This window comes from Puma concolor, chromosome A1, assembly GCF_028749965.1.
Source record: "Puma concolor isolate L17-30 chromosome A1, mPumCon1.1.hap2, whole genome shotgun sequence".
Taxonomy (NCBI): Eukaryota; Metazoa; Chordata; class Mammalia; order Carnivora; family Felidae; genus Puma; species Puma concolor.
Genome location: NC_141667.1, coordinates 77,150,562 through 77,280,149, shown reverse-complemented (window position 1 = coordinate 77,280,149; position 129,588 = coordinate 77,150,562). Strand labels below are relative to the sequence as shown.

Sequence of the window (129,588 nt, the reverse complement as noted above, 5' to 3'; positions counted from 1 at the left end):
TAAATGACTATGGCAAAACAGCGACTAAATAACAAATTAATGTCATCATAGAGTGTTTCAATAAAGCTGAGAAAATTTGGTAGGATAGGCTATCAAAAATCCCCTGAGCCTAACGTAATGTGTAACAGTTTCTCTTTGGCTCATGGAAGGTTCCATGTGGATTTTCCTCTTCCGGAGGATTTCCTGGGAAGTTTTCCTTCAAATAGTGAACTCAGGGATCCAGGTTCCTCCCACTTCCCAGTTGTCTCAGAGTTCTTTGCTTGCAGCAAGTCAAATGGGGAGAGACTGCAGATGTTTGTACTGCAGGTTTCTGGCCAACACTGAAATGGATTATATGGCACCTGCACCCCACTGACCAGAACTCAGTCTATGCTCTACCTATATGCTAAAGAGCTCAGTATGTGGTTGTGCTGTATTCCCAGGAGGAAAATGAAACAGTTTGGTGAATATATAGCATTGTGTCTGCGTAAATATTATGAATACTTTATATAATATCATTAGGATCCATGAGCTAAATTGTTGATCCTTTATCTAATAAGATGACATAGATTATTAAAAATTCTGTGAATCAACTGAAATCAAACTTTAAAATAGGAAAGATTTAACTGAACATTAACAAGTTAAAATATGAATCAAATTTATATGAATTTAAGAGACATGGAATCCAGTTTAAGATTTTTTCTCTACTTTGCATCATTCAGACTATTCTTTTTTTTTTTTTATTTTTTTTTTCAACGTTTATTTATTTTTGGGACAGAGAGAGACAGAGCATGAACGGGGGAGGGGCAGAGAGAGAGGGAGACACAGAATTGGAAACAGGCTCCAGGCTCTGAGCCATCAGCCCAGAGCCCGACGCGGGGCTCGAACTCACAGACCGCGAGATCGTGACCTGGCTGAAGTCGGACGCTTAACCGACTGCGCCACCCAGGCGCCCCTCATTCAGACTATTCTGAAATATTTTATTCATCTCTAATTGTTATACCAAAAGAACAAATGAATAATGAGAGCAGGCCCATGAATAATGTAACTGATGTGAAAAGAAAAATTGAAATTTCTCACATAAATATTAGTTGAAATAACTCTGAAAGTTGATCCTGAAGGAAAGATACAGGGTTAACAACATAGCTGACATAAAATATTTGAGTGGGGCTATCATTTGAAACAGAGATCAGACTTATTCTTTATGGTTCTTGAGATTAGCACAAGGACCTTGAAAGTAGAAGAGAAATGTGGACTCAGAATAAAAGAAAACCAGTCGATTGAGCATCCGACATCAGTTCAGGTCATGATCTCACAGCTTATGGATTCGAGCCCCACATTGGGATCTCTGCTGTCAGCACAGACCCCACTTAGGATCCTCTGTTGCCTGCTCTCTCTGCCCCTCCCCTGTTCATTCTCTCTCCCTCTATCTCAAAAGTGAGCACTAAAGAAAGTAAAAATAAAAATAAAGGAAAATCTTTATAGAGAAGTGGTTCTCAATAGGTCACCCAGGATACCCAGGGGAAACCTGAAACCTTTTCGAAGGGTCTTCAAATTCACAACTATATTCAAAATGATATGAGGGTGCAATTTGCCTTTTAGATTCTCATTTTCTCATGAGCCTACAGTGATGCTTTTCCAAAGGCTACTTGACACGTCATATTACAAAAGGAAGACATAAGAAAATCCTATTAAGCCAGCATAAAACATTTGAAAAAAGGTAAAACCATTCCATTCTCACTATAATTTTTGAAAATATATTTTTCTAGCTTTATTGAGGTATGATTGACAAATAAAAATTATATATATTTAAGGTATACAATATGACGTTTTGATATATGTATACATTGTGATATAATTATCACAGTCAACTAATTCACATATCCACTGTCTTTCACATGTTATCTTTGTGTGTGTGTTTGCGTGTATGAGGAAAACACTTGAGATCTACTCTCAGCAGATTTTTAGTATCCAATACATTATTATTAACTATAGTCCCTGTGGTATATATTAGATCTCCAAATGTACTTATGTTACAACTGAAAGTTTGTACTCTTTAAACAACATCACCCTTCCCCCACTCCCCCACCTCCCAGGTCCTGGTATTAAACATTCTACTTTCTATTACATGAATTGAACTGTTCTGTTTTGTTTTGGATTCTACATATAAGTGAGGGCATGAGGTAGTTGTCTTATTGGGTCTGGCTTATAATTATTGAGGCTTACAAATATTTATGTTAATATGTAATGAGCTTATAGCTATTCAAAATTATTAAAATGTTTCATTTTAATTTCTAATATGATAAACATAAATAGATATATCCCACATAAACAAAAGCTCTTTGCAATCTTAGTAAGTGCTGAGAGTATAAATAGGTTCTGAGACAAAATAGTTTAAGAACCATTGAATTAAAGCTATATAAAATGGGAAAATGGGATAGACTAAATAAAGTAGCTTCAAGCCATTGAAGCCCATTCCAAATCTGAAACACACTGATGCTAAAAATCTGTAATTATCCATTAAGAAAATACTGACAGGAACATAAACTTAGTTAAAATGTGTTTATCAAACATCTACTTAGTGTCAGAACCATAATTAGAATTAGAATTCTGTTATCTTCCCACTAGACAATTTTTATTCCTTCCCTTGATTTTATTCCCATAGTTTAGCAATTATGTTTACCTCCAGGCTTTGGCAAGGCAAATAAATGGACCATGTTCTATTTTAACTGGAACCATTCAAGAGTTCACTGGCTAAGATGTTTGTTGGTTGTAACTACCTTCATAGTACTCCTTGACTGAAGGGATGAAGTATTTCTCAGGCTTCTATATACTGTGTACGTGGGCTCTTGTTCCCTAAATATGTCTCAGGTATTCAAAGTACATGTTAGCAAAGAAAGAAAGCTGGGATGTGAGTGGAAAGTAAGAAAACAAGAATAAAGCCAGATGAGAATACTACATACTTTTAAGGTTATTCATGAAGTGGAATAGGTCATCAAACAGTAAGGCATACATAATTGTACACCAACAAATATTTACCCAAATAATGCACCTGAATATAAGAGGTATATTGAATAAGTGCCACACAAGACTTACCAAAGTGTAATAAATCAATTAAGTATGGTATGCTATAAGCATGAAGATACTGTAAACATAAAAACTAATTGGTTACTATAATGTGTGTGTAATAATATTCAAGCATCATTGTTGGTATCAAAGCTTTGTAATCATTTACGCATTCTTTTATAATGTCCATAGTTCAGAAACTTATACCTATATTTCCTTGCAAAAAACGAAGAAAATCAAGAGTAAAGGCAAATATCTTAAAGGTAAAATTCAAGCAGTAAGATAAAATTGCTGATGGGATACTTGGAATGACGCAAGAGAGTTTTCCATCAGCCAATAGGAGTCCCTATGCTTGGCTGTCCCAAGCATAAACACTATGGATAATTTTAATAGTTCCCAAATATATTTGCAGTTATTATCTAAATATTTAAAGAGAATGGGACCAAATTATTTTAATTCCTCGTTCTTATATAGTAGGTATAGAAACATCTTTTTTTTTAATCCTAGAAAAATAAAGGCCAGTATACCATTTTAGATGTTTTGAAGAGAATGGATTTGATCAGAGTAATACAAAGCTGGCATTATCATATAATTTTCACCTCACATGAACGGTGTATGGAACTTCCTTGAACTATTACAAGTTTTCTGTAATTTTGCAATTAGACCAAATTTGTAAAAATAAGATCTTGTTGTTACCTTTCATAAAACTCTCCAATGCATTCCATCATACTTAGAGTAAAATAATGTTTTTCTCACACCCTTCAAAGCCCTATCTATTTTAGCCCCTACCTACCTCCAACATTATTTCATAACACTTTACCCCTTGCTAAATATACTTTAGTCATAAGTTTCTCCTATTTCCTTCACATAACAAACTCTTCTCTGTTTGTGACCTTGAACTTGCTATTCTCTCTGCCTAAAATGTTATTGTCAGGATCTTGTAAAGCTGATTCTCAGCATTCAGTCTCAGGATAAATGTCATCTCAGGAAGGCTTTTTCTGTTGGATTGAGATAATCATCATACACACACGCACACACACACACATATACACATTTTCTATCACCTTGTCCTGATTACTTTCCTTATATCATTTATCACAATTCACAAATATTTTCCTTAACCTGTTTATTATTATCTCCCTCCTAAACCAGAGGAGTTTTGTATTTTAAGTTCTATCAGAATAAGGGTTCAACAAACATTTATTGAATGAATCAATTTGAAAGAGAGCCACAAAATAGTTACCACTATATAATGATCATAATAGCTATTGTTCACTTTGACAGCAACGTGTTAAGTCATTTATGTGACTTATGTATCCTTACTTTACCTACTACATCTTTACCTTACCTACCACTGTAGCCCCGTGTTACCCTTCATAGTATGATATGCAGCTTATGAAATGGCTCCCAATAAACCCTATCTCCTGGCATTTAACCCGTTATGTCATCCCCTTCCCTTGTGTGTACTGGCAAGACTTAGTGACTTGTCTCCAACAAACAACATATGCTAAAACTGGAAGGAATGAGATGATAAAAAGGGAACTCTGCCAGAGTGAAACCTGGTGCATACAAAATTGACCAAATTATCAAGGTCAACAATAGTAGCAATACATAATGACATCATGTATCCATGATATCATATCCATGATATGATGCAATGGAAAGGCAAATCACTTTTGTGTTATCTTTCCCTTAATGCAAAACTTCAGTATAATCATGAGAAAATATCAAACAAACCCAAATTGGGGGACATTCTACAAAATAACTACCATTTCTTCTAAAAAATGTCAAGATCATGAAACACAAGGAAAGAATGATCACAGAGCAAGGAGACTAAGGAGATATGATAACTAAATGCTATGTGACAGTCTGGATTGGGCCATGGAACAGAGAACATAGGTGGAAAAACTGGTCACCTTTGAATAAAGTTATAGTTTAGCTTTTTTTTGTTAAGTGATGAGGGGTGCCTGGGTGGCTCAGTTGGGTGAGCATCCATTGATTTAGGCTTAGGTCGGGATCCCAGGATCATGGGATCAAGTTGCCCACATAGGGCTCTATGCTGATGTGGAGACTGCTTAAGATTCTGTCTTTCTCTCTCCCTCTGCTCCTCTCCCTTGCTCATGCTCTCTCTCTCTCAAATAAAAATTAAAAATAATAAAAACAACTTTTTAAAAAGTGATAAGATGTCACCTTTCTGCCAGAACCACCATCTTCCAATAACTCACAAAAATACCCAACATAAATGGGAAGAGGAGAGGCACCCATTATATGTTCTATAGGCCTTTAGAAAACATGAAGTTGTTCCTTTGGCTGTGTATGCACAAACCTACAAGAAAGGTGGTGTAGACATCAAGGGAATGGGCACTGTTCAAAAAGGAACATCCCACAAATGTTACCATGGCAAACCTGAAAGAGTCTACAATGTTACCCAGCATTGAGTTGACATTGTTGTAAACCAGTCTAAGGGCAAGACTCATGCCAAGAGAATTAATGCACATATTGAGCCCATGAAGTATTCAAAAAGCCAAGCTAGCTTCCTGAAGCCTGTGAAGGAAAATGATCAGAAAAAGAAGGAAGCCAAACCCATAGGGATTTGGGTTAGACTGAAGCTCCAGCCTGCTCCACCCAAAGCAGAAAACTTTGTGAGAACCATTGGAAAGGACTGAGCTGCTGGAACCCATTCCCTATGAATTCATGGCATGGTAAGTATAAAAAAGTGATGAGGGGCGCCTGGGTGGCTTGGTCGGTTAAGCGTCCGACTTCGGCTCAGGTCATGATCTCACAGTCCGTGAGTTCGAGCCCCGCGTCGGGCTCTGGGCTGACCGCTCAGAGCCTGGAGCCTGTTTCAGATTCTGTGTCTCCCTCTCTCTCTGCCCCTCCCCTGTTCATTCTCTGTCTCTCTCTGTCTCAAAAATAAATAAACGTTAAAAAAAATTAAAAAAAAAAAAGTGATGAGATGTCAATTCTGAGACTAGGCTACAGAAGACTGTGACTTTTATTTTGCTTGCACTTACTCTGTGGCTCTTCTAGCTTGCTGTTCTGGTGAAGCAACGTCCTTGATGTGAGCCCACATAGACAGGTCCACGTGACAAGGAACTGAGGACTGCCTCTGGTCAAAAGCTAGTGAGTCGCTGAGGCTGTTGGTCCAACATCCCTTAAAACACTGAATCCTACCAACAATCATGATGGGGGGGGGGGGAGGTGATGTCACTCAACAGCTGAGTAGGGAGTCTGGGTCACAGAACTCCAAAGGGCAGCAGCAGCTTGGATGTTTTACACTACAGGGTTTATTTTATCTATGGCTAGCAGATGCTGGGCATTGTTTTCCATAATATGCAAAGCAATCAGGCTCAAAATGGATACAAATCTGTTTATTTAGGCTATGCTAAAAACTTTGGATGTGTAAAAAATTTAGTTTGGCACTAGTGGCCTTTGGGTTAATAGGCCCCAGACCTCTGTGAAGAAATAACCTAAGGGCCATCTTTGGTTAATTTATATAACAGATTCACAGTAAAGTTCATCTATAATTGACTGAATCAAATGGCAACAGCTTGCCTTTAAAATTTCTAGACTATGATAAAATCGTAACTTTTAGTTCTCTGACAGATAACTCTGAACTGTCAAAGAAATAATTGTTCAGACGTATGAGAGGCTCAAAGTTCTTTGAGAAAAATATTGGCTCCTTGGGCCAGGCATTACTGCTACAGACTCCGCCTCAGGCACATTTATGAAAAGGTGGATTACCTCTTAGCAAAAATAAAACATCTTTAATTTCGATAACTGCATTTTATTTGGCTACTGACCATTGTTCATAAAGAATGTATGACTTTTTAATAAGATACCCAGTATACACAGTCTTCCCTTTAGTCACTAGCCAGAGAGCACAATTTGGAATTGTAAATCTTGTGTGCTAAAAGTACAGGTGGGATGTAACAGTCCAAAGGCAATGTTAGCCATGAAGTCTTGTAAATCTTGTAAACTCTTTAAACCAGGAGTCTAGAAATCAAAGAAACTTATTTCCTGATATTTACTAAGCTATAATTTGGTACCTGTATTTGTTTTTAGGATAAATTATGTCATTTTGCAGTAACAAATTACCACTCAAATTGTGATGGCTTAACATAATAAAAAAATTTGTCTAGCTTCACTACATGTTCGATAATGACTTGAGAGTGTTTGCTGTGCCATACATGTATACTCTGTGGCCCAGGTTGACTGAGGATCTACCACCTTGTAGCTGTACCATCTGAACCAAACAAGCAGGAAAAAAGAATCTGATCTGAAAGAGCCCACTTCACTTCTGCTCGCCTTTCACTGGTCAGAATGAGTAACATCTAACTTCACAGAGACGGGAAAATTTAAGTGAGGCGAGGGAATAGAATATTTGATGAATATTATCTCGATGACAGTGCCATTCCTGTCTTTGAGGTCTAATGAGATAGGTGGATTAGTTTCCTCTTGCTGCTTTAACAAATTACCACAAACTAGTAACTTAAAACAACAAAAATTTATTATTTTACAATCATGAAGGCCAGAAATCCAAAAGGGGTAGGATTATAATCAAGGTATTGGCATTTCTTGTCTCATAGCCTGCTTCCTTCTATCTTCAAAGCAAGAAATGGGCAGTTGAGTCTTTCTCAATTCACATCGTTCTGATACTGACTCTTCTGCTTCTGTCTTCCATATTTCAGGATCTCTGTGATTACAAGATACCTGAAAAATCCAGGATAATCTCCCTATTTTAAGTCACCTAATTAGAACCTTAATTCCATTCTCAACCTTAATTTTCCTTTGCCACAGAACATAACATATGCACAGGCTCCAGAGATTAGGAGATAGATATATCTGAGGAGCTATAATTTTGCCTACCACATAGGATATGAAAAATACTTGGGCAGTTTTGACGTACCTGCTATTAAAGATAATGCTTATTATGTTATGCAATGACTTTTATATAAAATTCACATTTAAAAACTTTAAGAACTAATAAGCTTCCTTGTATTAGTTCATGGGAATGAAGTAACATAATATGTTTTTCTTTTAGTCTTAGAGACAAGGAAGAAGAAAAGTAAATTCAGTAATACATTGCCATACACATTTCAGTATCAGTTTCCAGAACAAGTAAATCCTGTTTTCCTAGATAGTCCTATAATTTATTTCTCCTTTAAAAAAATGCTCCCTGCTGCCTCCAATGTTTTTAGAAGCAAAATGTATTAAGGATTACATTAATCAAAATAATAATAATAATGTCAGCATGGTACATTGAAGAAAAATTATAGAATATGGAATGCAAATTGAAAGGAAAATAAATATGGAACATCATTCTGCAGAAAAACGTTTTCTTATATTTTATTTATAAAAATATAGAGAGCAAGGCCTATATATACTTGGAAGAGAGAAAATTTAGAGAAATAAAATAGAATCCCTTCCTTCAAGAAGCATAACATTTATTTAGTGTGGCAAAACTATACACATAAAGGCATAACTAGCTACAGCTACCATGAAATAAACAGAACATTGTCTTAAAGATATATGAGTTAAAGAAGGAAGAAAAGAAGGCAAAAAAAAGAGGCAGAAAAAGAAGGCAAAAGTAACTTTATGGAAAAAAATATTCTAATAGGTCAAGAGTACATTTTTTATAATATATTTTATTTGTTAGAGCTGTGTTTTAGGTTTATAGCAAAAATGACAGGAGGTACACTGATTTTTTATATAAACCCTATCCCCTGTCCAACACATGCATAGCCTCCTCCATCATTAACATGCCTCACCAGAGTAGTACATTTGTTACAACTGATGAAATTACATTGACAAATTATTATCAAATTTATAATTTACTTTAGGTTTACTCTTGATGTACATTTCATGGGTTTGGACAAAATTTTAATGATATCTATCCACCATTAGAATATACAGACAGTTTCACTGCCCTAAGAATTATCTATGCTCTATTTATACCTCTGTCCCCTTTAACGTCTGGCTACTGTTTTTACTGTTTCCATAGTTTTACCTTTGCTGAAATGTCATGTAGTTGGAATTGTACAATATGTAGCCTTTCCAGATTAGTTTTTTTCACCTAGTAATATGCATTTAATTTCCTCCATATCTTGTCATGGCATGATAGCTCATTTTTTTTTTAGCACTGAATAATATCCCATTGTCTAGATGTACCAGTTTATCCATTACCTACTGAAGACCAGATTGTTTGCTTTCAAGTTTTAGTAATTATGAATAAATGTGCTGTAAACATCCACGTGTAAATTTTTGTGTGAATATAAATTTTCACTCCTTTGAGTAAATATCAATGAATGTGATTGCTGAATCTCATGGTAAGAGTGTGATTACTCTTCTAAGAAACTGCCAAACTGTCTTCCAATGTGGCTGTACCGTTTAGCATTCCCACCAGTCATGAATGAGAATTCTTGTTGCTCCACGTTCTCATGAGAATTTGGAGGTGTCATTACTTCAAATTTTAGCCATTCTAATAGGTGTATAGTGATATCTCATTTTAATTTGCATTTTCCTGATGACATATGATGTGGAACATCTATTCATATGCTTATTTGACATCTGTATTTTTATTTATTTGTTTGTTTGTTTTAGTGAGATATTTGCTAAGGTCTTTGGCTCATTTTTTTCAATCAGGTTGTTTGTTTTCCTTATTGTTGAGTTTTAAGAGTTCTTTTATATTTTGTATATCAATCCTTTATCAGTTCTTTTGCAAATATTTTCTTCCAGTTTGTGGTTCATCTTCTCATTGTCTTTTGCAGAGACAATAAATTTTAGTTAAATCCAGCTTACCAATTATTTCTTTCATGGATGGTGCCTTTGATATTTAATCTAAAAAGTCATCATTTTACTCAAGATTTTGTAGGTTTTCTCCCATGTTGTCCTCTATGAGTTTTGTAGATGTAAATGTAAAATATTTGCATCTTACATCTAGGTCTGTGATTCATTTAAATTTAATTTTTGTGAAGGGTATAAAGTCCGTGTCTAGATTCATTTCTTTGTATGAGGTATGAGGATATCCAATTGTTCCAGACCATTAAGTGAAGAGATTATCTTTGTTCCATCATATTACATTTGCCCCTTTGTCAAAGATAAATTGAATATATTTATGTAGATCTATTTCTGGACTATTACGTTCCATTGATCTATTTGTCTGTTCTTTCACCAATACCACAGTATCTTGATTACTGTAGCTTTATACTGCCTTAAAATCAGATAGACTTACTCCACCAACTTTATTCTTCTCTTGCAATATTTTGTTGGCTATTCTGAGTCTTTTTTCTCTCCATATAAACTTTAGATTCAGTTTGTCCTATCTGTAAAATAATTTGTTAGAATCATATTGAAGCTAAGGTTAATTTGAGAAGAACTGAGATCTTGATAATATTGAGTCTCCCTATTGATGAACATGGAATATCTCTACTTATTTAGTTCTTCTTTCATTTCTTTCAACACAGTTTTGTAGTTTTTCTCATGTGGATATTGTGCATATCTTGTTAACTTTATACAATAGAATTTCTTTTTTATCTTGGTAATGTAAATGATATTGTGTTTTTTTTATTCCAAATTCCCCTTGTTCATTGTTGGTATATAGAAAAGTGATAGACTGTTGCATATTAACCATGCACTCTGTAACCTTGCTATAATTGGTTATTAGTTCCAAGAGTTTGTCAATTCTTTCTGACTGTTCACATAAATGAGTATATCATCTTTGAACTTTATTTCTTCCTTCCCAATCTGTATACTTTTTATTTCCTTTTCTTGTCTTACTGTATTATCTACAACTTCCAGTAGAACATTGAAAAGCAGTGGTGATCTTTCCACTTTGTTAGAAAAATATGTCCCTAATTGTCATTATTGTTATCATCACCATTCTCTCTTTCATTTCATGATCATACACAGCCTATGTTCTCTGTAGTGAAATTCCACTGATAGAAAATGGGCTCCTGGCTCTACTTCCAGCTGAACCAGATGTTTTCAGTTAGTTCATAGAATAGCCAGTATGTGTATATATATTTAGTAGTTGTTCTAAATCAAGTTCCCAAATTCACTATCCCCAAATTCTTGTTTGAGACTGATACTCCCAAGGACATCCATACTCCTTAAGAGATTACAAAAGGTTTTAGGAACTCCCTCCCTCTCTCTCACTCTCTCTCTCTCTTTCTCTATCTCTCTTGTTTCTCTCACCTACTCTTTTCCAGTTCAAATTCATTTAACTTTCTATATTCAAATCCCTGGGGTAAAATTAGTCATTAATTATCTTAAATACAAAACCTGAAACCATAAAACTCCTACAAGAAAACACAGGGGAAAAAGTTCAAAATTGATCTTGGCAATGATTTTATGGATATGACAGCAAAAGAAAAGGCAATAAGAACAAAAATAAACTTATTTTTAAAGAAGCTTCTGCACAGCAAAAGAAGCAATCAACAAAATGAAAAGGCCACCTACAGAATGATCAAAAATATTTGCAAACCATATATCTGATAAGAGATCAATATACAAAATATGTAAGAAACTCACACAATGTAATAGCAAAAAAATCAAATAATCTGATTTTAAAATGGGGAAGAGACCTGAATAGGCATTTTTCCAAAGCAGATATTTAAATGGCCAAAGATACCTGAGAAGGTGTTCAACATTACTAAACAACAGGAAATGCAAATTAAAAACACAATGAGTCATTATCTCAAATCTGTTAAAATAGCTTTTATAAAAAAAGACATGAGGGGCAATTGGGTGGCTCAGTTGGATAAGCGTCTGACTTGGACTCAAGTCATGATCTCATGATTCATGAGTTTGAGCCCTGCATCGGGCTCTCTGCTGTCAGCACAGAGCTTGCTTTAGATCTTCTGCTCCCCCCCCACCTCTGCCCCTCCCCTTCTCTCAAAATAAATAAAATTAAGCAACAACAACAACAGCAACAACAAAAAGACAGATAAGAGGATGTGGAGAACCCTCATGTGCTATTGGTGGGAATATAAATTGGTGCAGCTATAGAAAATAGTATAGAGGTTCCTTAAAAAATTAAAAAAAGAACTACTTTAGGATCTAGCAATTCCACTTCTGGGTATATATCCAAAAGGAAATGAAATCACTACAGACTTCCTCAATTTATGAATGGGTTACCTCCCAATAAATCCATTGCAAGTTGAAAATATCCTAAATCAAAAGTGCATTTACTACTTCTAGCTTAGCAAACATCATAGCTTAGCCTATCCTACCTGAAACATGCTTAGAGCCCTTAATATTGGTTATATTAGAACTACAGTTCGGCAAAATTATCTAACACAAAGCCAATTTTATAATAATGTGTTGAATATCTCATGTAACTTATTAAATACTATACTGAAGGTGAAAAACAGGATGACTGTATGGGTACAGATTGGTTCTAAGTGTCTGGGTTGTTTAACCTCATGATCACATGGTTTACTGGGAGCTGTGGGTCACTGCCACAGCCAGCAGCATGAGAGGTGTCATACCATATATCATTAGCCCAAGAAAAAATCAAAATTCAAAATTTGAAGTATGCTTTCTTCTTTCTTTCTTTCTTTCTTTCTTTCTTTCTTTCTTTCTTTCTTTCTTTCTTTCTTTCTTTTTTTCTTGTAGCTTCAAGTTTTTATTTAAATTCCAGTTAGTTAGTCTATAGTGTAATATTAGTTTCAGTAGTAAAATTTAGTGATTCTTCACAGCAAAGCCAACAACAAAACTAAAAGGCAACCTTTGGAATGGGAGAAGATATTTGCAAATGGCATATGTGATAAAGGGTTAGTATCCAAAATCTTTGAAGTGTGGTTTTTATTGAATCTGTTATTACTTTGCACCATCATAAGGTAGAAAAATCAGATGTCAAACCATTGTAAGTCAGAGACTACATCTCCAAGAGGTATACCATGTCTACAGCATCATTACTTACAATAGCCAAGACATGGAAACAACTAACTATTCACCAATGGGTGAAAAAATAAAAAAATATAAAAAATACATATATATTTTATATACATGTATACATACGTATTAACTCAGACGTATTAATTTATATATAATGGAATTTTAATTTGCCCACAAAAAAGAAGGAAATTCTGTCATTTGTGACAACATGGATGAAACTTAAGGGAGTATGCTAAGTGAAAAAAGTCAGAGAAAAACCAATACTGTATGATATCACTTACACGTGGAATCTAAAATAGTCAAACTCATAGAAGCAAAAAGAAAATCACATTTTTACCTAATTTAAGATGATAAAATATATTTAAAGGATGCTGTATGATAAAATATGTTTAAAGAATGCTGATCCTTTTTTTCAAACCTAACTATCTTTATCTACTTCCTTCTCCATGAACTAAACAAAAAGCTATTTTTCCTAAATAATACTGGTAACACCTGTTACCAGTCTGGGTCTAGACTGGTACTAGTCTGGGTCTAGACTTTCCAACAGAAAGCAAAATTACATATTAAAAATAGTATATGACAATTACCACTTTAGGTAACTCATCACCATATATCTGTCTCTGATAAAAAGTAATATGAATTAACTTACAATATTTTATAGTAAGTGAAAACTAGAAACTATACCTCTTATTGACTTTTATTATCCTATATGCCTTGGTTCATATTATATTGCCAAATTAAACAGTAGTTTCATTTGTCAGCTCATGACACAAAAGTCCTTTTGAAACACTTTTGCATAATTTGAGAGAAGTATACCCATTATAACCTACTTAAAAGATTATGCCTTTGTTCTAATACAGTACTAAATGTTTACTACTGAAAAAAGGATTAAATTTTTACCTACTTAAAGATAATAAAATATGTCAAAAGAAATGCTAACTTGCTTAAAACAAACTCTCGCGTAAGCTTTTTCTTTTCTTTTCTTTTCTTTTCTTTTCTTTTCTTTTCTTTTCTTTTCTTTTTTTCTTTTTTTGGTTAATAGTGAAGTATTTTTAGAGTCAGAAGTTTTCACAGTTTTTATTATTTTTATGATCCCTCTGAACTCATCTAACATGGAAACTTTTCTCCTGTAAAATTTCGTTTGTGAAGTCCATGATTGGTGGCAAATCTTTTCCACCACTTACTTAGTCATGGTTTCCTAAGTGTTATTCATAGCAATTTAAACAGATTATTGTCTTTTAGAAACTCTCTTCCTAGTCAAATAACAACACTGAAGTAAAAAAGAAAAAAAAAATATCATAGAGGAAATTAAAAAACAAAAAACAAAGCCATGGGATTAGTGCATTTTTGTCTTAAAGATAATAAAGTTATAGCAGTGATGTTTGAATTTTATGTTGTAACGGGAAATAATAGCTTCCTGGATAGGTGAGGGTGAAAAACTTTTGTTCAAGAAGTGAGAAGACTTTCTTAGTTGGAAGTTTCATAAGATTCTACAAATAAATCTAATTGAGAAAAAAAGTATATACATATATAAGGTGTATTAGATTCCTAGAGCTAGCATAATAAAGTACCACAAAACGGGCAGCTTAAAACAACATAATTTGATTTTCTTACAGTTCTAGAGGCTAGAAGTCCAAAATCAAGGTGTCAGCAGGGCTATGCTCCCTCTGAAGGCGGTAGCAAAGACGTCTTCCTATCCTCTTGGTATTCTTGGTTTTTGGATACATCACTCCAATCTCTGCCTGATGTATGTGCTCTGAGTCCAAATCTCCCTCTACTTAGAAAGATGCTAGTCATTGAATTAAGACCTACCCTAATCCAGTACAACTTCATCTTAAACTTGATTCCATCTTAAAAGATCCTATTTCCCAGGGTGCCTGGCAGCTCAGTCAGAAGAACACATGACTCTCGATCTGAAGGTTGTAACTTGGAGCCCCACGTTGGGTGTAGAGATTACTTAAAACAAATAAAATTTTAAAAAAAATTAAGAAGTTCTTATTTCCCAAGAAGGTCACATTCACAGGCACTGGAGATTAGGACTTGAACATATCTTTTGTAGGGACACCATTCAACCTACAATTGAGCAAACTTTGCTGAAGTAGGCTTTTAAACAGCAAGAGAGCAAGTTAGAAAGTGGCTTTGAAAAGAAGTCCTTAAGATCTTAATTGTGAAATCTCAAAGTCCCATAGAAGATTTTATACTTTTATTTAGCAATCTGTCATCTGATAATCTCAACAAAAAACAAACACTTCGGTGCCAAAGGCATTAAAGATAAAGTCACCAGCCATTTATTCATCTAATATATATATTTTTAACATTCATCACATAAGAATGAGTGAGAACAGGGTAATGAACAATGCAATACCTCCTTTCAATGGCTGGTTATCTAGAAAAGAGTAAGGGAGATAAAAAAAAAATTACAACTCATTGTATAAGATGATCATACTGGCATTATAAAAAGATTCCTTTCACAACAGGAAGGAGAGCAGATTGGAAGAAGAAACAACCAAGAGACTAGTTAGAGAGGTATCACGCTGTTTATACAACAGAACATAGGTTGCAAAGGTTAGGTCATGAAGAAATTATTTTAAGGAAAGGAGACACATTCAGAAGATTGCAAGGGTTCAAGTTCTAGCCACAAAACCTACAAAATTACCTGCAGTTTCACCAATCCTTTTCTTGGTGCCCTCTGTTGCAAGGGAAGAAGTCCTTTCTCTTTACTACGGCTAATCCTTCTTCCTGTGTTTTGGAACCCATACTATCCCTTTCTTAGTAATATCTTTCTATTAATTATATTCTTGTTCTTAGACCATAATCTCTTCCTGTTTGCTTCTTCTTATCAATCTTCGATAAGCCATCCATCACAACACATAGAGCAACAATGACTTCATCTACCACCCTTAACAAACCTTAGCACCACAGCCAACTACCAGATCCTATGTTCTGTTCACAGCTATACTTATAGAAGATCTTGCTTACTTATAATGTGTCCAATTGCTCTTTTCCAACACATTTCTTAATTTATTGCCATTTGGCTTCTCTTCCTACAATTCTTCTGAAATTTCTCTCATTCTAGTTTCCAACAAACTCCGTTGTTAAATCCAGTAAACATTTTCATTGCTTACTTCCCTTGACCTCTCAGCAACATTTGGCAATTTTGACCACCCCCATTGTCTTCATATACTCTCTTACCTTGCCTTTATTGTACTGATTTCAGCCCTGGTTTTCTTCTTGTTTTTCCTTCTTAGTCTCTTCCTCTAGCCATTTCTTATGTGTTATATTCTTCAGAATTCCTCAGTTCATAGTAGACTCTTCTTCAATATTGGGAAAATTAATTTTTTCCATGGATTAAATAATTATTGCTATACTGACAACCCCCAATTATCACTACAATTGAGATCTTGCTCCTCAGCATTAGATCTTTATTTTCAACTGTCAAATAGCACTAGGCTCCCTCATTGGTACTTCAAACTCAGTATGTCTAAAACAACTCATCTCCTCTTCTAAATCCTCTATTCCTCCTATGCTTCACATATTAATAAATGGTAACACTCTATATAAAAACATACAAGCCAACTACTAGGGCACCATGCTTAATCTCCCTTTCTGAACCTCCATCCACCCCAACTCTCTCTCTCTTTCTCTCTCTCTCTCTCTTTCTGCTCCCTCTCTCACTCCCTCACCTCTCATCCTTCAACATTCACATTTTATTCATAATTCCACTGTTACTACTATACTCTTGGTCACTATAACATTTTAACTCCTATAAATTTCTTCTTCTTAAAAAAATTATATTCTCTTCATGATATATATCCCTCCCAAACTGCTCATGAGACCTAGGGGAAGCTGATCTAACCTTCAACTCTATGACTAGGACCTGATTAAATCACATAATTATAGCAATTATATTACCTTGGAAACAATTCATTTAGGAGCTCATATTTAAGTCAATTTTGGTCATTATTGCCTTTGCAACTGTTATTGTTCCAGGTGTGACACGGACCTGAAATTTGTCCAACCAGACTCAAGCAAGGGAGTGTTTTGTTCTGTTTTTTTCTTTTCAAATTTGGGGAGAAAGTTTATTTCTCCCCCAGTAGATGTAAGAAATACAGCATGTTAACTTTGCTACTACAATTGATGTTTTGTCATTCTTAAATTTCTTTATAATTCTGCCACAGATGTATATGCCCATAAATGATATTGTATATTATAAACATATATGTAATATATATTATATATACATTCTCCAATTTGGCATTTTTGTCAATTTTTTTTGTTCAGATTTATTCATTTTGATAGCAACAACTAAGTTTCATTCATTTTCATAGTAGTATGATTTCCATTACAAAAATATAGCACAATGTATTTATGCATTACCTTATTAATATTTGTATTATTTTCCTTATTTCTTAATACAAACCAATGCATCTGTAAACATGTTTGAACATGTATCTTTTTGAAGATATGTAAGAATTTTTAAAATATATATTCCCAGAAATGGAATTTCTGGTTACTGGGTACATATTTTCAAAATAAAAAACTAAATGGCTATCCACATGCCTGTAACATTTTACACTTCCACCGGCAGTCTAAAAGAGCTCTGTTCTGCCAAATCTGCAACAAGAGATTTTGTAGTTTTTAAATTTTTCCAATTCTAATGAGTATGAAATGGTATCTTTATGATGTATTTCAATTTGTGTTCTCATGATTACTAATTAAGTCCTTAGTCACATTTTTTTCATATAATTATTGGGCAATTGTTTCTCCTCCTCTATAAATGCCCTTCCTTTTTTTTAGAGGTTTGTGTTTTGCTTATTGAATTTTAGAAGTTTTAGTGTTTATTTGTATTAATATATTCAATATTGCCCTAGACCTAGGCAAGACAATATAACTAAATGGAAATATATACCATGCTTATTATTGGAAGAATTAATATAGTTAAAATTCCCCCACTATCTGAAGCAATATACATACATATTCAATGCAATCTCTATCAAAATTCCAATGACATTTTTCAGAGAGCTAGAACAAACAATCCTAAAATTTGTATGAAACCACAAAAGACCCCAAATAGCCAAAGGAATCTTGAAAAAGAAAAACAAAACTGGAAGTGTCAAAATTCCAGACTTCAAGTTATATTACAAAACTGTAGTGATCAAAATGTGTGGTACTATCACAAAAATAGACACATTGCTCAAAAAAAACAAAAAAAAAAAGTGCAGAAATAAATTCACAATTACATGGTTAATTAATCTTCAATCAAGGAGGCAAGAATATGCAATGGGAAAAATGTAGTGTCTCCAACAAATCATATTGGGAAACAGGACAGCTACATGCAAAAGAAGGAAACGGGACCACCTTCTTACACCATACACATACACACACACACACACACACACACACACACACACACACACCTGAAAATGGATTAAGAAACTAAATATGAGACCTGAAGCCATAAAAATCCAAGAAGAGAGTACAGGCAGTAATGTCTCTGATATCAACTGTAGTAACATTTTTCTAGATATGTCTCCTGAGGCAAGGGAAGCAAAAGCAAAATAAACTACTGGGACTACATGAAAATAAAAAGCTTCTACATAGCAAAGGAAACAATCAACAAAACTAAAAGACAACCTACTGAATGGGAGAAGAAATTTTCAAATGGCATACCCAATAATGGGTTAGTATCCAAAATATATAAAGAACTCAACACCAAAAACAAAACAAAATAAACAAAAAATCACACAAATAATATTATTTTAAAATGAATGGAAGACATGAACAGACATTTCTCCAAAGAAGACATCCAAATGGCTAACAGACACATGAAAATATGCTCAACATCATTCATCATTAGGAAAATACAAATCAAAACAACAATCAGATATCACCCCACACCTGTCAGATTTGCTAAAACAAAAGCTCAAGAAACAACAGGTATTGGCAAGGATATGGAGAAAAAGAAACCTTCTTGCACTGTTGGTGAGAATGCAAACTGGTGCAACCACTGTGGAAAACACTAAAGACTTTCTCAAAAAATTAGAAAAAGAATTACCCTATGATCCAGTAATTGTACTATGGGTATTTACCCAAAGAGTACAAAAATACTGATTCAAAGGGACACATGCACCCCGATGTTTATACGAACATTATCAACAATAGCCAAATTATGGAAAGAGCCCTAATATCCTTCAACTGGTGAATGGATAAATAAAATGAGGTAAATATATATATATATATACAATGGAATATTACTCATTTATAAAAAGGAATGAAATCTTGTCATTCATGACAGCATGGATGGACCTAGAGGGTATAATGCTAAGCAAAATAAGTCAGTCAAAGAAAGACAATACCATATGATTTCACTCATATGTGGAATTTAAGAAACAAAATAGATGAATAAAGGGGAAAAAAGAGAGAGAAACCAAAAAAAAAAAAAAAAAAAACCCAGACTTTTAACTATAAAAAAGCAACAGATGTTTACCAGAGGAGAGGTAACCATTACCAGAGGGTTGGGGGATGGGTGAGATAGGTGAATGGGGTTAAGAGTACACTTACCTTGATGAGTACTGAGTAATATATGGAACTGTTGAATTACTACTGTATACTTAAAACTAATATAACACTGTATATTAACTGAAATTAAAAGTTACTGAAATTAAAAATTTACTGAATGTAAAAGTAAAAAAAATACTAGAAATGAATCTGAAATGGAGATGGGTGATTTACTTCATAAAAAGTCAAAACAATGGTCATGAAGATGAACACCAAAGTCAGGGAAACAATCCATACAGTATGGTCCTGCTATAAATACAAACACATAGACAAATGGAATATAATCAAGCTCTCAGAAATAAACCTATGTATATATGGTCAATATTTTTCCAAAGGTTTCAAGAATACTCAATGGAGAAAAGAATCTTCAATAAATGGTGCTGAGAATATTCACACCATGTAAAAGAGTGAAACTAGGCACTTACTTCTTTCATTCCACTTGCAAAAATTAACATAGAATGGGCTAAAGACTTAAATGTAAATCCAGAAACCATAAAACTCTGAGAAGAAAACATAGGAAAAAAGCTCTTTGAGATGGATCTTGGCAATGATTTTATTGGATATGTAACCTAGAGCATAAGGAACAAGATCAAAAATAAATAAGTGGGACTACATCAGACTAAAAACCTTCTTCACAGCAAAAGAAATGATCAACAGAAGAAAAGGATAACTTACCATATAGTATATGGAACAATATTTGCAAATTATATAATTGATAAGGGGTTTATATTCAAAATATGAATATACTCTCCATACCCTTGTTCAATAACCAAACAATTCAATTAAAAAATGGGCAGAGTAAATTATGGAAAGAGCCTAAATGTCCATCAACTGATGAATGGACAAAGAAATTGTGGTTTATATACACAATGGAATACTACGTGGCAATGAGAAAGAATGAAATATGGCCTTTTGTAGCAACGTGGATGGAACTGGAGAGTGTGATGCTAAGTGAAATAAGCCATACAGAGAAAGACAGATACCATATGGTTTCACTCTTATGTGGATCCTGAGAAACTTAAGAGAAACCCATGGGGGAGGGGAAGGAAAAAAAAAAAAAAGAGGTTAGAGTGGGAGAGAGCCAAAGCATAAGAGACTGTTGAGAACTGAGAACAAACTGAGGGTTGATGGGGGGTGGGAGGGAGGGGAGGGTGGGTGATGGGTATTGAGGAGGGCACCTTTTGGGATGAGCACTGGGTGTTGTATGGAAACCAATTTGACAATAAATTTCATATATTGAAAAAATAAATAAATAAAAATAAATAAAAAAATAAAAAATGGGCAGAGTATCTGAATAGACACTTTTTCAAGAAGATATACAGATAGCCAACAGGTACATGAAAGCATGCTAATATCATTAACCATCAGCAAAATGCAAATCAAAACCACAGTGAGATATAACTTCATGCTTGTTAGAATGGCTATCATCAAATGACAATAGGTAACAAATGCTAGTGAGGATGTGGAGAAAAGAAACCCTTCTTCACTGGTGGCAGAATTATAAATTGGTACACCTACTATGGAAAACAGTATGAAGGTTGCTCAAAAATTAAAATAGATCAAACTACCATATGATCTACAGTTCCACCCCTGGAAATAGATCCAAAATAAATAAATATACTGTATCAAAGAGATATCTGCACTCTTATGTTCATAGCATTATTATTTACAATAGTCAAAACGTGGAAACAACCTAAGTGTTCATCAATGATAAGGAAGTTGTAGTATATGTATATACAAAGAATAATATTCAGCCATAAAAAAAGGAAAGAAATGCTTTCATCTGTGATAACATGGATGGACCTGGAAAGCATTTTGACAAGTGAAATAAGTAAGAAAGAGAAAGAAAATATACTGGATGATCTCACTTAAATGTGAATCTAAAAGATAGAGGTGGGGGTTGAGGGGCAGGGAAGAATTTGACAAAGGTGGTCAAAAATACAAACTTCCAGTTATAAGATAAATAAATACTGGAGATATAACGTACAATATGATGACTACAGTTACCACTGCTTATCGTATATTTGAAAGTTGAGAAGAGATATATTGAGTTCTCATCATGAAACAAACAAACAAACAAAAACATTGGTTTTCTTTCTTTTTTTGTATTTATTTGAGATGGTGGATATTAATTAAATTTACTGTGGTAATAATTTCACAATATATGTAAGTCAAGCCGTTGTGCTGTACACCTTAAACCTATACAGAGCTATATGTCAATGATGTCTTAACTAACTTGGGGAAAATGAGAGTAAACAGTGTTGAGAAGGAAAATTTGCCATTAATAAATCAAAACTTGATACTTTTCTAGACTACATACAGAACACTGAACGCTACATGTTAAAACAAGAAGTCTTCAATCCAATATTAGTAAGAATTCATTTTTTTAAAGATTGAGGGACTAGGATTTTCATGGTAATTAATTATTCTAAGATTTTGGAGAACATGCAATTTGAAGCTCAGAAACTCTCATCAATTCTAAAACATGAGCATTTCTGCTATAATATTATGTGTGCATTCCTTTAAAACATTCCCTTAGGCAAAAATCAAACACCAGAAATAACAAGGATTATGGAGAAAACATTGTAGAGGTAAACCACTGCAACTTTGTAACCAGAGTTCTAACAAAAAAACACCACAATCTTAATACATTTTAGCACAGCTAAATCCACACTGGGTTTTCACCCAGTACCACTGTTAATCTTTTGTAGGTTTAAACACTGGGACTCACCTCCTTCTGTTGAGATAAAGTTCCTTGGGAACATGAATTTCCAATAGAGATCAATTTCATCAAAAATAAAAATATTTAGAAATAACTTTGCAGCTTCTTCATCTACACTTGCAACATCACTAGATATGTTAACATTGTGAAAAGCATAATGATTCTCAATAGTATTAAATTATTCAAAACTGATTCCAAAGGAAGGTATTACTGTAAGTTTTTTAGCTGTTTTTTTTAAGACTTCCATTTATTGCCAAGGTCATCTCTTCAATAGTAAGAAAGATTTTCTTGACTGTTTCAAAAGGTACTTAGTGTTAACCAGTGAAACTTCTGGGTTATACTTACATCATTTCTCTATTTACCAATCCACATAATTATAAACTAGTTTGTGACAGAAACAATGTTCTGTTGTATCAGAAGTCTATCTTCAAATTTAAAGTATTAACACTACTATCCAAATTATTATAATTTTTATTATACTTTTATTTTCTGAAAAAAGGGTAAATATACAGATAATATATATACACACACACACATAAACTACAAGCAACTTCAAAATGGATCTGTCATTGTTTTACCTTATTTCCTAGTTGTATATATTTTCAGGTATCTTTTAGATAAGAATATTAATAAAGGATATGAGTAACCTAAGATTATTAAACTAATTCTCCTAGAAAAACGTGTTATATTCTGATATTTAAAATCCTATACACTGTAAAAACATACAGTAAATGTTTCATAGGAAGGTATTTAGTTGTGAAAACACAGATAACCACAGATATATTTCTACTACTTAGGTAAACATTAAGTGTAATTATTCTTTTCTGAATGTAGGGCAGAGAAATAGATCTTACAGAATCTTTAAAGAAGAAACTCCTGTTTTCACACTCTGATCCTCAAATGTTCTGCAATCCCACTGGAATTTCATATAAAGACTAGTGTGTAGGTTTTCATAAATGCATGTTGGAGTTAAGTAAAAAAGAGAGATAGTAGAATATAAATACTCACTGCTTCACAATTCCTTCTGCCAGCCAATCCTGTGAATAGTCCATTTGCAAGGACAGGGATGGAGCTAGAGAGAATTATGCTAAGCGAAATAACTCAGCCAGAGATAGGCATATACCAAATGATTTCACTCATATGTGGAACATAAGAAGCAAAACAAATTTATATCGGGGGTAAAAAGAGAGGGAAACCAAGAAACAGACTCTTAACTACAGAGAACAAACCGAGGGTTACTGTATCATTTGGGGGGTGGGGGTGGGGAATGGTTTAAATAGGTGATAGGGATTAAGGAAGGCACTTGTGATGAGCAGTGGGTGTTGTATGTAAGTGATGAATCACTAAATTCTACACCCGGAACTTATATTACACTGTATGTTAATTAACCGGAATTTTTTAAAAAATTGGAGAAAGGAAAAAAAAAAGGAATAGGGCAATACATTTACACACAGCGGTCCTTGACTAATGTGTATAACAAAGGAGAAATTCTATCCGTTATTTCTTCTTCCAAGAGAACAATAGAAGCAATGTAGAGAAGTTTTTTGTTTTATAACAATCTGATTTTTATACTAACATTTAGAAAACTGCTATAAATTTGGATGGTTGTACAATGATGTATGAAATACTTATAACAAAAACTCTCTAGAGAAACACATTTAAGCTTAAAAAAATTCCACAAATGGTTGACACATTTTCTACATTTAAATTTGAATATTTTTCACATGAAATAATTATAATTATCATACAATTAAATATAAAAACATATAACAATGGAAATCAGCTCAGGCATCAGGTAGTCTTTATCAATAAAACTCAAGTCAAAGTAAAAATAAAGATGTATATGATCATTTTGACTTTTGTGTCTACTAAAATTAAAGGAGCATGAAACTATGTATTGCAAATTAGCCAACTGACCAGAGATAGTTTCAAAAGAAACCTCTCCATGGTGAAATAAAAGATAAATAAAATGTTAATTTTTAAGAAGCTTGAAACTGCCTTCTTTTGGAGAATAAGTATGACATTAATTTAAATTTTTATTATATGAACTGGACTGAAAAATCTAATTTTATTTTGAAAAATTATTGAGAAATAAACATCCACAGCCTGAATTAAATAAGAACAAACTATATGAATCCTAAGTAGTCCTACATAACCAAAAGCTAATAATTAATACATGTCACTAACAGAATTAACTTATGTATATTTTCCCACTTCTGCTTCATCTTTTTCATTAAAAGTACTCTTTTTATTAGTTATTAAATGTGTATTTTACAATATATTTCAAAAATCCAAAACACAGGGACTATATTATTATATTTGTACTCAAACTATAATAAACTTACGGGATCATATGAGTCACATTCATTAATTAAACATGTAACTATATTATAATTATTTCAAATTTTATTAGTATAACATTCCATCGATGGACTGACAGTGTATAATTCTTCCACATTAATGATCCAGTTATAAATTAGTTTTTTCTTTTTTTTTTTACTGTTGGATTCTTCACGGGCATATGCAGGATTTCACTGTTATCCTTTGGTAAATATTTACATAGGCAAAATGCAATAGCAGTGAAGAAGATAGTGACTACTTTGCAAATACAACCTGAATTAAAAAAAAAAACATCAGATGTGTCAATCTATTTAGAGCAAAAATATTTGTGGAAAGAATGCTATTTACCAAAGAAATGGTAAGTATATTTAATCTCTTTAAAATATCAATTTTCTAATTATAGAATGTAATTAATGTTATAAACATATCAAGTTACTAAAGGAGATTTTTTAATGTTTACAAAAGCTTTAAAATTTCTTAAAAAGCGTGTCTTTTTTCACAGAATGTATTAACTCTAAAGCTTAAAAATACATTGCTGCTAACTTAAATAGCAATAGGAACTGGAACCTATTTAAGCCACTTCATGCAGCTTTATTCTTTTTGAAAAAGTCACCATTTTCCAAATATAAACAGAAATATTACAAGCATATAAAAGTACTTGAGCTTAGAATGCAAAAGACCCTGAAAATTAAAGTAAAAAATATTCTAGAGCAACAACATCAATTATCTGACAATATCAATTATAGTGGTTACAGAAGATAAAGAAACATTAATGAGTCTGTCATTTATAATGACACAATAATTTTCATACATTTATAATAGCCCAACACTGCAAACAACCAAATGAATTTTAACAAGAGAATGGATAGATTATAGTATATTCTCAAAATGAAATAGTATTTGGAAATTTTTTTTAAATAACAAACTACTGCTATAGAATAACATGGATGAATCTCCCAAAAGCATAATATTAAACAACACAGAAAAAAAAAAAAGAGTATATACTGCATTCCATTTGCATAAATTTTTAGAACAGAAAGAGCCAACATATTGTAATAGAAATCTGAAACAGGTTTATCTCTATAGGAAGGAAATTGACTGAAAAGGGACAGGGGATAAATTTCTACAGCTTGTTTTGAGGTGCTGGTTCCACAGATGCACTCATTTATCAAAAGCCATCAAACTAAAAACCTAAGATATATGTTAATTGCATCTTAATTGCATCTCAATTTTTTTTTTAAAGATATATTTTTCACAAACTAAACACAGTGTGACCAGCATCTGGATCAAGAACAAAACAGCTGTCAATACCCCAAGAGCTTTCCTTCATGTTTCCTCAAAGTCACTAACCAGAATGGGTTACTTTTATTTTTGAAATATAGTTATAGCAGGTCAAAATTATGTAAGTGGAATCACAGAGTGCATACTCAGTTTTTTGATTTCTTTCTTTCAAAATTATGTTTGTATGATTAATTCATATTTTATATAGTTGTGTACCTTCTGTTTTCAATGCCATATACCATACCATTGTTGATTTTACCACAATTTATATATCCATTCCATTGTTTATTGACTGATTATTAAATTTTGTGAATTCTTTCAAGTCTTTTGTCCATTTTTTCCATTATTAATCCTTTGCTTATTTTGATATATGGGAGTTCTTTATATATTTTGGACATTGGTTCCTTTTTACACTTTACCTTCTAAACTATGGTTGTCTATTAATTATTTCTTTTAATGATCAGAACTTTAAAAAGTTTACACTGAACTGCCACAAAAGCATATTCTTATTTCAGTTTCTTCTGTTTGCCCTATCCAACTGTATTTCTCTATGTCCTTTATTATTGTTATCTCCTTTCAGTAGCTCCTTAGCAGGATCTCTAAGCAGTTCACCAGCTTTGTCAATTTTGTGCTGTGTTTGAAAATAGATAAGCATGTTACATGTATATCTAAAATAAAAATTAAAAGGCTCAGTAGTGTCTTAAGAGGACTTCCTTAAGAACAAAACCTAGTTTTGTTGAATTATCTCTGAGAAATTAATTTTGACTTCTTAAATGTCATTTTTTACTTTTTAATTGTTTTTTAAAATTTGACTTTACTCAATGTTCAGTGTAGACTAAGTTTGCTGGATAATTGACTTTTGAATTACAAGGCACCGCTATATACTGTTCATCACAGAAGTATTTGTTACTGTTAAATATTAGAGTCTATCATTATGTTTCTTCAAGTTAATGAACTCATTAAAATCACAAAACATATAAACACTTTTAAATATTTATCATACCAACATCTATACAATAAAATTATTGAATGTTAGTAGAGATTAAGACTTCAGAAATTATATAGTCCAACATCCTCATTTTACAGATGAACAAACTGAAATCAAGGAAGATATATATTTTCTAGAGTAATACAAGCATACCTAGATTTTCTCAAAACTGACCATAACACAGCTCTTACCACCATAGTATTTCAATTCCTCATATCTTTATTTATTCAATAAATACTGAATACTAGCTAGGTAGGCTGTTACATCATTAAGCAGAAGAGACTGTGAAACTCACATGTAAGTAGGGTGAGAGTATCCTGATGTTCTCTGGGGATGTGAAAATTTTTTTTTAATTGTCCAATCTTTTACTATGTAAATAGCAAGGGTTACAAGGTCAAGCAACTTGGTTGTATATGTATATGGGCAAAATTACTTCCCAAATTGAAATTTTGCTAATTACCACCCTTTATTCAGGAACAACATAAAACAATTGTGTATTTAATGCAGTGACTCAAATATTCATATAAATACTTTAATACTTCAGTTTCTAAAATATTTTCTATATAATAAGGGTTCTTTAAACATCAAAGTATCCATTTGTTCATAGTTTATTATTATTGTACATTACTATAAACAACCATACATGTTTAAAACAGTTTTACTTTTCTGTAATTCTTTAATAGGTATCACTTACATATTCCTACCAATAGGTAGGCCATTTTCATCTTGTTATAGATCCAACAATTTCCTTTTTTCCCACAGTATTCAGTCTCCCGAAAGATACAAGAAATATCTGCTGTCATTTTAAAAACTATTGGTCCAGGTATAGTCCCTATGAAAAATGCAATAATTATAAATGCTCCATGAAAACACTACAGGTTAGGATAAGTATGATTTTTATTCTAAAATTAAACTGATGTATTTAGCCATCATCACATTTAAATATATCATTTAAAATTATCTAAGAATTTACTTATAAGTAGGATTATTAAGAACTGGAAAAAACTGTATTTTTAAAAAATCCTTATTCCTGTAGGTATAAAAAATTAGTTGCTTTCATATTTTTAGAATGACATACATGTAATCAGTTTATGTTTTTATGTTCTCTATGTTTTCAATCAATGAAAAGTTAGTTTTTTAATGCAATGTACATCTGTTATTGATCAAGATATTGAGAGAAATAACTAGGAATGTAAATGCTTTGGTATGTTTGTAGCAACCCTAGATTCAGAGGACCTCATATCCAGAAGAAGAGTTGTGTACTGCCTTAGGTAAATTTCTGTACACTCTCAGAGACAACATCTCCTCAGCAACAATTTCAGCTAAAAGTGAATTAGAAGTCATTTTTTAAAAAGTCACCCCAAAGACATTAGAACTGAAATCTCAGAACTAAGATATCTTTACTGACATCTAGTTTACTATAACTTCATTATGTCAGGGCCCTCATGCTTCATGACTTATGACTCCTGCCAAAGACCACTATCCAAGATCACTATCAAAGATTGCCAATTCTCCCAATCTTACTGAGTGCTGGCACTCTGTTTATAATCGTTCAAGGTGAAAAACCTAAGCCTACTATTCATTTTTTTCTATTTTCCTTCAAATTTTTCCAATCCATGATAAATCTTTAGGACACTAACTCTAAACATATCTTGGATATGTTGATTTCTGTGTCTCTTTCACAACCTCCAGAATCCAATTTAACATAATTCTGGTTTAGACTGCAGCAAAAGCCTTTTTTTCCTTTACATTTATCTTCTATAAGTATTTTTCCCTCCAGAAGCAGAGTTATCTTTTAAACAGAAAACAGATAATATCTATCCTCTGTTTCAAATTATCTGTTGGCAAAATACTGTTAGATATAGAGGCAGTCTGTATCTAAAGTATCATCTTGTTCCACCCTCTTCCAACAAAAATGTATCAGTCTCACTAGCTTCCTTTCTCATGTTAGAAACTGTTTATGCATTAGCTGTTTCTTAGGTTCTGTCTTCCAAAACAAATCTGTCCTTATCGATCAGGCCATGATTCACATAAAAATATGCTCTCATTTTTCCTAATTAAAAAAGCCAATTTTAACCCCACATATTGATCTAGGTATAGAATTATTTCTCTGATCCCTATCCAAGCCACACTTAAATTTTTCTATGTTCTTGACTCCATTTATCATATGTCTTTCAGTCTTCAATCCAGTTTAATCTCGTTTCCTTGCCCCATCAATATTTTTAATCAACTTTTGAATCAGGGGTGCTAATACAGTCATAATGTAGATAATTTAGATTTGAAAGCTAGTTTTTGCTATTTTAAGAAAGCCTGAAGTACAGAGTGCATTACCATCTGAGAAAAACAATTTTCTTTCTTTGGCTATAAGTCCTTAAAAACATCAGAGTCTTTGGTAATGAAAATGTTGTTAGTGACTCCCCAAACATGCAAGCAGTGTTGTGGTTATGTGTTTTGTTTCAGCTTACCAAACCACTTGGACAAGATTGATGAATATACATCTAATCAAATAGACTGTCCTGTCTGATCAAATATAGTATTAATGCATATTTTATATGACAGGATCGGCTTTGCATTATGTATTGTCTTTTTACATAAATATTGTCTCCTAAATTCTGCAAAGCAGCTCCCCGATTCACTTGTGTTGTGTCAGTTTACCATTTTTATTTATTTGAAATTCTAAATATACACGTAGACACACATATCAAAAAATCAACAATTCAGTGTAATAAAAGATTGCCGAAAGTCCATACCAAATATTCTCAAAAACACAAAGGCCAAACCCAAGGCCAAAGAACGTTGATTGTCAGATACAATCCTGCGAGCAAAGAGTAATGATATTATCAAAACATTGCTATTAATAGCTTTAGAGAATTTGCTAGGTTATTATTATTATTATTTTATTACTATTATAATTTTTTTGTTATTTTTTTTTACTCTTCATCAATTAAACTAAAATCTTTAGCCAGTTAACAGAGTTCAATCTAGGTGAATTAAAGAAGTACAATTCCTTCAGTTCTTCATATCCTTCCCCTTGCCAACTGATTCCAAAGCTTCTTGCTCTTCACAAGGAGGAAGCATTTACGGGCCAGACCCTCTGCCCCAGCCTCTTTTTTCCTTTGCTGAAAAAAATTCGGCACTAACTATCACACTTACCTTTTCTCCATTTTGAGGTGCACATCCACTACTTTACATTTCTCCTTTTTCCCCTGTGAAATCCACTCTACATTTCTTTACCTTTATCTCTGTCTTGAGAGACTGATCTAAATGTGCTACATCAATAGGCTCTCTTGCCTTCTGGCTTCTAATTACAGTTTGCCAATTGGGCACTCGAGAGTGAGGAAGGAGAGTGAGGTCAAGGTGTTTCTTCCCAGCTTCTCTCCCCAGAGTGAAATCCTGCTGACTAGGTCACTAGGCAAAGCAGTCCTCTCTACAGGTCTCTCTCTCTCTTTCCTACCCTTGTTTTCTTTTGGTAACAAGTGGTAACAGACCAGGGGTACTGCACTATATGCCTTATGATTCTTATACTCCACCCACATTTTAAATAGCCACTTTCTTCAACCTTGCTTAAATTATCCTAATTTGAGAGCCCCTTCTCTTTCCTGCTGGACCTCTGTTACCCTCACTATTCAAAAGCTAAAATAAACAAAAATAATTTTCCAAATATAAAAAATGAAGCTCTCTGTATTTCCTGTAGGTCAAAGCAAGTATTTGTTTTTAAAAAATGCATAAGGGGCGCCTGGGTGGCTCAGTCGGTTAAGCGGCCAACTTCGGCTCAGGTCATGATCTTGCGGTCCGTGAGTTCGAGCCCCACATCGGGCTCTGTGCTGACAGCTCAGAGCCTGGAGCCTGTTTCAGATTCTGTGTCTCCCTCTCTCTGACCCTCCCCCATTCATGCTCTGTCTCTCTCTGTCTCAAAAATAAATAAACGTTAAAAAAATTAAAAAAAAATAAAATAAAATAAATGCATAAAACCACATATCAGTTTGGAGACTCAATTGAAAATACAATAAAAAATAATAAACCATTGAACATTTTAGGAAGTAAAAAAAATAAAAACTACATTTTATTTAAAAAAAAACTCTTTGCTTACCATTTTTTTCCTTGTTCTAGGACTTGCACAATGAACTAATATGACCAATATTTTCATCCAAACAACTCAATATACTAAAATGTAGCATTCATACAATATTTTGTGACTATCTCACAAAAAGTAAGATAATTCCACCCGTATCAACCTGGTAGAAATATTCTTTCCTCAAATGTTTACTACTAGGAAAATGAAAACAAATTAACCAATCCTCAAAAGATAATGGTATTTTTAAATAAAAAAAATAATTTATACTTCCATAGTAAGCAGATTCTTAAGGGAGGAAAAAGAAAGTGTCACATTTTAGAACTACACTTTAGTATAGGTCTTGGTATAAAGTGGAGATATTAATAATATCCCTAACTATAATTGAGTGTTCTGCTTCATTTAGCACATTTGTTTTCTTACATGGATTATCATTGCTTTCCGAAGCATATATAGAACTGACCATAATTCATAAGTAGCATTATTAAGAAGCATTTATATATTGGGAGCGCCTCGGTAGCTCATTCGGTTGAGCTTCCGACTCGATTTCAGTTCAGGTCATGATTTCACAATCATGAGATCAAGCCCCATGTCAGCTCTGCACTGATCATGGAGCCTGCTTGGGATTCTCTCTCTCTCTCTCTCTCTCTCTCTCTCTCTCTTTCTCTCTCTCTCTCCCTCTCTCTCTTTCAAAATAATTAAATAAACTTTTAAAAAAGAAGCATTTTTGTATCTTCACTTCTGATATACAAGATAAAAAGATTAATGGTTCCCAGGATTTTCCATCAGTTAAATGAATAACACAAAATAAATAATAGCTTTGTATTAAAGATATTTAATGGAAAATGAATGAAGCGAATGGTTTTTTGTATATTGTCTAATAAGTAAGGCTATAATAGGGTGTTTAAGAATATCATGGAATAAACAAAAATTTGTTAGTACTCTTCCAAAACGTAAAAAGGCAGCTTCCACTATCTCTCATGACTTCTAAACTTATATTTCCACTCCACATCATTCTTATAAGACATCAGCTCTAGATTTAAATTCCTGTTTTGCACAAAAGCTGCTCCTTCCCCAGTGCTCCCCCATCACAAGTGGAGCTATCATCCACCATCATGCAGTGTTCAAGTCCAAAATGTGAAAAGAGGCACCTGTGATCCCGTCCTTTTCCTCATGGACCAGAACCAATAACCAAATACTGTGATTTTTAAAAATACATTTTTTGGTCCTTTCTCTGATTTAAAAAAATATACATTTAATCTCTAATTCCACCAGCCTATTCCAAGTCTATATCTTTCTCCTGAAAACAAACCAAAAAAAAAAAAAACAAAAAAATGAAACGACTTCCTAATTTATCTCCCAACAACCATCCTTATACTTTCAGCCCACTCTCCACCTAAGAGCCAAAGTGATTTTTCTGTACTGTGAAACTCTGATTACTTCACTGTCTCCCGTAGGATCCTTTAACAGCTTCCCCTTGTTCTTATGATAAAACCTAGAATTGCAAAAAAACATTTACAAGAGTCAGCCTTATCACATCAGTCTTACTGGATGCCACTTCACACCTCACTTTTGCCTTCATTACCCTCCTTGTTCACGACATGCTATAACACAACAATCTTACAAAGCTACTTCTCCCACTCAGAATCTTCACATTTGTCCTTCCCACTGTGTGAATACTCATCCCCTATCCCTCAGGGCTCAGCTTAAATATCAGTTCTTCAGGAACACCCTCTCTGAATCCTCACGCACAGTGAGACCGTCCTATAATTTTCTCATCGAATTTTACTGCATTTTCTTTGCAGTGTGTTTTAAAATTATAATTGAATACTTATTAGTCAAGACATTTTTTTGGTGGAGGGCGCCTGGGTGGCTCAGTCAGTTAAGCCGCCGACTTCGGCTCAGGTCATGATCTTGCGGTTTGTGGGTTCAAGCCCCAAGTCGGGCTCTGTTGGAAAGGAAAGAATTGAAAAACTAGTTTTTCTTAATGAGCCCCTGATAGAGAGATACAGACAAGTTAGGATACTTTTCTGTTTAGACTTTACTTCACACAGCATCAGATTGCAACAAATTTCTCCAGAGGAAAGACAATTCTGTCATTCTTAGTCCCATGTAATCACCAGTAACTCTGCCAGTTTGCTTGCCCCAGGGGTGACCCTCTACCCGGACCTAGTCCAGACTCTCAGTCAGGATCTAGCCTTCATCAAGAATTGGCCAAGAATCTCAGGGACAGCTTTAGATCTCCAATTCACCTCTAAAAACCTCTGCTCTCTCTGGAATTTTAATCCCTCTAGTCCTCTGCCTTTAAATGTATTATTTTTATCATGTAACCCATCTTTTCTTGTTGCCCTCTGTAGGACCATTGGCTTACTACAAACTCCATCCTACCCTTCTTCCTTGACTCTAATTATCACTCATTTGACAATGATTTCACAATTTATGTCTTTGACTTTGAATCTTATTGTATTTTTAAAATTAAACTTTATTTGTTGAATTTGTAGTATAATTACATGCTTTGGAAAGCAAAACAATATAAAGAGAATATGCTGAAGAAACCTGCTTGCTTCCACCCTTGCTGTCATCTACCTCTATTTCTACCCCCTCCTTTTGGTTACCTTTAGGTTACCATTTTAATTACATTCTTTTTTATACCTAGTGTTCTTTTATGCAAATACAAATAACTGTAAATGCATATCTCTATATTTATTTCTTTCTTCACAGGAAGTAGCATACTATATTCACTGTTCTTTTTTCGTGTAACAATATATTAAGATCCTTTCCTACATGAATATAGAGCTCCACCCTATTAATTTTTTTAGTTGCATTACATTTCATGTGCAAAAATGCAATCATTTATTCAAGCAGTCTGTTGCTCCTTTACACTTAGATTTTTCCCACTGTTTTGTTTCATATATATATACACACATACACATACACCCATGTATATTATATATCATATCATATATATATGAAATAGAAACATATACATATATGATATAGATAAACTTACAGATGTAAATGTGTCTGTTTACAGGATGTCCACAATAAGGATTTCAAGAAGTATAAGTGCTGGCATAAAGGATAAGCACATCTGCAAATTTTTTAGGTATTAAAGATCCCCTTTCACAGGAGATGTACTATGTTGTGCTCTTTCAAGCAATATTATGAAGGTACTTGTTTCTACATGGCCACATAAACAGATTCTATAATCAAAGTTTTATTCCTGTCACCTAGATAAATAAGAAATACTATCACATTAAAATTTTAATTTCTATGTCACTTATTATGGGTATGGCTGAACATTCCTTCACGTTTGCATTTTTGCTTTCTCTTTGATGCTTTTCCACTTTTCTACAGAGTTGTTAATCATAAGAGAGCTTTACTTATTAGAGGGATTAATCTTTTTATATGATAAGAATTGCTTATACTTATTGTTGCTTGAATTTTGACTTTGGTTATTATTTTTAATTTTATGGAGTACCTTTTTTCAGTCTTTCTCATTTTTAGATTTTGAGTCATAGTTGGAAATACCTTGCTCGTTTCTTTTCTTTTCTTTTTTTTTTAACGTTTATTTATTATTGAGAGACAGAGAGACACAGAGCATGAGCAGGGGAGGGGTAGAGAGAGGTGGAGACATAGAATCTGAAGTAGGCTCCAGGCTCTGAGCTGTCAGCACAGAGCCCGACGCGGGACTTGAACTCACAAACTGCAAGATCATGACCTGAGCAGAAGTCGGTCACTTAACCAACTGAGCCACCCACGCACCCCAATACCTTGCTCTTTTAAAGATAATAGTGAAATAAGTCAATTTTTTCATTTTTTTTTAAAGAGATAAGCTCTAAATTTTTTTTATGTTTATTCATTTTTGAAAGACAGAGACAGCGCACAAGCAGGGGTGAGGCAGAAAGAGAGGGGGACACAGAATCTGAAGCAGGCTCCAGGCTCTGAGCTGTCAGTGCACAGCCCAACGTGGGGCTTGAACTCACAAACCTTGAGATCATGACCTGAGCTGAAGTCAGACGCTCAACCAAATGAGCCACCCAGGCACCCAGAGTCAATTTTTTTTCTAGCACTTGTATTGCTTAACACTTTTTTTTTTTTTTAATCTTTGTTCCATTTTAGTTTTCTCTGGTGTGTTTATACTCTGGATATTTTTTCCCCCTGAAGACAATCTCATTATACTCAAACAAATCTCTTTTTCTTTCCCCCTTCTTTCTTTTTTACTTTCTTTCTTTCTCTTTCTTTCTTTTCTTTTTTTTTTTATTATTTTTTTTAATGCTTATTTATTTTTGAGAGAGAGAGACACAGAGTGCGAGCAGGAGAGGGGCAAAGAGTGAAACACAGAATCCAAAGCAGGCTCCAGGCTCTGAGCCGTCAGCACAGAGCCCGACGCGGGGCTCGAACCCACCAACTGTGAGATCATGACCTGAGCTGAAGTCGGACACTTAACTGACTGAGCCACTCAGGCGCCCCTCTTTCTTTTTTTTTTTTTTTTACAAGAAAGAGAAAGAGAGAGAGAGCACAAGCTGGGAGTTGGGGGAGACACAGAGAGAGAGAATCTTAAGCCCGTTCCACACCCGGCACAGAGCCCAACATGGGCATGTGGGGCTCAGTACCATGACCCTGGGACCATGATGTGAGCCAAACTCAAGAGTCAGATGCTAAACCAACTAAGCCACCCAGGTGCCCCACTCAAACCACTTTCTAAAAGATGAATCTTTGATTCACTTCTTTAAGATCTCACTTTCATTTTACATTAAATCCCCATATAATTTGAGATCTATTTCTAGACTTACTGTCATTCTATTCATAAATCAATACTATATTGTTTTAATAATTAAAATTTTATGGTACATTTTAGCTTATGAGACTAAAGCTCCATTATTGTGTTCCTTTGTTTAAGATTCCCAAGCTATTCTTGCTTGTTATTTTTCCCTAAGAGATCTAAAATCAGATTTTAAAGTCCAATAATTCTATTCTATTAATTATTACATTAAAATTATCAATTAACTCAAAAAGAACTAATATATTGGTGATGTTAGGTCTTCTATCCGTATATTGAATACATCTTCCCCAACTGTTAAGTCAGTCTATTTTTGTAATATGTATATGTGTGTGTTTCATTTTTTTTTTACTTTTTATTTTGAAATTATTTATTTCTGAAGCTGACAGGTAGTTATAAAAGTAGTACAAAGTACCATGTGTTCCTTTACCCAGCATCCCCCAGTGATGAAAGCTTATGTAACTATTATATAATATTAAAACCAGGAAAACGACATGCACTTATTTATGTTAATCAGACTACAGACCTTAGTCTGTTTTCATTTTCCAGTTAATGTAGGTTAAAAAATTAATTTTAACTGAATTTGTGTGTGTGTGTGTGTGTGTGTGTGTGTGTCTGTGTGTGTGCATGAGTGCATGTAGCTCTAAGTGTGTGTTATTTTTTTATATACTGGAGCTTACTGAATTTTTACCTAAATATATTGGCTATTATTTCTAATACAATATAAAAAGAACTGGTAATATTGTTCTTGGAAGTTTTATTGTAACTGGAAGACAAACACTAGCATTCAACTCTCACCAAGAATGAAGGATCCTATGTTTAACATACGTTTCTTTCACTCAGGATTTCTTAATAGACTATACCCTAGGATAAAAGCAATCTGGATATTGATAAGGACTTTTAGAGACTTAAACCCAACTAAATTCCTGTTTGGATTACAGGGAACTGTTCCAATTCTGTGTGTTTAAATAAAGCTATTGTAAAAAAAAGTGGAGTTATTAATGTCTCTAGCCGCTATTGTTCTTAGTACACAAAATTCCATATATTATTAAAAATAATTACAGAATTATAAAAGACAGGGCCAAGAGAAAAAAATACAATATAATAGTTTTACAGAATATTCAGATACTAGATACCTAACAGAGATTTTAAATTTGGGGAATTAATATACCCAAGAAAATAAATGATAAGACAGAGAATTTTTTCAGAGAATTAGAATCTTGAAAGGAAATGAAATTCTATAACTGAAAAATACACTAATTAGAATTAAGAATTCAATAGGTGACTTTCATAGCTCATTAAACACAGATGAAAATATAATTAGTAAACTAGAGTGTAGGTAACTGGAAAAGCAGGTAGAGATAGGATTAATACATTGGAAATTAGAAAAGTGAAAAAACTTAGTCTGAAGCACAAAACATAAAAACAAATAAAAATAGAATGCAAAAGATAGTAAGAGACACATGGACACAGTAAAAGGTTTGTGATATGTATAATTAATATTCCAAAGGTGAATAGAGAAAGAATGGAGCAAAAGGAATATTTGAAGAAACAATATGTAAGTATTCTCCTAAATCAGTGAAAGTGGGTGTGGTAGATAATCACCCAAAATGGTGGTCATCAATTCCTTTTTTTGTTGTTTTTTCTGTATACATGCTAGTTGTACGTGACGTCAAAAAGCGGAACCGGGTACCCACGTTTGCTTCCTCCTGCGGGTCAGCGGGTGTCTCCTTCGGTTCCATCTCATTACACCAGAATTGTTAAAAGGCCTTAACAGCCTCAGCGAAGAACTGAAGCTGCCCTGAAGAGACTCTGCTTGTAGGTGTCAGCCTCACCATGTGCTGAGGAGGTCCATCCTGCTCTTCAGGCTTCAGACTTGCTTTTCCAGACTATACAATCATATTTTTTTACTAAGAATCTAATTGAAGATGTAAATATTTTGGAATGTGTAAGACGTAGTTCAAAGATAAATGCATCAGACTGGAAGATGGCGGCGTAGGAGGACGCTGGGCTCACCGCGCGGCCTGCTGATCACTTTGATTCCACCTCCACCTGCCTAAATAACCCAGAAAACCGCCGGAGGATTAGCAGAACGGAGTCGCCGGAGCCAAGCGCAGACGAAAGGCCCACGGAAGAGGGTAGGAAGGGCGGCGAGGCGGTGCACGCTCCACGGACTGGCGGGAGGGAGCCCGGGCGGAGGGGCGGCTCGCCGGCCAAGCAGAGCCCCCGAGTCTGGCTTGCAAAAGCGGAGGGGCCTGACGGACTGTGTTCCGACAGCAAACGCCACTTAGCGTCTGGGAGGTCATAAGTTAACAGCTCTGCTCAGAAAGCAGGAAGGCTGGAGGACAAAGGGAGGGAGAGCTGCTGAGCCCCCGGACGACAGAGCTCAGTTTGGTGGGGAACAAAGGCGCTCACCAGCGCCATCTCCCCCGCCCATCCCCCAGCCAAAATCCCAAAGAGAACCAGTTCCTGCCAGGGAACTTGCTCGCTCCGCGCAAACACCCAACTCTGCGCTTCTGCGGAGCCAAACCTCCGGCAGCGGATCTGACTCCCTCCTGCAGCCACAGGGCCCCTTCTGAAGTGGGTCACCTAAGGAGAAGCAAGCTAAGCCTGCCCCTCCTGCCCCTGTGCACCTTGCCTACCCACCCCAGCTAAGACGCCAGATCCCCAGCATCACAAGCCTGGCAGTGTGCAAGTAGCCCAGACAGGCCACCCCACCCCACAGTGAATCCCGCCCCTAGGAGAGGGGAAGAGAAGGCACCCACCAGTCTGACTGTGGCCCCAGCGGTGGGCTGGGGGCAGACATCAGGTCTGACTGCGGCTTCGCCCACAAACTCCAGTTATACACCACAGCACAGGGGAAGTGCCCTGCAGGTCCTCACCACACCAGGGACTATCCAAAATGACCAAGCGGAAGAATTCCCTTCAGAAGAATCTCCAGGAAATAACAACAGCTAATGAGCTGATCAAAAAGGATTTAAATAATATAACAGAAAGTGAATTTAGAATAATAGTCATAAAATTAATCGCTGGGCTTGAAAACAGTATAGCTGACAGCAGAGAATCTCTTGCTACAGAGATCAAGGGACTAAGGAACAGTCACGAGGAGCCGAAAAACGCTTTAAACGAAATGCATAACAAAATGGAAACCACCACGGCTCGGATTGAAGAGGCAGAGGAGAGAATAGGTGAACTAGAAGATAAAGTTATGGAAAAAGAGGAAGCTGAGAAAAAGAGAGATAAAAAAATCCAGGAGTATGAGGGGAAAATCAGAGAACTAAGTGATACACTAAAAAGAAATAATCTACGCATAATTGGTATCCCAGAGGAGGAAGAGAGAGGGAAAGGTGCTGAAGGGGTACTTGAAGAAATAATAGCTGAGAACTTCCCTGAACTGGGGAAGGAAAAAGGCATTGAAATCCAAGAGGCACAGAGAACTCCCTTCAGACGTAACTTGAATCGATCTTCTGCATGACATATCATAGTGAAACTGGCAAAATACAAGGATAAAGAGAAAATTCTGAAAGCAGCAAGGGGTAAACGTGCCCTCACATATAAAGGGAGACCTATAAGACTCCTGACTGATCTCTCTTTTGAAACTTGGCAGGCCACAAAGAATTGGCACGAGATTTTCAGTGTGCTAGACAGAAAAAACATGCAGCCGAGAATCCTTTATCCAGCAAGTCTGTCATTTAGAATAGAAGGAGAGATAAAGGTCTTCCCAAACAAACAAAAACTGAAGGAATTTGTCACCACTAAACCAGCCCTACAAGAGATCCTAAGGGGGACCCTGTGAGACAAAGTACCAGAGACATCACTACAAGCATAAAACATACAGACATCACAATGACTCTAAACCCATATCTTTCTATAATAACACTGAATGTAAATGGATTAAATGCACCAACCAAAAGACATAGGGTATCAGAATGGATAAAAAAACAAGACCCATCTATTTGCTGTCTACAAGAGACTCATTTTAGACCTGAGGACACCTTTAGATTAAGAGTGAGGGGATGGAGAACTATTCATCATGCTACTGGAAGCCAAAAGAAAGCTGGAGTAGCCATCCTTATATCAGACAAACTAGACTTTAAATTAAAGGCTGTAACAAGAGATGAAGAAGGACATTATATAATAGTGACAGGGTCTATCCATCAGGAAGAGCTAACAATTATAAATGTCTATGCGCCGAATACCGGAGCCCCCAAATATATAAAACAATTACTCATAAACATAAGCAACCTTATTGAGAAGAATGTGGTAATTGCAGGGGACTTTAACACCCCACTTACAGAAATGGATAGATCATCTAGACACACGGTCAATAAAGAAACAAGGGCCCTGAATGAGACATTGGATCAGATGGACTTGACAGATATATTTAGAACTCTGCATCCCAAAGCAACAGAATATACTTTCTTCTCGCGTGCACATGGAACATTCTCCAAGATAGATCATATACTGGGTCACAAAACAGCCCTTCATAAGTTTACAAGAATTGAAATCATACCATGCATACTTTCAGACCACAATGCTATGAAGCTTGAAATCAACCACAGAGGGGCGCCTGGGTGGCGCAGTCGGTTAAGCGTCCGACTTCAGCCAGGTCACGATCTCGCGGTCCGTGAGTTCGAGCCCCGCGTCAGGCTCTGGGCTGATGGCTCGGAGCCTGGAGCCTGTTTCCGATTCTGTGTCTCCCTCTCTCTCTGCCCCTCCCCCGTTCATGCTCTGTCTCTCTCTGTCCCAAAAATAAATAAACATTGAAAAAAAAAAAAAAAAAAAAAAAGAAATCAACCACAGAAAAAAGTCTGGAAAACCTCCAAAAGCATGGAGGTTAAAGAACACCCTACTAACGAATGAGTGGGTCAACCAGGCAATTCGAGAAGAAATTAAAAAATATATGGAAACAAACGAAAATGAAAATACAACAATCCAAACGCTTTGGGACGCAGCGAAGGCAGTCCTGAGAGGAAAATACATTGCAATCCAGGCCTATCTCAAGAAACAAGAAAAATCCCAAATACAAAATCTAACAGCACACCTAAAGGAAATAGAAGCAGAACAGCAAAGGCAGCCTAAACCCAGCAGAAGAAGAGAAATAATAAAGATCAGAGCAGAAATAAACAATATAGAATCTAAAAAAACTGTAGAGCAGATCAACAAAACCAAGAGTTGGTTTTTTGAAAAAATAAACAAAATTGACAAACCTCTAGCCAGGCTTCTCAAAAAGAAAAGGGAGATGACCCAAATAGATAAAATCATGAATGAAAATGGAATTATTACAACCAATCCCTCAGAGATACAAACAATTATCAGGGAATACTATGAAAAATTATATGCCAACAAATTGGACAACCTGGAAGAAATGGACAAATTCCTGAACACCCACACTCTTCCAAAACTCAATCAGGAGGAAATAGAAAGCTTGAACAGACCCATAACCAGCGAAGAAATTGAATCGGTTATCAAAAATCTCCCAACAAATAAGAGTCCAGGACCAGATGGCTTCCCAGGGGAGTTCTACCAGACGTTTAAAGCAGAGATAATACCTATCCTTCTCAAGCTATTCCAAGAAATAGAAAGGGAAGGAAAACTTCCAGACTCATTCTATGAAGCCAGTATTACTTTGATTCCTAAACCAGACAGAGACCCAGTAAAAAGAACTACAGGCCAATATCCCTGATGAATATGGATGCCAAAATTCTCAATAAGATACTAGCAAATCGAATTCAACGGCATATAAAAAGAATTATTCACCATGATCAAGTGGGATTCATTCCTGGGATGCAGGGCTGGTTCAACATTCGCAAATCAATCAACGTGATACATCACATTAACAAAAAAAGAGAGAAGAACCATATGATCCTGTCAATCGATGCAGAAAAGGCCTTTGACAAAATCCAGCACCCTTTCTTAATAAAAACCCTTGAGAAAGTCAGCATAGAAGGAACATACTTAAAGATCATAAAAGCCATTTATGAAAAGCCCACAGCTAACATCATCCTCAACGGGGAAAAACTGAGAGCTTTTTCCCTGAGATCAGGAACACGACAGGGATGCCCACTCTCACCGCTGTTGTTTAACATAGTGCTGGAAGTTCTAGCATCAGCAATCAGACAACAAAAGGAAATCAAAGGCATCAAAATTGGCAAAGATGAAGTCAAGCTTTCGCTTTTTGCAGATGACATGATATTATACATGGAAAATCCGATAGACTCCACCAAAAGTCTGCTAGAACTGATACATGAATTCAGCAAAGTTGCAGGATACAAAATCAATGTACAGAAATCAGTTGCATTCTTATACACTAACAATGAAGCAACAGAAAGACAAATAAAGAAACTGATCCCATTCACAATTGCACCAAGAAGCATAAAATACCTAGGAATGAATCTAACCAAAGATGTAAAGGATCTGTATGCTGAAAACTATAGAAAGCTTATGAAGGTAATTGAAGAAGATTTAAAGAAATGGAAAGACATTCCCTGCTCATGAATTGGAAGAATAAATATTGTCAAAATGTCAATACTACCCAAAGCTATCTACACATTCAATGCAATCCCAATCAAAATTGCACCAGCATTCTTCTCGAAACTAGAACAAGCAATCCTAAAATTCATATGGAACCACAAAAGGCCCCGAATAGCCAAAGTAATTTTGAAGAAGAAGACCAAAGCAGGAGGCATCACAATCCCAGACTTTAGCCTCTACTACAAAGCTGTCATCATCAAGACAGCATGGTATTGGCACAAAAACAGACACATACACCAATGGAATAGAATAGAAACCCCAGAACTAGACCCACAAACGTATGGCCAACTCATCTTTGACAAAGCAGGAAAGAACATCCAATGGAAAAAAGACAGTCTCTTTAACAAATGGTGCTGGGAGAACTGGACAGCAACATGCAGAAGGTTGAAACTAGACCACTTTCTCACACCATTCACAAAAATAAACTCAAAATGGATAAAGGACCTGAATGTGAGACAGGAAACCATCAAAACCTTAGAGGAGAAAGCAGGAAAAGACCTTTCTGACCTCAGCCGTAGCAATCTCTTACTCGACACGTCCCCAAAGGCAAGGGAATTAAAAGCAAAAGTGAATTACTGGGACCTTATGAAGATAAAAAGCTTCTGCACAGCAAAGGAAACAACCAGCAAAACTAAAAGGCAACCAACGGAATGGGAAAAGATATTTGCAAATGACATATCGGACAAAGGGCTAGTATCCAAAATCTATAAAGAGCTCACCAAACTCCACACCCGAAAAGCAAATAACCCAGTGAAGAAATGGGCAGAAAACATGAATAGACACTTCTCTAAAGAAGACATCTGGATGGCCAACAGGCACATGAAAAGATGTTCAGCGTCTCTCCTTATCAGGGAAATACAAATCAAAACCACACTCAGGTATCACCTCACGCCAGTCAGAGTGGCCAAAATGAACAAATCAGGAGACTATAGATGCTGGAGAGGATGTGGAGCAACGGGAACCCTCTTGCACTGTTGGTGGGAATGCAAATTGGTGCAGCCGCTCTGGAAAGCAGTGTGGAGGTGCCTCAGAAAATTAAAAATAGACCTACCCTATGACCCAGCAATAGCACTGCTAGGAATTTATCCAAGGGACACAGGAGTACTGATGCATAGGGGCACTTGTACCCCAATGTTCATAGCAGCACTCTCAACAATAGCCAAATTATGGAAAGAGCCTAAATGTCCATCAACTGATGAATGGATAAAGAAATTGTGGTTTATATACACAATGGAATACTACGTGGCAATGAGAAAAAATGAAATATGGCCTTTTGTAGCAACGTGGATGGAACTGGAGAGTGTGATGCTAAGTGAAATAAGCCATACAGAGAAAGACAGATACCATATGGTTTCACTCTTATGTGGATCCTGAGAAACTTAACAGGAACCCATGGGGGAGGGGAAGGAAAAAAAAAAAAAAAAAGAGGTTAGAGTGGGAGAGAGCCAAAGCATAAGAGACTGTTGAGAACTGAGAACAAACTGAGGGTTGATGGGGGGTGGGAGGGAGGGGAGGGTGGGTGATGGGTATTGAGGAGGGCACCTTTTGGGATGAGCACTGGGTGTTGTATGGAAACCAATTTGACAATAAATTTCATATATAAAAAAAAAAAAAGATATTACTTCACTAACCTAAGCTTCACAGTGCAAAGATTTGGTTAAAAAAGGAAAGGTAAGCAATTTTTTCTGAATTATTTGAAAAAATAAGAGTCTATGTCATTGTTCCCGAAGGAATTCTAATGTTTCTTTCAGTATTTTTTTTCTCCCATTCCCAAAATATTGTGTGTAACCCCGCATATCCAGCTACTGGATATCTTACCTCATTATCTATGAGCTAAATTTGAGCTATGGAACATTTCAGATGATTTATATGCTAAGCAGAATTCTCTTGAAAACAAATAAGAAAATTTAGAAAAGGTGTGTTAGCGTTGTGTAATAAAATCTTCAATACAAAGATCCTGGGCCTTCTTTTGATGTGCACTAAATAACAGAGCTGGTAAATTAGTGGTTGAAATGTTTCTGTCAATAACATTGATGTTATTTCATAACAAAAAAAAAAAAAGCGGAACCTAATGATCTTCTTCCTGAAACATAATGATTTTGTTAGCAAAAAGAATGCATAAAAGTAATATTCTTGGACTTCTGGCCTAGGTCAAATAAACCCTTGTTGCTTATGCCTTACAGCTTATGCTTGGGTCCCTTGGAACACTAAAGCTGGGGACACCCCCTTTTGGAACTATAATACTTTGTTAGCAGAAGTATAAGCACATAAGGAAGCTACTTGTGGTCAATCAGCCCCAGTTAGGCTCCCACCAAAAGTTGCCTGAATTGTCAGCTGTATTGGAAATGCAGTCCAGTCACGCTATCAGATGAGTAAGTGTCATGTGGCATCTGACCACAAGCCATGAGAAACCCCAATCAAGAACTACCTTATTGAGTCCAGTCAACTCACAGAGTCATGAAGATAATGTGGTGCTGGTAAGTGATAAATTGGGGATGGTTTCTTGCTGCTATGGGTTGAATTGTGTCCCTCCAAAATTTATATGCTGAAATCCTAACCTCAGAATGCCATCATATTGGAGACGGGGTTGTAGAGAGGTAATCAAACTAAAATGAGATCAGTTGGGTGGGCCTAATCCCATATGAGAGTGTCTTTATTAGAAGAGAAAATATGGACACTGACATGTACACCGACATGAAATATGGACTGTAACATGTAAAGACTGGACTAAAAATGGCCATCTATAAGCCAAGGAGATCTGGAACAGATCCTTCTCTCACAGCCCTCAGGAGAGCTGCCCACACACTGATTGCAGATTTCTAGCCTCCAGAGCTGTGAGAAAATAAACAGCTGCTGTTTAAGTCACCCATTCTGTGATACCTTTCTATGGCCGCCTAGCAAATAAATACACTTACCATCATAATAGATAAGTGGAAAAGACAACAAGCCTGTCTTTCAAAGCCGTAAGAAAATTTTAAATCTCCATGCAGCATAAACATAAACAAAATCATACTAAGGAATATCATATTAAAATTGCTGACAACCAAGGACAAGGAAAAAAAGTTAAGAGCATCTAGAGAAAAGGCATATTACATTCAAAGGAATAGTAACAAAATGTTCTCATAGAAGTCAGAAAGAAAGTTAAATATTTCTCTTTAAAGTACTAAAATTACCACCAACTTGAAATTCCATAAACAATCAAAATATAATTTTACAATAAAGGTGATTTAAAGACTTTCTAAAGAAGTTTATTTATTTTGAGACAGAGAGAGAGAAAGCATGCATGCGAGTGGAGGAGGGGCAGAAACAGAGGGAGAGAGAGAATCCCAAGCAGGCTCTGCGCTGTCGCATACAGCCAGAACTGAGGCTCAATCTTACAAACCCCGAGATCATGACCTGAGTGGAAATGAAGAGTCTGATGCTTAACTGACTGAGTCAGCCAGGAACCCCGAGACATTTTTAAACAAATAAAAAAATGAACAAAATGCATTTCCACCAGACCCACAGTAAAAGAATTTTTTCTGGAAGAAATAAATGATCTCTGAAGAAAGCACAAAAATGTAGGAAAAAATAAATATTCTGATTCTGTTAATATGATATTAAACATACATACAGTTTCACTCTTAGGTTATAAAATTTATGTAGCATCAAAATACATGACAACAATAATAAAAGGTTGGAAGAGAGTTAATGGAGTTAAAATATTCTTAGATCCTTGAATTATCCAGGAAGTGGCAAAAGCACTAATTTAATTTGACTCTAATGAACTATATATACTTTAATAATGTCTTGACTACCACAAGAAGAATAAAATAATGCAAAATTAGCAAAATAATAAGGGGAAAATAATGAAAACTAAAATAACTTAATTCAAAAGAAGTAAAAGAACGAGTAGAAAATATTTTGAAACATACACTAAAATGAGAGAAAAATCCAAATGTACCAGCAGTTATTTTTAATTTAATACTCTATATACTCTAGTTTGAAAACTAAGTGGTTAGACTGGATTTTTTTTAAGTCAACTGTATACTACTTACTAGATATACCTTAAATATATATGGTCAGAGAAAGATCAAAAGTAATAGAATGGAACAGTATATATTATGCTAATAAGAATATAGTTGATAAAGCCATATTAATGTCATAAAAAGTAATTTTAAGACAAAAAGTTATTACAGATAAAAAGGAATATTTCAAGGGATAAAGTGGTCAATAAAGCAAGAAGTTGTAGCAATTCCAAGTTTGTTTTCAACTAATAAAAGCCTCAAAATGTATATAGCAAAAATGACAGAAATAATGGACAAATGCACCATAATAGTAAGTCCAAAGAAATTTCAAGGAAAAAAACATAAAAATATGTTCTCTGAACACAGTGGATTCAAACTAAAAATAAATAGAATATTAATTATATTTATGTCTATGTAAATATATTTAACAAAATATAACAAGAAAATTTCCAAATATTTAGAAATTAAACTATACACTTCTAATTTTTATTTATTTTTGAGAGGGAGACAGAGCATGATTGGGGGAAGGGTAGAGACAGAGAGGGAGACACAGAATCTGAAATAGGCTCCAGGCTCTGAGCTGTCAGCACAGAGCCTGACGCAGGGCTCGAACTCATGGGCTGTGACATCATGACCTGAGGTGAAGTCAGATGCTTAACCAACTGAGCCACCCAGGTGCCCCTAAACTATACACCTCTAAATAACATGTGATTAAAATTGTAAAAAATACATTGAAAGGCATATTTGAATTGAAAGGATGAGAAAAATACATGTTAAGACTTTTGGAATCCAGCTATATTCATATTTGGATAGAAAAGGAACATATACAAATATACAGAAGATATAGGTGAATAAAATAAAAACATAATAAACATAAAAGTAAAATGATAGGAATTATAAAGACAAATGCAAAAAGGTTAGTTTCTTTCTCCCTCTCTCTCTCCCTCTCTCTCTCTCTCTCTCACACACACACACACACACACATACACACACACACAAGCATTCCATTTAAAACCTCGTGAAGAAATTCCCATCCCCAGTGACAACACAAGTGATTTCTTCCAAATATTTAATTAAATATATATATTATTAATTAAATATATAAATGTATGTATTTATACACCCTCATAAAATAGTCCAGATACAAAGAAAAAAGGAAATATCTCCCAACTCATTTCATGAGACCAGAACATTAAGGCCAAACCTAACGAGCACATTAATAAAAAGGGAAAAATTATAAGGCAACCTTAGTCATGAATACAGATGCAAAAACACTAAACAAAATATTAGCAAATTTAATACTGGGGACGTCTGGGTGGCTGGGTTGGTTAAGTGACTGACTCTTGATTTCGGCTCAGGTCATAATCTCAGGTTTGGTGAAATTGAATGCTGACAGCACTGAGCCTGCTTGGGATTCTCTCTCTCCCTCTCTCTGCCCCTCCCCCATGAGTACACACTCTCTCTCTCTCTCAAATAAATGAATACATGAATAAATGAATGAATGCATGAATGAATGCATGAATGAATGAATGAATGAATGAATAAGTGTAATAGTGGTATAAGGATACGTAAATAAACCAGTGGAACAGAACAGAGTACAGAAATAGATCCACATATATAGTCTGTTGGTACACTGCTGCAGGGAAAAGATAGCCTTTAAAAAAAAATGTTTATTTTTGAGAGAGAGCGGGAGAGCACGAGTGGGAGAGAGGCAGAGCAAGAAGGGGACAGAGGATCTGAAACCTGTGATGACAGCAGAGAGCCTGATGCAGGGCTTGAATGAACCATGAGATCATGACTGAGCCACCCAGGTGCCCCAGGAAAGGACAGCCTTTAAGTAAAAAATTATTTCCAGCTGAATTACTGATTTTATAATTTTTATTAAAATAACATAGGAAATGTCCTCATAATTTGGTTAGGGAAATATTTCCTAAACAGGACATTAAAATAAAAAATTTGTGGGGCGCCTGGATGACTCTGTTGGTTAAGCATGGATGTTGGCTCAGGTCATGATATCATGGTTCATAGGTTCAAGCCCCATATCAGGCTCTGCGCTGACAGTGTGGACTGACAGTGCCTGCCTGGGATTCTCTCTCTTCTCTTCTCTGCCCCTGCCCCCCCTCTTTCTCAAAATAAATAATAAATAAACTTTTAAAAAATAAAAATAAATAAATTAAATAAAAAAAATTTTCACTCAAAAGATGACACCATTGTTGAGAAGGCAAGGCACTGAGTTGGACAAGATATTTGTTATGAATATATATGACACGCGACCCCCAACTTGGGGTATAGATACTGTATAGGAAGAAACCCTGTAAATCAGTAATGAACAGACAACTCAATTTAAAAATAGACAAAAAAATCAAACTGACATTTAACAAAATTACATATTCATATGGCTAATAAGTAAAGGAAAATATATTCAATAATATCAGTCCTCTGAATAAGGAAATTAAAATCACAATATTAACACACACACCCATCAAAATTGCTCAACCTGAAAACAATTAGACTGCTAGAAGAATGGATTTGTGCAAAACTTTTAAAATTTGTTAAAAAGCCCAATATATGTAAACACTATGACTTAGCATTTCTATTGTTTATATATGAACTCAATAGAAATCTGTTCATATGTTTCCCAAAAGACAAATAGAAAAATGGTCATAGAAACAGCAATCATAGGGGTGCCTGGGTGGCTCAGTTGGTTAGGCGACCAACTTCCGCTCAGGTCATGATCTAACAGTTTATGAGTTCGAGCCCCGTGTCGGGCTCTGAGTCTGTGCTGACAGCTCAGAGCCTGGAGGCTACTTCGGATTGTGTGTCTTCCCTCTCTCTACCCCTCCCTGCTCATGCTCTGTGTCTCTCTGTCTCGCAATAATCAATAAATGTTAAAAAAAAAAAAAAAAAAGAAAAAGAGAAATAGCAATCATAACAGCCCTGAACTGGAAACATTAACTAAAGAACAAATGGACAAATTTTAGTATATTCATACAATGGACTACTATAAAACTATGCTATACAATATGGTAACCATTAGCCATATGTGCCTACTTAAATTTAAGTCAATTAAAACCAAATAAAATTTAAAATTCAGTGCCTCATTCACACTTAACTGCATTTCAAATGCTCAATATGCACATGTGGCTAGAAACTACTATTTTGGACAACAGATATACAAACCATTTCATTATTTTAGAAAATACGATTGGACAGCACTGCTATAGGGCAATGAAAATGAATTTATTTTATATGCAACAATGACTCTTACTAACATATTGTTGAGTAACACAATACAGACACAAATGACTACGTGCTATCATCTCCTATATGCATAAAGTTCCAACAGAACAAACTAACCTATTCAGGATAGAAGTCAGGATAGTGGTAACCTTAAGTGATGAAGGGGTTGGTGACAAGAAAGGAGTTAGTGGAAGGACTTTTGGAATACTTATAATTATTGATTTCTTGAACTGGACTGTGGTTACATTGGTGGTGGTTACTTTGTAAAATTTCCATCAGACTGTATACCTGTGATCTGTGCACTCTTTTGAATATATTATGCTTCATTATAATGTCTATTAAGATGATTTCCCTTGACTCCCCATTTATTATCTATTAGGTATCCAAGATGCTTGTCCTTCTTTTGACCCATTTTCTTTCCCCAATTTTTGTTAGTGGTATAATTTCTACTTTATCAAAGCATAATATATTGCATTCTATTTTGTTACCTTTATGCTCGGGTTAGTATATGTCTTAGTTCTAGCATAAATTAATTAAATTTAAAAAATATATTAGCTAAATATAAGTAGTTAAATCTGTTTGTTTTAACTTATCCAACGCTCACCAACGGACCTATTATCAAAGTTTTCCTAATCATGTATCTTGGCTAATTATAACTTGTCTTGCTTTCAGTTCTTAAGAAGTATCTCTTAACAACATTTCCCAGTTCTGCCATATCAAAGCTGTTTATAATTGTAGGGCAGTTTGTTGATGACAAAATAATTAGTTCACATTTTCTTTCCTCAGTGATCTTTTAAGTGTTTCTAGTTTTCTAGAGCTGAATGCTGCTGGGGACAAATCTGGTGCCAAACTTGTTTGCTTTCCTTTTTTTTTTTTTTTTTTTTTTTATGACAGAAGGACTATTTCTTCACCTTTAAATATAACAGTTTTAATACACTGTATCTAAATGTTTATTGGTTTGGGTAAATTTCCCTAATTTTACTTGATGTGCCATTTCAAAATGTAAACACAAATCTTTTTTTTATTTCAGTCTTTATTCATTATTATTATTGCTTATTATTCCAGCATTTACTAAATATCGTATTTCAGTGAAGTTTAACTAAAAATTTAAATATTTATTGTTGGATTGTTTTGGTTTTCTTCTTTAGGAACTTCAATTATCCCTATGTCAGATCTTCCTTTCCTCTTATTTTTGTCCCTTTTATCTAATGCTTTTCTCTTATTTTTATTCTGTATTCTTCATCCCCCCTCCTTATTTCTATGCTCCACATTGGTTTCTATGCTGTCTTTTCTTCCCTGTTTGCTTCTAATTTAGTTTTCATTTCTAAGTTTTTTCCTTTTAATTTTGTTCCTGAGTTCTGTCAGCTTGCATTCCACAGCTTCCTTCTTCTAGCAATTTTTCTCATTTTGTGGCCATAATTGTTCATTTTTTTAGCCTAAATTTACATATAGCTACATTTATATATTTTTTTTATTTTTTATTTTTTTTTTTTATTTAAATTTTTTTTTCACCCTTTCTTTATTTTTGGGACAGAGAGAGACAGAGCATGAACGGGGGAGGGTCAGAGAGAGAGTGAGACACAGAATCGGAAACAGGCTCCAGGCTCTGAGCCATCAGCCCAGAGCCTGACGCGGGGCTCGAACCCACAGACCGCGAGATCGTGACCTGGCTGAAGTCGGACGCCTAACCGACTGCGCCACCCAGGCGCCCCATACATTTATATTTTTATCTGATTCATGAACAATTTTCTACTGAGTTTCATTGTGTGCAGTAATGCTTAATAAGTTTCATTTCTTTTACTATAGTTATTTTGTACGTAGGCAGAAGTTTTTTCTTTTCCATTTATTCATATTTTAATGAGGTGAGTTGTCTTAAATTAGAGACAGGTTGTGAGAATGGAACTTAAGCCAGGGTTTCCAAGCTTCAAAACTGAAGTTATCTCCTCTGTGACATAGGGGAGGACTTAAGAATGATTCCTATGTATCATTCCACCTCTTCTACCTCTCCAAATACGGCCTGCTTCCAAAGAACTTCTACTACAATCTATGCACTTCTGAGATCTCTTCACTTTTCTTGCTTTCCAAGGTGATGTATTCATTTATAGAAGTAATATTTTGCTGGCATTTTTTTGAGATCTGCTATGTCTAGACCACCTGGGCATTTTCCAAGCCTTTTCTCTCATTATTTCCAGAGAGCGTCTACCTTAATTTATCTACCTAGGTTGTGCTCCCAAAATTTCCATTCTAAGGTGGGGCCTTCTCCTTCTGAGCAGAAATAAATGCCAGAGATCAGATCTGTCAATATTGAGATCCTCCCCACATTTCACATCCTTTTGAATCTACAAGTTGGCTTCTAGTTCTGCTTCAATTTTGGCAATACTCACACGCAATTTCAACTTTGTGATTTTTTTTTTTACCAATTTCATTATTTACAGAAACTATAGTGTGTGCACACATGTGCACACATACATGTGTGTTTTATTTTCCCTATAGCTCTATATAATTACTTATTAGAATAAGTGATAAGACTGAGAACTGAATTTTTGGACTATTACTATCATCTGTCTCATCTCAGTGCTGGAAATTTTTACCTGGATGTTTCACATGATCTTTACATAAGGCAAGTTTAACATTGTACAGATTATATTCAATCTAAGCATTCTCTGCTTGAATTTCTCATCTCAGTTAATGGATTGTCATTCATTTAGTTCCCTAGACTGGAAATCTGCACATAATCCTAATTTTTTAAATATTTTATATGAGGAACATCAAAGTAATAATCTTGCACTTTTATCCAAACTAAATATTTCTCAAATATATTCTATCACTTCTAACTTTAAATACCACTACTAAATTTGAAAACTGTATCCCAACTACTTTCCTTTTTCTTGTTTCCCCCCTCAGCTTTATCTTTTATACCATCTTCAAAGTATTCTATCTAAAATACATAGGTGATCACTTTTACTTATGAGGTTTATTTTTTTCAATGGCCTCCAGCTGCAAAATGGATAACATCATTCATGTTAATATGGCAAAGAAAGCCTTCCATGATCTCACCTTTATGGAGCCCAAATCTCCCTGTCCCTTTACCATCATGCTACTTCTGTCATAACAAATTCCTTGTCAAGATACTTCACACATTTTTGCCTCTACTTTCACTGCTCAGTTTTCCTGTTAAGAACGTTTCCATAATTGGCAGGCATTATGACAAATCGCTTATTCATAGCTCAGTTCAAGTACTGTATCTTCTATAAGCATTTCCAAATCATCATAGATAAAAATTACCATTTCTTCCACCTTTTCCTGGGTCAGCCTGTCTAAGTTTTAATCAAGACACCTCTAAATATCCACTGTACATCTTCTTTTCGGTTCTCTCCCTACAATACTCTAAGAAACTTGAAGGCAAGGTATATATCTTATTGGCCCCTGTAATTTTACTCCAGACACAGATGAATGCTTATAAAAGCTGCTTCACTGGATTTATAAGTCCAACTTTTGACTCTCATCTAAATTGCAAGTTAATTAAAAGCAGAAACCACATGTCCCCAAGTTCTCAGATTTTTTTTTGCATATATTTATTCATGTTTTCTAGCCTGCTTTCCTAGGGAACAACAGATCGCTCCTCATGACCTAGAGTTTATGTTAGCCTTTTGAAAAAAAATTGAAAATAGTGACCAATTATTTTGCTACATGATAAAAAGAAATATTACATGTATTTCACATATTCAGAAAAAATACATTTCAAATGTTGCTTTAATTTAGGATAAATTTGTGTACTGAAATTCTACAATTTTTTAAGTTATTACGCTCCTTTGCTAATGACACTGATGTTTTCGCATAGTCAAATTGGCTAATATAGAAGCAAACACTCAATAAATACCTTAACTAATGAATCAACATTATAATCACATTTGTGTTAAAATTAAGATTTATCGTCTATTCATGAAATTTCCAGGTGTCTTAAATTAAGTAAAAAATTTAGTTTTATATTAAACTTAAGCTAAATGTGATTTCTATATGCTTTAAGTAAAGAAATTAGATAAAAGAGAAAATTAATATACACATGAATTTTGACAACGTAACAATTTTCCTATATATGAATTTACCATATTGTAAGTTAAATTTAATTAATTAAAACTAAATGTGATAGCCACAAACTTTAAGCAAATAATTAGTTAAAACAGAGAAATAAATATATAAATTTTGACAATATAATCAATTTCCCCTCTCACAGTTTCCACTTTGAAACAAAAAGTGACTCATTTATAACAATATTCTAAAATATTCTTAAAATTGCATTTCTCATAAATTAAATGAACAATGATTTTGAATTATATACATACCGAAGGATGGTCAGGGTGTTTGGTATACCAGAAAAAACAGAAAATAAAATCGTAGAAAAGATAAAAGCAATGAACAAAGGTAATTTATAGCACTTTGCATCACATGTCCCAGGTCTAGCGTCAATAAAATCACCTTGGTCATCTGCAGTTGTTAATCCTTCTTGAATGCAAGAACAATTGTAGTATGTCTATGAAAATTAAAACAAGAAACCATCTTCTAGAAATATAGTCATAAAGCAACAACTTCTATCATTATAAAATAAAATCAATAACTGCAGGTTCACTAGCTAGTTTTATTAGTCAATATTCTTACATTAAATCTGCCATTCATTTAGAAATGAAATATTAATGATACATTCTAGGTATTTTATGTAACAAAAATGTGTGTGTGTGTTTAACTAGAGTTATTTAGGATAAATTCTATTAATCTAAAATATTCAGCAAAAATATTCACATTCACAGAAAAGTAAGGAGACAAATGTGGCTGGAGCAGAATAAGCATGAAAGAAACTAAGAAAATAAAATCAAAGTAGCAGGGGAAAAAGCACATTATACAGAAACCGGTAAAAAACTGCAACAATAATGTAAGAACTTTGGTTTTTATTCTTAGTAATGTAAAAACAGTGGAGGGATATATGTATAAATGATATATTTTAAAAAGATCACTCTGACAGCTATACCAGACTATGAAGGGAAAGATGAAAGCAGAGAAAACAGTTAAAAAGCTATTGAAATGAGATGCAAGACAATGGTAACAGAGAAAATGATGAAGCTAGTCAGATCCAGCATTTATTCTGAAAGTAGATTTGAAAGGATTTGCTTAAGGGTCTTAGGGAAAGAATGGTGACCAGAAGGAGAGTCATATAGAGAGGGAAGAGAGAAATTAAGACCTTCAGTCAAGGGATGCAGTCAGTCCATGGTTCAGAAAGTGAACCAAGAAAGTAAGCACAATGCCTTCACTTTTTCCCCCATTTTTCTGCTTTTCTACTTGGACTTTTTATTATCTTAATCCACTCAGAAGGCAAGGAAGTTCTTGTCTTATAGTTCAGCCTTCATGAATAATGAGGAAAGTAGAGAACAGTGACAAGTGGACCTGGAGTTCAGACAAAAGATGTCCAGCACAATAAGTGGTTGCAGACAATAGAAGCCAGGCTGACCAAGGGAAAACTGAAAACATGAAGAAGGTTTAGTGAGCAAATGGTAGAATCACAAGGTATTAGGCTCCGGAAGGGTTGAAAGACTCTGGAATATAAGGTAACATTTAAGAATAAACATTTTTAAAGGGTGTACAATATTTTTTATATTAATATTCAATAAGAAACTGAAGATATATTATTAAATCATACACTAGTGAAAACCTGACTACAAAAAACTGAAGTAGGCCAGGTATGCTATCTTATGATAAAGTAATCTGTGTATAACAGGAAAAGGCATTATTATTATGTAAAGTGCATAAATAGTAAAGGATCTTACTGCCTACTAAATGAGGTGGTATAATGCCCATGGGTCAGGATATATATACCTCTCTGTTGTCTTCTCCCCCTCAGAAAGACCAGCCAGAAACATGAGAAAAAAGTTTTTAAATCCCACATCCCTACTTTGGTGCAACTTAAAAGGGAGAAACTTAAGTAATAGTGTATTATTTAGCTAAAAGCAGATTCATGCAACTCTGGAGAAAAGAAAATTAACGTGGAGTCAAACAAGTAGCAGAGTAGCCAACTCTGTCTGGTTGGTAGAAGATCTAGGGAAATAATGAATTCTGAGCATTATGGACCAAATATGAGCAAACAGGGAAATTTTAAAATGAGTCCTGATACATGTAAACAGCAAAAGACAAACAAGAATACATATATTCAGTTGTAAGTCATTTGTATTGCTGCCATGTAAGTATTCTCTTTTACCTTTCTAGAAAGTATGATATGTTTATAAAGGTCTTGTATGTATGCTAATCATGGATTAAATGGACTGATTTTCATGTCTGAGTCAATGTGGAACAGATATAGAAACAGCAAGAAGGTGTAGTGTAGACATTTTTAATTCTTCAGGAGAAGAAAAAACCAAGTGAAAGGTGACCAGAAAGATAGCATTGGTCAACCCAAAGCTGTAAGAAAGACTATGGGTCAAGATTTTGCTGTGAATGGGTATTGCTGACAGATGGGACAGAACTACAATAAATGACATAAGTAGAAGACAAAATATTCTCTTAAACCGTTGCTTTCAACTTTACTACTGCAAGAGGCAATGACAGTCACCTACTTCTTTAAAACTATAAAATTGGGATGATGTAATACATGGAGACATTTTTTTATTCAAATGTAATTAACACACAGTGCTATTAGTTTCGGGTGTACAATATGATTCAACAATTCTATACATTACTTATCACAATAAGTATACTCAATCTCCTTCACCTATTTCACCTGTCCCCCACCAATTCCCTTTTAATAACCACCAGTTTGTCCTCTATAGTTAAGAGTTTATTTTTTGTCCTTTTTTCTTGCCTGCTTTGTTTCTTAAATTCTACATATGAATGAAATCATATGGTATTTGTCTTTCTCTGACTGATGTTTCACTTAGCATTATACCCTCTAGATCCCTCCATATTGTTGTAAATAGCAAGATTTCATTTTTTTATGGCTAATATTACATTGTATATGGGTGTGTGTGTGTGTGTATGTATATATATATATATATATATATATATATATATATATATCACTCCATTTTGTGTATATACATCTATACACACACACACACACACACACACACACACACACACACCCCACATCTTTTTAATCCATTTATCTATGGATGGATATTTGTGTTGCTTCCATATCTTAGCTACTGTAAATAATGCTGCAATAAACACAGTGGTACATATACTTTTTCCAATTAGTGTTTTCATTTTCTTTGCGTAAATACCCAGTAGTAAAATTACTGGATCATATGGTAATTCTATGTTTAATTTTTTGAGATATCTTCATTCAATTTTCCACAATCGCTGCACCAATTTACATTCCCACCAAAAGTATATGAAGGATCCTTTTATTCCACATACTTGCCAATATTTGTTATTTTTTGTGTTTCTTGTTTTAGCCATTCTGATAGGTATGAGGTGATATACCTCATATTGTGGTGGTGATTTGCAACTCCCTGATCATGAGTGATGCTGATTATCTTTTCATGTCATTTATACGTCTTTAAAAAAAAATGTCTATTCATATTCTTCTCTGCCCAAATTTAATCAGACTGGTGTTTTTTTGTGTGTGTGTTTTTGTTTGTTTTTTAGTGTTGTGTAAGTTCTTGATATATTTTGGGTATTGACCCCTTATCAAATATATCATTTGAAAATATCTTTTCCCATTCAGTAGGTTGTCTTTTTGTTTTGTTGATGGTTTCCTTTGCTGAGCAAAAGCTTTTTAGTTTGGTGTAGTCCCAATAATTTAATTTTGCTTTTTCTTCTCTTGCCAGAGGAAATATATTTACAAAAATGGTTACTTTTTTGATGTCAAATAAATTATTGCATATGTTTTCTTCTAGGAATTTTATGGTATCAGGTCTCACATTTGTGTCTTTAATCTATTTTAGTTTACTTTTGTATATGGTGTTAGAAAGTGGTCCAGTTTCATTCTTTTGCATGTAGTTATCCAGTTTTCCCAGCACCATTTATTGATGAGACTATCTTTTTCCCATTGCATATTATTGCCTCCATTGTCATAGATTAATTGACCATACAGATGTGGGTATATTTCTGGACTCCACTCTCTGCCATTGATCTATTTGTCTATTTTTGTGCACGTGGCATACTGTTTTGATGACTATAGCTTTGTAGTATAACTTGAAATCTGAGATTGTGATATTTCCTGTTTTGTTCTTTTTCAAAATTGGTTTGGCTATTTGAGGTCTTTTGTAATTCCATACAAATATCAGGATTATTTGTCTCAGTTCTATGGACAGTGCTATTGGCATTTTGGTAAGGATTGCACTAAATCTGCAGATTTCTTTGGATAGTATGGACATTTAAAAAATACTGGTCTCCCAAAACATGAACATAAAATATTTTTCCATTTGTTTGTGTTGTCTTCAATTTTTGTCATCAATTTTTTATAGTTTTCAGACAACAGGTCTTTCACCTTTTTCGTTAAGTTTATTAGTAGGAATTTTGTTCTTTTTAGTGCAGTTGTAAATGGATTATTTTCTTAATTTCCCTTTCTGCTACTTCATTATTAGTGTATAGAAATGCAACAGATTTCTGCATATTAACTTTGTCTCCTGTGATCTTACTGAATTCATTTATTAGTTCTAGTAGTTTTTTGGTGGTCTTTAGGGTTTTCTATATGTAATGTCATGTCTTCTGCGCATAGTGAAAAATTTACCTCTTCCTTACCAATTTGAATGCCTTTTATTTCTTTTTATTTTCTGATAACTGTGGCAAGGACTTCCAGTACTATGTTGAATAAAAGTGGTGAGAGTGGACATCTTGTCTTGTTCCTTAGGCGAAAATATCTTAGTTTTTCACCACTGAATATGTTAGCTGTGGGTTTTTCATGTATAGCCTTTATTATGTTGAGGTATGTTCCTTCTAAACCTATATTGTTGAGGGTTTTTCCCATGAATGGATGTTGTACTTTGTCAAATGCTTTTATGCATCTATTGAGATGATCATATGGTGTTTATATTTTCTCTTATTGACGTGATGTGTCACACTGATTGAATTGTGAATACTGAACCACCTTTGCATCCCAGCAATAAATCCCACTTGATCATGGTGAATGAAATTTTTTTATTGTTTTTTCAATTTGCCAATATTTTGTTCAGGATTTCTGCATCTATGTTCATCAGAAATATTGGCCTATAGTTCTCTTTTTTTCTAGTATTTTTGTCTGGTTTTGGTATCAGAGAAATACTGGCCTCATAGAATGAATTTGAAAGTTTACCTTCCTTTTCTGTTTTGGAAAAGTTTGAGAATGGGTATTCACTAATCTTTAAATGTTTGGTACAATTTACCTATGGAGTTATCTGATCCTGGACTCTTGTTTGTTGGAAGTTTTTTTTCCTTAGTGTTTATTTAAATTCCAGTCAGTTAATATAACAGTGTAATATTAGTTTCAGGTGTAGAATTTAGTTATTCAGCACGTACATGTAACACCCAGTGCTCATCACAAGTGCTTTTCTTAATTCCCATTACCCACCCAAACTATACCCTCACCCACCTCCCCTCTGGTAACCATAGTTTGTTCTCTATAAAATTACTGATTCAATTGTATTGTTAGTAATTGGTTTGTTCAAATTTTCTATGTCTTCCTGATTCAGTCTTCAGAGGTTATATGTTTCTAGGAATTTGTCCATTTCTTCTAGGATATCCAATTTGTTGGCATATATATTTTTATAATATTCTCTTATAATCCTTTGTGGTGCGTAATATTTTACAATTTCTATGGTGTCAGTTGTTATTTCTTTTTTTCATTTCTGATTTCATTTGAGTCTTCTCTCTCTCTCTCTCTCTTTCTCTTTTTTTGATGACTCTGGATAAAGGTTTATCAGTTTTGTTGATCTTTTCAAAAAACCAGCTCCTGGATTCATTTATCTGTTCTATAGTTTTTTAGTCTCTATTTTATTTGTTTCTAATATTTATTATTTTCTTTCATCTACTGGCTTTGGGCTTTGTTCTTCTTTTTCTAGCTCCTTTAGGTGTAAAGTTAGGTTGTTTGAGATTTTTCTTGATTCTTGATGTAGTCCTGTATTGCTATGATTTTCCCTCTTAGAACAGTTTTTGCTGCATCTCAAAGTTTTTGGGCCACTGTGCTTTCATTGTCATTGTCATTGTCATTGTCTCCATATAATTTTTAATTTCCTCTTTGATTTCTTAGTTAACTCATTTATTGTTCAGTAGCATGATTTTTTTTGTGATTGATTTCCAATTTCATACCATTGCGGTCAGAAAAGATATATGATATGATTTCAGTCTTTTTGAACTTGTTGAGACTTGTTTTGTGGCCTAACATGTGATCTATTCTGGGGAGAGTTCCATGTGCACGTGAAAAGAATGTGTATTCTGCTGTGTTAGGATGGAATGTTTTGAATATATCTGTTAGGTCCATCTGTTCCAATGTGTCATTCAAAGCCACTGTTTCCTTTGTTGATTTTCTGTCTGATGTATCCATTGATGTAAGTGGGTGTTAAAGTTCCCTACTGTTAATGTATTAGTATTGATTTCTTCTTTTATGTCTGTTAATAGTTGCTTTACATTTTGGGTTCTCCCATGTTGGATACATAAGTATTTACAACTGTTTTATGTTCTTGTTGGATTGTTCTCTTTATTTTTTTAAATGTTTATTTGTTTTTGAGAGAGAGAGACAGAGATAAGAGTGTGAGTGGGGGATGGGCAGAGAGAGAGAGGGACACACAGAAGCGAAGCAGGCTCCAGGCTACCAGCTGTCAGCTGTCAGCACAGAGCCCAATGCAGGGCTCAGACTCACAGACCACAAGATCATGACCTGAGCTGAAGTCGGATGCTCAACTGACTGAGCCACCCAGGTGCCCCTCTCTTTATATTATATAGTGTTATTCTTTGTACCTTGCTACAGTCTTTGTTTTAAAGTCTATTTTGTCTAATGTAAGTCTTGCTATTCTAGCAAGAGCCCATTTGCATGATAAATGTTTACCCATCACTTCACTTTCAATCTGCATGTGTCTTTAAGTTTGAAGGGAGTCTCTTGTAGGGTGTATATACAGGGGTCTTGCTTCTTTTAATGTATACCTTCCAGCTACCCTATGTCTTTTGATTGGCATTTAGTCTAGTTATAGGGAAAGTAATTATTGATAGGTATGAACTTACTGCCATTTTTTAACTTTTTTAAATGGTTGTTTTGGTATTCTCTGTTCCTTTCTTTTCCTGTTCACATTACTTTGTGGCTTGATGGCTTTCTTTAGTGACATCCTTGAATTATTTTCTCTTTATTTTTTGCAAATCTATTTTATGCCTTTGATTCAAGTTTACCATTAGGTTCATATATAACATCCTATGCATATAGCCATCAACATTAAGTTGATAGTTGCTTAAGTTTGAACCCATTCTAAAAGCATTAAATTTCTCCTCTGTCCACATTTTATGTTTAAAATAGCATATTTACAACCTTATATTCTGTGAATTCCCTGACTGATTTTTATAGATAAAACTAATTTTACTGCTTTTGTGTTTTAATCTCCATCCTGGTTTTATAAGTGATTCATCTACTACTTTTTTTATGTTTGTATTTACCTGTGAATTTTTTTCCTTTCATAATTTTCTTACTTTTTGAGGCATGTTTTAATGTAGAAGTATCTTTCCCACTGCCAATTCCCTTAAGCCCTTTGTATTATGGCCACATAAAGTAAATATTCTTTCCCTGGTTTTTTTTTTTTTAACATTTATGGGGGGAAAATGCTTTTATAGAGAGCTAGGAGTAAAATGTAAACACCATCTACAAGTTGAACATCTTATTGAGAGGAAGAAGCATAATAAAAAATATTTACCTTGTCATCTTGTATTATTTTAGATTGTATACAGCCTGCAAAGCAAGGAGAAAAATATCCAATATGATCTCTTCCACATATAGCAGAATATAGTGAAGATGAGCATCTACAATGAGAATTGCAAGGAGCTGTCAGGTTTCCCAACTGTCCTGTTCTGTAAAAAAAGAGATTGAAGTATTATACTTATTAATGTGTATATTAGGATATGAGATACATAAAAATATGCTTATTGAAATAAATTCCTTTTGACAGGTTTATTGGGGTATAACCCAATATGTACAATGAACTATACATAAAGTGAACAATTTGAAATTTTTTGATATATGTATACACTTGTGAAATCATCACTATCACCACCACAATCATGTTAACAAACATAATCATCACCCCCAAAATTTCACTGTGACCCTTTGTAATACCTCTGGCCTCTGGCATCCACAGATCTATGTTCTGTCATTATTCATTAATTTAAATTTCATGAAATTGAATCATATTATATACACACTTTCTTTGTCTGGGTTCTTTATATGGTCTTTTTATGGTGATATGTCTCCATATCTCTTGGGTAAATACTAAAGAGTAGGATGTTTGGATCATATGGTAGGTGCTCATGTAACTTTTTGAGAAACTGTCACTTTTCTAATTTGGTTGTGCTATTTTATATTCCCACCAGCAGTGTATTAGAGTTTCAGTTGCTTTCTACATTCCTCACCAACACTTGATATAATCAATCTTTTTAATTTTAGACAGTCTAAGAATATAGCAGCTTCATATTGTGGTTTTTAATATTCCCTTCCCTGATGGCTAATGATGTGAGCCATCCTTCCAGGGGCTTATTTCCCATCTGTATATATTTGGTTAAATGTCTGCTCAAATCTTTTGCCCATTTTTATTGATTAGTTTTATTGAGCATTGAAATTTCTTTATATATTCTGGAAACATGTCCTTCACCAGATACATGATTTTTAAACATCTTCTCACAATCTGTGGTTTGTTCTTTTATTCATTTAACAGGTCTTTCAAAGGGCAGAAATATTTTATTTTGACATAGAACAATTTATCAATATATTTCTTCATGGATCATGTATTTAGTGTCATATCTAAGAAAACTTTGCTGAATCCAAATTTATAAAAATTTTTCCTATATTCTTAGAATTCTGTATCTTGTATTCACACTTACAATCCATTTTAAGTATTTTATGTGGTACAAGATATGAATCAAAGTTCATTTTTTTTACATATAGATATCTAATTGTTCCATCATCATTTGTTAAAATGCTTATATGTTCTTTGCTAAATTGCACATACATCCTATCAAAACTCAATTATCCATTTATACGTGGGCTTATTTCGGGACTCTCTACTCTATCACACTGATATATTCATCTATGTTTATACCAACACAATTTATTACATTAGCTAATAACTCTTGAAATAAAATAGTGTTGGTACTCTACTTCTACTCTTCATCAGAATTGTTTTTGGTTTTTCTAGGTCCTGTGTATATTGCATGAATTTAAGTTATTTGTAGAATATCTAAAAAAGAAACCCTGTGGGGACTTTGGTTGTGATTACATTGAAAACTACATCAATTTGGAAGGATTAACTTAATATATTGAGTCTTCCAAAACATGAACACGGGATCTCTTTTTAAAAATTTAGGTCTTGGGGCGCCTGGGTGGCGCAGTCGGTTAAGCGTCCGACTTCAGCCAGGTCACGATCTCGTGGTCCGTGAGTTTGAGCCCCGCGTCAGGCTCTGGGCTGATGGCTCCGAGCCTGGAGCCTGTTTCCGATTCTGTGTCTCCCTCTCTCTCTGCCCCTCCCCCGTTCATACTCTGTCTCTCTCTGTCCCAAAAATAAATAAAAAACGTTGAAAAAAAAATTAAAAAAAAAAATTTAGGTCTTTATTTTAGCTAGGAATATTTTATAGTAATTATGAATAGGGCTGTCACTTCTTATATTTATCCTTAAGTATTTCTTCTTCTTGATACTATTGCTAATGGCATTTTTGTGTAATATCAATTTCCAGCTGTTTGTAGGTAATATATAAACACACCATTGATTCTTGTATGATGATATATTCTTCTACAACGTTTTTTTTCTTAATACTACTGTCAGTAGTGTTGTTTTTGACATTAATTTCCACTTATTTGTAGGTGGTATGTAGAATTACTGTAATCTCTTACATTTTGATCTTGTATCCTACAAATTACTAAACTTATTTTTTTAGTTATAGTTCAGTTATCATTTTTTATAGTTTTTTGTTATATTTTTAGTTATATAGTTTCTATATAGACAATTGTCTCATCTTCAAATAAACTATTTTATTTCTACTTTTCTTATCAGGATGCCTTTTATTTCTTTTTCTTACAGTATTGTAATGGCTAGAACATCCATTATAATGTTAATGTAATAGTACTGAAAGCAGATATCCTTGTTATGCTCCTGGTCATTCAATGTTTCATCATTGTCCTTGAATGTTTCAACATGTCATTCATGTTTTCATCATTTTATAGCAGCTGAGGCTTCTATAGCAAAATATCATAGACTGGGTGGCTTAAACAATAAACACTTATTTCCCACAGTTCTGGAAGCTAAGTCCAAGATCAAGGTGCAGGTAGCTTTGATGTTTGGTGTGGGCTTCTTCCCAGATTGTAGATCATCACATTCTCAGTGTATCCTCACACAGAAAATTGAGGAAAGTCTTTGGTCTATTCCCCTTCTTAAAAGAACACTAATCCAATTATGGGGGTGGGGGATCCTACCCTCATGACATCACCTAAACCTAATTATTTCCTTAAGGCTCCACCTCCTAACACTATCACATTGGCTTCAACATATGAATTTAGGGGGGGGGGGGGACACATTCATTCCATAATAATCACTAAGTATAGTGTTAGCTGTATGTTTTCATAGTTACCTCCAATTTCTAGTTTCCTAGTTTATTAGGAATAGATGTGGCACTTTATCATGGGCCTTTTTGGCATCTATTGTGATTATAGTTTTTTTGATTTTATTAATATGGTGGATTATATCAATCGATTTTCAAATATAAAAGCAATATTGCATTCCTCTGAAAAATCTTACTTGAACATAATTTATTTTCCTTTTAATATACTCTTAGGTTCAACTTGCTAGAATTTTGTTAAAAGTTATTGCATCTATGTTCATGACAGAAATAAGTCCATATACTTTTCTTTTCTTACAAACTTTTTGTCTAGTTTTGATATCAAGATAATGCAAGTTTTATAGAATAAGTTGGGGAGCATACACTCCTTTTCAATTTTCTGGAAGAATTTATGTAAAATCAGATATTGTTAAATGTTTGGTTTAATTCTCCAATAAAACAATTTGGGCCTGGAATTTTCTTTGTCAGAAGGTGCTTAAGTACAAATTTGATTTATTTACTAGATACATACATTTATTTTTTCTCAAATAAATCTGTGTCTTTTGAAGGATTTGCCCATTTCATGGAAGTTGTCAGATTTATGGGCATAAAGTTTTTTTATAATATTACCCTACTATCCTTTTAATTTTGGTAGAATCTATAAAAATATCACATCAGCTCTCTGACTCTTGATATTGGTAGTTTTCTCTAACAGTTTAGCAATTTTATCCATCTTCTCAAAATTTCATCTGATTATATTTCCTCCATTGTTTTTTATCATTTCTACCTCACTAATTTCTGTTTAAATCTCAATTGTTTCCATTATTTTACTTACTTTGGGATCAATCTGCTTTGATGTTTCTAGTTTTTTAAGGTAGAAACAAATGTCATTGGCTTGAGACTTTTTTCTAATACTGGCTGTACATTTTTCCCTAAGTACTGTTTCAGTGGCATTTTATAAATTTTGTTACATGTGTATTCATTTTCATTCACATCAAAACACTTTACAATTTCCCTTCTGAAAAAATTATTTTAACACAAGTTGTTTAGAACTTTGTTATTCAGTTTCGGGGCGCCTGGGTGGCGCAGTCGGTTGGGCGTCCGACTTCAGCCAGGTCACGATCTCGCGGTCCGTGATTTCGAGCCCCGCGTCGGGCTCTGGGCTGATGGCTCGGAGCCTGGAGCCTGTTTCCGATTCTGTGTCTCCCTCTCTCTCTGCCCCTCGCCCGTTCATGCTCTGTCTCTCTCTGTCCCAAAAATAAATAAACGTTGAAAAAAAAATTAAAAAAAAAAAGAACTTTGTTATTCAGTTTCAAAATATTTGGGACTTTTCCAGAAATCTTTTTTTATTAATCTGTTTCTAATTTAATTTCATCATGGTTTGAAGATTTAATTTCATTATATGATTTAATCTTTTAAATTTACTGAGACTTGCTTTACAGAATATGGTTTACTTAGGGTTTCGAGTTTAAAAAGAATGTATATTCTTCTTTGACAGGTGAAGTGTTCTACAAATGTCAATCAGGTCAAACAGGTTGTTAGTGTTGTTCAAATCTTATGCATCATCACTGAGGTTTTTTTGCCTACTTCTATTATTAAGAGAAGAGTATTGAAATATCTGATTATATTTGTGGATTTCTACATGTCTACTTACAGTGTCTAAGTTTTTGCTTCACATATATTAAAGCTCTTTCATTAGGTTCATAAAAATCAAGAACTGTTTGAATTCTTGATGAACTGATCATTCTATCATTACATAATGACCTTATTTATTCCTGCTAATATTATTTGCTCTCAAATCTACTTGGTCTGATATCATACTCCAGCTTTCTTTAGATTACTGTTAATATGATACACCTTTCCCCATCCCTTTACTTATAATCTACTTTTGTCTATATTTGAAGCACATTTCTTTTATGCAACATATACATTGGGTCTTGCTTTAAAAAATCAAATTTAAAATTTTCTGCCTTTTAATTGAGATATTGCAACATTTACATTTAATGTGATTACTACTGTAGTTAGGTTTGAATCTATCCTTTATATTTGTTTTCTTTTTATCTCTTCTTTGTTCTCTTTTTTGCCTAATTTGAGATTAAACAAATGTTTTTGTAAAATTCTATTTTAATAATTCATGTGTCAGCTTGATTTATTAGCTGTGACTGTTATTTTAGTGGTGCTTCAGAGGTGATATTATACATCTTTAACTTAACACAGTTTACCAACATGTGATATTATAGCACTTCATGTAAGCCCATAATATATGTTTATCTGTCTTAAACAATTATTTTTAAAGCGAGTTAAATAAGAAAAAATACTTACCTAAATAGTTACCATTTCCTTTGCTTTTCTTTGCTTTGTGTAGTTTATATTCTTATCTGGTATTTTACTTCAGCCAGACTTTTTAAACATTTCATGTAGGATAAGTCTGTTGTTCAAATATTATTTACATTTTTTGTGTGTAAAGTTATTTCTCCTTCACTTAAAAAAAATCTTCACATGTATTTATCTTTGAGAGAGAGAGCACAGGTACAAGTGGGGAAGGGGCAGAGAGAGGGAGACAGAGGATCTGAAGCAGGCTCTGTGCTGTGAGCACAATTTGATTATTATGTAGCATGGTGTAATTTTCTTCATGTTTCTTGTTCTGAGGGTTTGCTAAGTTTCTAGGTCTGTAGGTTTATGGTCTACATGAAATTTTTAAAATTTAAACATAATTTCTTCAAATATTTTTCTTTCTCCAAGGCCTTCCTTTGGAGACTCCAACTCTGCGTTTGGCTGGTCACCTGAAGTTGTCCAAATCATTCATGCTTTGTTTATTTTTGTTAATTCTCTTTTCTCTGTGTTTTTCTGTTGGATGTTTATTATTAATAATTTCAAGTTTAAACTCCTGCAACGTCTATTCTGTCATTAATCTCATACATAGCATTTTTCTCAAACATCCTGGTTTTCATTTCTCTATGCTCAATTCGGTTTTTAAAAATGTCTTTTACTTTTTGAACATATGGAATACTGATATAATAACTGTGTTAACTCTGATAATATTAACATCCATGTCAGTTATGGGTCATTTTTGATCAACTGGTTTAGCTTCTCATTATGGGTTGTAGTTTTCCGCTTCTTTGAATTCCTTGCAACATTTTACTGAATACTGGACCTTCTAAATTTTGATCTTTGATGCTGAATATTTTTGTCTTTTTGTGAACATCCTTAAGCTTTGCTCTGAAATGCAGGTAATTTACTTGGAAACACTTTTATCTTTTTTAGTTTGATAGGCAGATTTGATAGGAACAGCCAGAATAGCACTCAGTTTACAATTATTATCCACTTCTGAGACAAGATCCCTGTGTATACTTTATGCACTGTGATTTTTGAGGTTTCCTAGTTGACTGATGAAAACAGATATTATTCCCAATCCTGTGTGAGAGGTATGCACTGTAATTCTAATTCTTTTGGCGGACTTAGACTCAAGAACTTTCTTCACATATATCATAGTTACTATTGCACTTAATACTTCAGGGGGTCTTCTGCAGATATATCCTCTAATACACAATCCTGTGAACTATAGCCATATTGGTTTCTGAACCCTCAGCTCAATTTCCTCAGTTAAAGGAATCAGGCAGAATCTGTCTCATTCCTACTCCCTGTGCCATGACCTTAAACCTCTATTAAGACAGTGAGCTGGAGGAATTACCTGGTTCACCTTAAATGTTTCTCCTTTCTCATGTATCACTGTCTTTCAATGACTAATTCCAATGTCTTGAAAAACACTGTTTCAATTTTATCAAATTCTTGGTTGTTTTTGGAAGAAGAGGAAATCTGTTATCCCATCTTGGCTGGAAGTGAAAGCTCAGAATTATTTCCAAATATAAATTTAGGATAAAGCCAAAAGGTCTTACTTTATATTATTAAAAACTGCCTATACTTCAAAATACTTTTAGATTGTTATATTCTGAATTTTAAACTATATATTTGAACAATTTTAGGTTTACATAATTGAGCATATACAGAGTTACCATTTTATATTACCAATAGAAGCAAATGTGAATCTTTGTTACTCTATATCCTTGCTAGCATTTGGTTTTGTCAGTTTTCTGGATTTCAGTCAATGTGTTGGGGTATCTAATTGTTGTTTTTATCTTTAACTCCCTGATGCATATAACACTGAACATATTTTCATATGCTTATTAGCATCTGTATATTCTTCTTAGTGAAGTGTCTGTTCAGATCTTTTGGCCATTTTTAATTGGGTTGTTTCTCTGTAAACTGATGAATTTTAAGAGTTCTTTAAATATTTTGGATATGTCCTGTATCAAATACGTATTTTTCCTCCAATTTGTGCATTGTCTTTTAATTCCATTAAGTGCCTTTCAGAGAGAAAGTTTTTAATTTTAATGACACTTAACATATCATTTTTTCCTTTCATGCTTTTTTTTTTTGGTGTTGTATATGAAATGTCATCATAAAACCCAAGTTTACCTAGATTTTATCCTATGATATATTACAGAAGTTATAATTTTGTGTTTTATATTTAGGTCTAGAGTCCATTTTGAGTTAGTTTTAATTTTTGTGAAGAGTATAAGTTCTCTCTCTAGATTTTTTTTCTTGTTTTTTTTTTTTTTTTTTGCATGTACATTTTCAGTTTTTCTAGCACCATTTGTTGAAAATACTATCTTGGTTGCAATCCAAGATGTTGACAGAGTCTCTGGAACTCACCTCCTACTGAGGACGCACCAAATCTACAGCTATACAGAGAATTGCCCTGAGTAACTCGTACAAATAGGGAAAATGAGAAAATAACATCACCCACACTGAAACAGATAGGAAAACCTGAGACACACTTTCAGCATAAACCTCACCCCTGGCCAGTGCCTGATAATCAGGAAGGACCTCCCAACTAGCAACGTCTCCCTAAGCAGTGAAAAATATGGACCCCACTTATAGTGTGCCAACTTTTAAGACTCACACCTGAGTTACACCTGAGTCTTAAACACACCCAAAACACTTAGTTCCAAAAACTATTGGGGCTTGCATCCACAGGTGAAAAAGATTGAAAGAAATAAAGAAACATTTCTTAACGGGCTCTGCAGACTCACCATGGCTATCTCCCATGGGCAAAAAATGCCCATCTCTGTCTGCCTGAAAGATCCTATCTGCATACTTTAAAACCTGCTACCAGAGGATTAGGCTTCTAATTTAACATCTATCCAGGGGCTCACCACAATCCCCCCAAGGAAAGAGCCCCTTGATGGCAGGACTCTAATAACCAACAGAGCTTGCAGAGTTCCACAGTACTGCAGCAAACAAAGAAACAGTTCTTAACCAGCTATCCCTACAGGGTTCATGCAGAGGTGGGGAGACAAAATATACCCATTTTTTAGATTTCTCCTGAAAGAGGCCTATTTGAATACTTTAAAAGCAGCTGCCTGAAGATCAGGCTTCTAATTTAGAAGGCATGTAGGGGCTGACTGCAATCCTCCCCAGAGATGAGAGAAGCCATCAGACATTACCTTTGCCTTCTCATGTCAGCTCCCTACAAACTGCCAGTGTTTCCCTAGAAGTAACTTATACATATGCTGGCATCCCAGCTTTTGTGGCTGCCACCCAAGGGATGGGTTTCTGGGTAGTCTGGTTCTCACATCCAAAAGGGCTTGCAGTGATGAGTTCCACGGGACCATAGTAGACAAAGACAAAAAAGCAATTATTAATGTGCACAGGAGTACCCCCTGCTGCTATACACTCAACCCTAACAAAGGTGGAGCAGACAAAATAACTAAACTCCAATTTCTCCCTGGAAGGGTCCAAACTATATTTTATTACTGCCTGAGGTCCAGATTGAGGTCCAATCAGCCCAAATCTAGGTGTTGACTAGTGTCCCTTTGGGACACTGACAGGTCTAGGCACATCCTCGACTAACAGGACCCATTAAAAACAAAGAAGGTAGTTTAAACAATCACAAAAGTTTGAGAGATAAGCAAGAGCTCAAGCCTGGCTGAATGATAAATACCATCTATTTATAATCATAGGTAAGACAATAGTTGTAGATAAGGTTAACCTGGTTAATATAGTTATTAAAATAATTATAACTACAAGAATTTGTTAATGCATACACAAGGTAAAAAGACATAAATTGTGACATCAACAACAAATAGAATGTAGAGTGAGCATAAAAATTTAGAGCTTCAGTATGTGTTCAAGGTTAAGCTCTTATCAGCTTAAAACTGTTAAAAATATAAGATATTTTATGTAACATGCTAACCAGAAAGCAAAAGCCTATAGTAGACACACAAAAGATAAAGACAAAGCAATCTGAGCATACCACTACAGAAAATCATCAAACTATAAGAAGGAAAGCAAGACAAAAAGAAATAGGACTAAAAACCAGCCAGAAACAATTAACAAAATGGCGATATATACATACATACCTATCAATAATTACTTTAAATGTAATGGACTAAATTCTCCAATCAAAAGACATAGAATGATTGAATGAATTAAAAAAAAACCTGTATGCCTCCTACAAGAGACTCACGTCAGATGTATGGACACACAAAGACTGAAAGTAAAGAGATGAAAAAAGAGATTCCATGCAAATAGAAGCCAAAAGAAAACTGTGGTAGCTATATTTATATGAGACAGAGTAGACCAAAAACTGTTACAAGAGACAAATATCATGTTATAATGAAAAAGAATCAATCCAATAACAATTCAGTTGCAAATATTTATTTATCCAACAGAGGAATATCTAATACATAAAACAAATTTTAGCAGACCTAAAGGGAAAAATAGACAGAAATATAATAATAGTAGGGAACTTCAGCACCCTACTTTCAACAAGGGATAAATCATCCAGATAGAAAATCAGTGAAAACAAACAAACAAACAAACAACATTGGATTTAAACTACACATTGGCTCAGTTAGACCTACAGACGAACATTCCATCTACAGCAGGAGAATACCTATTCTTCTTGATGCATATGGAACATTCTCCAAAATAGATCGTATAGTAGGCTATAAAACAAATCATTAAATTTAAGAAAAGTACAATAGTACGAAACTAGAAATCAATTTAAAGAAGAAAACTAGAAAAATCACAACTATGTGGAGATTTAAACACATGCTACTGAACAACTAATGGACCAAAGAAGAAATCAAGAGAAATTAAAAGAAAATACCTTGAGATAAATGAAAATGGAAAGGTAACATTCCAAAGACTATGGGGTATGGGAGGCAGCTAAAGAAATTCTGAGAGAAGTTCACAGTGATAAATGCCTACATTAAGAAAAAAGAAAGCTCTCAAATGAACAACCTAATTCTACACCTCAAGGAACTAGAAAAACAACAAATCAAGCTCAAAGTTAGTTGAAGGAAGGAAATAACAAAGATCAGAACAGAAATAAATGAGATAAAGACTAATAACACAATAGAAAAGGTCTATGAAACTAAAAGCTGGTATTTTTTTAAAGAAAAATGTAATAGACAAACCTTCGGATTTGCCAAGAAAAAAAAAGAGAACTCAAACAAATGAAATTGTGAATGAAGGAGACATCACAAATGAGACAACACAAATACAAAAGATCATGAGAGGACTGTGAAAAATTACATGCCAAACAATTGTTCTTTCTTGCTTTCTTGCTCTCTTGCTTTCACCGTTCCTTCTTTTTTCTTTCTTTCTTTCTTTTTTTTTTTTTTTTTTGCCTCCTCTGGTTTTGAGTATTTTATGAGATTCTATTTTCTCTCATCTGTTAGCATAGCAATTATACTTTTAAAAATGTTGTGGTGATTTCCCTAGAATTTCCAGGATATAAGCAAGTCTGCTTTCAAATAACACCATACTACTTTGTGGGTAGTGCACATACCTTATAAAAGACTATTCTCAACTCCTCCCTCCTCTTGTATAAGATTTCTATTATCCATTTCACTATCCATAAACTATAAACACTTAACTTCTTATCACCATTATTTTGAACATGTTATCTATTACACCAATTAAAAACTAAAAAAAATTATTATACCTTCATTTATTCATTCTCTGGTGTTCTTCATTTCTTTATATAAACTCAAATTTCTCACTCATATCATTTTTCTTTTTTCTGAAAACTTCTTTATACATTTCTTACTGGAGGGCCTGAGTGGCTCATTCAGTCAAGCATCCGACTCTTGGTTTTGGCTCAGGTCATGACCTCATGGCTTCATGGGTTTGAGCCCTGTGTGTGGCTCTGAGCTGGCAGCATGGAGCCTGCTTGGGATGCTCTCTCTCTCTCCTCTCTCTACCCCTCCCTCACTGGCACTGTCTCTGTCTCTCTCAAAAGAAATAAACTTAAAAACAAAAAACACATTTCTTGCGAGGCAGGTTTACTTGCAAAGCATGTTTCTTTGTTTCTGTAGGTGAACTCAAATTTCTAATTCATACCATTTTTCTTTTTTCTGAAGAACTTCATTAAATGTTTCTTGCAAAGCAGGTTTACAATTCCATTATTTTTTTAACCTGAGAATATCTTTATTTCCACTTTTCTTTTTGAGAGAAAGAGAATGAAAGAGAAGGAGCACACACAAGCAGGGAAGGGGCAAAAGCAGAGGGAGGGAGACACTCTTAAGCAGCCTCCACGCTGATGCAGGGCTGGATTGCACCACTGTGAGATCATGACTCCAGCAGAAATCGAGTCAGAAGCTTAACCTAATGAGTTATCCAGGCATCTTTCTGCTTTATTTTTGAAGGATAGTTTCATTGCACACAGAAGTCTAGGTTAATGATTTTTTTTCAATCTTTTTAATATTTCATTCCACTCTCTTCTTGCTTGTATGGTTTCTCAATAAGTCTGTATTAAATAATCCTCAATCATATATCAGTGAGGTTTGTTTCTCCTGGCTTCTTTCAGGATTTTTGTCATTATTTTCTCATTCTGGGGTTTGAATATGATATAGGTGTCAGTTGTTTGGTATTTATCCTTCTTGAAGTTCTCTGAGCTTTCCATATCTATATTTTGGTGTTTGTTATTAATTACGAAAAATTCTCAGCCATTATGTGACCCACCTCTTCAGTCCCACTCTCCTCCTTCTGGTGTTTGCCTTATCATTTGTTATATCTGTGTAATTGCTGCACAGTTCTTGGATATCTGTCCCAGTTTTTTTTTTTTTCATCTTTTTTTTTTTCTCTGTGTTTTTCAGTTTGAGAAGTTTCTATTGACATATCTTCACAGTCATGGATACTTTCCTCAGTCCTCTGCAGTCTGATGGCCCCATGAAAGGGATTCTTCATTTCTCTTACAGTGTTTTTGCCTTCTGGTATTTACTTTTGATTTTTTCTTACAACTTCTATTTCTCTACCTAAATTACCTATCTTTTCTTTCATGTTGCCCACTTTTTTGCATACAACCCTTAGCATATTAATCATAGCTATTTTATGTTCCTAGTCTGGTCATTTCTAAACCTGTGCCATATCTGAGTCTGGTTCTGATGTTTGCTGTGTTTTTCAGTCTGTGTATTTTCTTCCCTTTTAGAATGCCCTGTAATGTGTTTGTTTAAAGGCAGACATTATTAGGTTACCAAGAACAGAGGTAAATAGGCCTTTTAGTGTGAGGTTTTTATGTTTATCTGTGTAGGAATTAGGCTGTGTTTAAAGTTTGTTGTAGTTACAGGTGTCAAAGGCCTCTGTTTTCCATGGCATCCTCATTCTGTCTTCCAGGTTGTCCTGGGTTGCCCTAGAATCTTTTTATCAAACAGCGCATACATTGAAGCTCTCTCAGTTGTAATTTTCTATTATTACTAGGTATCTGTTGTGGTGGTGGTAAGACATTCTTGAGGGAAAGCATTCTATAATATTATTATTAAATCTTAGATTTTATGTCTCTCCCTGCCCCAGTGGGCCTGAGTCTCTAGGCTGTGAACTTCAGAAGTTTTTCTTAGCTTTTTTTCTCCCTTTCCTTATATAAAATAGGAATGTTATAAAATGGTTGACTGGTCTAATTGCCCTCCTTTTTAAAGTTTGGCAAGGGAAACTCTGAGAAAGTAGTTTCCCTGCAGGGTAGACTCTTGTTACAAAGAGCAGACTTCTTGTGGGCATATTTCAAATGGTTACTTTCCCTCTCCTCCTGCCTAAAACACAAGAGGATTTTTCTCCCAGTTTCCACTGTTAGAACCTGGTGGAGCACTTGGATGTAAGAGTCATGAAAGTGTGCGAGGTCTTCCTATGACTGAGTCCCCAGGAGTCTTTAACTCTCAAATTATTCCATGTTCCACATCTAGCAATTAGTCAAGTACTGTTTAATATTCAGTTCCAATGGCTTCTGCTTCCAGTAAACTGCAATTCTCTCTATTTGCCTATCTCTCCAGTTTAGGGGACAGTACTTTGCCCAGTTTGCCCTCTGTTGTTGATTTTTTATTTGTCCAAACCTTTTCTAATTGTGAGGATGGGAGTGATGACTTACAAGCACTTTAATATTGGAGTAGAAACTATAAGTCCTATTGTTCTTTATTATTTCTCACTACACTTACTTATATAAAAACAATCCTAGTGTGCAGACCATACAAAGACAGGAAATATCGATGTATACCTGAGCTACATAGGTACCTAAACTATATGTGTATCTATACTTACTTTTCTACTTCAAGTTGATATTTTACCACTCTGTTTAAAATGTGTAAGTCTCATAACCACAGATGTCCATTTTTTCTGTCCCTTAGGTTACAGTTATCACACATATTATATCTACAACCTTCGATAATCTACACCAATGTTGTACTTTTGGTTTTCAATAGTTACATATATCTTAAACTTGAGATGAAAAAGTTAGTCTATTTGCTAGTGTATTTATCACTTCTTTTACTCTTCCTTTATCTTTCAAGTTTCAAGTTTTCCTCTAGGATTATTTCGCTTTAAACTGAAAAAAAAAACTTAATAATTTCTTTTAGAGCTAACAACTAATTTTATTATCCTTCACCTGAGAATAGCTTTACTTGATTTTCATTCTTGAAAGATATTATCACTGGATTAATGATTAAAGAGTCAAGAGTTTGTTATTTTTTTTTCTTTCAGAATTCTAAACATATTGTTCTACTCTTTTCTGAACCCATGGTTTCTGAAGAGAAATTCAGTCATTTGTATTACTGCTCATATCAATATTATGTTAACATTCTTATTTGATAATGATGACATCTGGATCCCCTGTGGGTCTATTCTATCATCTGTTCTGTCTCATAACTTTTGGTCACACCCTTGATCTGCTCGGTAATTTTTTGTAATGCAAGACCTTTGCCTATGATACTTTACAACTAGCTGTGTTTGATATTATCTTTTTTTTTTTTTTTTTTTTTTTTTAGAGTGTTGTATCTTTCTGCCAATAGTTAGAGTGCTGGCTGACCAAATCAATTCAATCAGAGACCAGATTAACTCCTGGCTAAGCTATGGTACTTCAGGAAGGCCCTCACTGTTAGGTCTGAGCCTGAGAGAGATACCAATTGAGAACACGTAGTGTTCACCACAGTTCCTCTCCACTCCACCCCCACAATATTCTGAAGTCACTCTGATCTACAGAGTATCACAATACTGCTAGAATTTTCCTCTACTTTCTACAAGATTTTTGCTTGTTGTCAGCTTCTTACTTCATAATGCAGCATATATATTGAATGAAAACCCAACAGAATGTTGTCTTATTTGTTTATCTCCCTCCTATCTCTGATATCCCGCCCAGCCCTATTTTTGTCTCTTTAGGTTGATACATCTGTCAAAAGGTGTGATTTCTCATCATTTAACTAGATGCTTTCTGACCAGACCTTTGCCCAAATTCTTGGCTTCTTGCCAACATCAAGAATTAGAAAATATCTCTAGAAGTATCCAACTGCAGAAAATTCCTTCTTTTCTTAAGGGTCTGCCTTATTCTAGAATTTTGGCCTTTAAATTCCTATTTGCCAAACAATCCTCTGATGCCCTTTAAACAAACCTTTTAAACTCTATTCAGTTTTCTGGGGTTGTTCTCAGTGGGAGCATTGGTCAGCCACAAGCTACTCCGAAGTGAAAGTCTTATTTTCTTTACTGATTTTACTTGCTCAGTCCTTAGGTTTTCTATTTGAATTCTGTTCCCCTGTGTTTAATAACAATCTCTGCCAAGTTCTTTAAGTTTTCACAAGTTTAGCTTAAAGAATGCGTTACTTACATGTACTATCAGATGTACTTCAGTTCCCTTCTATGATGTCTATAAAAAGGCAGACATACTAATTCAGGAACACAAGATAAGGCTTTGTATAGACAGCTTTGTCTCCTACTATTAGTCACTTTAATACAGAATATTACTTCTACATCCTGACTCATGTCAATGGTATTTTTTATTTATTACTTTATGAATGCATAAATAGTCATGTCACAAGCTATCATCATGTTATTTCTGCCCTTAATATAAAAGGTGAAACTTTATATTTCTTATATAAAGGTGAAGCTTTATATTTCTTTTACATGTTGAATAATTCCAAGAATGGAACAAACATACAGGGTTACTAGATAAATAGTTATTAACTGAAAAATACATTGTTAGTTCAAATGTAAAATCCTGATATACAAAATAATATTTACCCGTCATAATCTTCATTGATCCCAGCAAATGGTATTGTATCACAGCGTACAAAAATTACAAACCCAAAGAATACAAGTGATATAACAGATGTAACGATTGTAAATCTCATAAGGGCTTTACAAGACATGTGTAACTTGGAAACAATGATACCTCCCAGAAGCTGGCCAAGTGCACCTCCTGGAAGCAAAACAAAGCCTAAAAGAAAGGAGGAGGAGGAGGAGGAGAAAACAGTTAAAAAATAATCAGCTAAAGATAGTACAGAAAATTCATACATTGATGTAATCCCCATGCTCTAAACATATAGCAAACATGGATTTAAATAAAAAGACAACAAAAACTTAAAGGCATGGTAAACATCTTAACAAACCTGAACTTTAAGAGAAGTATAAATTTGGGAGTAGGGCTGAAGCTATAGGCATAATGGAATGATGGAGAAGTTTTGTTCCTATATAGTAATGGCATCTAATCCATGCAAACAGAAGAAAATTGTCTTATTTAGAGCTATTATTGTATAGCTTCATGGATTTATAGTTTATAGCAAGAGGGATGCTCATAATGACAAGAGAATCTGAGATGTGTTGCCAAGAATTAAATTAAGCCATCCGCTGGTTCTGTAGATGGATGTGCATTATTAACAATCTCACAACAAAGTGGGATTTCAGAGCAGCCATTATGAAAATTGTTTTCTTTTCAATCAAGGATATAGATTAGATAGAGGCAAGCATGAAGAAGAAAAGGAGGAGGAAGGAGAAGAAATATAGTTAGAAAATAATCGTATGAAGGTAGCACAATAAATGCTTACATTGATGTAATCTTCACTGCTCCAAACATAGAGGTGCTAGATTTAAATAGGAATATAGCAAGAGAAATATAAAGCAAAACACAAGTCCATTTAACATCAGATTAAATTTATATCACTGAAGGGTCTGTGAGAGACTTGGAAATAAATAATTTTAGGATACTCAAAAAGATAAATGATAGTGTAACTTCCATAAAAATGAAGAAGAAATAAAAGAATAAAGGAATGAAATAAGAGCAGATGAATATAAAAATAAGAAGCCCAGGCATTTATAAATATAATTATTAAAATAAAAACTCAAATCTCAGACCAGAGACATTTGATAAGTGAATAAATTGGAAGAGAGGACTGTGTTATTCATCTACCATATAATAAAAAAAAGAGTAAAAGAAAAATAACCAAGATAACTAGCTAAAAGGCAATGAGTACAATGGAGAAGTATGATCAAATATGATTACCCAGTTGAACAAGGTCAAATTCAAAAGTAGTAAGTTATGTTGACAGTGTAGTACCCTTGATATGATTTGATGAAAATGGCACTTTACTTCTATGAGCTTCCTTCTAAAACCTATAAACCCTGTCTAATCACAAGGAAACAAATTGGGCAATTCCCTGTTAAGGAACATTCTAAAAAATACCTGACCAGCACTCCTCAAAACTGTCAAAGTCATAAAAAAAGACAATGGAAGACTGAGCAGCTGTCAAACTCAACAGAAACCTAAAGAAACACATGACAACTAAATATCATGTATCCTGAAAGAGATCCTGGAATAGAAAACAAAAACAAAAACAAAAACTTTATGTAAAAGCTAATGAAATCCAAATAAAGTGTTGACTTTAGTTAGTATTGATATTGGTTCATTAATTATAGCAAATCTACCATACTAATGTAAGATGTTAATAAAAGGGGGAAACAGGTGTGCAGTGTATGGGAGTTAGCCCTCTGTACTATTTCCATTTTTTTTTTAATTTAAAACTGATCAGAAAGCAACTTAAAAAAAAAAAAAGCACAGTGGGAACAGAATAAAAGGCTCTTAAAAATGTTTTACAGCAGTTGTGAGAAATATAATGGAATGAATGCCAGAGAAATAATACATGAAAAGTTGAAACTGAGAATGAGAAATTTCCATCATTAAAAAATATTATTCCTAGGAATAAAAGTATACTCCAACTCATGAGAAGGATTAAAAATAAATACTTAAATCTATCCTTACACATACAGAAGGTAAGGAAAATTCATAACATTAAGAATAAAGCAAAAATTGTAAAAGCTGCCAAAAAGCATGTTACTTGCAAAAGAATGATAACTATAGCTAATTTATAAAATTATAAAATTAATAATCTAGACTGGATATGTACACACACACTCACTACTGAAAAGTGGGGACAGCAAACTGTCAGTGGTTGGTTAAAATCTCCTAAACAAACCAAAGGCAGATAAAATAAAATTTAAAAAAATGAGTCCATTAAGACAGGATAGGATAGTAGGGGGAGAAAGAAGCAAAACAGAAGAATAATAAACTAAAAAATATAAATAGAAGTTACCTAAAATATCAGAATCCACGATAATAGTAAATGGATAAAACTTAACTATTAAAAAGACAGATTGGATATTTTTAAAGGAAAGTCTGAAAACAAAGTAGTAAAAAAAAGTATACCATGAAATGTAGCTCCTAAACATGTATATATCTAATAACATAGTATAAAAGAAATTATGGAAAAATGCCCAGATTTTAAGAAAATTAAAAATCCATGAAGTATTTTGATTCAGCTTTCTCATAAAGACGTAGCTTACAACACTATTAAAGATATGGAAAATATTAATCGATGTAAACGGTTATTTAAAGAGAAACAAAATCATACAATTAGAAATGAAAAGTCTTTTCTGGCTTAAGTAAAAATGCAAGAATCATCATTTAAAAATACATAGAACAGAAAAAACAATGAAAATCATACCTAAATGTATGAGATGCTACTAATGAATATCTATAAATAATTATACTACCATGTTAAGGTTGTTAGGAAAATTAAACAAGTCAGTAATTACTTCGAACAAAGTAAACATATGAGTGTTTGATAAAAGGTAGAGATTTACAAACAAATTCATTTATTAGAAAGCAAAAGGTACGAATAGAATGGAGGCAGTATTTATCAAGAAAAGTGTGGGAACTGGAACTGAATCAGGAGACTTCAGAGGATGAGAAGTACTCCTGCAGGTAAGGAAGTCAGTAAGAAGTAAACCACATTTTACCCCAGAATCTTAGAAATTAAGGGCAGTAGGTACCACTAAAAGCAGGAGTGAGATAAAGGTAAAAACAAGGGGAATGGATTGCAGTCTATATAAAATGTTTGATTCTCAAGTCCTCTCCCCATCCCCATCCCCATGCCATATAACTGACCGGCAAAAGACTTGGTTTATTCAGCTGGAACCCAACAACTGTAGATTTAAGAAAACGAAACATATTTGTGAGCAGAAAACTGAGTCCTTAACTCAGCCAGGAAAATATTGGCTGTCAGGCTTATTGCCCTAGGCAATAGGAAAATCCTGGGCACAGGGAGTTCAACAATTAAAGGGCTAGGTCTTTGAAGGGTACCCCAAGAGGAAACAAAACAGTTGAAAATTCAAACAACGCACAGAACTTCCAATCATCTTTTTATGTACATATTTCATTGGTGTACAGAAAAGTACACAAATCACAATACATACTGATGACTTTTCAAAGTGAACAGTCCTATGAAAATACCACTCAAATCAAAAATTAAAAATTGCCAGAAGATTAGAGGCTCTTTCATGTACTCATAGGATTTTCTAAAATATGGATCATAAAGTATGTATGTATTAAGGCTTCTTTTGTTTTTTGGTATGATGTTTAGAAAATTCACCCATGGTTTTATATACAACAATCGATGATGCCTTCTCATTGCTGAATAGCATTCTAGAATACACATACACAACTGGTTCACTGTGATATTGTGAATTGTAATGTACTTTAGAAATTCATGTATATGTCCCTTTGTAAACATTTGCATTTCTTCTAGGTATATTCTTAAGAGAAGAACTTATGTTTGGTATGCAACCAGGAGTGGAATTTCTGAATGAGGGAATATGTATATGTTCAGATTTTCATGATATTGCCAAACAGATTTATAAAATGCTTAAACCAATTTACATTTTCACCAGTAGTGGATGAAATGCCAAATGCTGTAGGTCTTTGACAACATGTATTTCCCTTTTTCATTTTAGCCATTCTGGTGAAAGAGTAATAGTATTGCATTGTGGTTTTAATATGCATTTCCCCAAAAACCAATGAAGGTGAACCCACTTTCATACGAATATTGGCCAATAGATATCATCTTCTATAGAACAGCTTCTCAAGTCTTTTGTCCATTTTTATTGGATTATCTGCCTTACTGTTGATGGAAATTTTTACATATTCTTTGTAGAGTAAAATCTTTGTAGAGTATTTCTATTTAAAAGATTGTCTGCTTTCATTTTTACTCTTTATCCTGACATTTGATAAACAGAAGTTCTTAATTTTAATGTAATACCACTTAATTTTTTTCTTTACAGCTATGTGATTTCTATCCTATATAAAAAAAATCTTTGTTTTCTCCAAGGCCATGAGATATTTTCCTATGTTTTATTCTAAAAAGCTTTATTGTCTTACCATTCACATTTAGATCTATAATACACCTAGAATTTGGTAGTTGTGTATATAGTGAGGTAGCGGTCAAGATTTACCTTTTTTCATAACGATATCTAATTGACCCAATATCACCAACGCCTAATTAACCCAGCTATCTGTTTTATTTATTATAAAGCTACATTGTTGACAGCACACCTATGTATAATTGTTTCATCTACCTCACCAGCTAACCCTCCTGCCAGTATAAATAACCTCTTCATAACAAGTAATACCTCTTGCTTTAAAGAATACTATACTTAAAATCACTATAGTTACACCACCTTTTCTTCCCACAGTACTTTTTCTATCCTTTCAATCTTTTCATGTCCTCATACTTAAGGAGTATCTCTTCCAAGTGATATACTGGATTGTCCCTCCTATCTGAAAATCTTTATTTATATGTATTATAATTACTACCATATTTATTGAGAAGCAATTCTCCATGTATCTCATGTTTCTGTATACCCAGCAAGCAGAACCACTGACTGATCTTTTTTCTATCTTTTCAAGGATATTTATACAGTGAACAAACAGCCTTGGATAATAGAGATAGTGTTCTTCTTGAAAGCAGAAGGCAAGTTTCCTTATAGTTTTGGAAAACAGAGATAGTGTCCCTCCTGGAATTGGGAGAAAACACATTTATTGTCAAGTATAATAAAGACAATGTCTCCTTCTGGATTAAAAGGTAAGCATGGTTACTGTCTATTCTAAGATTTATGTTCCCCTAGAGTGGTGTCCACATTCACTACCTAACTAGCTTACACTGTGCCCTGGCCACCCAGACTTTGATGGATCTGCCCTTCCCAGTTACATTTGCCTCAGTCTCAGTCCTGCAGGTCGCTCCCCTAGAACTCTGATGCAAACCTTGTCAACACCAGGTATTCTGGCTCATATGTTTTAAGGGCTTCAGTTCCGGTGGTGGCAGTGGGCCCTAGGGAAGACTGAGATGCACCTTGTTAAAACTGTGTGCCTCATGGCCGGGGACTGAAGACTGCCCACGACAGGTAGAGAGAGAAACTGCAGATGACTACAATAAAGGAAAAAGTAGCCAGGACACAACAGCTGGACACATGCAACACACACTGAGACACCTTGAAGTGTTAGGTTTTGGTGAACAGAGAGTACTACACTGCAGAGTACTAGAGGATCACTTCTTTATAAGGCCATTACTCTCAAGATCAGGAGACATAGCTGATCTATCTCCCGATCACACAGAAACAGACATAGAAAGTTAGACAAAATGAGGAGACAGAGTAATATGTCCCAAATGAAAGAACAGGACAAAAAAAAAAAAAAACATATCAAGAGTGAAATGAATGTAAGTAATATGCCTCATAGAGAATTTAAAGTAATGATCATAGAGATACTCAGCGAACTTGAGAAAAGAGTGGAGAGTATCAGTAAGACCCTTAAAAAAGAGATAAGAGAATATAAAAAAGAACCAACCAGAGATGAAGAACACAACAAATGAAATTAAAAATATACTAGATGGAATAAATAGCAGGCTACAGGAAGTGGAGGAACAAATTAGAGACTTGGAGGACAGGGTAATGGAAAGCAATCAAACTGAGCAAGTAAGGGGGAAAAAAGTATGCAAAATGAGAATACACTTAGGGAACTCAGGGACGCCATCAAGGGTAACAACATTCACATTATATGGTTATCAGAAGAAACAATAGTTGAATATCCCCTAATCTGGGGGAGGAATCAGACATCCAGAACCAGGAGGCACAGAGATCCCCCAACAAAATTAACTCAAGGAGGTCCATATCAAGACACACAGTAATTAAAATGGCAAGAAACAGTGATAAAGAGAGAATTTTAAAAGCAGCAAGAGAAATGAAGACAGTTACAAGGAAAACACCATAAGATTGTCAGTAGATTTTTCAGCAGAAACTTTGCAGGCCAGAAAGAATGACATGAAAGGAAAAAAATCTACAGCCAAGAACACTCTATCCAGAAACACTAACATTCAGAATAGAAGGAGAGATATGAACCAAACCACTAAACCAGCCCTAAAAAAAAATTGTTAATGGGGACTCTGTGAGGGAAAACAAAAACCACAAGTGAAAATAGGCACAAAGCAGTGAAAATATGTGTATCTCTAAAAATCAGTCAAGGAACTCACAAAATAAAAGGATGTAAACTATAACACCATATATCAAAACTGTGGGGCCGGGAGGAGTAGAGAATAGATTCAAACTTAAGGGACCATCAACCTAATATAGACTGTTATATGCAGATGTTATATACAAACCTAAGGTAATTAATAATCAAAAACTACTGATAAATATGTAAAAAATAAAGAGAATCCAAGTATATTATTAAAGAAAGCCAGGAAAATGTGAGAGAAGAGAGGAAGAAAAGAAATGATCAGATAAGAACTTCAAAAACAACCACAAAACAAGTAATAAAATGGCAATAAATACATACCTATCAATAATTACTTTGAATGTAAATGGACTAAATGCCCCCGTCAAAAGACATAGGGTGACAGAGTGGATAAAAAATGAGACGCATCTATATGCTGCCTACAAGAGACTCATTTCAGATGTAAAGACACCTGCAGATTGAATGTGAGGGGATGGGAACTATTTACTATGAAAATGGATATGAAAAGAAAACCAGGGTAGCAATCTTTTTTTGGACAAAGTAGACTTTAGAACAAAAACTATAACAAGAGAAAAAGAAGGAAACCATGCAATAATGAAGAGATCAGTCCAATAAGAAGATATAACAATTGTAAATATTTGTGCATCCAACATGGGAGCACCCAAATAAATACATAAAATGGTCAATAACAAACATACAGGAAATAAGCAATAGTAATACAATAATAGTAGGGGACTTCAACACCCCACTTACATCAATGAACAGACATACAAACATAAATTCAACAAGGTAGCAATGGTTTTGAATAACACACTGGGCCAGATGGATTTAACAGATACATTCAGATACATTGGATCAGATGGACTTGACAGATATATTTAAAACTCTGCATCCCAAAGCAACAGAATATACTTTCTTCTCGAGTGCACATGGAACATTCTCCAACATAGATCACATACTGGGTCACAAAACAGCCCTTCATAAGTATACAAGAATTGAGATCATACCATGCACACTTTCAGACCACAATGCTATGAAGCTTGAAATCAACCACAGGAAAAAGTCTGGAAAACTTCCAAAAGCATGGAGGTTAAAGAACACCCTACTAAAGAATGAATGGGTCAACCAGGCAATTAGAGAAGAAATTAAAAAATATATGGAAACAAATGAAAATGAAAATACAACAATCCAAATGCTTTGGGATGCAGCGAAGGCAGTCCTGAGAGGAAAATACATTGCAATCCAGGCCTATCTCAAGAAACAAGAATTATCCCAAATACAAAATCTAACAGCACACCTAAAGGAAATAAAAGCACAACAGCAAAGACAGCCGAAATCCAGCAGAAGAAGAGAAATAATACAGATCAGAGCAGAAATAAACAATATAGAATCTAAAAAAACTGTAGAGCAGATCAACGAAACCAAGAGTTGGTTTTTTGAAAAAATAAACACAATTGATAAACCTCTAGCCAGGCTTCTCAAAAAGAAAAGGGAGATGACCCAAATACATAAAATCAAGAGTGAAAATGGAATTATTACAACCAATCCCTCAGAAATACAAGCAATTATCAGGGAATACTATGAAAAATTATATGCCAACAAACTGGACAACCTGGAAGAAATGGACAAATTCCTAAACACCCACACACTTCTAAAACTCAATTAGGAGGAAATAGAAAGCTTGAACAGACCCATAACCAGCAAAGAAATTAAATCAGTCATCAAAAATCTCCCAACAAATAAGAGTCCAGGACCAGATGGCTTCCCAGGGGAGTTCTACCAGACGTTTAAAGCAGAGATAATACCTATCCTTCTCAAGTTGTTCCAAGAAATAGAAAGGGAAGGAAAACTTCCAGACTCATTCTATGAAGCCAGTATTACTTTGATTCCTAAACCAGACAGAGACCCAGTAAAGAAAGAGAACTACAGGCCAATATCCCTGATGAATATGGATGCAAAAATTCTCAATAAGGTACTAGCAAATCGAATTCAACAGCATATAAAAAGAATTATTCACCATGATCAAGTGGGATTCATTCCTGGGATGCAGGGCTCGTTCAACATTCGCAAATCAATCAACGTGATACATCACATTAATAAAAGAAAAGATAAGAACCATATGATCCTGTCAATCGATGCAGAAAAGGCATTTGACAAAATCCAGCACCCTTTCTTAATAAAACCCCTTGAGAAATTCGGGATAGAAGGAACATACTTAAAGATCATAAAAGCCATTTATGAAAAGCCCACAGCTAACATCATCCTCAATGGGGATAAACTGAGAGCTTTTTCCCTGAGATCAGGAACATGACAGGGATGTCCACTCTCACCGCTGTTGTTTAACATAGTGTTGGAAGTTCTACCATCAGCAATCAGACAACAAAAGGAAATCAAAGGCATCAAAATTGGCAAAGATGAAGTCAAGCCTTCACTTTTTGCAGATGACATGATATTATACATGGAAAATCCGATAGACTCCACCAGAAGTCTGCTAGAACTGATACATGAATTTAGCAAAGTTGCAGGATACAAAATCAATGTACAGAAATCAGTTGCATTCTTATACACTAATAATGAAGCAAAGAAAGGCAAATAAAGAAACTGATCCCATTCACAATTGCACCAAGAAGCATAAAATACCTAGGAATAAATCTAACCAAAGATGTAAAAGATCTGTATGCTGAAAACTATAGAAAGCTTATGAAGGAAATTGAAGAAGATACAAAGAAATGGAAAAACATTCCGTGCTCATGGATTGGAAGAATAAATATTGCCAAAATGTCAATACTACCCTAAGCTATCTACACATTCAATGCAATCCCAATTAAAATTGCACCAGCATTCTTCTCGAAACTAGAACAAGCAATCCTAAAATTCATATGGAACCACAAAAGGCCCCGAATAGCCAAAGTAATTTTGAAGAAGACCAAAGCAGGAGGCATCACAATCCCAGACTTTAGCCTCTACACCAAAGCTGTCATCATCAAGACAGCATGGTATTGGCACAAAAACAGACACATAGACCAATGGAATAGAATAGAAACCCCAGAACTAGACCCACAAACATATGGCCAACTAGTCTTTGACAAAGCAGGAAAGAATATCCAATGGAAAAAAGACAGTCCCTTTAACAAATGGTGCTGGGAGAACTGGACAGCAACATGCAGAAGGTTGAAACTAGACCACTTTCTCACACCATTCACAAAAATTAACTCAAAATGCATAAAGGACCTGATGTGAGACAGGAAACCATCAAAACCCGAGAGGAGAAAGCAGGAAAAGACCTCTCTGACCTCAGTTGTAGCAATTTCTAACTTGACACATCCCCAAAGGCAAGGGAATTAAAAGCAAAAATGAACTACTGGGACCTTATGAAGATAAAAAGCTTCTGCACAGCAAAGGAAACAACCAACAAAACTAAAAGGCAACCAACGGAATGGGAAAAGATATTTGCAACTGACATATCGGACAAAGGGCTAGTATCCAAAATCTATAAAGAGCTTACCAAACTCCACACCCGAAAAGCAAATAACCCAGTGACGAAATGAGTAGAAAACATGAATAGACACTTCTCTAAAGAAGACATCTGGATGGCCAACAGGCACATGAAAAGATGCTCAACGTCGCTCCTCATCAGGGAAATACAAATCAAAACCACACTCAGATATCACCTCACGCCAGTCAGAGTGGCCAAAATGAACAAATCAGGAGACTATAGATGCTGGAGAGGATGTGGAGAAACGGGAACCCTCTTGCACTCTTGGTGGGAATGCAAATTGGTACAGCCACTCTGCAAAAGTGTGGAGGTTCCTCAGAAAATTAAAAATAGACCTACCCTATGACCCAGCAATAGCACTGCTAGGAATTTATCCAAGGGACACAGGAGTACTGATGCATAGGGGCACTTGTACCCCAATGTTTATAGCAGCACTCTCAACAATAGCCAAATTATGGAAAGAGCCTAAATGTCCATCAACTGATGAATGGATAAAGAAATTGTGGTTTATATACACAATGGAGTACTACGTGGCAATGAGAAAGAATGAAATATGGCCCTTTGTAGCAACATGGATGGAACTAGAGAGTGTTATGCTAAGTGAAATAAGCCATACAGAGTAGGACAGATACCATATGGTTTCACTCTTATGTGGATCCTGAGAAACTTAACAGAAACCCATGGGGGAGGGGAAGGGAAAAAAAAAAAGAGGTTACAGTGGGAGAGAGCCAAAGCATAAGAGACTCTTAAAAACTGAGAACAAACTGAGGGTTGATAGGGGATGGGAGGGAGAGGTGGGTGAGTGATGGGTATTGAGGAGGGCACCTGTTGGGATGAGCACTGGGTGTTGTATGGAAACCAATTTGACAATAAACTTCATATATTGAAAAAAAAAAAACCAGATACATTCAGAACATTCCATCCTAAAACAGCATCATACACATTCTTTTCAGGCGCACATGGAACATTCAAGTGCACATGAATAAATCACATAGTAGGCCACAAAACAAGTCTCAACAAATTAAAAAAGATATGTCATAATATGTATCTTTCTGACCACAATACTATAAAACAAGAAGTAGACCATAAGAAAAAGTCTGGAAAGACCACAAATACATGGAGGTTAAATAACATACTACTACTAAACAATGAATGGGTCAACCAAAAAAATCAAAGAGGAAACCAAAAATTACATGGCAAAAAACAAAAAGGAAAACGCAACAGTCAAAATCTTTGGGATGCAGCAAAAGTGGTTCTAAGAGGAAAGTTTTTAGCAATACAGATCTACTTCAAGAAGCAAGAAAAATCTCAAATTAACCACCTAATCTTACACCTAAAGGAGCTAGAAAAAAACAACAAACAAACAAAACCCCAAACCAGCAGAAGGAAGGGAATAATAAAGATCAGAACAGAAATAAGTGATACAGAAAGAGAGAGAGAGAGAGAGTGAGAGAGAGAAGATCAATAAGACCAGGAACTGGTTCTTTGAAAAGATAACAAAATTAATAAACCTCTAGCCAGACTCATAAAAAAAAAGAATCAAATAAAATCATAAATAAAAGAGGAAAATAACAAATGACAGACACCACAGAAATACGAAGGATTATAAGAGAATATTATGAAAAATTACATGCCAGCAAATCTGATGACTTAAAAGAAATGGATAAATTCCTAGAAACATATAACCTACCAAAACTGAAACAAGAAGATATATAAAGCTTGAAAGACTAATTACCAACAATGAAATTCAATAAGTAATTAAAAAACTCCCACAAACAAAACTTTGCAAACCCAGAAAGAAACCCAAAACCAGAGGGCTCCACAGGTGAATTCTACCAAATATTAAAAGAAGAGTGAATACCTATTCTTCTCAAACTTTTCCAAACAATAGAAGAGGAAGGAAAACCCAAATTCATTCTATGAGGCCAGAATTACCCTGATACCAAAACCAGATAAAGACACCGCTAAAGAAAAGAATAATAGGTCAATATCTCTGATGAACATAGATGCAAAAAATCCTGAACAAAATATTGCCAAACAATTCAACAATACATTGAAAAATAACTAACCACAGTCAAGTGGTAATTATTGTCAGAATGCAAAGGTGGTTCAATATTCACAATTTAATCAATGTGATGCATCACATCAATAAGAGGATAAAAACCATATGATCATTTCAACAAATACAGGAAAGCATCTTACAAAGTATAACATTTATCCATGATAAAAACTCTCAACAAAGTAGGTTTAGAGGGAATATATCTCAACATAATAAAGGCCTTATATGAGAAAACTCACAGCTAACATCATCCGCAGTGGGGAAAAACAGAGCTTTTCCCCCAAAGTCAGGAAAAAGATAAGGATGTCTACTCTCACCACTTTATTCAACATAGTACTAGAAGTCCTAACCACAGCAATCAGACAACAAACAGAAACAAAAGGCATTCAAATTAGTAAAGAAGAAGTAAAATTTTCACTATATGCAGATTACATGATGCTACCTATAGAAAACTTTAAAGACCACCAAAAAAGCTACTAGAATGATAAATGAATTTAGGAAAGTCACAGGAGACAAAATTAATATACAGAAATCTGTTGCATTTCTATACACTAAGAATGTAGCAGTAGAGAGAAAAAATTAGAAAACAATGTCATTTACAACTGCACCAAAAATAATAAAATACCTAAGAATAAACTTAACCAAAGAGGTGAAAGATCTGTAACGTGAAAACTATAAAACACTGATGTAGGAAATTGAAGATGACACACAAAAATGGAAAGACATACCATGCTCATTGATCAGAAGAAAAAAAAATTTTTTAAATGTCTATACTACCCAAAGCAACCTATGCATTTAATGCAATCCCTGTCAAAACACCAACATCATTTTTCACAGAGGTAGAACAATCCTAAAATTTGTATGAAACCACAAAAGATCCCAAATAGCCAAAGCAATGCTGAAAAAGAAAAGCAAAGCTGGAGGCATCACAATTCCTGACTTCAAGTTATATTACAAAGTTCTAGTGATCAAAATACTATGTTACTAGTACAAAATAGATCAATAGAACATAATATAAAACCCAGAAATAAACCCAAAACTATATGGTCAATTAATTTTCAACAAAGCAGGAAACAATATGCAATGGGAAGGGGGTGCTTGGGTGGCTCCATTGGTTGAGCGTCGGACTTTGGCTCAGGTCATGATCTCACAGTTCATGAATTTGAGCCCCACATCAGGCTCGCTGCTGTCAGCACAGAGCCCACTTGGATCCTCTGTCTCCCTCTCTCTCCACCCCTACCCTGTTCGCTCCTTCTCTCAAAAATAAATAAAACATTAAAAAAATACACAATGAGGAAAACACAGTCTCTTCAATAAATGGTGATGGAAAAACTGGACATGACAGGTAAAAAAATGAAAATATGGACCACTCTCTTACACTATATAAAAATAAACTCAAAATGGATTAAGGACCTAAATATGAGACCTGAAACTGTAAAAATCCTAGACCTATCCCTTTGTAACAACTACTACTAAGATTCATCCTGTTTAGAGGATTTCTCCTGATTTCAGACAACAGTTATAAAGGTGTACAATTATAATGACAATTTCAACAAATGCAGGAAAGCATCTGACAAAGTACAAAATTCATTCATGATAAAAACTTTCAACAAAGTAGGTTTAGAGGGAAAGGAGGGAAATATGCAACCACTATAGACGAAAACCAGTGAATCATTAGAAGCTGATCTGATTTGCTTTGTTGATGAGACAGTAGAGTTCATAATTGCTTGTTAATGTGAATTGGCCAGAGCTGGGCTGTCTGAGGGCCCAGTTCCTCCTGCAGTCTCTTCTGTCAACCTTGGACCCAGTCTAAGACAAAAGTAAAACATCTAACAGTTGTTTTGCTTTAGGGTTGTGACCATCTCTGGAAGATTCCCCTAAGAAAGAAATTTTCCTATGTAAAACCATAAATAAGACATTGAATGGAATTTGGACTCTTAAAATGCCTCAGAAAAGGAGGTAAAATGATCTTGTGAGTGAGGCTTTGGACAACTTTAATGTACTTTGGGTGTAACTTCAATATACTAATGCTATGGCTTCAATTCCAAAATGTATAATGGGTAATTATATTTTACAAGCTTGTATTATTTATGCTTCTAAACTCCAAAAGTAAAAGTGAAACACATAAATTTTTACCCAAACCTGTGTGTCTGTCTCCTCTTGTATGGTCTAATGGAAACAACATAGAATCCCAGGAGGAGAAAGGGAAATCTCAGCTTTGATTACGGATTTAAAGGAAGCAGGGGTAGTAAGAGAATAGGATTTGAGCAATAACTCAATTCACCAGACCTTATGTCCAGTGAAAACATAGTCCCTTATTAGGGAATTGAGATTTATAGCAGATTAACCACCAATTAAACTCATTTGTTGCTCCTATACCTCTTGAAGTTCCAAACATCTGAGGTGACTAAATTTATGGCACACACAAATGGTACTTGAGATGCTATCTTGGACATTGCCAAAACCTTCTTTTTTATCCCATTAGGAACCAAAGACAAAAACCAATTCTCATTCATGCTGCAAGGCCATAACTATACATTTTCAGTACACCCTAAACCCCCCTGATATTTACTACAATGGGGTAGATAAGGATTTATTGTGAGTACCATTATCATCTGATGCCAAAAGCTTTCAATGATAGATAAATGTTCAGTAGGATGGAGAGTCAGAAGTCTCAGACTCAAAAGCTCTGACTTTGGTGTTATCACACCTTCATCAGCAAAGATGACTGATAAAGCCCAACAAAATCCAGAAGAATGCTCCTCAAGTTTCGGGGGAACTATGTAGACAGATTCACAATGCTCAGTCTCTCTGGCAATTAAAGACAAATTGTTGTTCTCCTTCCCCCTGACCAAAAGGAATTATAGCATAGCTTTGGACTCTGAGTATTAGAGACAGTAGGTGACTCATGTGGATATTCTACTTTAGTGGTCTTTTCTATCAGCTAACCTACAGTGAGTGTAATCCCGACCTACTTTTTAAGCTAATCAAGAAGCTATGGCATACTTCTTCCTGCTTTGAGGTACCACAAACCAAATGACCCATTGGAGCTGGAAATCTATAGAGATTTTGTGTACTGGAGCCTCTGGAAGAGGGAGCCAGCCTCCATTCAGGAAAATCCCTTGGGGTTTGGATTCACTGACTCCCTGAAATAGGTAAGTAGGAAAAACAACTCTTAGCTTACTACTGGCTTCTTGTCAAAACTGAAACCCTGACCCATGCAGTCATTGTGATTCTGTGGACTTATATTTCATTCTGGGATTCACCAATCAGATTCACAACTATTTGAGAGAACTTCCGTGTCAAGTGAAAATGGTATATTCAAGCCATAGGGATATTCATAAGAAATCTTGAAGTGCTTAAAGAAATACCACCAGTAGATCAAATAGCCCTCAGAAGACTGTGGAAATCTCTCTGACAGGAGCCTCCAGGAGGGATTACTGACACATTATTTATATGCACCTGAGGGCAGTTATCAGTATAAGAGTAATCCAATCAGAAAAGGTGGTACAAAATTTGTTCCTGACTTTAGTTGAAATAATCAGTGACACCACAGCCTTGGAAAACATTCTGATCAGCATCAGCCACTGATCAATACTAATTTGGATGACAGAATTGCCCAAAACTTCATCTTTTTAGCCCAAGGTAGAACATACACTATTGTTAATACTTTCTGTTTTACTGGATTAATAATTCAGGCTAATTAAAAAGGTAAATACAGAAACTTAAGGAGAAATCCATCTTGTTTTCTAAGGTAGACCATGAGGGCCAAGGGATTTATTTAGCTGGTTGGAGCCAAGATCTTGCCAGCATGGTTGAGGCCAGTATTGCATGTGGCCTTATCCTTTGTTTGAACTTTTGTTGATATTATCCTTATGTAAACACTGTAGGAAACTGAATAAATTTAGTCCCAATCTCTTGATTAGATTTATCAGAACAGCAAACAATATGGCAGATTCATGGAAAAATATTGTCATTATGGCCCTTAAAACAGCTATGTTTTGGGATTTTGGCCTATGTGCAGTCTGACAATGGTGTTTCCTGTTTCATAAAATCTACTCCATAACAGGCTGATAGTCAAAATTTGTGCATATTTTAACATTTGTTTTTATTTGGCCCACATGTTTTATGTTCCTCATTTCCTTCCTTTCTTGTTTTTTTTTTAATTTTAATCAAAATTTCCAAATTAATATTTTTTTACTTTTTTTTTTTTTTTTTTTTTTTTTTACTGTTACTGGTTGCCCTAAAAGTATTTGCATGTATCCTTGGCTTTTTACAGCATAAAATATATGACAATATTCATGACTTTCCCATTAATGCCAGAATCTTAAAACATTTAATACCAATTGCAACCTCTTTTGGAGAGCCAATTCTTAATACCTAGTAACTGAAGATGTACACAATAGCAATTCCCTTTTAATGTCTAAACCTAGATCAACTTTTACAGATCTGCACAAGTAGACACATACAGCCTATTCACTATGGCATTGTTTGGAAGAGTGAAAAGTTAGAGGTAACTCCATGTCCATTAATATGATAAACAGTGGTGTATTCATAAAATAGAATTCCACAGCATTAAATAGACAACAACATGAATGGGGTAGATGCAATTGGAAATGAAAGTGGGAGAAGAATATATGCAAGAAAATGTATGAATTTTAGAAATAGATTGTCCACAGATAGGCTTATAAGCAGTAAAAATATACAAACTTGTTTGGGAACATTGCACTCTAACTTTAGAATAGTGGCTATCTATAAGGAGTAAGGAAGAGAAGTGAGAGAGGGAACAGTGTAGAAGTAGAAAACAAGATGAAGCCAAGAAGGTACGTACCAAGACATATAATAATTAAAATGTCAAAAATTAAAAACAAAAAGAATCCTAAAAGCAGCAAGAAAAAGCAACTAGTTACATATAAAGGGTAAGGGAAACCCTACAAGGCTACCTGCTGATTTTTCAGCAGAAAATTACAGACCAGAAGAGAGTAGCATAAATATGCAAAGTGCTGAAAGAAAAAAAAACAAAAACAAAAAAACAAAAACAAAAAAAACTTCAACCAAGAATACTTTACCCAGAAAATTTATCATCCAGATATAGTGGAAAGAAAAAGAATTTCCCAAACGAAAGTTGAGAATTCATCACCACTAAACTAGCCTTGTAAGAAATGTTAAAAGGATTTCTTTAAGTGGAAAATAAAAAGGCAGAACTGGAAGGAATTATAAAAGGAAAAAAATTCACTGGTGAAAACAAATCTTTTTTTTTAATTTTCTTAATGTTTTATTACTTATTTTTGAGAGCAAGAGAGACAGAACATGAGTGGGGGAGGGGCAGAGAGATAGGAAGACACAGAATCCAAAGCAGGTTCTAGGCTCTGAGCTGTTGTCACAGAGCCTGACACAGGGCTTGAACCCACAAACTGTGAGATCATGACCTGAGCCAAAGTCAGATGCTCAACTGACTGAGCCAACCAGGTGCCCACAAGCAAATGTATAATAAAACCACAGATCAATCACCTATAAATCTAGTATGAAGGGTAAAGACAAAAATAGTAAAATTAATTACATCTAAAAAATTAGATAAGGGATTCATAAAATTTAAAAATGCAAAAGCATATATATAGAACATGGAAGGTAGAGAGTAAAAATATTGTGTTTTTAGAATGTGCTCAAATTAAAGCAACCATCAACCTAATACAGACTGTCGTATACTTAGGATGTTATATATAAACCTAATGGTAACCACAAACCAAAAAACTATAATGACATATAAAAAAATAAAGTGAAAATAATCCAATCATAACACTAAAAAAGTCATCAATTACAGGAAGAAAGGAACAGAGAAGAACTATAAAAATAAACAGAAAACAATAAACAAAATGGCAATAATTTTTATAGGTAATTACCTATCAATAATTTTTTTTAATTTTTATAATATTTTTTTAATATTTATTTATTTTTGAGGGACAGAGAGACAGAGCATGAGCAGGAGAGGGGCAGGGAGAGAGGGAGACACAGAACCTAAAGCAGGCTCCAGGCTCTGAGCTGTCAGCACACAGCCTGACATGGGGCTCCAACCCACAAGTTGTGAGGTCATGGCCTGAGCTAAAGTTGGATGCTTAATCAACTGAGCCACCCGGATGCCCCACCTATCAATAATTACTTTAAATGTAAATAGTCTAAATGTTCCCATCAAAAGACACAGTGTGACTGAATCTATCAAGAAAACACTTATATGTTGCCTACAAGAGACACATTTCAGACACATGAAAAGATGTTCAACATCACTCATCATCATGGAAATGCAAATCAAAACCACAATCAGATATCAATCCACACCTGTCATAATGGCTAGAATCAAAAACACAAGAAATAACAAGTGTTGGCAAAGATGTGGAAGAAAAATGAACCTGTGTATGCTGTTGATGGGAGTGAAACTGGTGCAGCAAATGTGGAAGACAGTATTTTTTGAGGTCTTCAAAAAATTAAAATTAGCATTAGTTTATGATCAGGTAATTCCACTACTGGCTATTTATCCAAAGAATACAGAAACACTGATTCAAAAGGATATATGCCTCCCTATGTTTATTCCAGAATTATTTACAAAACCAAATTATAGAAGCAGCCCCTATGGGTAAAGAAGATGTGATAGAATGTGAAATATGATGGAATATTACTCAGCCATAAAAAAGAATGAAATCTTGCTGCTCACAACAGTATGGATGGAACTTGAGGGTATAATGCTAAGTGAAGCAAGTCAGTCAGAGAAAACAGATACCATAAGATCTCACTCATATGTGGAATTTAAGAAACAAAACAAATGAACAAAGTACAAAAGGGACAAAAAAAAAACCCAGACTTTAAATACAGATACCAAGCTGGGGGTTGCCAGAGGTTGGGAGAGGAACATAGTGAAATAAAGGGGGATTAAGAGTATACTATTGTGGGGGCGCCTGAGTGGCTCAGTTGGTTGAGCGTCCAACTTCAGCTCAGGTCATGATCTCACGGCCAGTGAGTTCAAGCCCCTCATCGGGCTCTGTGCTGACAGCTCAGAGCCTGGAGCCTGTTTCAGATTCTGTGTCTCCCTCTCTCTCTGACCCTCCCCCGTTCATACTCTGTCTCTCTCTCTGTCTCAAAAATAAATAAACGTTAAAAAAATTTAAAAAAAAAGTATACTATTGTGATGAGCACTGAGTAATACATAAAATCACTGAAAAGAAAAATAAGATAAAATAAAATAAAACTTGAGTAAATGCTATTACTCCTGCTTTATGTTTATTTGAAATATTTCCTAAATGCATATAAGAAAACTTTATATAAAAACTTCAAAATGAATACAATGAGCTGAAAAGGTCTACCTGCGATTTTAGTTGCTGTGGTGTGTGTTAATACAAACTGATTTTCTATATATATAGGCAAAAATTCAGAAGCTCCAATAAGAACTAAAGATTCTGAAGCTTTGGTCAGAGCTAGGCATATAAATACTGGATCCTTCATCAGAACCTGAAATAGAAATAAGTCATATTCAAATTATTTTATGTTGTTAGGTAAAGAAAAAAGATTTATTCACTCATATGTTAATGACCAATCAACAAAATTTTACCTTTCACAATCTAAACTGGAAATGCATTATTATATGTATAATATATATACGTATATAATATACATGTATATGTATTATATATATATATATTGCATATATATATAAAATGTGCATATATATATATATAAATTTGCAATTCACCAGTATACAAATACTGTTAAAGACATGTAGTGTTTAAACCATTTTTATTTGTAATTCTACCTCTATAATTTTTATTTGTAAGTCTGGCCATTTGCTAGGAAACTTAAGGGAAACTAGATGCCATTAACCAGGTGTCTAAAATGCCCCTTTACTTTTATCTACTTTTTCCTTAACAAATTTTTTTACTTAACTAAAAAATGAAACAAAGATACTTTAAGCAACACTCAAGGAAAATCACTAGTATTACATACAGTTAAGATTCTATAATATTTTACTCCCGGGAATTCCATACGGAGTAAAGTCATTTAAATTCTGCATTTTAGTCAATTTTTTGGAACTTACTGAGAAACCTGACAAAGACGTATAGTCATGGTTTACTATTACCTATTATACTACTACACTATACATAGTAATTAACATGACAATAATTAACATTAAAATATTAATTTTCAAACAGATTTCTGTATTTCCTATATATGTACATATCTTTGAAATTTTCAGTGGTGTTTTATTTGTATATTCTTAAAATAACTTAAATTTTTTTCCTAGTCCTAAACACCAGTTTTTTAATCTAAACATATTCTGTATATTAATTTAACTCATCTTCTGAATGCTATCTAACTTTACAAAGTGTGATTCCACCATACTCGTCCACTCCCACAGCATTAAATGCTTAGGCTCAGTTCCACTCCCACTGTCACAAACAAGGCTACATTAAACATCCCTATGCATGCGCCATCAACGACTAGGGTAGAACGCCTTTGGAAATACATATTCTAGAACGGGATTGCTAGGGCATTGACATTTAGTACACTTCATTCCATCATTTCTCTGGAATTTTTTTCCCAAAACAATCCCACCATAATGTAAGAGAGTTCTATTTTCTTCATGTAGCAACTTATACTTTTTATAAAATCCATTAGAGCAATATTTTCAGTTCCACATTCCCTTCCAGAATTTTGCCATTCTCTCATCAGGAGGCAATGACCTTGGAAAAGTCCTTTATGACTGTCTCAACAAAGCATGTGATGCAGCATGACTTCTGATGTTGGGTCATAAAATGACAATCTGACTTCTGCTATGTACTCCCACTCTCTTAGGACTCTGGCCTTGGAACTCTTTCACCATGTTATAAGAAAGCCCAGATCAGATGGAGAGGCCATCTGTGGGTATTTCAGCAAACAACCAGTATCAAAAGCTAATATTTGAGTAAATAAGCCTCCAGACGATTTTATTTTCCAGACTTTACTTTAGCTGACAAGTCGATCTGAAAGGGATAAGCCATAGAGTACCTTAGTGGCTCAGTGGGTTAAGTGGCTGACTTAGGCTCAGGTCATGATCTCATAGGTTGTGAGTTCCAGCCCTGCATCAGGATCTGTGATGGCAGCTCAGACCCTGGATGCTGTTTCCTATTTTGTGTCTCCCTCTCTCTCTGCTCCTCCCCTGCTCTCTCTCTCTCTCTCTCTCAAAAATAAACATTAAAAAAAGTATATTTGAAAGGAGCAAGCCCTGACAAAACTGCTGATTAATGAACAAAATCATGTTTTATTATTTTTAAGCCACTAAGTTTTGGGGTGGTTTGTCATGTAGCGGTAGATAACTGGTACACCCCACATAATCACAAACACTTGATATTATTAGCTGGCTTTTAAAATTTAGCCATGATGGGGCGCCTGGGTGGCGCAGTCGGTTAAGCGGCCGACTTCAGCCAGGTCACGATCTCGCGCTCCGTGAGTTCGAGCCCCGCGTCAGGCTCTGGGCCGATGGCTCAGAGCCTGGAGCCTGTTTCCGATTCTGTGTCTCCCTCTCTCTGCCCCTCCCCCGTTCATGCTCTGTCTCTCTCTGTCCCAAAAATAAATAAATAAACGTTGAAAAAAAAAAATTTAAAATTTAGCCATGCTGATGGATGTGAAGCAGTGCCACGATATGCTTCCTTAAATTCAAATCCAATTGAACATTTCTTCATGTAATTTTGTACTTCCTTAAATTCAAATCCAATTGAGAATTTCTTCATGTAATTCATAGCTATTTAGGATTTGTTACTGTGTGCAAACTGTCTATTCATATTTTTATTAGGCTTTCTGAAATTCCTACGCAGATTTTCCAATAATTTCTTGTTTATTCTAAATACCAATCTCTTGTTGGGTTGAAAGAACTGTCACTCATCTTTTAACATTGTCTACGGTCTCCTTCATAGACCCGAAATCTTTGATCCATAAATTTTTACTTCGCATTTTACAATACTGCAAACTTGTTTAACCTTTCCTACCTCTATGTCACAAGATATGTCTTTCACGGTTTAGCATTAACTGTGTTGTTTTTTTCTAATCACATTTTATTAACCTAGAAATCACCTTTGTGTATGATATGAAATAGAAATCCAACTTCATTTCACCATACAGAGAACCAAACTTGTCATCACATCTACTGAGCAACTATCCCTGCAGTGCCTATTCTATCACGTGGCAAGTTCTTATATATATTAGTCTGTTATTGAGTTCTATCTTCCATTCCACTGGACTATACCATGGTTTTATATGAAATGGCAGTATGTATTAGATAAAACAGGCAAAATAAGGAACAGAAAACCTAGCTTTTACCATGGCTCTGCAATTGATTTTTGGAACAATAATCAGCAAATAGCAGTCTCTACGTATCTTATTTTTAGGCGGTATTTTATAATACACAAGAGTACACAAGAGTAATGGCATTAGAGTCAGGCATGTGAGAGGTTTTTATATTCTTTTTTTGAGAGGTTTTTATATTTTTAACTTCAATTTGGCCAACCCTATGTGTCTTTTGTCTGTGTCTATGTGTATCCAAAGATATACATGTCTTTGGAGAAATTACTCATTCTCTTTAAATTACTGGTTCATCATCTATAAGATAGAAATGATAATATCTATAACTTCAAGTGATCCAGAGAATTGAATATATGTAATAATTTAATTTCTGCCATATAGAAGGTACCCAGGAAAGAATACAAATCATTTTCATAAGTTATAAAATAAGAAGGTCACACTAGATTATTAGATTTGTTGTTGCAAACTATGGTGGGCTTTAAGTCATTTGGAGGGTATAAAACACAGATTGCCAGATCCTACTTTCAGTAGGTCTGGAGTAACCTAAGAATTTGCATTTTTAACAAATTCTCAGATGATGATGATGATGATGGTGGTGGTGGTGGTGGTGGTGGTGGTCTAGGCCCCACACTAAGAACCACTGTACTAGATCATTTTTGTGTTTGGACTCTTTAGAATTAAAATGAACAGACTCATAATTTAATCCAATTGATGAAACTTATTATAATGTTACACTGTAAAGAGAGAAAGCCAAAAATACTTTCTAAGTAGCTGAATAATTCAGCACTCATAAAGAAACAACATCATTCAGACTCAAACAGCAGCTTATCTTGTCTCCATTGCTTTGTCTTAATTGCTTCAAAGGCCCAGATATTCAGTTTCTTTCTGTCAGCTTATTGTGTCTATATCTACTTCTATTACAGCTACTTAGTATATTCTCTCTCCATTTGCTTCTCTGTCTCAATGGCCTTTTCTCATTCATTTTCTTGATGTCAATTTATTAAAGCTCCCTTCTGACTATTTATACTCTCTTAAGAAAGAGAAATTAGTCAGTTTATAGCAGGTGTCCTGATTGGATATTTTTCTCAAGATATTTGATAAGTTTTGGGGAAATCTAAATATGGCTGTCTTGGGCTCAAGTGCTGATCTCAGACCTAGTTTTAACTAGGACATTTAAACTACATCATATAGAACATGGCAATTAATGCACAACACAACACTTCTGGGTTTCTTCAGAAAGGGCTGTGGGCGCTTTATTCAGAAAGAACATGTGAGCATAGCAAGCAAACACTCAGAATGCAAAGGACCTTTCCAATAAAATGTCCAGGCTTTCCTTTTTAAATAAATAAATAAGTAAATAAGTAAATAAATAAGTAAATAAATAAATAAATAAATAAATAAATAAATAAATAAATAAATAAATATTCTTTTCTTAAATATAAATATGGGAGGCAAAGAAAAAGGCCAGACATACAAATCAGTATTCAAGGAATTTCATTAGTAAACTCAGGCTTAATTATGGTAGATGTTGATATACAAAAGGAGAAATCAAATTAGTTCTTTACAGTAGCAGATAATTTTATGCAACAGCCATATCTTGTAGTACTGTGGCTCTCAGCCCTAGTCCATTGCAGAGTTGGTCTAAAACCAAGGTCTTTACCATACCAGAGGAGGTTCATGTTGGTCTGGGAAGTATGATTTCAAACTAGACTAGGTACTCCTTAATGTACTTAGAGTCTGAAATAAGGACAGGATCAGCAAAATATAAAGTATATGGAAGAGTGGCCACAGACAAGTAGACTAAGGTTCAGGACAGGTCTCGAGTAACAGTGGGAAAGAAATGTTAACAAGGAAACTAACGCAGAGCAATGAGGCAAGAGAGGAAAGAGTTCCTAAAGACTCAACCAAGGTTCATTGGAGATGGGGTGTATAATGTCCCAACTAATTGGGGAACTTTTTCTTTTATGTGATAAAAGCATTAATCTACTTCCTACCCTAATCAAGGTAGCATGACAAGAAACAATGATCTTGCCAATAAAAGGCCTTCGTGTCTACGAGCAAATAGGAGGAAAACATAAGCTGAAGAGCACACCAATAAACTTCCTTGAACTTCTCAAGTGGTTTACTGATCACTTAACTTCTCCCTTGCTCTGGTCTTCATTCCTTATGATGAAATATCTATAGTTAGCCATAGAAAGTAATGCTTATCTTTATTAAATCTGCCAATAAGAGTACAATATCTCATGTAGAGAATGCTGTTTTTTTCAAGTTTAAAAATGTTTCAGCCCTCTATCCTGAAATTTCACTCACTCTCCTTCCACACCAATTTATTTGGTCAAACCTAGTAGACAACTCAGAGACTGAAACTAGTATATTATGTCCCAACATAAACACAAGCAATAAATATATTTTTAAAAATTATGTTACTTATGTCAAATGTAAATTGATTTAGTATCTATAATAGTAATTTACTTGCTTTCCAAGGAAATTCAGTATTTTGACTACCAATAGAATAATATCTAAATACTTTGGATCCTAGCTTCCTTTGATAGATTCTGTCATCCACTTATAGTCAAATACAAACAATGAATAACACTTTATATTTGTTTGGTCTTTATCGTTCAAAAAGTTCTTTATTATCATGATATTCGTTGACACTTCTTTGTCCACTGGAGTTTTAGTATGTAAATGTCTTCCCTGTTAATAAGGTGTGAAACTTTAGGTAGGAGATGAAGAAAAAGAAGGTAAAAGTGCTGATCTCTCTCCTCCATACATTTAAAAAGTTTTCTCCTATAAAATCTTATTCCTTGGGGTGCCTGGGTGGCTCAGTCAGTTAAGCCTCCAACTTTGGCTCAGGTCATGATATCACAGTTCATGAGTTTGAGCCTTGAGTCAAGCTCTGTGCTGACAGCTCAGAGCCTGTAACCTGTTTTGGATTCTGTGTCTCCCTCTCTGTCTACTCCTCCCTCCCTCCCTCCCTCCCTCTCTCTCTCCCTCTCTCTCAAAAATAAAGATTAATTTTTTTAAATTTTATTCCTTACCTGCTTCCAGCCAGTCTTAATTTCATTTTTTTCTTTTCCCTGACTTATTTCCTAATTTCCAAGCTTTCTCTTTTTATTCTTTTAAAATATACTTCTAATCTATTATATTCTGAGAGCTACAGACTATTATTGCTGTTAGTCATTTTTCTTTCTGTTCTTCAAGTTAATGCCATTGACTTTTTATTTATAACTTTTCATCTCATGGATATTATAACTTTATAAAAATGTTAAGTATTTTGTCTCTGTTTTAGCTTGTTATCTTTTATTCAGGCCCATTTTTTCTATTTTTAAATTAAAATTATCTTTACTAACATTTGAATAAAACTATTGTGTTTCCTTAACTAATTAATTTTCTAAAATATATAAATAAGGAACAGCAAGAAATATGGTAATAGTAAAGAGAATTCATTCTAAAAATAGCCACTTCTCTGGCTTTTAATTAAAATTTATGATAAAAAGACTTGTTTAAAAAATCTATGTCTAGAAAATCAGGAGATGTGTTTTTTAACTAGCTGTTAGTAGTCTTATGATGATGGTGATACATTTCACTGATTGGAATAATTTGCTTGCTGGAATTATTTTATGTCATTTCTTATATTAGGAGCTTGTAAACAGACATTGAACTTCAAGCAAATAGTACCAATTAAGTCTCATGAACCAGAAAGTATTGAACTATAGGATTAGTAATGCAGGAAGACAACAGATATTTATTCCATCAAATTTTTCAATTAGTCTTTTAAATTTATTTTCTAGTTGATAACCCACTCTTATCAAGATAAAAAGAAAATCTTATGAAGTTTTCCCCTATATTTTTGGTGTACTTTCCTTCCCTAAACTAAAATCAGAAATATCTCAAGAAGGCATTCATATTTATTATGTATTTATTGAGTTTTTATGATGGGCTATGCGGTAATCTATACACCTTACATTCCTATGAAGAAGGTGCCATTATTGCACCAGTTTTTTAGAGGCTCAGAAAGGTTAAAATACCACATTTCATGGACTCTAAGATGCTATCAACAGTAAGAAACACCATTATTTTATGCACCACCAAGAAAAAAAAATTACTGCCAATAACAATGCAATGCTTTAAGGAAAGTCCTATACTATGCAGATATTAGTTTCACCAGCTTTTGAAATATATTAGATCTACTAAGAAGGACTTCCCAATTTTTCCTGACTCAGTTGCACAGTTCGGCACGTGGTAGGCAGTCCTTTATCAGGTATCTTAATAAAAGAACAATAATGCTATCTCCTTTAGCAGCTTTCTTAATAAGAGAACAATAATGCTATCTCTACTTATGGGACTCCTTTACTTAAGTTTCATAAAACACTTGGATGTTATTTGCAAGAAAATGTGAACTAGCAGTCATTCATTCAACATCAAATGTTTGCTTTACTAATATCAAAATTATATTCTGTTGTTGTTTCTTTCTAGATATATAATGACTTCATAACTCAATGCTTAAATACTGCATCATCTTTTTGAAGAGTTAACCCAGCAGTTTCGCCTACTATGGACAGTCCCACTAAAGTATATAACTTACTTAAGGTAATGATAATATGAATGGCCATGACCATTTTACCCATACTTAGCCAACACCTACTATGTCACAATCACATGCTGCTTTACAGTTATTTCAAGACTCCATCAATTTAATACCAACCCAATTTTAAATATGCTAAAATGTAAAGGAAAAAAGTGTGTCTTAGAATCAAAGAAATATGGACATTTACATTAGGTCTCACTATTAGTGAGTGCTATATAATATCCCTGCTGAGTAGTCCTACTAGTGGTCAGGCCTACTAACAGATAAGAACCTATGGATGAGGAGAGATCTGATGTATCATTAGCCTTTTACCTCTTGGATAACCAATAGAGCACAAAGAGAAGGATAGAGCTTGCTCTCTCTAAAACTTTTTACCAAAGGAGAATAGGATGCTACTCCTCAGTGGTCAGCATCTCTAGCATCTCATCTGACTTTTAGGCTTAGATGAAAAGTAACAGACCCTACTGAAGAAAATCTCTCTGCCTAAAAGATCTACAACAGGCAAGCATAAACTCACCTTTAGTTCCACTTTCTACTCATTTCCAGAAAGTCATAGCATCTCTAGTCCCTGCCTGATAAGGGGTTATAGCCATTATCCACTGCTCAACTCCACTCTTCCTTGCATGAATTCTTTAATAAGCTGCATTGCTTACTTAAATGGCTCATAATTAACCACCAACCTAGCAGAAAACACTGCCTGACTCCATTATTATCAGGGAAGACATGCCCTACTTTAATTTCACCAACATGGCTTGCTCCGTAGCTACATTTTGTTAAGAAACGGAGCTTTGGCAGGTGCTACCCCATGAAATAAGGCAAACAGCGGGATTTTTTCTAATCTACTAGGCTTCCTAAAGTATGGCGCATTATCCCTGTTTTCTTTCTGAAACTCAGCCTGGTACATTGTTAAAGGAAAGAGCATAAGATACATAAGCTTTCTGTTGGATCCTAGTATTACATGTCCATATGTAGGCTTTAGAACATCTGTTAGAACATCTGTTTCCCCATATTTTAGGCTTTAATTTCTTTTCTTTATAAAAAAAAAACCAAATTAATGCATATTTATTTTTAAGAGAGAGAGAAAGGCAGACTGCAAGCAGGGGAGGGGCAGAGAGAGGGGGAGACAAAGAATTGGAAGCAGGCTCCAGGCTCCGAGCTGTCAGCACAGAGCCCAACACAGGACTCAAAACCACAAACTGTGAGATCATGACCTGAGCCAACAAAGTCAGATGCTTAATCAGCTGAGCCACTCTTTAATTTCTTTTCTTTAAGGCCCCAGAAGCGCAAATCATGTTGACATGTGGAAGGTTTTTTCTTCTTCATACACAATTCATTGTCAGTAGCCCTGTATTTTATAAATGCCAAATAATTCTTTAATTGGTTCTTACAGTTGGGTCTCATATGAATAAAAAAATTACTATTTATAATACCCAGAGAAAACCTATAACACCCGAGTCATACTGCCTTTTCAACTCTTACCCCACTGTAATCCATTTTTTACCCAAAGTCATGTTTTAAACTTCTTAAAACACTATTTCCTTGCCTATATGAGTGACTTCCTATTGCATTAAAACCAAAATCTAAAGTTCTTACCATGCCCCACAAGGACCTTTGTGACCTAGCCTCTGCTTACTCTCTAACCTGTTATTCGTTCATTCTCCCCACCAAGCAACTATGCTCCAAATACTCAAGGCTTCTCTGAACTGAACATTCTTAAAACTTTGCTGCTCCAAGATGTTTCCACATGTGTCTTTTATGCCTGGAATTTTATTAATGACCATTCTTCACATGGATAACTTCTTCTCTTGTTTTAGGGTATTCCATTTAAATGCTCCCCATTCAGTTAAACCTACATTATTACCCCATAACTAAAGTACATTTTATGTAGAATTTTCCCTACACAATTGTTAATCAGTTGTTTTTAATCTCTGTATTTTTTAATGTTTATTTATTATGAAAGAGAAAGAGAGTGCAAGCAGGGGAGGGGCAGAGAGAGGGAGAGAGAGAGAATCCCAAGCAGGCTTCGCACTGTCAGCACAAAGCCCAACATGGGGCTAGAACTCATGAACCATGAGATCATGACCTGAGCCAAAATCCAGAGTTGGACGCTTAACAGACTGAGCTACCTCTAATCTCTGTATTTTTTAAAGTCTGAAACCTACACAAGAATATAAGCTCCATAAAGGCATAGGTGTTAGTTTCCATATATCCTCAATATAATTCTGCCCACAAAATAAAGGATACTTATGAAAAGGAGAAGAGAAAGCAAATTGAATGTAGAATCACTACTTAGAAGTTTGTTTGTTTGTTTTTATTAAACCCACTATGTCTGTATTGTAGGCCTTTTTTCTCACCTAGAGAAGCAATGAATTTTTCTCCATTTGAAACTGAGATGAAATAATTTCCATAAAATACGATGTTTTCATGAATATTTGTTAACTTCTAGAGTTCTCTTCTAAGTCATTTAAACATAATAAAAAGATGTTAATACCTATAAGTCTTACGTATTTCTTCAGGAAAAGAAGAAACACAAAATAATACAAAAGTAAAATTAAAAGAAAAGGTAGAAGGAAAAAAACTAGTACCATCCTCTGACACTAGCCATGTTCCCAGAAACGTCACTTAGGTAAGGCGGGTCCTATTTGCCATTATCTGTAAAATGAGTAAGTTAATTAAGGGCTTAAGCCCCCTCAGATTTAAGTTGAACACTTTATGGTTATTCTTTTAAATCCACTGTTAGAAAATATACAGGTCAACTTAATTGGACTGTTCATATAAAATATTTTACTTTACCCAAGTATTAGCAAATAAATCCTTGATACTAGTTCCAAGTTCCTTATCTTTAAACTTGTTGTCAAACGGATGAAGCTGTTTACATTTCTCAGCTTTTATCTTTGCTGTACCTATAGGTTAACAAGTAAAAGAATCTTATGACACATTCAAACAATTAAAACATACATACAAACATACGTACACATCTTAATAGTTTTTCTTGAAATGGCAAGTGAGCTACTTTTGAACAAGCTAAAGTCAATCTAAGTAAAAAGCAAATTCTTCTAAAACAGTGCTGTCATAAAGAACATTCTATGATAATGAAAACTTGTCGTAGCCGTACTGTCCAATACTGTAGCCACGAGCTCTATGTAGCTATTAAATACTTGAAATATAGCTCCTATGACTGAGTAATCTTAATTTACTTTGAAATTTAAATAGCCACACATGGAAAGTGACTATAGTTTTTGACAACACAGCCCTAAAATGTAAAAGAGTCATCTTTGACATTACTAAAAATATCTTGTGCCAATAAAATGTACTACCATTAGGAGAGTATTTGATTTCTCTAATGTTACATGTATTTTTTAGTGTTTCCAAAATAATTTTAATAGTTATTACTTTATCTTACAATAATTCTTTCAGGTGGTACATGTATTAAATAATGCTAGGTAAATAGATTTAAATATATTTCTTTTTAAAGAAAACTTATGAACTCTACCTTTTTTAAAAAATGACAAGAAACAAAAATATATACTAATGAAAGTTTGGCACATAAATAAAATAGTATTTGGCAACATGAAGTTTCATGTGTTCAAATAACACTAGCATATGTCATATCTCCATGACAAAAAGAAAAGTAGTTCAGCCAAATTCTGAGAACGGGAAATGGGGGTGGGATAAGGAACCTACTGTATTTTAACTTAATGAATTACATTTTTACAGTCACCTCGTACACTGTGTGGGAAGCATGACAATGGTATTAATGTTATCCATGCAGTAAGTGAGACAAAACCGAAATAAATCCACCAACTCCTCAGCCACTTGTGATGATCATCAATGTCTTCAACACTAACAGAGAAAAATTAAAAATTTCAACTTTGTGTATTTCATTACAAAGCCATAATCAAACAGAGAGAAAGAGAGAGGGACAGGGAAGGAGGAAGGGAGGAACATCTTCTGTTAATTTGTCCCTATTGTTTGTTTTGCTGATTGTGACTCCCCCAGTTATGCAGGGTTTCTTTTATTCTACAAGATTCTAATTTGTTTCTCTTTTCTTTCTTTTCCCATGTCCACTCAGGTGGCACAAGTAATTCTTTGTTCCTTTTTAACTTTTTTGGTCAACAGAAGCTATGCTTTTGGAAGATTACCCCTTTAACTCTTACCTATCCTTAAACATCATTCCTGCCCATTTAAATCATGCACAACCTTTAGGGCAAGCCTGGCCTTTAAGGTGAGCAACTAACCTTTTATCTGATATCTAACCCTTTACATTACATACACTTGGAAATGCCTTTCTTACAATTCCTTCTCTGAATCAACTCAGATTGAGTGTTTATCACTCTCCTGGTGATCATACCTAATCACCCATAGTACTCTTTGTTAGCCTTTATCTTCCATTTTCCCTGCAGCTTTTTCTTGGTCTGCCTTGGCAGACTTTGCAGTAAGCAGGGCAGGATGGGACTGTGAAGGATCCTGTGTTGATTTTCTCTTTTACTCACTGTTCATTTTGCAATTTCAGCACTATTTGTCTTCAGTCATGCTAAGGCCATGATCTTGCAGAAAATGTTCATAGTTATAAAGTTATTTTGTATCATTTAGGGAGAAGATTTGGAGACGTTCATTACCATACAGCTACCACTGTCTTCAATTCCACAGACGCATAAGACCTTGTCTGACCATCCATTGTGGGACAAAACCCACATAGTTAAGAACCACAGTTGTGAAGGTGCTGGTTTCTCGCAGGTAATTCTATTTGTCAACAGTGACCTGGTGAGGAGCTTGCATATAGGCCCTGCCTTTCACAGAAAGTGGAGAATATTCCCAGTTTTATTTATTAATGGGCTAACTCCTTATCCATTGTTATATTATTAAGGGATACAAGTTCCGACTTGCAATACTATTAGGTTGCAATCTTGAGTTCCATTATCAGAGAGATATATATATATCTGGACACGGTATACATAGAAAGTTTCAACTCTACATTTTCACTAAGATTATATGTTTCCTCACTGATTAAAATATTTAGAATTTTTTTTCTCTTTTTACTTTTGAATCCAGCTATGTACTGTAACCATATGCATTATGCTATATATGATTATTACCTATCTGTAAATAATTGATAACCAAGAAGACTGAGGAAAATAGTCAGAAAATGTAAGCAAAGAATTTAATAGGTGCCATATATATTAACAGATTTTCCTCTTACTAGAAATAATTGATTAAGAAGTAATAACATAAAGATTCCAAGCGCATTACTAACAAAATAAATTACTAGGAATAAGCTTAATGGAATATTTTCAATAACAAAATTCCTAAGACTTTATTGAATGGCACAAAGGAAGAGCAGAGAAAATAGAGAAATATATACCATATTCTTGCATAGAAAAATGACATTTATTCCCAATTTGATAAGTAAATTCAAGTATCTCAAATCAAAATGTTTTCACTGTAACCTGAGACTATTAAGTTTATCTAAAAGAGTAATTTTGCAGAAATAGCCCCTGCTTTTTGGTGAATAATATTGAGGAAGGACTTACCCAACCAAATAGCAAATCATATATAAAGTTGTAGTTATTAAAACATTGTAGTACTGGCATGAAAATAGAGAGATCAGACAACAGATTAGAGAGACAACAGATAAGAAGGAAACCTATGTATGCAAGAAATTTAATTTATGATATAGATGGTGTATAATATCAGTAAAAAATAAATTGATTTAAAAAAAACACAGAATGATCCATAAATGTCATCAATACAATGGTATATCCCTTTGAGGGGAAAAATAGAAGCTTTACCCATTTCCCATATTATATAAAAAAAGAAACTGAAATTGGATATTACATTTAATGTGCAACTAAAACCACACAAGTACACTACAAGAAAAGGAAATTACAAGCCAATATCCCTGATGAGCACAGATTCAAAAATCCTCAACAAAATATTAGGAAACCAAATTTAACAAGTCATTAAAAGGATCATACACCACAATCAGTGGGATTTATTCCAGGGATGCAAGAATGGTTCAATATCTGCAAATTAATCAATGTGATACACCACAGGAACAAAATGAAAGATACAAATCATATGATCAGGTCAATTGAGGTGGAAAAAATCATTTGACAAAATTCAGCATTCATTCATAATAAAAACTCTCAAGAAATTGAGTAAAAGGGAAAATGCATCAACATGATAAAGGTCATCATGACGAACCCATAAGATCAGGAGTAACATAAGGATACCCAATCTCCTCACTTTAATCAACATTGCACTGGAAGTACTAGCCAGATCAATTAGGGAAGAAAAAGAAATAAAGGCATTCAAATCAGAAAGGAATGAGTAAAACTATCTCTGAAGATGACATGATAGTAATAGAGAAAACCTAAATACTCCACCAAAAAGTATGGACAATGCCAAGACATGACTCCATTCTATCAAGTCAGTTATTTCTGGATAAGGGCACAGAGTAAGACCAGTGAAATCTGTAGTTGTCATACTACAGATTTTTTGTCTTATCATACGCTCCCTTGTCAGATGCAATATTGTGGTATATACATGCAATTGACTATTTTTTAGCTTTAAAAAGAAAGTATTTTTACTGGCATATGCTATGGCATATGTTCAATAACCTTGAGGTCATTGTGCTAAGTGAAATAAGCCAGTCACAAAGAGACAAACACTGCATGATTCCACTTATATAAGGCATAGGAAGTAGCCAAAATCTTAGAAAGTAAAATGGTGATTTTCAGGGGCTGGAGAGAAGGGGATAAATGGAAGTTACTGTGCAATGGATATAGAATTTTAGTTTTGCAAGATGCAAAATTTCTAGTGAACTGGTGCATAACAGTGTGCACATGGTTAACACTACTGTACTAACTATACACTTAAAAAAGACTACAGGGGCGCCTGGGTGGCTCAGTCAGTTGGGTGTCCAACTTCGGCTCAGGTCATGATCTCGCAGTCCGTGAGTTCGAGCCCCGCGTCAGGCTCTGTGCTGACAACTCAGAGCCTGGAGCCGGTTTCAGATTCTGTGTCTCCCTCTCTCTCTGACCCTCCCCCATTCATGCTCTGTCTCTCTCTGTCTCAAAAATAAATAAACGTTCAAAAAATTAAAAATAAAAAGGCTACAATGATAAATTTTATGTCATTTGTTTTCTCCACAATTTTTCAAAAAAACCATATGCAGAATTAGTAATAAGGTTGTCTTTATAATGTTTTCAAACAATATATTGCATTTCAAACAATAAAGATAAAAGTGTATTTATATGTACATAAATACACGTATCAGTCACATTCACGTTTTTCTTAAAAATATGGTATAACAAATTAAAAATATATGTTTATAGGCTATATATATCCAATAAATATTTCATATCACATAAACAACAACAAAAAATGAAACAAAATGACTTACCTAATAAGAAAAGTACTGTTTTCAGTCCCCTTCATAAGGGGTGCTCCTATCACATAAGCCAAAGAATATCCAAGTATTAATGAAGCGTCCATTAAGCCTATGAAATGAATACTGAACATCAAACAACTACATAAGCCAGTTCTGTCATGATAAAAATTACATGGTTGAAATAGATTACTTCTGAAAGTTTCATAACTAACTTTATTAGTTATGAGAAGCAGAACTGAGAAGCAGAACCAATAGGATATTGAGAGAGAGATTATAAATAATTGGCTCATGCAATTGTAAGGCCTAGCAAGTCCAAATTTGTAGAGTAGGCTGGCAGGCTGGAAATCCAGGTAAGAGTAAAAGTTACAGTAGTGAGTCCATAATTAAGCCTGAAATCCATAAGATAGACCAGAAGGCTGGAAAAACTCAGGCAGAGTTTCTATCTAGCAGTCTGGTAAAAGAATTGCTTCTTTTTTGGGAAACCCAAGTCTTTCCTCTGAAAGCCTTCAACCAATTGGATAAGGCTAACCAACATAATGGAGGGTAATCTGCTTTACTCAGAGTCTACTGACTGTGTTAGTCTATTTAAAAAATATAGCATAAATATCTCTACTGGTGTTGAAACAAATAAATGGTTGCCGTAATCTAGTGAAATAGACACATAAAATTAGCCATCCTGTATTTCATCCAATGCATAAATAAAGAAACTTAGGCAAGTTAATTATATAATTCACTGTATCTTATTTAGTCTATATATTTAATGTGATATAAATATATTTATATTTAATATAAATATAAATTTGATATACCTGATTTCACTTTAATTTGTGATAGCTTGTATCCTTCACCCTGGCAGCTATGGTGGCAGGAGGTGGAGATACAGTGTGTATGTGTACATCTCAATTAGAACCAAAAGTAAAACAAACAGATTTGTTGCCACCCTCAGCCAACACTAATAAATCACAGCAAATTTTTTTCTAAAAGCAAATATACATATGAAAGTCAACTATTTTAATCTTTTGACATAATTTTCCTTACTTCTAGTGGAAAAAGCACTATTTTGGTGCAAAATGCTATTTTCTCTTAAGTCACCTTCACAATATATATTTTGTTAAATTTCTAATTTCTAAAAAAAATATGATAGGTAGACAACCCTGTCCAGACAGATGATCTACCAGGGCCAGGAGCTATTAAAACATAAGGAAATACAGATTATTCTGAGATATACCCCTGGGTTATTTATTGTAGGATACCATGACATAAAACACTGGAAACAGAGTACTACATTGTAGTCAATTAAATAGCACATCACTTCTCTTCTTGATGGGATGAACAAGATTATATTTTCATTAACTTCAAAATATCTGAGCTCCCCAAAACAGATGAAGTAAGTTAACATATGCAAAAGGCTTAGTACAATGGTGATGACGATTTCAACACTGAATCTAGCGCTGAGGAGGTATGAAACAATATTTCTATCTCCTTACGAACATGATGGCAGCAGCTTCCCACCTATGTCCCCAAAGCTTAAATATACAACTATGCAAGCAATTCAATATAATAATTTGAGGTTTTTTTTCCCCTGGAGAAATGAAACGCAGCCTATAAAGTTTGATATTACAAACTATATATATATATATATAAAAAACATATAAATGTTATATGTATTATATATATATTAGACACACATATAAAGAGTATAGATTTTATTACTTAAGACAGTATGTATTTTTGCAATTTTTCTTTATCTGTTTGATGACTTTCAGATGACTTGTCTACAATTCCAAATCTCAAGCAACTCCTCAGAATTAGGCAACTCAATGTGATTTTGAGGTCAAACATACCTGTTATTATTTATTATAATATTATTATAAGAGCCAATAATTAGCGCTTCCATATCAGCTTCAACATGTACACCAAGATATAAAAGCTCAATAAAAATTCAAAACGGGTCAATCATATTAGAGAGGGAAAACAACTTGCCTAGATAAATGCCAGCTGAGTGTGTGGCAACACTGTTGTCAATAAAGATTGTTCCAAGGATATAAAGAGGCATGCCTGCTATTCCCTGCACAATCTGCCCCAGGATGAAGGAAGCTATGTATTTTGCTTGGAATGATGGTGGGGCTTTCCTGCAAGTCTTGATGATCTTCATTTCTTGGCAAGTATCTTTTGAAAAGATAATTTTTTTTATTAAATCAGTCAAAAGTTACACAAACAACAAATATGCAGTATCTCTCATGAAATATTTAACCTTTTACAAAGCTATTTCCACCAGTATGCTTTTTTTAGTTAACATTTAATTTACACTGAATGTAGCCATTCTACAGTCAATCACCATATTCTCCGAAAAACACAATTATAAAAGGATATTTGTGGGAATATTGGGAAAGATACAAATATTATAAACCACATATAAATGCGTAGGCACAATTACATGTATATACACATTTATGTGTAAATATATACATACACACATACACACACACACACACACACATACAAAACACATATACACACATGTTCCTCTTAAATATGGCATCTGGTAGGTACTCCTGACTTTTGTCCCCAGGAAAAAAATATATATCTTAATTATACTACAAATATATTCTACAAATTAATACATTTAGCCTACATATTCACATTGTACAAATGTAATAAATACATAATAAATATATGTGAATGTTATATAGTTCACATACTGATGATATATCAACATATTTAATATACAAATTATATAGTATATATTAAACTATATTTAATATTGTTTATTTAAAGTATAAGCACACATCATAAGCATACCTTTAAATATCATAAGCATGTATATACACATACATACACACATGGACACATCCTCATGGCTTTTTCCACTAAAGTCCAGTTTAAAGTTGTCAAAATGGGTAAATTCATTTTAACATTTTTATAGAACTATACACAACAATAAAGTACCCAACACAACAGTGCCAGAAATAGCACTATGAAACCTCAAAATAGACTTCTTCTACTGGGAACAGCAAAAAGATTGTGGAATAAACTTATTAAAAAATGAACAAAGTAAAGAAGTCACTAATCTCTTCAGATTCCAAGTACTATGCAGAAGGGCAGCTCCCATTTTGAAATGGTAGGAGTACCTTCAAAAGGGTGTAATCTTTCTTTTTCTGTTTATTTATGTACTTATTTCTGCTTGTGTGTATGTGTGTTGAGGTCAAAATAAAGGGATTAATTAAAGCATACTGTGGAAGACATAAGGAATTACCAAAGTTCTCAAGAGATTTGTAATATATATGAAAACTGACAAAAGATAAACAATTATCCCAAAATATTCTTTCTTCTTCCTATCCCTATCTCTTAAATGAAAGGGTATCTGATCATGAGAAGATGAGAGATAGGCACATAAATGTTAGTATGGAGCTATAATTAATTAGCTTAATAAACTTGGTAATATAAATAGATACAGATGGATGGATGTACACACAAATATCACAGTCTATTTTAAATTTCTAGAGGAAATGGTTTAAATGAATAGTAATTTGTTGTATCTTTTATAATCTTACCTTCAGGGTCTGCACTCAATTGATAACGTCCATCACTAATGTATGGAAAAGCAAAGAAAAGTGAGCCAACTCCTACTAAAAAGGAAGAAAATGCAATCCATCTTGGTATGTTTCCTCTCCCTCCATAGTATGATATAAATAGTACTATCAGGCAAGATGAAATATCATAAGTCAAAGATAACACTAAATTTTCACTGGTCCCCAGATGATTCTCCTTCTGAAAAGTGTCAATGCTTAGATCTACAAGACCAAACACAATACCTAAAATGTAAAAAGAAAAAAAAAAGAAAGCCATAGTATGCATTTAAGAGACAAAAAAGAACACCATTATAATCATTACAAAGCAAAACAATTTACATTAAATTTATTTTACATTATTCTGATTGTTTAACCCTATAAGCACACGATCCATTTTCTAAAATGCTAACAGACCTTAACCTCTAAGAAATACTTAATAACTGAATTTTTGTACCTATTTACTGAAGAATAGTGATTTTTACTGATATTTATTGTCTTTATTTTTGAATTTTTTCCTTTTTTTTTAGAGTGGTTTTAATTTTTTTAATTTACACCCAAATTAGTTACCATATAGCACAACAATGATTTCAACATTGCCCTTAATGCCCCTTACCCATTTAGCCCATCCCCCCCCCACAACCCCTCCATAACCGTCTGTTTGTTCTCCATATTTAAGAGTCTCTTATGTTTTGTCCCCCTCCCTGTTTTTATATTATTTTTGTTTCCCTTCCCTTATGCTCATCTGTTTTGTCTCTTAAAGTCCTCATATGAGTGAAGTCACATGATATTTCTCTTTCTCTGACTCATTTCACTTAGCATAATACCCTCCAGTTCCATCCACATAGTTGCAAATGGCAAGATTTCATTCTTTTGGATTGCCGAGTAATACTCCATTGTATATATATACCACATCTTCTTTATCCATTCATCCATCTATAGACATTTGTGCTCTTTCCATACATTGGCTATTGTTGATAGTGCTGCTATAAACATTACGGTGCATCTGTCCCTTCGAAACAGCGCACCTGTAACCCTTGGATAAATACGTAATAGTGCAATTGCTGGGTCGTAGGGTAGTTCTATATTTAATTTTTTTTTAATTTTTTTAATGTTTATTTATTTTTGAGACAATGCGAGAGACAGAGTGCAAGCAGCGGAGGGGCAGACAGAGGGAGACACAGAATCTGAAGCAGGCTCCAGGGCCTGAGCTGTCAGCCCAGAGCCCAACGCGGGGCTCAAAATCACAAGCTGTGAGATCATGACCTGAGCTGAAGTCGGACGCTTAACCGACTGAGCCATTCTGGCATCCCTATTTTTAATTTTTTGAGGAACTTTCATACTGTTTTCCAGAGTGGCTGCACCAACTTGCTTTCCCACCAACAATGCAAAAGAGATCCTCTTTCTCTGTACCTTCGCCAACATCTGTTGTTGCCTGAGTTGTTAGTGTTAGCCATTCTGACACGTGTAAGGTGGTATCTCATTGTGGTTTTGATTTGTATTTCCCTGATGATGAGTGATGTTGAGCATTTTTTCATGTGTTGGTTGGCCATCTGGATGTCTTCTTTGGAGAAGTGTCTATTCATGTCTTTTGCCCATTTCTTCACTTGATTATTTGTTTTTTGGGTGTTGAGTTTGATCAGTTCTTTACAGATTTTGGATACTAATCCTTTATCTGGTATGTCGTTTGCAAATATCTTCTCCCATTCTGCTGACTGCCTTTTAGTTTTGCTGATTGTTTCTTTCGCTGTGCTAAACTTTTTATATTGATGAGGTCCCAGTAGTTCATTTTTGCTTTTGTTTCCCTTGCCTCTGAAGATGTGTTGAGTAAGAAGTTGCTGTGGCCAAGATCAAAGAGGTTTTTGCCTGCTTTCTTCTTGAGGATTTTGATGGCTTCCTGCCTTACATTTAGGTCTTTCAGCCATTTTGAGTTTATTTTTGTGTATGGTGTAAGAAAGTGGTCCAGGTTCATTCTTCTGCATGTCGCTGTCCAGTTTTCCACTTGCTGAAGAGACTGTCTTTATTCCACTGGATATTCTTTCCTGCTCTGTCAAAGATTAGTTGGCCATACATTTGTGGGTCCATTTCTGGGTTCTCTATTCTGTTCCATTGATCTGAGTGTCTGTTTTTGTGCCAACTGATATTTATTTTAATGTATTCATTTCAATCATAGAATATGAATAAATAACAATCTAATAATTATGTTTATCTACTACCCAGAACAAGAAATAAAACATTATCAAAATATTTGAAGCCCAATATGTACTCCCCAAACACATTCCTCTCTCTCTCTCCATAATGCACATCCTAGATTTGAAGTTTATCATTTCTGACCCTTTTAAACACTTTTTTTTTGACAATGTGTATATCCTTGAATAATACAGGAATTGTTTGTCATGTTCCTGAACATTAAATAAATGGTATCCTACGGGTGCTTTTCTATCCCTCAGTATCCAACTAGGAAAAAATATGCTAAATATTTGAAAGAAAAATAAATTAATATGACATTGGTTACCAAAATAATACATTTTTTGGAATGAAAAGGGAAAAGAGTTACTTATCAAAACTCAGGATCCCTACGACAAGGGAGGTTGCGGGAGCATGGGCCACTGCTGCTGCTCCAGCTGGAATTGCCGTCACCACCTCTTTTGCAGGAAGCCAGGACCCACATGATGCTTTGAGAGCCAACTCACAGCCACCCACTGCTTCTGCTGCTCTTGCAGTTGCAGACTTACAACCATAAGCACTGTTGCTGCTGATGAAGCTGAAGTGATTCCTGAGCATAAATCCAAGGGCTTTTCCTCACCAAGCATTGCTGCTCTTGCCAAAAACAACACCACAGACAGAGAGGAAAAAACAAAAAAGAGGCCTTCCTTTGCCCATTTTGCAAATCTACTGCCATAGCCTCTCACTGGCACCACCTAAGTGGAAGCCAGAGAGAAAGAAAGGCTGGGAATTGTAGTTTACAAGCTCCCAGTCCCCTTTGTAAATAGAGGAATGAGTCCAGACTGTGAATGATGAAGTTTATGGCCAACAGACAAGTAACTTGAGAGCTCACCCTTTAGACTACTCAGGACATATTTTCACCCTTCTTCTATTTAAACTAACATACCAAATTAACAGGGACACCATCATGTTTCTGCCTAACATTTTGCAATTATCATTCTTACAAACATGTTCTCACTCTTTCCCTCAAAAGCAGAGACACACAGTCCAACCAGTCATCATATATATCTCAAGGTAATGCGAATCCATCTTCTAGTTCAATCGCAAACCTGAATGGATTTTCTCAATACAAAAAGTAAATTGCAAAGGTATAAATGGTATAAAAGGTATAAATAACTGATCAAAGACATCATAGACTTAACTAAATTTGCAAGGGAATTACATTGAAAAAGAAACCGTAAGTCAAACTTAGAGCAACAACAGTTTAACAGAGCAAGACCAGGAGGAAACAAGGTATAAAAATGTTGCTGCATCAAAGAGAAGAATTTTCCTCAACTCTCATTTTAGATGTGGCCAAGGGGAATAATGGCCAAAGCAAAAAATGTCCTGTCAGTAACTATGCCCAACTCTGGTGTTGGGATATTAATTTTCCTTCTCAGGGATATTCTGTAACCTAGAGATAAATTTGCAACATTATCTCCCATAATACTCTTTGATCAAATAAAAAGGGAAAAAGAAAAATATTGGAATACACACACACAAATGTATATATGTTTGTGTTTGTGTACACATAAAACAAATGAGAGAGAAATGCATCATTGTTGTTTGTATTTCTCTAAATAGTTATGCAAACACAGTTGATATTTATAACCCCCTTCTTCCACTATTCACCCCCTTCTTGTACTTCTTGATCACGTATGACATGTGTAGGCTGATATCTCAAAGCATATGCCTCACCCTACAGGACAGCATCCCCATTTTTTTATTGTTGTCTCCTAGCTGGACCTTACCTGAGTCCTCTATAGGACATTATAATCATCTATAAGGCCAAGAATTTTGGGTTATGGAGATATGTAGTAAGATCAGTGAATTCCATGAACATGAACATCCTGATACATTTCTTCTCCTATAAAATGAGTTCCTTCATTTAAAGCAATGTGATAATAAGTGATCATGACAGTATATAAGGCATTCAATAAGTGCAATAGCCATATCAATGATGGTCAAGATGAATTATGCATTCAGCTCTTTCATAACCTCCATTCTTGATGCATTCTTGATGCATTCTTATTGCCACTATAAATATGAGCCCACTGAACAAGACATGCAGTGACTGGGGAAAGCGGCTGGCTAATTTCACAGTATGGTTATCTATCTCATTGTTGAACGCTTTCTCTGTAATGGATTTCTTTGGTGAACATCCACAAAGGAGAACTATGCCCATTTAAATAGACATAACACTTTCCCAGTTCTCCTCTAGTTACCAAATGGTGAAACCATTAGGCAATGGCAGCATGCCATTCTAGGCAATATAGATAACCAGATATGCTTCTTAATGTTCTGCCCACTGGGAATATTTCCTTTTCCTCTACTTTTTTTAGGGCCGACCCTGAGTGGAGCTACAGTGTGACTATCTACCATAACATATTTCCACCTTCAAAAAACCATAGGTTCACTAAAGATTATGTTTCTTAATAGTGAGTAGAACAAGTGAAGAAACTTTCCTTCACTTTGGAAGAGGTAGCCCTCACACTCCAAACCAATCATTCCCTAGACACGTCACTGAACTGGCAGGGAAATTTTTGGTGTATATTATCTCCCAGGTTTGATTTTATGTTAGTCATTCTATGAAGGCTGGGATCTAATTCTAGTTATGGTTCAGGCAACAGTAAGGGGTGGTGGGGTAGATCATAAGGGCAACCAGCACTCCCTTCACTTGGGTGAGGTAAGGTTAATATCTTCAAGCAAATAATTGATTTTTGTTCAGACATAGGAGAAATATTTGCTCCTACTGGGAAAGGAAGTTCAGGATTTGGGGATTTATGGTCCTCAGACTCATTCAATTCCCCAAATGCCTTGATCCCAAATCTTAGGGTTCTGCTGTTCCACAATGTCTTAACTCTGACAAAAGTGATCTGATAAATCTGTGAATTGAACTTACGTTGTAATTCGGGGTTGGAAATGATCAAAATATGCAGTGTGTCACTATAAGTGATGAGATTCTCATAGAACCATCAGAGAAGCTGATACATTTCCCTAATCATGCCCTAAACTTCTCATTTTCTTTCTGTAAACTTTCTAGAACAATCAGAAGCGATCAGTCAACCCTAGAATCTTTGTAGTCAAAAGTTCTAGAGGTGCCTGGATGGCTCTGTTGGTTAAGTGTCCAACTCTTGATTTCAGCTCAGGTCATGATCTCACAGTTCCTAAGATGAAGCTCCCCCTCTCCCCCACCCCCAGCCCCATCAGGCTCTGCACTGACAGCATGGAGCCTGCTTGAGATTCTCTCTCTCCCCCTCTCTCACTGCACCACCCTCCTGCTCTCACAGTTTTTTTTTTTTCCTGGTTCAATTACAATTCACATTGTAATTTATGGACAAATTAGTTTTATTACATTGGTGAAGCTAAAAGTTTATTTTAAAACTTTTCAAAACTTTATATTATATATCATAACTTTTACGAAATAAAAAAATATGACTCTTGATATGCACTCACATACTTTAACTTCTTAGCCATACTTGTCTCTAATAAAATGTTATTCATATTTTTTGGAGAATATATTTTTAATACGATCTTTTGTTTAACTGTTCTCATGAAATAAGCAGCCATTCATTCAAGTTGCTTTGTACAGTTTTGTAGTACAGGGTTAACTCAGCAGGCCGTGGTTGCTCAAAACAATGCCTGTCTTCAAAACTGGCCTTTGATTGGCTCCTGGAAAATGACTCTGAACGCTTGTAATATGCTGCCTGTTAAGAGTGCTTTATTACACCCGAGGCCTGGGGCCACACAGAACCAGTAAAAAAGTTTATATTAATAAGGTAATTTAAGGTGAACATCTGTTGTTGTATGCCTGAGGCCTTGGGCCATGCTGTATCAGTTTGATCAGATAATTTATGCTAACAATATAATTTCTGGCAAATGCATGTTTTTTTGTGTGTGTAGGAGTGGGGTAATGGAGTCTGAGTAGTTCAGGTCAGTCACACTGATGCTGTATGCTTACATGAGTAATACTTCCCAAAAACTTGGACACTAAGGCTCACATAAGCTTCCTTTTTTGACAACTCTTTGCATGTGTTATCATACATCGTCGCTGGAAAAATTAAGCATGGCCATGCAATTCCACTGGGAAAGGACACATGGAAGCTTGGGCCTGGTCTCTTATGGATTTCGTACCATGTGTCTTTTCTCTACTGATTTTAATCTGTATCCTTTTATTGTAACCATGAGGATAAGTCATAACCATGAGGATAACATCTTTCTCTGAGTCCACATCCTTCTAGTGAATCATTCAGCCTGAATGAGGTCTTAGAGACCTCAAAAATAATTGTTACTTAATATAAAGCTCCAAAAGACTGTTCACTGTAGATCATATTTTGAGAAAACACTCTCTACAGGTGCATACCTATCTAAAGAAAACACTACTAAATAATGTTCGAAGTTCTTTTTTTTTGTACTGAAATATTTTAGTCAAAATACTCCATTCAGAGAATTATTTACTAATACTTTACAAGACAAAACTCCTCAAGTAAATTGTCTCTGTGTACAATTATTTTGAATGTTTCACCCAATTTAAATGTGCAAAATCATAGTGTTTCTTAATTTCATTCCAATATATGAAAATGAATCAATGTGATTCACTAGATTAATATAATAAAGGAGAAAACCCACACAAACATCAAAAAAAAAGCATATAGCAAAATCCAAAACACTTTCATAATAAAAATACTCAATGAACTAGGAATAGAAAGCAACTTCGTCAAACCAATAAAGCACATATGTGAAAAACCTATAGCATACTTAAAAAGTGAATCAAAGAGTTATCATAGGATACATCAATTTCACTTCCAGGCATAAAAGCCACAGAAATGAAAATATATGTCCACACAAAAACTTATAAGTCCTGGTTCAATTACAATTCATACTGTAACAGTTCTACATGTAAGGAGCTTGGAAGTCACCACTCTGTCCTAACAGGCAATAAACTGAACAGACTAAAAAATTAACAACTCTTCTTGGAAATGTAACAGAGGAGAAGATGCAGGACAAACTTGACAAGATTGTGCATTACACTGGCATTATAACTCATAGGCCCATACACTTAAATTCTGTATTTGATTTCCAAAAATACAAGCTCTGCAGTTCAAAGAAATGAGGACTTATTTTAGGGATGTGATGGGAGCTCTAGAATTCTCAGACCAGGACTTGAGCTGAGAGTTATCAGAAATGAGTTTGTCATTTTCCCTTCATAAGAGCACTTTTTAAGGGCACTCAAGAGTCCCTCCTACACCAGAATCCTTATGGTCATTATCACTTCCACAAAGTAAAGTGTAGAGACACTTGGGCTTTTAAGATAACATATTTCAACTCGTACTTCATCCCAATCAAACACAAGTGATAGCTTGATTCATTATGATGCCATCACATACCAAAAATGACTACCTATCTTCCACTGTCAAACAGCTCAGAACTTCCCTCAAGACGAAAGGAATAATAAAACCAGTCCTAAAAATCCCATCTTTATGGGTAAATCTTCTGGGACTACACCTGATACCAATTTCATAACAGCCTGGATCCAATCAGGCAGGCATGGCCTGAGTCTGGTTATAAGGAGACATCAAACATAACCAGGTTGAAGTTCAACATACAGAATGAAAGATCCATATACTTTAAGACTTGTGTGGACATAAGAAACAGGGAAAAAAATGAGTAATTGCTGCAGATTAATGTCTAAAAATGTTCGTGGCAGTTGAGGCATATTGAGGCAGTTTGCGTTATCTGAGTGGCACCACCAATTCCTAATTTGATGATAGTGTTGCACTGATATTCCTGACTGAAAAGGGTGTATACTGTTTAAATAGAAAAGTGTCCTCACTTCGGGAAAATTTACACTGAAGTATTTAGCAGTAATGGGGTACCATGTCTGAAAAAAGTCTGTAGGTACAGAGAAAAAGTGAAGCAACAAATGTGGTAAAACGTAAACAACTAGAAAATCTGGGTGTATGAGCCATAGGAATTCTTTGTATCACTTTGCACCTTTTCTGCATGTTTCAAATTATTTCAAAATTGTTTAAAATGTAACAATAAATAAGAAATAGATCAACTGATAAATATACATGCAGAGATATATCATTTTTATGAATGGAAAACTCAACGTTATACCCAACTGAGCTAATAACCTGTATGAAGTCATTAATAAGTAGTGGAGCTAAAAACATTCACTGTAAACCAGTTGCTCAAAAACCTCCAATGGCTCTTCATTACTAGCCTAATAAGAAGATTCTGTTTAGTGAGTTAATACCTGTAAACCTTCTTACTCATCACCTAGCACATTAATAAAAAATAAACGCCTTTTGGGGTGCCTGGGTGGCTCAGTCGGTTAAGTGTCTGACTTCAGCTCAGGTCATGATCTCACAGTTCGTGAGTTCAAGCCCCACGTCGGGCTCTGTGCTGACAGCCTGGAATCTGCTTCAGATTCTGTGTCTTCCTCTCTCTCTGCCACTCCCCTCCCACCCCCCCCCTTTGTGGTCTGTCTCTCTCTCTCTCAAAATAAACATTTAAATAAATAAATAAATAAATAAATAAATAAATAAATAATAAACAAACACCTTTTAGTATCCTTTCAAAATTCTCGGTCTGGTATTTAAAGACCTTAATGTGGTGACAATCTGTCTTTTCCATCTTTTTTTTTTTTATTCCTTTATGCATTCAATACATATTTATTGAGTGTATTTTCTAACTTAGTCACTATAATTAAGTCCTGGGGAGACACAATGAATAAAATAAATATAATTACTCCTTTTGGTGCTTAGGTGAAACCATCATCTAAACCAAACTTGTCACTCAACATTCTAGAACAAGGCTTTTCTATATCTGAGTGTTTATTTTTCAAAAAATTCATTCATTGATTTCCTTTTACAATAAATACTCCTTAACTACATCCCAGCTATCAGAACTGTACTCTTTTATCAAGGCACAATTCAAATGCCTCTTCCCAAGAAACTACTTTAATAAAATCAAGACAAACTGATCACTATTTATGTGTGCTTCTTGTGATTCTTATCATATACAGCCTTTTTATTGCACTTACTTAGACATAACATTTTAGAGCAAAAGGGGATCATTTTCGGCAAAGTTCAATGCCGTCAGTGGAAACAGGCTATGAATCTAAATAACGGGCGGGGTGATAGCTGTGGCCAAGTAAGAATGCATACCCCCCCCCCCGCCCCCCCGCCCCGCAAAAGGCATTCAAATTCACATTCTTTGTTAAACTGTTCCCTCCAAGATAAACACCTTCCAGTTTGGGTTCTCTAATATAGATTATTTGAGGTCCCACTTCACCTCCTCAATTCACACATGAGGAAACAAACTCCAGGCGGGGAGCTGCTCAGCCAGTGCGTGTCTCAAAATTGTGAGCACAAGCAGGAACCCACCAGTGGCCACAGTTTTCAGTTTTACTTTAATCCCTCAAGTAATTCAGCCCTGAACTTCTCAGAGTTGGTGACCAAACATCAAATGGCTCAGCACTACCCTCCCTCCAGCGGCTAGCTGGAGGCCGGGCCCCTGTCACACACACTGTGTTAGGCAGACTGCGTCATCAGGTGCCTGCAGAGGTGAAGCAATGACAGGCGTACAAACCCCAAGTAATGGGCCCTTTCACCTGTTTTTATTTCAGACGTACCTTGAAAACGTGAGAGTACAGCTGCCTCAAGCTGGTCACCACACAGAGTCCTCTCCCCCACTCACAGCTTGTCCCCCGCCTCCCCCACCTCAGCAACCCTGAGGCACCCCGCCACAGCCCTCACCACAACGACCGCCACCCTCGCTCAGGCTCACCTTGAGAGGCGACCAGGATGCAGAAGAAAACCAGGAAGCACTGGATGTTGTTGAAACGCTGACAGCTGGAAATAACTATACAGCCCAAGCCACAAGGCCTTTCCAAACTTTCTTTCCCTTCTCGTGTTTTCTTCCTAAGGGCGGGCCTGGCCACAGCCTGATCGTTCCCCTGTTGTGGGAAAGCGTGGAACTTAATCAGGCTAGAGGAAACTGTCCCCAATTGCAGGGTTCTTTTCGTGGCGTTCCCGGCCTCCTCGGCCAAGGTGTCCTCAGAAATCTGGGCCGGGGAAGCCTTGGGCCCCATGTCTACTAGGGCGTCCTGCATGGCCGGACTGTGGCCTGCGGAGGCCGGGGTCTTGGTTCACAGAGGGCGGCGCCGGGCTAGAGGAGGTGTGCCCTGCGGTTTCCAGGCGCGGCCTGCTCCACCTGCTCCACCAAAACGCCGGCGGGCCCGACGTGAGGGAACTGGGGGCCACCGGAGGCACCTGCAGCCCAGGCCTCCAGAGGGAACGTTTCTCCTTGAGCAGAAGGCAAACGTCCCTGTAAGGGTGACAGTTGCCCAGAGAGAACTTCCAAGGCTGTTTCCTTCTCTGCTTCCACGTGGGGAAGGGGTAGGGGGTGGGGAGGAAGCTACTATGACTAGATTCCGATCATTGCCAGCACAAACAGGGGGCGCCAGAGTAACTCTAGTGGATTTAGTACTTTTTATTAGGAAGCAAGGAAAGAGAAATGTGCAGTGATGCCATATCAGAACTGTCCCCCAAATTCCCCCAGACTTACCTTACTGTAATGTTTTTTGAACTGGATGGTCTCACTAGAAACAGCTTGCAAAGTGTTGAAGGACCAGGAGAAATCAGAGACATGAAAAAAGACACTTCTATCATATTTGGAGAAACCAGCAAAGATCATAAAACAATATTCCAATGAATGTGCCTAAGTGTTTTACGTAGAGAAATTATTGTCCTAGAAACTATCCTTAGCCAAGAACAGAAAGGATTATTATTTTCCTCCCTAAATAGTGGGATGGGACCCCGTGTCATTCACCTTCTTAGGTACAACAATTTTACTGAAAAGAAAGAATAGAGGAGAATAGTAGCAGAATGTGAAACTTGTATGTTTTTATGGTGAAAATTCGTCTTCTTATTGTCTTCCTTTTCTCAGGCACAAATATTAATTATTCAGGCCATATATATGGGTGGGGTGACTTTATAGGAAAAATGAAACTAGCTTCCCTCCAATGGATTAGACATTGTGTCACCAAAAACAATACAGATCTTCAAAAAAATTTTGTGCTGCTAGTAAGTGCTTGGGCTGGTAGACCAGGAGAAAAAACACTGAGAAGTGCTGGGGAGGAGGGTACCACAGACCCCGCCTCCAACCTGAGTCCTCATCTTGCCTCACTATATGCCCATCAGTAAGTGGAAATGTTATTTTGCCCTTATGAGGAGACCTACTTTGTCAAACATGTGGTCACTACATAAGTAGAAAAAATACCTTAGTCTTTCCATATTCATCATATTCAACTAGGGTTCACCCTCACATTGCTTCATGACATTAATAACATAAAGGAAACAACATGCCTTGGAGGGTGGAAAGCCAGGGGACTCTTATTCTCGTGCTTTAGTACCTGACTGGGCACTGCCTGAGAGCAGAGGGAAAAAGATGGCTTTGATCAAAAGAAATGATTCTAAGACTTTTGCTTCTACCCAGAATATACAGAGCCAAACAGAATGTTACCTGACTCTAATAACAATAATAACCAAGAAAAACAACAACATAATAACCAAGACAATAACAACATAACAACCAAGAAAAAAATCTGGATTATATAAAAAATTATCACTTTTTTAAACCCACTGGAGAGGTACATTTGCAAAGCAATGAGGTGAATTTCTTCCAAAGGGTAACAAACCCCTAGGAAGAAGAATGGGACACACAGACTCTTTCAGCTTTGGCAGAACACAGAAGGAGGAGGTAGCAACCATAAAAGAAAACTTAAAAGCATATTGAAAATTTAAATTAACTTTTAAAGGACAAGTGAGGACTAAAAGGACTAGATAATGGTTTAGAAACCCTAGGAACCTCAGAGTCAAGAGGAATCCACACCCTCTTATTAGATATTTGCCATCTGAGAGAGCAGGAGAGTCCTCCTTTTTTTTTTTTTTTTAAGTTTTTAATGATTATTTATTTTTGAGAGAGAGAAAGAGACAGAGTGTGAGTGGGCGAGGGGTAGAGAGAGGGAGACACAGAATCCAAAGCAGGCTCCAGGCTCTGAGCTCTCAGTACAGAGCCTGATGCAGGGCTTGAACTAATGAACCACAAGATTATGACCTGAGCCAAAGTTGGATGCTTAACCTCCTTAATGAAGAATGCATTTGGTAGTGATAGGCTGACAATGAGGAAGAAACAAGGACTCTTCCTGATCTTCCTTCTTCCAGAGGAACCTGCTTCCAGTATGAGCTTTGCATGAATAAAAAAGCAATGACACTGCACCAATATAGGTGGGTCAGGAGAGCAGAAGGAAGCCCCATCTGTGGTACAGGCATACTGGACCCCTGATGAAAGCTGAGAGTATAGTAGTAATACTGTCAAAAGACTCTCAAGCACCCCAGGTTTCAGACAAAGCACACGAGCCTTTAATTCCCATTAGAATTTTAAGCACATGGTTCACAAAAGATAAATGGAGCAAAAATAAAACCCAAATCCAACTCTACCCCTGTCAACATTGACAAAACTAGACTAACAATCAGATAGAAGTATCATCACTTCCAGGTGTAAATAGATTGGTCTGCAATATACATTCATATACAGTGTCTGAAAATTAGTATTAAATGGTCTAGCATATGTATAACTGAGGTACCTGGGAGAGACAATGAGCTGGAAGATTATTTGCAGATATAATGGTCATAGATTTTACAAAACTAATAAGAGATGTAGAACCACATAAGCAATAATCTCAGAAAATGCCAAGCAAGATAAATACAAAAAAAAAAAAAAACAAAAAAACACACATTTAGACATATCATAGGCATAGGCTAAAAATCAAGCCTAATTAGAGAAGTTTGAAAGAAGCAAAGACAAACATAATTTATAGAGAAACAAAAGTATATTATACAATAAATACATAAATGAATAAATGGACATTTTAAAAAGTAAATAAAAAAAGAAAAGAAAATTATACTATCAGAAACTATGCAAGCCAGAATATAATAAAACTATATCTTTAAAATATGAAAGAAAAATTTCCAACTAGGAATTCTTTATCCATAAAAGTATCTTTCAAAAAGATGTCAGGAATTGTAAAAAAAAAAAAAAAAAAATTCTCAAAATGTTAGCAAGTCAAATCATTTAATATAATACACCAGATTCACAAAAGACAAAGTCTACCTGATCATTTTAATAGATGCAGAATAAGCATTTGAAAATATTCATCACCCTTTTGTGATGAAAACACACAAGAAATTAAGAATAGAAGGGAAGTGCCCCAAACTAATAAATGGTATCATACCTACTGCCCTTTGACTTGCTTCCAGGGTTATCTGAGTAAACCTTTATGCAAGAAACAACTGTGTGAAAGTGTAGTCATATTTTCAATACCTAATGTTGTTTAAAATACCCGTGGAGAAAAAAATGATGTGGCCCTTTAGGAAAGTTAAGTCAGGAATTCACCACTGGAAGCAGCAGGTGACAGTCATAAAAAGATAGGTCCTTTTCACTGTAACAGGGAGTATGAGCTAGAAAGTCAGGGAAACCACACCTGTATTATTGTTTACTAACATAACTGCATGATGATAGAAAGATGAGCTCCCAGAGGAAGATTTGCTCATGTAAATTTGGATTTTTTGTGGCTGTTGTTCTGATCACAATTTTTTTTTTTAAGTCCAAAGGAGTGTGAAAAAGAAATAATAAGTGGTGCCTCACTAATTTCTTCTCAGTTTTTTTTTAAATGTTTATTTATTTTTGAGACAGAGAGAGACAGAGCATGAACAGGGGAGGAGCAGAGAGAGAGAGAGGGAGACACAGAATCTGAAGCAGGCTCCAGGCTCTGAGCTGTCAGCACAGACTCCGACACGAGACTCAAACTCACGGACCATGAGATCGTGACCTGAGCCGAAGTCGGACGCTTAACCAATTGAGCCACCCAGGCGCCCCATTTCTTCTCAGTTTTACCAGAAAAGAGACTTTTGAAGTTTTTGAGTCTCTAAGAAACCTAGGTTATAGAGCCATACTGTAAAATAGAAATAAAATGTCAGCATATAAGTAATTTAAAATTTTCTAGTCCCACTGCAAAAAAGTAAAAATAAACAGGCAAAATTAATTTGAGTAATATATTTTATTTAACCTAATATGTTCTAAATATTATTTCAACATATAATTAATATTTTTGAAATCATTAATTATTAATGAAATATTTTATATATATATTTTTTATTTCCAGTAAGTCTTCAGTTTGTATTTTATACCTACAGGACACCTCAGTTTGGACTGGCCACATTTCAAATGCTCGAGAGCCATATAGAGCTGGTGGTTACCCTGATGGGGATTGTGATTATAGAGGTTCCTTTTCTATTCTAAAAAGTTAAGTTTATAAGTTTTTGGGGGGCCAAGATTTATTTAAATCACAGAATTAATAGCAATTCCTTTATCATATTTTATAATAAGTTGATGTTTTTCCATTTGTATAATTGGTTTTTTCGCCAGCTAAATGATTTAGTTGTGTCTTTTTTAATAGTAGCATTTATTCAAGGGAAAAAATGTCTAATCACAGGCTTTTGTTACATAAT

General features: G+C 34.8%; 1 protein-coding gene across 2 annotated transcripts; it reads right to left on the bottom strand.

Moving 5' to 3' along the window:
* Window positions 1-24,577: 24,577 nt before the first annotated feature.
* Window positions 24,578-125,351, bottom strand: SLCO6A1 (solute carrier organic anion transporter family member 6A1). 2 transcript variants are annotated; one of them, XM_025924550.2, is made up of 13 exons: window positions 124,805-125,351; window positions 114,791-115,051; window positions 113,220-113,405; window positions 111,249-111,345; window positions 107,565-107,686; window positions 106,637-106,746; window positions 96,285-96,429; window positions 76,780-76,975; window positions 61,329-61,482; window positions 53,814-54,001; window positions 29,585-29,649; window positions 27,529-27,666; window positions 24,578-24,838 (listed from the first exon to the last, which is right to left on the bottom strand). In XM_025924550.2, the coding sequence occupies exons 1-13, from the start codon at window positions 125,127-125,129 to the stop codon at window positions 24,702-24,704; spliced, it is 2,124 nt and encodes a 707-aa protein (XP_025780335.1). In that variant the 5' UTR covers window positions 125,130-125,351; the 3' UTR covers window positions 24,578-24,701. The 2 variants fall into 2 exon arrangements, with proteins under 2 accessions (XP_025780335.1, XP_086547167.1); XM_086691041.1 differs by lacking the exons at window positions 24,578-24,838; window positions 29,585-29,649 and having other exon boundaries at window positions 27,533-27,666; window positions 124,805-125,350.
* Between the last annotated feature and the right edge of the window lie 4,237 nt (window positions 125,352-129,588).

Bases quoted from the DNA above. Each gene is read 5' to 3' on its own strand.
- SLCO6A1 (XM_025924550.2), bottom strand. From the start codon at position 125,129: ATGCAGGACGCCCTAGTAGACATGGGGCCCAAGGCTTCCCCGGCCCAG. The intron at 61,483-76,779 runs GTAAATATTATT...CTTTTTTTACAG, and splicing joins ATCAATGAAGATTATGACGG to AACAGGACAGTTGGGAAACC. The intron at 54,002-61,328 runs GTAAATATTTTT...TAATTTTCATAG, and splicing joins AAATAATACAAGATGACAAG to ACATACTACAATTGTTCTTG.